Raw genomic sequence first — 144,179 nt, forward strand, 5'->3', positions numbered from 1 at the left:
GTGGCTATACCAGTTTACATTCCCACCAACAGTGCAGGAGGGTTTCCTTTTCTCCACAGCCCCTCCAGCACTTGTTATTTGTGGATTTATTAATGATGGCCATTCTGACTGGTGTGAGGTGGTAAAACACATATTCTTAATCAGTGGGTCAAAGACTAAATTACAAGGAAAATTAGAAACTATTTTGTACAAAAAGCACAACGTAGCAGTGAAAGCAGTGCTCAGAGGGAAACTTGTAACTATAAATACCTATATTAAAAAAGGGGAAAGATACAAAATCAATAACCTAGTTTCATAGTTTAAAAAGCTAGAAAAAGAAAATCAAACTAAACCCAATGCAAAGAGAAACAATGATAAACATTAGACCAAATATAAACAAAATAGAGATAGAAAAACAACGGAATCAATACAACCCATAGGTGATTCTCTAACTACTATCCACAGAATTGAGAAACTGTTACTTTGATGAAGAAAAAGAAAAAAAAAACACAAATAACCAAAATTTCAAATTAAAAAGGGAACTAATTTTTCCAATTGGACAGGGAAAAAAAAAGGATTACAATAAAGTATTATGAACAGCTACATGCCAATAAATTAGACAACTTAGATGAAATAGATAAATTCCTAGAAAGATATAAGCTACCAAAATTGATTCAAAAAGATATTAAAAATCTGAGTATATCTATAACAAGTAAATAGACTGAACTCATAATATAAAAACTACCCACCAAAACGTATAAGATCATAAGTTTTTATTGGTGAGTTTTACCAAGCATTTTTTTTTTTGTCTTTTTGCCATTTCTTGGGCCGCTCCCTCGGCATATGGAGGTTCCTAGGCTAGGGGTCTAATCGGAGCTGTAGCCACCGGCCTACGCCAGAGCCACAGCAACGCGGGATCCGAGCCGTGTCTGCAACCTACACCACAGCTCACGGCAACACCGGATTGTTAACCCACCGAGCAAGGGCAGGGACCGAACCTGCAACCTCATGGTTCCTAGTCGGATTCGTTAACCACTGCGCCACGACGGGAACTCCGTTTTACCAAGCATTTAAAGAATTAACACCAATTCTCAAATTATTGCAAAAAATAAAAGAGGAAGAAATACTTCCTAACTATAGCAGGCCAGCATTACCCTGATACTAAAGTCAGACATCAGAAGAAAACAACACATCAATACTCTTTACAAATATATATATAAAACGCCCCAACAAAACACCAGAACTAAATCCAGCAGCATATTAGAGGGATTATACACCATGACCAAGTGGGATTTAACCAGGAATGCAAAGGTAGTTGAGCATAAGAAAATCAGTCATTGTAATACACTACATTATCAGAATAAGGGGAAAAATACATGATTATCTAAATAGATGCAGAAAATTTACTGTCAACCTCCAACATCCTTTCATGGTAAAAAACTTTCAACAAACTAGGAATAGAAGGAAAATTCCTCTACATTAAAAGGGCAAATACAAAAAACTCACAGCTAACATCATACTCTATGGTAAACAACTGAAAACACTCCTTGTAAGATCAGGAACTAGACAAGTATGACAAATTTTGTCATTTCTAGTCATATGGTATTGGAAGTTCCAACCAGAGCAATTAGGCACAAAAAAGGAATCTAAATTGAACATGATGAAATAAAACTTCTCTACACACAGGATACATGATCTTACAAAAAGAGATTTCTAAATAATCCACAAGTACAAACTGAGCTACTATGCAAAGTAGCAAGGTACAAATAAACACACAAATATTGGCTGCATACAATGCACAGTACACCCATAAACAATCTGAAAGGGAAATTTCTATATTAGAGAAATGCAAATCAAAACTACTATGACGTACCACCTCATAACTGTCAGAATGGCCATCATTAACAAGTCAACAAATAACAAATGCTGGAGAGGGTGTGGAGAAAAGGGAACCCTACTACACTGTTGGCAGGAATGTAAATTGGTATAACCACTATGGAAAACAGTATGGAGGTACCTTAGAAAACTATACGTAGAACTACCATATGACCAAGCAATCCCACTCTTGGGCATACATCCAGACAAAACTTTCCTTAAAAAAGATACATGTGCCCATATGTTCACTGAAGCGCTATCCACAATAGCTGAGACATGGAGACAACCCAAATGTCCATCGACAGATGAATGGATTAAAAAGATGTGGTATATATACACAATGGAATACTATTCAGCCATAAAAAGAACAAAATAATGCCATTTGCAGCAACATGGACGGAACTAGAGACTCTCATACTAAGAGCAGTAAGTCAGAAAAAGAAAGACAAATACCACATGATATCATTTACAGTGGGCATCTAATAAATGGCACAAATGAATCTTTACACAGGAAAGAAACTCATGGACTTGGAGAACAGATTTGTGGTTGCCAAGGGGGAGGGGGAGGGAATGGGATGGCCTGGGAATTTGGGGTTAATAGATGCAAAATATTGCATTTGGAGTGGATAAGCAATGAGATCCTGCTGTAGAGCACTGGGAACTATATCTAGTCACTTATGATGGAACAAGATGGAAGATAATGTGAGAAAAATAATGTATATATATATATATATATATATATATATATATGTATGTGTGTGTGACTAGGTCACTTTGCTGTACAATAGAAATTGACAGAACGCTGTAAACCAACTGTAATAGAAAAAATAAAAATCATTAAAAATAAAAAATAATTCTATTTCTAGTAGCATCAAAATAACAAAATACTTAGAAATAAATCTAACCAAGAAGTATAAGATTTATACACTGAAAACTACAAAACATTGCTGAAATAATTAACAAAAACCCACATAAAGAGAAACACATGCCACATTCATTGATGGGAAGACTTATTACTGCTAAGACGGAAATATACCCCATATCAATCTGCAAGTTCAGTGCAATCTTTATCAGCATTCCAAAGGCCTTTGTTCCAGAAATGGAAGAGCCAATACTAAAATTAATATGGAATTTCAAGGGACCCAGAATAGTCAAAATAATATTGGAAAAGAGCAGTTAGAGATTCACACTGCCTGTTTCAAAAATTACTACTACTACTTATTTCCCTTACTCAAATAAAGTTACTACTGCTACTTACTATAAAACTACAGTAATCAAAACAGTATGGTATTGACAGAGCAGTAGACATATAGGTCAATGGAATAAAATTGAGAATCCAAATAAACTCATATGTCCATGGTCAACTGGTTTTTAACAAGGATATCAAAAGCATTCAACTGGGGGAAAGAATAGCCTCTTCAACAAATGTGTTGTGACCAGTGGATAGCCATGTTCAAAAGAATGAGATTTGACCCTTATCTCAAACCATATACAAAAGCTAACTCAAAATACATCAAAGACTTAAATGTAAATGTCAAAACTATAAAATTCTTAGAAGAAAACATGACTTTGGTTTTGGCAATGGTGTTTTTACATGTGACACCAAAAGCACAAGCACCAAAAAAAAAAAAAAATCAAAGCAGACATTATTAAAATTTTTTTGTGCATCAAAGGAAACTATCAAGAGAGTGAAAGGCAACCCAGGAAATGGAAGAAAATACTTTCAGATCATGTATCTGATAAAAGCAGTAGTACCCAGAATATATAAAGAACACTTAAAACTCAACAACAACAAAATCAAACAACCCAATTTAAAAAGGAGCAAAAGACCTGAATAGAGATTTTTCCAAATAAGACACGCAAATGGCCAACATTCACATAAAAAGATGCTTGATATTGTTAGCCATTAGGGAAAAGGAAATCAAAACCACCATGAGAAATCACTTTGTACACAGTAGAAAAGCCATGTATATACTCAAAATAATTGAAAACAGGTTTTCCAACAAAATCGTATACATGAACATTCACAGAAACACTATTCATAACAGTCAAAAGGTAGAAACAACCCAAATTTCTATTAGTGGATGAATGGGAAAACAAATGTGAAATAATCAATACATTGGAATATTATTCAGCCATAAAAAGGAAGGAAATACTGATACATGCTACCATATGGACAGGCCTTGAAAATATTGTGCTTAGTGAATGAAGCCCAACACACAAGACAACATATTGTGTAACTCCATTTACATGAAAATATCCAGAATTGGTAACTATCTAGAGATAGAAAGCAGATTAGTGGTTGACAGGTACTGGTGGGAGGGATAATGGAGGGTGACTGATTGATGGGCTTCCATTTGAGGTAATGAAAAAATCTGGAACTAGATAATGGTAATGGCTACACAACATTCTGAATGTACTTAATGCCACTAAATTGACACATTAAAATGCTTAAAGTGGGAGTTCCCATCGTGGCTCAGTGGTTAACGAATCCAACTAAGAACCCTGAGGTCGAGGGTTTGATCCCTGGCCTTGCACAGTGGGTTAAGGATCCGGCATTGCCATAAGCTGTGGTGTAGCTCACAGACGTGGCTCGGATCCCACGTTGCCGTGGCTGTGGTATAGGCCAGCAGCTACAGTTCCGATTCGACCCCTAGCCTGGGAACCTCCATGTGCCACGGGTGCGGCCCTAGAAAAGGCAAAAAGACCAAAAAAAAAAAAAAAGCTTAAAGCGGTAAATTTTGTTATGAGAATTTTAGTGCAATAAAAAACTTGAACAACATTACTTATGCAAGAACATGGATAAAAATTGAAAGACAAGTTCCAGACTGTATAAAATATTTGCAAATTGCATATCCAACAAAGCATATTCGGTATCCAGAATATATCAAGAACTCTTTACACTTAATAGTTTGAATACAAGAACCCACTGAAAAAATGGCAAAGGATTTGAACAGACACTTTACCAAAGAGGATACAAGGATAGCAAGCAAGCACACAAACATATGTCCAACATCATTAACCACAAGAGAAATGCAAATTAAAACAACAAGGAGATACTACTCTGTGCCTACTAGAATGGCTCAAATGAAAACTACTTATGCCAAATGCTGGTCAATGAAGTTCTCATACACTGCTGTGGGAATGCTTTAACATATATGGTACAGCCACTCTGGAAAACTGGCCATTTCTTATAAAGTTAAACACGCACCTATGTATGTCATAGTAATCCTTATGTTCACACACAACCCTGTCCCTGAATATTTATAGCAGCTTTATTCATAATAGTTAAAAATTAGAAAAATTCAAATATCCCTAAATATGTGAGTGGAAGAACAAACCGTGGCAGGCACATGGAATATTACTCAGCCAAAAAGGAACAAGCAATTGATACATACTATGTGGACAAATCTCAAAGGCACTATGTTGAGTAGAAGGCAATCTCGAAAGGTTATATACATTATAATTCGATTGATATGACAAATGAAAATGGTAAAAATACAGGAATGGAGAACAGATAAGTGATTTCCAGTGGTTAAGAGGTGAGAGAGGATATGACTAAAAAGGGATAACACGAGGGAGTTTTAGGGAATTATGAAATTGTCCAGTATCTCCACTGTAGTGATTAGTTATATGAATTACCTATGTTAAAACTCACAGAAGTGTACATCACAAAGGTCAATTTTATGTCTGACAATTCAAAAAGCAAAAAGGCAAAAAAGAAAGCCTGTGCCTAGAATATTCCACTTCTAGACATCAGTTTCACTCAAGAAATCAATGAGGACCCAGCATGGTCTGAAATACATGCTTCAGTCTTAAAATTAAAAAAAAAAAAAAAAGGAAGACAAATAAAAGAAAATGGACTGACTTTAGCTAAATGACAAGAAAAACCTGTCTTTTAAAAAGGCTGAGATCTCAGAAGATAGGCGAGATCCATATGTGTGAGGAAAACGAGACATTTACTAAAGGAAAAGATATGCACCCAGGTGTAACTAGTGAGTCCATGTTGAAAAGAAATAAATCTTTGTTCTTCAAAGTCATGCTGGCTCCCTTCCATCTTTACCTGGCAAGGTGAACTGGATCTGAAGGACTGAGCTAGCTTAAAGAAAAACCTGGAGAATGATAACTGCAGGATTGGGATGCAAACCCTCTAGCTGAGCCTCAAAGGTTCCTCAAAAATAATTCCTGATGGAGTTCCCGTCGTGGCGCAGTAGTTCACGAATCCGACTAGGAACCATGAGGTTGCGTGTTCGGTCCCTGCCTCTGCTCAGTGGGTTGGGGATCCGGTGTAGCCGTGAGCTGTTGTGTAGGTGGCAGACTCGGCTCGGATCCCGCGCTGCTGTGGCTCTGGTGTAGGCCGGTGACTACAGCTCCGATTTGACCCCTAGCCTGGGAACCTCCATATGCTGCGGGAAGCGGCCCTAGAAAAGGCAAAAAGACAAAAAAAGAAAAAGAAAAAGAAAAAAAAAAAGAAATCCCTGAGCCAGGAAGCCCCGTGGCAGCAGAGTCTCCTCTACTAGTGCTTGCCAGCTCTTAATGCGCTCAAGCACATCCTTCAGTGGAATAGATATTCCATAGTTACTGAGTCCAGGGAGTCCTGTGAGTTCTGCTACTCTTTTGAGTATAAATTATAATCTCAAATAATCTCCTCGATGTTCTGTAATAATCTATGTGGGAAAAAGGAATAGATATATGTATATGTATAACTGATTCACTTTGCTGTAAACTTAAAGCTAACGCAATACTGTAAATCAACTATACCCCATAAAAATAAACAAATCCTATCATAGCCATCACGCAACTAGCCATTCGCATGACAACCATGAAAGAATGGGGAGACAGCGCTGACAGGAAAGGCACTTGTGGGAAGTGATTTCAGAAAATTTGGGCTAAATTGAGAGAAAAAGACAAGGAGGATCAGCATCAAATATCCCAAGAATTATTGCATAAGTGTCAAGATGACGGAGGCTTTTGAAGACAAGAAGAAGTAACTGTCTGTATCCTAAAGAAATATGCTAGCAAAATTGATGGATTATGGTTCTAAAGAGAGGCAGAGCAAAGATGAACCATATTAAAGGGGATCCATTCAGGGACATTATAATAGAGTTTAGTTTTGATGGGAAAATGTCAGGAGAAAATTCGACTGTTAGGAACTTGAATCTTTCCGAAAAGACTAGAGAGGAAGATGCAGCAGTTGAAGCATACAACTGCAGAAAACCAGTAAGTCAAAGCTTGGGTAACCTTCAAAATATTGCGTAAAAACAATACCATAGTTACCATCATCAGGGGAAATTTCTTCCATTTGAGTTTTCATTTATCTTCTCCTGGTCTTGGTGCTACTGTTGTCATCTATTTCACTTCCACATATGTTATCCATCCCATTTTACATTGTTATTACTTCATTTAAACCACCATTATCTTTTAAAGAGTTTAAGTAATAAGAAAACCAAAAATCTTGGGTATTTACCCACTTAGTTACCTTTTAGATGCCCTTCATTCTTTGTATGGATCCATATTTCCATCTGGTATCATTTTCCCTTCTGCCTGAAGGAAATTCTTTAACATTTCTTATAGTGTCAGTTCTGGGTTGATTTTGATTGATGGATTTTTCCCCCTCATTGTGGGTTGTGTTTTCTTGCTTCTCTGCACACCTGGTAATATTTGATTGGATGCCAGACATTGCGGATTTTACCTTGTTGGGTGCTGTATATTTTTGTATTCCTATAAATACTCTTGAACTTTGTTCCGGGACACAGTTAAGTTACTTAGGAACAGGTTCATCCTTCTGGGTCTTGCTTTTATGATACGCTGGGCAGGTTCAGAGCAGTGTTTAGTCTAGAACTAACTCTTCCTCACTGTTGAGGCAAGACCCTTCTGAGTGCTCTACTCAGTGACTTGTGAATTACAAAGTTTTCCAACCGAACTGTTGGGAACAGGCACTATCCTGGCCCTGTGTGAGCACCAAGCATTGTTGTTCTTTTCCTGGCCTTGGTTCTTTTTTTTTGAACATGCATGTGCTAATAGAAACACTACTGAATACATGGGAGTGACCCTCTGATGCGCTCCATGATTCATATTCTCTCCCTCTCTCCCCCCTGCCAGTACTCTGCTCTGCCACCTGGGTCTCCCAGGACTCTTAAGTTCCCTTTCCTCGACTCAGCGAGCCTCAGGCTCTGGCTGTGTTCCTCCTCCTGGCACCATCTTGAATCTCTCTCAAGGGGGTGACGGAGGGCTACCATACGGAGAGACGGCTTTGTCTTTCTTTGTCATTTACTTACTTGTTTCCCTTATCTCAGGGATCTCTGTCCTCTGTTGCCTGATATTCCGTGTGATGAAAACCACTGTTTCACATATTTTGTGTGGTCTTTTAGTTGTCTCGAGCAGGAGGGTACATCTGAACCCCTTTACTCCATCTTGTCAGAAGGTGAGTTTTCAAGGTTCACCCATAAGACATATATTTGGTAAGTATCCACTATGTGCCATATACTAAAGATAGAGCAGTGAAGAGGCAGACAAAAATCCCTGCCCTAATGTCTCAAGTAACCTCTATTTTGGGAGGAGGAGACAGAGAATGTTAATAAACAAGACAAATGAGTCAACTACACGGTGAGTCCACTTGTAATAAGTGCTAAGCAGAAACAAAGAATGGGGGGAAGGGGTTGCATTTTGCCATAGGGTTTTTCCCCCTTTTAGATCTGTATACTGGCTTATTTAAGTGATTCCTTTCCAATTGTGATTTCCGCCACCCTATTTCTTCGTACTTCTTTTTTTATTTAGAGAAGCCCCTTCTACTTCTTTTAGAAAGGGTTAAGTGGAGTTCCCGTCGTGGCGCAGTGGTTAACGAATCCGACTAGGAACCATGAGGTTTCGGGTTCGGTCCCTGCCCTTGCTCAGTGGGTTAACGATCCGGCGTTGCCGTGAGCTGTGGTGTAGGTCGAAGACGCGGCTCGGATCCCGAGTTGCTGTGGCTCTGGCGTAGGCCGGTGGCTACAGGTCCGATTCGACCCCTAGCCTGGGAACCTCCATATGCCGTGGGAGCGGCCCAAGAAATAGCAACAACAACAACAACAACAAAAAGATAAAAAAAAAAAAAAGAAAGGGTTAAGTATTGCTGTACTCTTTTACTTTTGTTTGTTGGAGAAATTCTTTATTTCTCCTTCTATTTTAAATGATATCCTTGCTGGGTAGAGTATTCTACGATGCAAATATTTCCCTTTTAGATCTTCGAAGTTATCTTGCCACTGTCTCCTGGCCTATAGCGTTTCTGTAGAGAAATCAGCTGATAGTCTTATGGGGGTTCCCTTATAATTAACGTTTTATGTTTCTCTTGCTGCCTTTAGAATCCCCTCTTTAACTTTTGCCACTTTTATTGTATAACATGTCTTAGTGTGGGCCTATTTGGGTTCAACTTGTTTGGGGTCCTCTGTGCTTCCTGTATCTTGATATCTGTTTTCTTTAGAGCTGGAAAGTTTTCAGACATTAATTTCTTCAAATATATTTCCAATCCCCCTTTCTTTTTCTTCTCCTTCTGGAATTCCTATTATGTGTAGATTGACCCACTTTATGCTATTCCATAGATCTCTTATAGTGCTTTCATGTTTTTTCATTTGGTTTTCTGTCTGCTGTCCTGAGTGAGTGATTTCCATTATTCTAAGTCACTAATTCGTTCTTCTGCATTATTCATTCTGCTCTTTGGTGCCTTTAGCTCAGTTTGCATCTCTGCAAATGAATTTTCTAATTTTTCTTGGTTCCTCCTTATATTTTCTAGTTCCTGTCTAAAGGAATCTGCATTACTGTTTATATCTGCTCTTAATTACTTTATATTCACCCTTAATCCCTTCTGTATTTTCACTATCTCCCTTTGGAATGCAGTGTCTATTAGACTGGGTTGCATTTTGGATAGGAGGGTCAGCAAAAGCCTCACTGAGTGGGTGATGCTTAAGCAAAGATCTGAAGGAGATAAGAAAACAGGCTATGAAGATACGTGGGAGAAGGGTGTCCCAGGCAGAGAGAACAGTAAGTGCAAAGGCCCTGAGGTAAGGCTTCGCAAGTTTGAGGAACACCAACATGTTCTGTGTTGCCAGAGAGGAATGAGCAAAGAGAGGAGCAGTAGGTAATGAGGGCAGAGGGGTAACAGGGACCAGACCATGCAGGCCTTAAAGTGGAGAGACGTCTTTGTCTTTCTTTGTCATTTACTCTGAGGGTGACGGAAAGCCATGACAACACTTAGGTTTTAGCAAGATCACTTTGGCTACTATGAGGAAATAAATTCTGGGGGCAAGATGAGGGGCGAGAGGGAAAGCATTAAAGAGCAGCTAATAGGCTACGACAGGAAAGGAGTGATGGTGCCTCTCACTAGAGTAATAGCAGCAGAGGTGGTCAGAAGGGATTGGATTATGGATACCTTTTGAAGGTAGAGCCAATAAAGTTTACTGATGAACTTTTTCTTAAAGATTGCAAGAGAAAGGACACAAGGATGACTTCAAGGTATAAAGGGCCTGAACACTGTAAAAATGGTCTTGCTATTGCTGAAGGAAATAGAGAAGACTAGGAAAAGGAGTTTTTTAGGGGAGTTGATCAAGAGTTCTGGACATGTTAAGTCTGAGTCATCAATCAGACATCCAAGTGGAGATATCCAGTAAGTGTGGAAGTCCTGGCTGGAGGTAGACATGTAACAGCTATCAGCATGAGCGTAGTAGCGCTTATAAAAGAGAATAGGTCCCAAGATTGAGCCCTGTGAAACTCCTATGTTCAGTGGTCAGGAAGTTAAGGTGCAAATAGCAAAGGCATTTGAGACAGAATAGCCAGAGGGGTAGAATATGGTTTACTGCAAGCCAAGTGAAGAGAGATTTCAAGGAGGAGAAAGTAATACATTTTGTCGAATGCTGCCAATGAGACAAATAAGACGGGAATTATTCATTGGATTTGGCAATGAGGAGGTCATTGATAGCTTCGATAAGTGCAATTTTGAAGGAGGAATAAGGGGGGGATGCTAATTAGAATGGACTCCTAAGAGGAACTGGAGACACGAAATACAGATAATTCTTCCAAGGAGCTTTGCTGTAAACAGGAGCGAGACAGAGACAGAGAAATACACAGAGGGAGGAAGTAGAGAGAGGGGTTTTGCTTCGTTTATTTTTAGGATAGGAGAACTGTTTGAGTATAGGAAAGCTCCACTAGAGACAGAAAAAAGACATTGATTTAAGAACATGAAGATTGTTGGAGTAATATCCTTAAACAGGGGACAGGGCATTGGCTCAGGTATATAGAGAGCCTTCGCTGGGAGCAGGGGCAGTGCATCCACAGTAACAGGAAAGATGGCAAGAGTATAATGGGCATAGATGCCAGCAGATGGGTCAATATAAGGATATGCGCTTACCAAAAAAAAAAAAAAATCTCTTATGAGGGCTTTTATTTTCTCGGGAAAATATCAAGCAGGACTATCAGCTGGGAGTGAGGGAGATGCTGGAGTTTGAGGAGAGGTATGGAAAAGTTGTCTAGGAGAGTGAATGGACTGGGGAAGGTATGATCATTGGCAGCAGCAGTTAAGGGCCCACCTAAGGTTCACTGGCATGACCATGGAGTGAGATAATTCCCCAGGGTTGTGTGTGTTTCTCCAACCATGTTCATCCAGGTTCCCTCAAACCCCCAAACAGGTTTTAGGCTATATATAATTAGTGTATGGTTCTTAAGCTTTTTTGGAAGCAAAACAAACAAACAAACAAACAAAAACCTGACACCATCCATGAATACTCTTAGTAGGATACTCCCAGTAAGAAATGGCGTTGGGCACGTAGCTTCATGAAGGAGGGAAGTTCAATAAGCCACTGATCTCCTTTCCCAAAGGGGAGAGCTATATCCCTGGCTGGCCATCTGTTTGGCAGTTAAGAGAACAAAAAGTTGGGGAAAGTTAGGGGGTGGGGACACTTAATCTCGCCCTGCGAGGCTCCAGGTGAAGAGATTTCTGAATCACTCCTGGCCATTTTCCTCACTTCCTACTCATTGTTGGAGAAGGGAGATGACTGATTGGTGAGCCCCATGAATAACCTGGGCGTCTTCACCTCGACGTCCTCCTCTCTTTTGGGATTTGCCAGCCTGCATAGGAAGGGGCTTTCTGGTGTGCTTGCTCCACTTTCCCAGAGAAAAGTGAGGAACAGTTTCGATTAAGGGCAAGGAAGGTGGCATTAGTGAGGTCCTCAAACCTAAGCTAGGTTCTCCCATCAGTGTATGAGTAGGAAAACTTATCATTTTGATTGCCATTTGCTTTGGCTCTTGCTGCACTGGTTTGAACCTCAGATAGAAAGCATAGAGATATTTATTAGTTCCCTCAAACCCCAAAACAGGTGTTTACATTGTTCAAAACAAAACTGATTATTTAATGTGATGGGAAGTAGAACCATATACTGTGAAACCATATAATTATATGATAAAGTAGAAAACTACAAATCTGCCTGAAACACAGTGGGTGCTCATTAAATATACAATGAATGAATTTTGTGGATTTTGTAGATTACTGAGGTAGGGGAGACAGCAGTCCAACTAGCCCAAGATCTACTACAAGTCTCATTTTGGCTATGGACAAAGATTTGTGGGTAAGTTCTTATTCCGTTGCTAAATTTTTTTTTTTTTTTGTCTTTTTGCCTTTTCTAGGGCCACTCCCACAGCATATGGAGGTTCCCAGGCTAGGGGTCGAATCGGAGCTGTAGCCACCAGCCTACACCACAGCCATAGCAACTCGGGATCTGAGCCGCGTCTGTGACCTACACCACAGCTCACGGCAACGCCGGATCCTTAACCCACTGAGCAAGGCCGGGGATCAAACCCACAACCTCATGGTTCCTAGTCGGATTCATTAACCACTGTGCCATGATGGGAACTCCTCCACTGCTAAAAGTTTTGTTTTGGTCTTTTAAGGGCCGCACCCACAACATATGGAGATTCCCAGGCTAGGAGTCGTACACCACAGCTCATAGCAACGCTGGATCCTTAACCCCCTGAGCAAGGCCAGGGATCCAACCTGCATCCTCATGGATACTAGTCAGATTTGTTTGCACTGAGCCATGACAGGAACTCTGCTAAAATATTTGTAAAACAGTTATAAAGCGTTTTTGCACAACTCTACTTTATAAAACAGCCTGGAGTCTAACAAAAAGAGAATTAGCTGTATCCTCCTCACAGAGGGACCTAATAATAATAGTCCTAAGACCTAACATTTACTTAGTGCTTGCTTTATGCCGAGCCCTGTTTTCAGTGATTCACAGGCCTTATCTCATTTAATCCCCACGACTACCTGAGGCAGGTACTATTATCATGTCTATTTTAGAGGTGAAAGGACCCAGGCAAAGTTAAGTAACTTGACTAAGATCAGACAGCTCAAAATATGGTAGAGCAGGAACGCAAACTCAGAAAGTCTGATTTCAGAACTGCCTTCTTTGTTGCTGTTTTTTCTTTTTTGGCTGCCCCCGAGGCATATGGAAGTTCCCCCGGCCAGGGATAAAATCTGAGCCAGAGCTGTGACCTATGACCTATGCCACAGCTGCGGCAATGCCAGATTCTTAACCCTCTACGCCAGGCCGGGGGATCGAACTGGCGCCTCTACAGAGACAAGCCAGATCATTAACCCACTGCACCTCAGCAGGAGCTCTCAGAACTGCCTTCTTAACCATTAAATTACGCTGCCCAATACTCAGAAACTGAGCAGGTAATATGCTTCCTATTTACAGCAAGAGCACGAAAGCACATACCACGGAGGATGACTAAAATCCATAGAAACAAGCCCTGCTGTTTAAAAGAGCATCCATAATCTACTCTAAGCAACAAGAATGCACATTCCATGGATAATGAGCCTATGTAAGTATATTGGCTGACACTCTATATTTCCTAGTTGGATAGGCCCAGAAATCAAAATTCTTGAAGTGGATTCAAGGGCGACGCTGACCTTTAGTTAAAAAAGTAAATCCTAATCTCGCACATCTACATACACCAGTGACTGGGAGCGCAAATTCTAATCTTATGGTTTGGATCGGCTGAACGTGGAATACACTGTATTGTGTCCAAGAACATGGATGTATTGTGGTGGGAATCTTGCTAATGTTTTTAGGCCCAAGGCCAGATGCTCCCAGGTGACAGTGTCCTTGCGATCTGGAACGACAACAAGAGCACTGTCCCGGTCACTTCCTGCTGTGAATGGAAGCAGCCTTGCTCTAAGGGTCCAGTCGCTGCACAGGGAGGTGGTGTCACCATGCTCGATCTAAACCCTCTAATGACAGAGACACAAGGAGGAAGGGAGATGAAGAGGAAACGCCTAACTGCTGTGTTCTAGCACTGTGCTAGGGGTTTTCTCTCATGTTCTCTCATTTAATGAAGTAGATTTCATCTCCAATTTACAGATAAGGAAACCAGGAAGTCCCCTTGTGGTGCAGCGGCTTGAGGATCCGCCATGGTCGCAGCTGTGGCACAGGCCTCAGCTGGGCAGCGGGTTTGATCCCCGGCCCAGGAACTTCCACGGGCTGCGGATATAGCCAAAAAAATACAAGACACAGATGTGGAAACTGAGGCTGCGATGTTCATTGATTTGCTCAGAGTCACACAGCCACCTAGTAGCAGAGATGTGAAGGAACTCTGCTTTTATCTGTTTCCAAGCCTGTATGTTCTCAATACTGTCTCTGAGAAGGATCCTGTGACCTCAATAGACCCAACTCCTTTATTTTCAAAATGCAGACATTGAGGTCCAGAGCCTGAATTCCCCTGCCCAAGACCACAGGTGTCACCACTCTCTTTCCTGTGGGTAAACTCGAAGGACAGAGTGAAGGACGCCGGTCCCTGCAGGGCCCTGTGCGGGAGGAATTTTTCCTGTCCCCTTCAGAGGGCGCACATCGCCCTCCTTGGCCACCGGGGCAGAGTGGAAACAACAGCCGCATCTGGATGCCCTTTGGAAATCGTTTTTCACAGCATGGTGATGAGCACTTTCCATGGGTGACTCATAGGCCAGTCTTATTTTCCCATTTTCGGAGGAGAAAAAGACACTGTGTGGTTTGAACCAAATTTTAACTCGAGAGTCCTGTTGAAACTGAATTCCAAGCTGTGGGCAGCTCTGAGAGACCAGGGCAAGGAAGGTCTAAGGCGGCCTTCCCTCCCAGCCGGGGAGAGACAGAAATGGAGACGGGGGAGCGCCGTCCCCATCTCTCAGCCTTCTCCCAGGCAAGCTGGTTTTTCGCAGATGCTTGGTGTGGGCCTTGCTAGACTCTTCCTTGGGATTGTGGAACGCTCTAGAACTGGATCTAGGACAAACATGTAATGATCTTAGGCCATGAGATTTTTAGGCTCCTCATGAGAACCAGGCTAGGTCCCAGTGGCTGGTCAGTATCCACAGCCCCTTAGAGAAAATCCTGTGACTTAATAGTTATTTGGGCATCCAGCAGATCGCATGGTCCCCATTACATTTAATAGGAAGTGGACATATGGACTTTAGAGTCATCCAGAGACTTAAAATACATTTACTGAGTGATACCTCAGTGCCAGGATCTCTGCTAGCAGACTGGGGCGATATGAGAGAACATATCACCTCTATTCTCGTGGAACTTCCTGGGTAGCATGTTCAGCACCAGGAAGACAACTAAGAGGCCTCCTGCTTGGGAGGATGATGGAGATAAGATGACTGAGCTCAATGGAGACCATGCCAGGCAAAAACATGCAGTGTAGAGATACTGAGGTCACATTTACACCATCAAGGACCTGATTCAGGTTGGAATGATGGGGGCGGGGGGCGAGCAGTGAGCTTGGGGTAGTTCAGAAAGGCCTTTGCATGGAGTTCCTGTCGTGGCTCAGCGGAAATGAATCTGACTAGCATTCATGAGGATGCAGGTTCGATCCCTGGCCTTGCTCCGTGGGTTAAGGATTTGGCGTGGCTGTGGCGTAGGCCAGCGGTTGTAGCTCCGATTCAACCCCTAGCCTGGGAACCTCCATATGCCTGGGGTGTGGCCCTACAAAGACACACACACACACACACACACACGAAAGCCCTTTGCAGAAGAAGTAGCTTCTGTGGGCAACTCTGACAAGCTAAGAAGAAAGCTCTAAGGAGAGACTTGCTAAGAGATGATCGTAGAAGCCTTGGAAGGTCACGACTGTCGAGCTGAGTTTAGCTCCCTGCCTACTGAGCAGTCTTAGACTGAAACTCAAGTGTTATTTATGGATGTAGAGGCCCCTAAATTGACAGTAAGGAACAGCCCACCATTATGGATGGGGGGCGGGGGGGAGCTAGGTGAGTAGAGCAGAAGATCTAGCGTCTGAACCTCATCATTGAGCTAAACTGACGGAAATCAGGAGACACACGTGTCACTTGTTTTAATGGAGTTCCTGTTATACTGTCCTTCTGGCCCAGGGGAGCAAAGAAGACTGTCCTTCCTTTCATGATGCAGACAGAGGCTAGGACTGAAGACAAAAAGAAAGAGGCCAAAGTCCAAAGCTATGTGACCTTAGATGGTGGCAAGAAAACCTTATCAGCAGAGTGCCCGAGGGTAGGCAATCCAGGCACATCCACATCAGGATGCAGGGAGGTGGGCCTTGGCTGTCAGGTCATCCCAGTATTACTGATACTGGGCACGACATTGCTTTACTTGCCCTAAGACTGATTTTAAACCCAGACAGTCACAACTGGAGGGGTCATTGTAAATCATCTGCAACAGTGGTTTTTTAACGTAACGCTTCTTTTTAATAAGGAAAAAACAAACTCCTCCCATTATCCTAAGATGGAAAACATAGGTGACTCAACCCACCTACATGTGCATTTAAAATATATATAAAAAAATGATGTCTTGTGATATAAAAGCAGGGGGAAAGGGAAGGTGGTTTATTATACAACAACAACATTTATTTCTAAATGGAAAGGCTTGGACCAAAATACACAAGACAAACCTGTCCCAACAAATTTCCGAAACGCCTTCTAGAAGGGGCAGTACCTCTACGGTGTACTGGCCTTAGTTCCCACATGGACAAACTGGATCCCAGAGAAAGGGCGGATCAAACCATGTGGCCTTGCGTTTGCTGAGGCATAGCAGTCTTTCAGTGACCTCCAATCAGAGTTCCCAGTCCGAAATGCTCGGCAACTCCAAGCCTAGTGCCACAAAGCTCATGTTCTTTTTGCTAACTCTTGCTACCATATACATCCCAGTGATCAAAAGCATGAGTTTTAAAGTTAAAAATCTCTTTTTTTTTTTTTGTCTTTTTGCCATTTCTTGGGCCACTCTCACGGCATATGGAGGTTCCTAGGCTAGGGGTCTCATCGGAGCTGTAGCCGCCGGCCTACACCACAGCCATAGCAACAGATGACCCAAGCCGCATCTGCGACCTATACCACAGCTTACGGCAACGCCGGATCCTTAACTCACTGAGCAAGGCCAGGGATCGAACCCGCAACCTCATGGTTCCTAGTCGGATTCGTTAACCACTGCACCATGATGGGAACTCCAAAAAAAAAAAAAAATCTCTTTTTTTAAATTAAAGTATAGTTGATTCACAATGCTGTGTCAATTCCTACTATACAGCAAAGTGACCCAGTCATACATATGTATATATATATATATATACACACACACACACACACACACACACACACACACACACACACACACACACACAAATACATTCCCTTTCTTATATTATCTTCCATCATGGTCTATCTCAAGAGATTGGATAGAGTTCCCTGTGCTGTACAGTAGGCCCTCATTGGTTTTCCATTCTAAATGGAATAGTTTGCATCTACCAACCCCAAACTCCCCATCCATCTCACTCCCTGCCCCCTTCCCCTTGGCAACCACAAGTCTGTTCTCCATGTCTGTGAGTCTGTTTCTGTTCTGTAGATAGGTTCATCTGTGACATACATTAGGTTCCGCACATAAGTGATATCATATGGTATTTGTCTTTCTCTTCTGACTTGCTTCACTTAGATTGATAATCTCTGGTTGCATCCTGAAGTTAAAATCTTGGAATCTGGGCTGCCACTCAGCAGTTATGTGACTCTGTGGCAGATACCCTCTCGGATTCTCTCTTCTCATAGGTAAACTGGAGATAAGCTATTATCTACTGCATAGGACTAGTATAAAGTAAAGAGGCCTGATACACAGTAAGCCTCAAGAAGTGGCGTTATTGCTATCAATATTTGTGGCACACACTAACTGCTCTCAGCACTCTGGTAACGCAATTGTCACCACTCCCCTGCCCCTGTTGCTGCCACCACAACTGCCACAGGGGTCCCCAATGGGGAGCATATCTTCCTTTCAGTAACACTCTCTTGACCAGCCTAATGTGAATCTACTCTCAAATGCACAGGCTCTTGTGCTAGGGAAAGTTATCCTGACTATTTTAGGTTTTGTTCTTTCCTTTGCTATGCAATAAAGTCTGAAGGATCTGGCCAGAGGGCATGCGAAGGTCACCCTCCAGAGTGCCATTAGTGCATTTCTCAATGCTTCCAAGCCCGGGTCCCAGGAGGGAGCCCAGGGACCTTACCTCATTCCTCCTTTCAAGTGAGTTCCTGTCAACCCCTCCTGGTGGAACAATCTTGGTCTCCCCTTCTTAGCTCACATTTTTAACCTGCGGTGCTGGGAGCCTTCACCATTGATCCCAGGAGGCCTATGTGTCTGTAGGCAAAGAAGACTCCTGGTAGGTTACCCTTCTTATCACAAAGTTCCCCAAATAGAAAACTCGATTTAGTCCCCATTGTGACCCTGGTCTCACTAATTTGGATACACGCTATGGTTCCTTTCAACAATAACGCACCTCTGATTTGGGGCTTCGCCAGACTACAAGCCTGCCAGGCTCACGCTCATCAGTCTGGAGGCACAGCGTGCGGAGGGGAGGTAGAGCTGCATAAGGGTAGGGGCCTTGGCCCTTGGCAAAGAACCGACTTCCACAGGCCAGTAAATCCCTCACACGGCTGCTAAGACACCTGAACACACACTCCTTTGCCTGCAACCCCTTCTGCCCCGCATGTGAAAACACATTCCCCACAACTCATGTAAACAAGGGATCCTGGGACGTGTCTGTAAGAAGCACGTGTGGGAGAGGAGAGCTGTGTCTCGTCCTTTCCAATTTAGGCCGCGGTTAGATACCTGTGTGAATTTTATATCCATCCAATTATTATACCCCCTAAGGCCCAAGAAGATTAAAAAAAATTTTTTCAGCGTGATTTCTCAAGTTTCTTTTTCACAACTCTGAGAATACCATGCTTACTTGCAGCCCTCAGGGTAACTGCCGGCCTCCTACAGGGGGCTACTCTGTGATGTTTCAATCACAGCCAAAGCACAGGGATGGGGAGAAGCATGCATATGTGTACTCACACATGAGCATGTGCACACGCGCACGTGCACACACACACACAGACCTGCGAAACCCACCATAAAGCCATAATGCTCATGTTTTCATTGCATACTCAAATACAGCTTCTTTAAACCCTTAGCAACTCGAAGACGAAAGAAGAAAAGAATCTTCAGCTCACTTGTTTGTTTGAAATATGCAAACCATCATTATCAGAACCCCTCAAGTATGCAACATCACATATATTTGAACTGAGCATTCTTGAATATAATTTCCCTATCAATAGAGATATATGAAACCAAAGAGCACAAAGCTGGGGCATCCTATGCAAGCATGCATGGACACGTGGACACACACACACCAGGTCATTATCAGAATTTTGTCCCAATGGAACCTAGAACTTCTTGCGAGGATGTTTACAAACCCAGATTTAAGCTTGCCGTAAACTGCCCTTGAGTGACGAGGAGGAGAACAAAACCATGAAGTCAAGATTCCAGTGGGGTTTGTAAAATCAGGAAATCAGCAGAATATTAAAGAAGATAATGGCAGCAGAGAAGCGGGCTCCTTCAAATCCACATAAGCCACAGAACAGCACATGCCACCATGGGCCCAGCACCCTGCATCTCTAATCACAGCAATCTTTCAAACTGTCCCCATCACTCCCTGGAGTCACTGAACTAGTTCTTCACCCCCGACCCCTGCAACATGTAATCACTCAGGACCTCCCATTCCACTTGAAACACGACCACATGATTTGGTCACAGTTGCTTCCCTTCCCAGGTCACGCTCTGGAGTCAGCTACTTGAACGGTGCCCCCCTTACTCCCTTCTGTTCCTAAGTTTCAGCTAAGCTCATTTCAACTTGGTAGTTGAATTCGGGGCCATAGGGAGGAGCAGCCCAGCCTAGAAGTAAAGACTTGCTGCTCCAGAGTCAGACAGAACTGGATTTAAAGCCCACGTGCTAGCTGTGTGATCTTTGGCAAGTTATACAATTTCTCCACACCTCAGTTTCCATTTTCGGAAAAGTGCACGTCATAATAGCACTTGCATCACAGGACTGTTGGAAAGACAAATGCTGTCACTCATGTGTAGGGTCTGGCTCAGAGTGGGCACTCAGTAAATGTGCGTCAACACCACGTCCGCCACCACCAGCATCCCCACCACCAGCATCGTCCTTTCTCCCAGGGCGATGAAACTGTCCCGATGACCTTCACGGTTTAGCCCTGAAGTACTCCACTCATAAAACCCATGGAAGCAAATACGCTTCTTTCTTTCAACTGCGAATTTCATTTCAGTTGCTGTCCTAGGCCCCAGCTCTTCCATAGTTGTTCGAAATAATTCTAGGACTTCTCTGACAGTGACAATGCCTGCCCCACGGTCCCAAAGCATTAAGGTGAGCGAGGTTCTGGCTCGTGGTATCCTGTGATGATAGGCAAGCAGTGCCTTCCACGAGGACCACACGCAAGAGGAAATGCCTCAGAAAGGGTCTGGAGAACCGTGGTGGAGGAGGAATGCAATGCCAGACAGCCAAACGATGGCAAACGGCTACCCCATCTGGGAGTGCAGAGGGAAAGCGACCAGCCTAGACCTTAGGGAGACAAATCTTAATAAATATTGACAATCTTCTCCCTTCTCCTAGCACCTCCTTCCACACTGAAGAAGCGTAGCATAATGACAGAGTCCTCCCATTCCAGGACACTATATTGGTTGATTGTCCCCGCAGCTAGAGACTCTGCCTCTCTCGGGATCTCCTCTCCAGGCAGTTTCTTGTTTCCCCGAGGTAAGACAGACATCAGCTCTGCCCCCTCTCTCCCTCTCTGCCCCCCTCACCCTGTCGGCTTGATTCCTTTCATGAGGTAAGGAGACAAGAAGCTGGGGTGCAGAAAGGTTAGGGCTGGTGGTTCTAGGTTTAGAGGGAAATACGCTTCCTCTGAACCTCTGAATTTCTCTTTCCAAGTCTGCCCCTAAGACCATCTTCGACTGTTGTATATTACTACTCGGGTGGCAAGAAAATACATGTCGGTCGGTGGGAAGCAGGTGAAAAGATTAAGGCAACAGAGTAAAAGAGCCAGAATCAGGCCAGAGCTTAGGCCGAACCTTAGCCCAGTAGCCCAGCATCCCAAGGTGTTGTCAGAGCTCCACCTATGTCCCTTGGTCCTTGCCATGTGCTCAGGCTGAATGCCAACTGCCAGTATCGACACGACTGCTTGAGGGCTCTTTTCCCGGAACGATAGACCTCTGTGCTGTCCAAATGTGCAGCAATCTAAAAAATGCCAGTGAAGGAACACATCGCAGGAGTGGTAAGATACGGCTCATAAGCTGGTGTATCAATACTTCATTCAGCTCCCTTCGCTCTTGCATGGGATAATTCTGAGGCGTGTGTGCTGCACCATTTTCCAGAGGTTCCCTATGTGATAAGGTGTTGGTCCACGACTGCTGTAGCTGGTTTATTAAGAGCACACTCTTTACTGACTGCCTTTATTTCCTTGACAATGATCCCATTCTGCTACAGGGGTAACCTGCAATTCCCCACCAAACCATTTTCCTTCAAATGCTTGTCTCAAGAGTCGGCTTCCTGGAGAACCTAAGCTAAGATTCCATGATTACCCTTGAGTGAGTGGATAAAGAACCCTGAATGAGACAGAAGTGTTCCCAAAATGTTTTTGCTCTTTTACCTTACAATAAGCTGTATAACAAACCTTTGGATCTTAAGCCATAGCCTAATGAGTACTTGCCAGCCAAACAGGACAGAGAGAAATTAACTATAGATCTGATGTAGTATAACGTACTTAAATCATTTTCTCTTGAGGATGTCACTCATTTAAATGTAGGAGATGTGGAAAATCATCATTATACTACGAAGTAGGAATGCTAGAATCAAGGGTCATTTTCAAATTGGCAAATTAAAGAGATTAGAAAAAGCCACTCCTGATCACTAAAAAATGTAAACTTTCTCTGAATGATCCAAATGAATACACCGATGCTTGCCAAGATGTGTTTGAAAAAACTTCAGGATAAATTTTTTTGGAAAAAATTAAGGATAAAGATTTCTGAAACAAGCCACATACCTTTTAAAAGAAAGTATTAAGGAGTTCCCATCGTGGCGCAGTGGTTAACGAATCCGACTAGGAACCATGAGGTTGCGGGTTCGGTCCCTGCCCTTGTTCAGTGGGTTAAGGATCCCGCGTTGCTGTGGCTCTGGCGTAGGCTGGCGGCTACAGCTCCGATTGGACCCCTAGCCTGGGAACCTCCATATGCCGTGAGAGCAGCCCAAGAAACAGCAAAAAGACCAAAAAAAAGTATTAATATAACCATATGCTATCAACTTTGACAACAGATGACAAAATCAACCACAAAAATAAAAACTGTCATTTTTGAACACTTAAGTATAAACAGTTTGTTTACTGTTTTATGTACATCATTTCATTTAATCTTCCTAACTCCTAAAGGTATATTTTAAATCCTAATTTTACACATGAGGAGAATGAGGCACAGAAGGGTTGAGTAACTCTTCCGGGGTCACACAGTTAGTAAATGTTATAGATAGGATTTGAAATCATGGCTTTCCATTCCAAAGCTTTTGCATTTTCTCTTTGCTTCTCACTCATGTACACTTTTATTGCTGGCTATTGTATTTCTCTTCACGTGCATTTATTATTGTCAATGAAGATCAACTGTAAAATGTAGAACTAAATGTGATTTAATGCTTAAACCTTATAATAATTCATAACAACTTTATGTAAATAAATTCAGTCCGAAGAAAAAAAAACCCTTAGTTAGATCATGTGTCTGATCTGGGATTCATAAATTACAGCTGTCATGTTTATCACGAGTCAAAAGCACAGCATATGCCCACTGAGGTCTGTATATTCCCTAAGTTTGGCTTTTGGACACAATCAAATCTGACATGGTTTACACTCCTGATGTGGCCTGTGAGTTCCAAATTGTCATATTTCTGATTTAAAACCTAGCAGAGAGCCTTGCACATAGTAGGCTTTCAATAAATGAATTGAATTGAGTCCTAAGCTTCCTTTTGACTGGTTTCCAGGCCCAAGGCCCTCGATTAAGCTTGAAACTGTAATCAACCCAATCACCAGGATTTGAAACCATGGCTTTCTCCCCTCTGAAGTCAGGAAAAGCTCCTTCTTTTTTTCTTGCTGCCCCCCCTCCCCTTTGTTTCTTTTTCTTGGAGTCCCCAGGCCATGGATCAGATCCAAGCCACAGCTATGACGACGCCACAGCAGCAGGAACATGGGGTCTTTAACCCACTGTGCAGGGCTGGGGATCAAACCTGTGTACCAGCTCTCCAGAGACACCACAGATCCCATTGCGCCACAGCAGGACCTCCAAAAAAGCTGCTTCTTTGACATCCTCTTCCACCTTCCCAGCCCTGGACAGTTTTCAAGGTGTCCTTTCTCCCGGGTCTTAAAGCTTGATTCCTAGACCCTCTGCTCTTATGTTCCTGGGCGCTGACAAAAGATGCTCCCTATTCCTCAGAAGTGCTCCGTGCCTCCTGCCCCTTAGCCTCGGTTCACAGTATTTCCTTATTCTGGGACACCCTCAGCCCCCCTGTCCTGGCTTCTGCCCGGTTCTTGTCTCAGATTCCTGACCCTTGCCTGAAGCAGGTACAGATGTAATTCCAGCCCTAGTGTCCAGTCCCTGCTCTCCAGGCCAGCTGGGGGCCCTTACTTCAGTCAGCCTCCTGGGGTCTCCGACCTTGAATTGGTGGCTGGCCAGTGCGACCCCGACAAGGAGGCAGAGAGCCCTGAGAGGGTGCCACCAGGCCCCGCCTGAGTCAGCCGGAGGCCTGCTTTCCTGCATGTGCCTGCAAATATCCAACTTATTTACTCATCCTGCCTTTTGTTTGAGTTCTTCGAACACAGCAGGCTCCCCCAAACGATTTCAGAGAGCACCGAAAGAACCCTACCCGCCTCAGTCCATGAGCGAAATGGCAAGTCAGGCCTGTAAATAGGATTCTGACCTTTTCTAAGGCTCGGCTGCCTATAGAGACACGCAGCCCCACAGCCCGCCCCCACAGAGACTCAGGGCCCGGGCGGGAGGCAGGAAGATGAGTGCTGACATGGCCTGTGCACCTGCAGACATAGGAATCTATTTGAAAGGGAAGACCAGACGCTTGGTGAGAGTCTCGTGGACTACGTCGAGGAGCGCACCGATGTGATGCATGGTAACGAGGGTCCCACTGGCTCCTGAGAAAATGCAGTCAGCTGGCCTGAACCACGGCGGCCCTCGGCATATATTGTAAACCATTTGCACACTCTCTTCTTTTATGGTCTCTGGAAAACTGAGCATGCCTTACAGATGCTTCTGGAATATAAAAAAAAGCCAAGCGCGGCAGTGTCTGCCTGAGGTACATGTTCACTCGTGCTTGATGAAAGCTCAGTCTGAGACCCCCTTCTTGCTACACTCGCACCTTCGGCTGGAAAGGAAAGCGCCCGGTGGCTGGAACCCTAACTCTCCCTGCTAATGAGCCGGCCCAGCCCAGCAGAGGGGCTCCTTGCAGAAGAACATGCCATCACGTGCCTGGATGCTTGTTGCTTTGTAATTACCTAACCCTGACCGTCCCCCGCTCCCCTCCTCCCCAATTCTTCAGCCCCCTGCAGGGCGCACATCACAGTCCCTGCTTCCAGCCGTGCTACTGAAAATTATTATAGCACCTACACAGGGGTGGACTTCAGCCCTGTACAAATATTTCTACAAGTAAAAACAGGGGAACCTTTTGGTTTTGCTTCCAATGTACTGGCTTTTTTTTTTTTTTTTTTTTTTCCCAAGAGAGTTGAAGTCCATTTGTTAATGCTGCCTCACTCTATGGACTGGAAATGCCGAGGGGCCATGTGGCATCTTCCCTGAAGCAGCTCTTCCGCACAGTCAAGGGCGACCCGAATTGGATTCATTTATTTAGCAGGGGGCGGGGGGGAGGTGAGCACTGCTCAGCCCTCAGTGGCTCTGAGACAGCCCCTTCCATTTTAAGTTGCTGGTCTTAAGAAAGTTCAGATCCCTTTGAATAATCTGAGATGTGTGAAATAAGGTTAGTCACAGGATTTCCTGCCACCAGCGCTCGCAAACAAACTTTCCTCACTTCCTCTTTTTTCAAAGTCCAGTTGCTTTTGTTTCAGTGCTTACAGCCTCCACTCTGGTACCGATGGTGAAAAAGGGCGGACGGAATCTCAAGTTCTCTGTGTGCCGTTCCCTGTCTCTCGGTCTGTCTCTGTCTCACACGCACACACACGAGAGGCGTTACATTGAAACCACAGACATTCCATCCATCACAAACTCAGATTCGGACAACTTAGCTTCTTCTAGTTCTTGGTTTTGGCTCCTCTCTCTTCCTTATCTGTTATCTGTCTTCCAGGCCACTGAATTTCCCATCCTCCTTCCTATTCTAGCCTTTCTTTTGCTATGATCCTCTTCCTTCCGCCTCAGAGGCTTAGGTTTTCAACCCCCGCCTCCCCAGAGCCCCAGACCCTGAACTATTCCTAGCTGCATGCGAATATTCTCTCCCCCATCCCGCACCCTCATCCCACCTAACCTCTTCATTAGATGAATTTTCCTAACCCAGCCTCACAGAAGGCCCAAAGCACAGCTAACCTGTGAGCTTCCTGAAGGGAGGGATTTGGTCTTATTCATATCTGTACCCCTGAGCACTGTGTCAGGCCCTCCATGTTTGTTGAAAGAATGGAGACAAAACTAAGCAATCAGATGAAGGGTTATCCCTCCCAGGTAACAATATTTTAGTTCAATTAAAATGTCTGTTTCCTCGAGGCCATGAGAGATAGAATCTAATGGGAATTTTAGACCCTCAGGCATGGTTTCTCCACTTTGACATATCTCAGGTTCCTCAGATGCCATGTGTGATGGGGCTGGAGATTTCTTGACTCAGAGTTGTAAGTCCCCCATTTTCAGCAGGCTGTCCAGGTTTTCCGGCAGCATTCCTCTCCTTCCACCTTGCGCACTGAGGACCAGCACAAGTGACTTATAACTCAAGCTCCATACTATACGCCAGTAAGGTATCTCCAGGTCCAGTTCACATGGCTCACTTGGCATAAATATAAGCCATGGGTGGATGCTATTCAAGATCCATCTCCTGGCATTTGTTTTTAACCCAAAAGCCTTTTCTTCCAGTGACGGGATTCAGGTGGATTCACTTTACTTCCACCGTCTAGTCCAGGGTGGGGCAGTGACCTTTGGTTCTCATTCTGGTTTCTGGAGGCAAAAGGTTCTGTGTTGTTTGAATCTTACATGGAGCTCATTTGCTTCTGGTAGAACCCATTTCTAGGTATGCGGTCTACACCTGCATCACCGACACACCTGGCACACTCTGACTACTCTGCTCTATGAATTTGGCTTCTCTTTACCTCCTGTTCCAGCCCACGACACAGGCCTTGCTCTCTCCATGAACTGTCCTATGTACTTGTCTGCCTTAGGAGGCTCTGCCTGGCATTAACCACCACCATGCATCTAGGATTCTTGGCTTTGAATCATCCTTTCCTTAATTCTTCAGCCAATCTCTGTCCCCTCGCCTGCATTTTCTTGTCATAGCTTTACTGCTGTTAGTTTTCTTTAAGTGCCTCAATTAATAGCTTTATAACATACCAACTAAGGGTCAACTTCGTCTCTTGCTCCCATCCCTGATCTAGTTAAGGGGTCCCTCTATACCACCTAACTGAACGGCTTAAGGGCTTGCGACATAGCCAATACTCGATAAAGGTTTGCTGATGTAATTCTCTTGAATAACATCTCTCATTTAGAGCTCCCCAACTCACATCTGCATTTTAAAGACAGTGCTGATTCACTTCAACTTTCCTGGGAATAAACTCGAGGCCCCACATTTGCCAGTGCAAACAACTATCTCCAAATCTGTGTCGTGGTGGTTGGGGGCTGTTCGAAATCACTTTTGAGGGAAGAAGGTATGTAGCTTTTCAGTTGGCTAACTGATAGTGGCGGGCAACATTTCTACAGGTTGTGCCATAGGAGTACAGAAGGTGCAGCCAGAAACCAAAAACCACTGGGATCACATCATGTTTGAGTGCAAGTGGAGGCTTGGTGGTGTTAACCTAGGAAAGGGGGTCCAATGGGTAGCACCAAACGCCCACCCTGATTTATTCAAACTTTGACTGATTATATGAAAAGGAAGTGTGCTTTCTGCTCCTTGATGAAAATAATGGATATGAAGTCCCTTTGAGAAGGTATTCCAACCAGATCACATCCCAGACAGGTAGCATTCTACCTCTTAACACTCGGAGGAATTTCGTTGCAATTTCCAAGTACTTTCCTTAAGTCGATCTCAGGGCGGGGGGGGGGGGGGGGGAGGGAATGGTACTTCTCCCTAAATAACATACGACAACTTCACCTTTAAAAGGACTTGAGTTTATTAAATCTGATTTACAATGAGAACCGAGACAGTGGCCAGATGGCAAATATTCAATCACCCCTAGCCCTTCATAAGTAATCATTTCTAAAGGAAAGAGGGGCCTCCCTAGTTTCAAATCTTCTTCTAAACTGCTATTGGCAAAATGAATTGTGTAACTCTCCACTTTTCAGCAAGACTTGGACCTAGTACCTTCTCACGTGTCACAGAGTTGGGCATATGGTAGATAATTAATCACTGCTTATGAGTTTCAATGTAAAAAACCTTTTTTTTTTCCTTCCTACTATGTTCCAAACATTGTGGAAGGCAAAAAAGCCGGGTATAGTTTCACAGGACAAGTCTTTGGCCCTTGTCTCAGAATCTAGTGGATCAGATGAACATGTAAATCAATAATTAAAATGAAATGTGATAAATGCCATAACAGGGGTTTATATGAAGATGAATGGGAGGACTACGTCCGGGTTAGACTGTTTCACTGAAGACATTTGTTGTAGACTGCTCCTACATGATAAGGTAGACAACAGGAGATAGAAAGTTTTTCCCCATAGAATGCAAAACACAGAAACGAGAAAGGTCATGAGTGGTTCAAGGAGGAGAAGAGAGCTAGTTCTGGCCAAAGCTTAGGGTGTATAAAGAGGAGAGGATGAAAGGGATGAGGCAGGACCAAGCTAAGGAATTAGGATTTCATTCCGAAGGTGCTGAGGAGCCACTGATGGGTTTCAAGCAAGCGAGTGCCACGTTCAGATTTACACTTTTAAATAGCCCACTTTAGCAGCAACATGTAGGACAGAGCCTAAGGTCACGAGCAAACCAGTTAGGAGACTACTGCTATAATCCAGATAAAAAACACTAGTGGCTTGGGCTAGGGCCATGGAAGTAGGGATAAGAACTTCAATAGTAGACAGATTTGAGAAACACCATGCAGGTAAAATAAATAGCATCTCATGACTAGTAGAAGAAAGGGTTTGAAAGAGAGGGCAGGCACAAGACTTACAGACCGGGAACCGTGGCAGAGAGTGACAATGTTAGTCAAGATTAGATGGGATGGGGAGTTCCCTGGTGGCTCAGTGGGTTAAGGATCTGGCATTCACTTCTGCGGCATGAGTTCAATTCCTGGCCCAGGAAGTTCCTCATGCTGCGGGCATGCCTCCCACCACCCCACCCCGTTACCGCAAAAAAAAAAAGGAGAAAAGGATAGAAAAAAAGAGCCTCGATTTTGGAGTCAATGGTGGAATGTTCATCACTCAGCTGTGAGATCTGGGGCAAGTCTTTTGGCCCTGGAAACTCAGTATCTTCAAAGTAGAAGCAAAAATAGCTACGACTCACCTCACTTATCTGTTGCAGGAATTAAATAAAGTCATGTATGAAAATGTGATTTATATCCTGGAAGGTATCATATACAAATGTTAACTCTTATTCCATTGCCTTGAAAATTTGCATTTCTTGAATTCAACAAGACTACATCATGACCTTTTTCCTTAGAACCAGTTACTGCTACTGTGTTTCTCATAATTAGAAAAAAATGCTGCTTTCAGGACAGATAGGCAGAAGGGATCATTCAAGTCACAGTGACGAGTCAGGATGACAAGTCAATCACCCACACTCTCCGGCCCCCCCTCCCCTATGCTGCCAAGCAGGAAATGGCTGTCAGGGGTTATTTTGCAGGTGACAGTTAACAGCCATACGTTTAACATTCCATCCAACCTAGTGCTTTGGCTTGCTTTTAGTCACATAGGTAAGGACTCACTGTTTATGTCCTGAAACAGCAACAGTTGTAACTTGGTGATTTGAGATTTGTTTACACGAGCTAATCAGCAGAGTCTGACCAAGAAAAATGTCCTCGGGCCCAAGGAGGACACAGACACAAATGTTATTTACTCTGAACTGTCAACTAAAAGTCTACATAAATAATAATAAACATGACCTGTGAACTGGTCTTCAGTGATGTCTCGCCCTCACACGCCTATGTTTGGAAAGGAGTTGCACCTTCATTCTCTTCCTCTCAACTGTTTTTGTGAGGGGAACTACGGCTTGTTTTTTACAGGTTGACCAGATATCCCACACACTTTCTAGGAGGATAAGTAATGTGGGTTTCTGTCTCCAGCTCTGTGGCATCTGTTGATCTTCTGTATTGCTCTGAGTTCTCGTGGCACTAATTCAGTTGTCAACTGTACACATCTGATTAGAACTCATCTTTTGAAAGTATTGCTTTCCAGTCTCTCTTGGAACGCAGGGACCCTTTCGTCCTCATGTATTTCTTGGGCTTATTTCTTATGTTATTTTAATAAGGTTTATTTCTTTCCAGCATCAAAGACATTCTTCTAGAGTTTTTGTTTTGAAGAGGCATAAATCCGACTCCACAAAACGCAGCCTTCCAACTGAGAACATATTATATATACTTGAGAAGAAGCAACCTTAAATTTTACTCTATACAGTAATAGCTAACATTTCTTGACCACTTAATATGTGCCAGACATTCCACTGAGTGCGTTACATGAACTATCCATTTAATTCTCAAGATAACTCCGTATGGTAGGTACTATGATTATCTTTAAAGATCAGTAAATCGAGGCTCAAAATGATTAGGAAGCTTGCCTAAGACCACACAGCTAAAAAGCGGCAGAACTATAATTTGAACCCAAGGCTCTTTGATGTCAGAACTTGGTTTCTTACTCATTATAGGATGCTGTTAATACAATATCATTTCATGTATTTTTATTACTGCTGGCTTAAAGCCAAATGGGGATGTGTGAGAAGCTTCTCTTCTAGTAAAGATCTGCCTCTGTCTTCTGGGACCACTCCTACTTCACCCGAATGTGTCCCATCCTGTGCCTTCATAGCGTCCCCAGGATCTGACCTAAGTCTGTTCTTTAGGAAAATGAACCTTTGCCTCTACTATCTTCGCATCAAAATACACCAGTCAGATGCTTTCCTTAAGGCACTTCTTTTAACTGTCAGTGGAAGGGATCTGATAAACTAATTCATACCTGGGTGCTAATGACTGACAACAATTTATTACTTTCCTCAAAGATACCTGCATATTAACAACAAATTCTTGCCTTAACCCAGAGTAAATAAAGAGAAATCTAAAAATTTCAGGTCAGGGTCTCCTCAGTGCTACCATGCTGGCAATACATAATGCCACAGGTACATAAGGTGGAGCCTGATGCTCGTCATATCTCTGTGAATGACAGAGCTCATATGATATGTACAATACTGTATATCATTCATTCAAGAGAGAATGTAGAAATTGATAAGTGGAATTATTACAGGATTTAACTGAAGCTACATTAATAATTGTTACCTAAGTCATCAGTAGAGATGGAACTAGTATTTAGAGAGGAATTGTATAATTAGAAAACTACTATTGGAATGAGCTATTTATGGAGCATCCTTTAGGGACCTCAAAGTACCATTTGGGAAAAATCATACTGTCTGCATGATTCTTGCCAAGGCGTCTTTGTATAACTGCATATACAAAAATCTATATAACACTGAGGAGTTACCATTATATTTGAGTTTTCAAGTAACAGAGATGGAGTCATGGTATGGATTTATCCATATTCTATTACCCACGTTCCATTGGGACCTGCCATTGTGAAATAGCTGGCTGAGGCTAAAGTTACAGACTATACCCATGAAACTGAATGAGGTTAACTTAAACAAATGGGAATTGAACCACCAACTCTGACCTCAGTAATTGCATGCTCTAAACAACTGAGACTTGCCAGCATCCGAATAAGATTTAACAAATTCATTCCCTGGAACTGAAAGTTTGGCTTTAGGGGTACTTAATTTACTCACTTAGCCAAAAAGATCCAAATACTTATTTAATTTTTAATATAATCAACTATATACTATGTACCATTCACTGTAAATAAAAGTTACACTTTCTCCTCAAATACAGAGATAAAATAACATCAAAGTCATAGGAGTATTGTTGAAAAATTAGGTAATAGTTGTGAAAACACTCTAAAGCACAGTACATAGTAGATCATAATGAGAAGAGTTTACCTTCTGGAAAATCAGAATCGTATGTATGATAACAATCAGATACATCGATGGGAATGAAAAATGTTAAGTAGAGGAGTAACATGATCAGATCTGTGTCTTGGAAAGATTGCTTAGGTGGAAATGCTGAGAATGGATTAGCAGGGGATGAGGGGCAGGGGAGAGTGGGTCCAGGAGAGACAGGACAGTCATGTACTTTAGATAAGAGAAATTCCGTTGGCTCTTCTGCACCCAGTGACTGGGCAATCAGATTCTTTCCTTCCTATTTGTTTTCTGTCCCTTCTGAGAGCAATTATCAAGGAGCCGCAGATCTCTCAAACCTGAGTTCTGCTCCCAGGATGTGGTGTACGGGGCCGGGGTACCTCGCATGGGGGCCTGGATAAAAATCCCAGGGAATGGGTTGGTCTCAGTACACCACTCATTCATGGATGCCCAGAGCAAAAAGGTTCAAGTTGGAGAAGTCATATCAAGTGCCCGGTCCTAGGGTGAGGCAAGGCGGTAAGAGGAAAAATGAGTCAGCCATTAGAACAGACTGAGGAACGGTTAGGAATGAGTATGAGATAAGCTGGGGTGAATGGTTCAGAACAGAAGCCATGAATTCTGCAAGAATGAGGGAGGCCCGTTTTCATGTAATGTGGGTAGGCTGGTACAGGCAAATACCTGATAGCTTAAGGCACTAAACAGGCCCAGACACCATATATGGAATCCCGAGTCCAAAATATCTCTGCGTCAAGGGCTGAAGAAGCTTACATTCTTAGAATTATAACATAGTTTCCTATTTTTGTTTCATTTTCCTAAGGTTTGCAGTAGAAATACACATTCTCAATAAGACCACAAGTTCTTTTCCCTCTTTGAAATGTCACGGGACAGATGATTTCTAATCCAGGAGTCTAAATCCAAGGCTATCTATCCTTCTCATTTTATTGGGTTACTGTTTTCAAAGACACGTCCTCTAATTTACAAATACAGGCTGCTTCATGAACCGTATGTAACAGGTAGCAGAGGCTTAGTTACTGACAACTGCCAGGCAGTGACTTGGAACACAGCTCTTGGTTTTCGACTTTGCTGTAACATGATACAGAGCACACATTTTACAGACCACACATTCTACCTCCAGAGAGATGTCTACGTTTGTTAAACTTTTTGTTTGGGCTGCCTTAAGCTGCGTATGCTGCTCTAGGCTCTCCAAGACATTCATATGGACCTTGTGGTTGACAGAGAATAAAAGCAGGGAGCAGGAAAAGTGCAGAGAGAAAATACAGTGACTCCTTCCCCTGTCCCCCCAAATATACGAGCAGTTACAAAGGGGATAAAAAGCTTAGGCAAGCAAAAGCCTATGGAGGAAAATCCAGGCTGGGAAGGGCTCGGTAATCACAGCTGTCTCTGATTCCTTCTCGTCTGAGTTTCGTCCTTTGTTCTGCTCCAAGATGTCGCCCCATCCTCTCAGTGGGGCAGGCAGTGCCACTACCATCCCTGGTGTCTGTCAGCCCTCTGACTGCCTATGCTCTCCTGGGCCAGTGAAGGGCAATTCCCTTTGTTCTACCAGAACAGGGGGGACATTTTTCAAGTGGATTTTGACTATGACAGAAAGAGGAAATAAATGCAAGGAAACTCTGATGCCCAGAACTGGACAGGATTCTTTATTCTATGACAGTGATGATTCTCGAAGTGGGCTCCTAAGATCAGTGGTATCGGCAACACGAGGGAACACATCACAAACGCAAATTCTCAGGCCCCATTCCCCAACTTCTGAATCAGAAACTCCAGCCACCTGTCAGTTAATGAGCCTCTCGGATCATTCTAGCACAGGCTCAAGTTTGAGAACCACTGTTCTAAGGCAACTGCAACCTAGTCCTAGATAAGCTTGGCCAGTCTCCTCGTGCCAACCATGATTGGTCCTGTTTGCCTACGGTCTGGTGACCAGTGGCTGACTCCACCTTCGGGCCAGCGGACTCCATGTTCTGGGCTACCATGCACACCAAGTATGACCACCACCAATCATTCCAGGAGCTTCCAGATTGTCTGCCTGTTTCTTATGTGCTCTATGCTATACTAGGTCATTCCACTCAGCGTTTCACTTAATCCTCCCAATAGTTTCTTAAGGGAGGCATTATTAACTGCAATTTCCAAATGAGGAGATGTACATTCAGAGAAGGGGACTTGCCCAAGGAATGCCAGGTAAAAAGGGGCAGGGCCAGGATTCACACCTAGGGGTCTGTGACTCCAAAGCCCAAATGCACAACCCTGATTCCATACTGCCTCCGCCCAGCTGCATGGCTTCTGTGCCAGGCACCCCTGGCTGGGCAGCTTCTATTACCACATAGCAACTCACCATCTTGGCCAGTTAACACCTGCCTCTCCTTCTGCACGAGACTTTCACGTGTCGGCCCAGGACAACTTACTTAACCTCACTGGGCTTCAGTTCCCTTGTCTGTAACATGGACAAATAACCCTGACCTCAGAGGATGGGCTTTTGAGGATCAAATAGGCTAATGCGTGTGAAAGTGTTGTCAATGGTAATGGAAATGAAAGGTATTACTGGCTCCATTCTGCAGATGATGAAACGTAAGGTGACCGTGGTTACCTGACTTAGACGAGAACTCTTGGCTTTCTGCCGGATATCTGAGACTGTGAGGAAGCCTCTGTTCCTAAAATATCTTTACTTGCAACTAGAAGTACAGAGCGAGTTGTAGTTAATAAGTATTCTTTACTAAGATGCAAATGTTCTCAGGCCAGAGTAACGAAATGGGCAACACACAGATACATTTTGATCAAGAGAGGTGAGAATGGCCCAGAACCAGGCCACTGCCAGGGGAAGTACTAGCTGTCAAAAGAAACTTTGGGCAGCCAGAGGACGCAGGGTCAGGGTGAGGGAGTGAGGCGAGCACCGAGCCCCTGCTATCAGAAGTAGGTCAGCTCAAAGGATTGGGCTGCTTTGCCCAATGATCCATATGACCATTTAGATCCACATTTACCTATCTCTTTTTATTTTTATTTTTTTCCAGGAGTTTATTTTTTCCATTATAGCTGGTTTAGTCTTCTATCAATTTTCCACTATACAGCATGGTGACCCAGTTACACATACATGCATACATTCTTTGTTCTCATATTACCATGCTCCATCTTAAGTGACCAGACATAGTTCCCAGGGCTACACAGCAGGATCTCATTGCTAATCCATTCCAAAGGCAAGAGTTGGCATCTATTAACACCAGGCACCCCATCCATCCCACTCCCTCCCCCTCGGCAACCACAAGTCTATTCTCCAAGTCCATGATTTTCTTTTCTGTGGAAAGGTTCATTTGTGCCATATATTGGATTCCAGATATAAGTGATATCATGTGGTATTTGTCTTTCTCTTTCTGACTTACTTCACTTAGTATGAGAGTCTCCAGTTCCATCCATGTTGCTGCCAATGGCATTATTTGGTTCTTTCTATGGCTGAGTAGTATTCCATTGTGCATATATACCACACCTTCCTAATCCAATCATCTGTCAATGGACATTTGGGTTGTTTCCATATCTTGGCTACTGTGAATAGTGCTGCAATTGAATACGTGGGTGCATGTGTCTTTTTTAAAGAAAGTTTTGTCCAGATATATGCCCAAGACCGGGGTTGCTGGGTCATATGCTAGTTCTATGCATAGTTTTCTAAGGTACCTCCATACTGTTCTCATAGTGGTTGTACCAGCTCACATTCCCACCAACAGCGCAGGAGGGTTCTCTTTTTTCCACACCCTCTCCAGCATTTGTTATTTGTGGACTTATTAATGATGGCCATTCTGACTGCTGTGAGGTGGTATCTTGTAGTTTTGATGTGCATTTCTCTAATAATCAAGGATGTTGAGCATGTTTTCATGTGCTTGTTGGCCATCCGTATATCTTCCTTGGAGAAATGTCTATTGAGGTCTTTGGCCTATTTTTCTATTGGGTTGTTGGCTTTTTTGCTATTGACATATAAATTGTTTGTATATTCTAGAGATTAAGCCTTTGTCAGTTGCATCATTCGAAACTATTTTCTCCCATTCTGTAAGTTGCTTTTTTGGTTTCTTTTTGGTTTCCTTTGCTGTGCAAAAGCTTGTCTGTTTGATTAGGTCCCATTGGATTATTTTTACTTTTATTTCTGTTGCTTTGGGAGACTGACCTGAGAAAACAATTGTAAGGTGGATGTCAGAGAATATTTTGCCTATGTTCTCTTCCAGGAGTTTGACGGTGTCTTGTCTTATAATTAAGTCTTTAAGCCATTTCCTATGTCTTTTTAAATTTTTTTTTTTTTTTTTGCTTTGTAGGGCCACACTTGGGGCCTATGGGAATTCCCAGGCTAGGGGTCAAATCAGAGCTGCAGCTGCTGGCCACAGCCACAGCCACAGCCACGTGGGATCCAAACCACATCTGCAGCCTACACCACAGCTCACAGCAATGCTGGATTCTTAACGCACTGAGCGACGTCGGGGATCAAACCCGCATCCTCATGGGTACTAGTAGGGTTCTTAACCCACTGAGCTACAGCAGGAACTCGTTAAACAATTTTTCATTGTCATATAATATACTTCAGAACAATCTTAACTTTTCATTTGCCCCTTTCCCCTTCCTGTTTCTTAGCTTCCCAATTTTTTGTTGTTTTTTTTTTTTTTTTGCATTTTTCTTTTCATACTTCCTTCCCATAGATAAGGTTAGTTCTCTGTGAACTAGACCTTCATTCCTAGACTTCCTTCTCTGTGTCTTTTCCTGGGTGTACCCAGAGCACATACAGTGTTTCAATAACGTAGAGGTCACCAAGCCAAGGGAGGATGCTGGTACAGTGTGTGAAATCTAGCGGCGTTATACCAACAAGACCGAAGAAGCCCTGAGCAACACTGGATGGGTCTGTGCTTGGGTTTCATGAGGATTGGTGTGACAAGGAAAGTACTATGTAAGTTTCCACGGGAGAGTTGTTTGCACAGGGATATGATTTTAGGCTATTTTCTTGGTTTTTCCTTGTATGAAATGTATTCTTCTGAAATATAATTTCTGAAAGAAATATGGGGATTGAAAGAACCCCAAATAAACACTGACTAGAGGATGGATGTTAAAGCAAAAACCCTCTGCTTGCTTTCTGTGTGGCAATCCATTCTTCTGCAGTAATTGTTTTAAAATTCAATTTCTATAGGGCGAAGCTTTGCTTAAAATAGGATTCTGTGTAGTGTAGGCTATCAATGAAAACATTCGAGTATAATATCAATTATAACCATACTGAAATACCCACAAGGAATTCATGTACCATTTCCCTTCTTAGAGCATAATTAAAAGGAAAAGCCACATTTGGCCAAACTGCTGGCCCATCCAGCCCAGAATTAGTACAGGGAGACTCGGAGACATGTTGGCAGTCGCAGTAGAGAGGGTGTGGTTCGCCTCATTAATGACAACCTTAGAGGGTACAGACATTTCACAAGATTCTCTTCGTAAGTTATCTTGGTTTTATCTTCTACAAATAGAGCCTAAATCCTTCCTGGAATCTCTTTTCAGCTTGATTTGTACTGTTGCTTTAGGTGGTGCGTTCTCTAGGTTTTACTGCTCACTGTGTAAAGTCTCACTTCCTTTTGTTTGTCTTGGATTTTACTCTTTTGCATTTTAAGATCGGTGCTGAGCTCTAGCCAGTAAATAGCTTTGATCAGTATTTATTCTGTACATACCCTTTGTGATGCTTTTATAATGAGGATAATAGTGGGACCTCCCTTACAGGGTTAATAAGTACTGAATGATTCAACACCTGTCAAGTGCTTAGACTTATGCCAGGCACAGGGTGAGCGCTAAATAAGCATCAATTATTGGTGAACTTTGGCCACTGCCTCTATCTTCACTTTTGGGTTAACGAATCCTAACACTTGGAGTCTGTCTCAGCACAGCTCCTTCTCTTTCCTTCATTCTTCATCTCTACTCCACCTTGAGCTCCATTTTTGCCTTTCTTGAATGAAAGTCCCCAGAATTAAACGTTATGTTCCAAATATGGCTGCACCAGGTTTAATTTTTTCAATAAGATAAGGTGCAATTCTGTTTCTAATCTGTTTTTTATTAAGGCACAGTATTCTGGTTACCTTTCCAGCCAAGATGGCACAGTGAGCTGAAATTGTTCTAGAAATATCTACCACTCCTAGGTCTCTTCGCAGAGCTGCAAGTAACAACAGATTTTATTATTGGTATTGTATAGTTAGGAATTTTTTTTTCTATAAATGTCTTACCTTGCTTAGGTAACCTATTGTTCCTTTTTTCCCACTCCCACAATTTTGAGAGCTTTTCTTACAATTTCTCCTACGTCCTCTTAGCATTTCACTACTGAGAAGAGTTTAGTGCCATCGACAAACACAGAAACATGACTGTGTACCCCTTATTTTACAGCACTTATAAGCCTTACATAAGGCTGGGACCATGGGAATTTTAATGCAGACACTTCTCCATCCAGAGAAGCACCCACTTTTTCCTATCCCCCATTTCATTATGTAAATTAGCTCACCTGGTGTGACAACATGCTTCCCAAGTCCCACGGGGGGACTCCGTTCACAACAACAAAAATGTCAACAATGTGGAAGCTTGTCAAAAGCTTTTTTAAAAGTCTGTGTAAATTCTATCTCCTGGTTCCTCTTTGTCCATATGTTATTTACTCTCTTGAGCGCTAATAGATGAGTCAGGCATGATTTTCTCTCACAGAAACCCTGCTGCCTTTCTTCCGAAAAGTGATGTTTGACTGTGACTCTAGATTTATTCTTTGGCTGTGAAACAATGGTTCCGAGATTTCCAGAGTTTGCTTTTTAAGAAATTTTTTAATACAACCATTAAATGGCAGCTCTGGAAAGAATCTTAGAGATGGACTAATTCTCTTCATTTTCCAATGAGGAAACTGAGGTCTAAAAGGGCTTCTGTCCAGCTTCTTTTTCATTTATTAGTCTTATAACGATTGGAGTAAAATTTTCATTCTGGATTGTGTTCAAATGTTTGGGCATATGTTTTCTCTGAGGTCTCAAATGGAATGTATTTTTCTTCCCATGGAATACACAATAGATATAATTTATAGAAGCAAAACGTTTCCAAGAACTCAAGATTTTTATAACAGGCCTGTTGTACTTAACTTGATTGTCATATGCTTTAGCTCACACGGTTGCTTTTGACGGTCTTATGCCTATAAAGACTTCTACCCCCAAAACATACCTTCTTTCTTGTGACTGTTAAAGTCACTTTGGAAAGCTAATGTTGTGTTTACTACATGCCAGGCACTGTTCTAAGCACATCACATAGACTCATCTAAAGGTCAAGGGTAGACAATAGGAATGCACAACGTTCGAAGCTAAGGAAGTGGACACACTTGGGTGGGGGGAGGTAGGGACCAGATGAGGGCAAGGTGACTTCTGAGGTGCCTTCTGTCAGATCTTGGGTGACAGATACATGAACATGCTACCTTTGCGAAATTTCATTGAGCTGTTTGACATGCGATCTGTGCAGCTTTCTGAAGGAATGGCATCCTGCAGTGCGTAAGAGCTTAAAGAAAAATAACACACATTTAAGGCCTTGGGTCAACGCCGTGAGGTAGGTAGGTACTTTTCTGAGCATTTTTGGCAGATGAGGAAACTGAGGTACAGAGAAGTAAATACCTTACTGAAGATCACAGAGCTTAGTTCATAAACAGGACTGGGATTTGAACCAAGTTGGTTCGGCTCCGCCGTCCGTGTTCTTCATGAGCGCACTACATGCCACCTTTCTAAATTTTTTTTCCAAAAGCAAAGTTATTTGCTTTCTGATACCATGATGACGTTGAATCTGACTCTAACTGCATTTCATGTTATTATAGTAACTTTTGTATTTTCCCCCACCATATATCGCCACCCCGCGCTTCCACTCACATGCACCTGTACACACGTATACACACAGGAAAACACTTTTAATGACATAACTTCCCTGCCTTTGCCATTTCTTTTTGTGCCTCTCTGTGACCCTCAGAGACGTCCGTGACGACTTTCCTCATGAGACTGAAGTGTATAAAACCCAACCTGAAACTCTAAAAATATTCTCAATGTAGAGGAAAACCAACAAACCAAAACCAAAACCAAAACAAACGACCAAACAGAAACAGCCCCCAACTCCTCACGATTAATCTCTAAGAGCAGAAATCACACTGCAGTCTTCTGTTCTAACCTAAACGTTTCAGGGATTCAAAAAATCACGAAAGGAGGAAAAGCATTTTAGGTACTCTGGATTCCAACGGACTCTAACCCTGATTGCTCTGTAACCTCTGGGCAAGTTAAAACGCTTTCATAAATAAGTGCAAGATTTTCAAAGCCTCGTGAGGGTTGCCGAGAGTAGTGGAGGCCCAGGGGGAAGAGGCAAATGCACAGGAGACGGGAACTACCATTATTTGTGAAGTCTCACTCCTGGACCAGATACCACATTAGAGCAGTTTCCGTTCATGATCCCACTGAATGCTCATCATCACCATTTGAAAGAGGCATTAGTAATCTCCATTTCGCAGATGAAGAAAATGAGGCTCAGACCTCAGATTCACACAGCAGCTAAGATCTGTATGGCTCCAAAGCCCATGCTTTTCTTCCCTACCAAATTGCACTACTTTTCAGAAAGTCGATGCCCCGTTGCCTATTCTAGAGTAAAAATATCAAAGGAAGAGAGAAGCAAATGGTGTGAGTAAATATATCACATTATTTTTCTTTTAAAAAGCTCTTACTAAGAGAAAGCTCTTACTCTTTATAAACAACACAAAGCTGCTTTCTGAAGGAAGAGAAAGGTGTTCTGAACAACAATACTGATCAGTTAATTCCTCTCACCACAGTGAAGGAAAAATTAGATCAAAAAGGTTATAGTTCTCATTCCTTCTAGAACAAAAATTCTCACTATAAATACTGTAGCCAAATAATAGTAACAATTAGGGTAAATTAAAATAAACTCATAGACATATGATCCTGCCAATGAGGTATTCGAGAGTCATTATTATTATGATTATTATTAGTATTATTTTGTCTTTTTGCCATGTCTAGGGCCGCTCCCTCGGCATATGGAGGTTCCCAGGCTAGGGGTCCAATCGGAGCTGTAGCCACCGGCCTACGCCAGAGCCACAGCAACGCGGGATCCGAGCCGCGTCTGCCACCTACACCACAGCTCACGGCAACACCGGATCCCCAACCCACTGAGCAAGGCCAGGGATCGAACCGGCAACCTTATGGTTCTTCGTCAGATTCACTAACTACTGAGCCACGACGGGAACTCCATCAAGAGTCATTATATTTTTTAAACATTCCACATATACATAATAAAGCACTCCACCCTTCATTCCTTATCATCAGTGGAAGTACTGTGGTTAAAAACGTGAATTCTGATGTCACAATCCCTGGGTTCAAATTCTGGTTCCACTCCTTAATAACTAAATGACCTCGGCTTACAGGGTTGTCAGATTCAATGAATAAAAATACAGGCTGGCTGGTTAAATCCAAATTTCAGAAAATAATGCTTTTTAAGTATACTTCTCATATAGAAAAATTTGTCACTTATTAAAATATAAATTTAACTGGGCATCCTGTACTTTATCTGGCAACTCTACCTTGAATGAGTTACTTAATCTCTCTGTGCCTCAGTTTCATCGACTATAAAATGGAAATGATATTATGATAATAGTACATGGTGAGGATTACATGGATATATGTATAAATTGCAACCATGTCTGACACAGAGTAAGCACTAAATAATAGCTTTTATAATTACCTAATTCCTCTATTTGTATTAAGTACAAGTTTGGCTTGAGCGCCTTGCTTTAAAAAAGACAAGGAGAGATTTACGTTATATATAATTTACTATGCACAGAACCAAAGTGGAAGAGTGATACTGAAGTGTATTGTTATACATACACTGAATTCCTAACGTCCTTTTTTTTTTTTTTTTTTTTTGGCTACACCTGTGGCATGTGGAAGTTCCTGGGCCAGGAATCGAACCCACACCACAGCAGTGACAACGCCAGATCCTTAACCCTGCTGTGCCACAAGAGAACTCATACCTTACTTTTTTTTTGTCTTTTTGTCTTTTCTAGGGCCGCTCCTGTGGCATATGGAGGCTCCTAGGCTAGGGGTCGAATCGGAGCTGTAGCCACCAGCCTACGCCAGGGCCACAGCAACTCAGGATCCGAGCCGTGTCTGCGATCCACACCACAGCTCATGGCAACGCTGGCTCCCTAACCCACTAAGCAAGGTCAGGGATCGAACCCGCAACCTCATGGTTCCTAGTCAGATTTGCTAACCACTGCGCCACGATGGGAACTCCCATACCTTACGTTTTTTAAACTAGAAAACATATTCAATAAGCCAGCATTTTACAACCCAGACACAGTTTCTTCTGTTATTTTTCATATAAATGACCTTTCCATATAGCAATAACCTTTTTATGCTTTGAGAGTCTAGCAAAAAAAAAAAAATAAGAAAATATCTCCTTTTAGTATATATTTTATGAACTAAATCCATCCTTCACAACATAATAGCACTCATTTCTCTATATTTGCATAGCAGGAATCTGTATACTGTCAGATGCAAACGTTACTTCAAGATTTAAGAGCTGGTATATTTCAGTTTCTCGTAACACCTGAGAAAAACCCAAACACATAATAAAATGCATTGTACAAAACATTTACAACATAATCTATTTGTATTTGCTTTCATGATCTCAGATTGTAAATGTCTACCATGATTTTCGCAATTTATATGAAAAACATGATTTATCTATGTTAATTTCAAGTTGGCATTTAGCCACTTGAATGCTTACCTTCACATATGGTAAACTATAGGGGTACGTGAAGTTTCATAAAAGGTCAACAGAACTGAAAGAATGGGAGAATCAGAATGGTATGAGTGATTCTGAAAAACTGGAGAAATAGAACTAAGGTTGCTGTGCACTTTCACAGGAGGCAAATATGGCTTCGCCAGTAATCTGGGCTTTAGGTTGTACTAAGTTGTTCCTGTTTTTCTTTCCATTGTAGAAGACACTAACTTGGCTTCATGAAACCAGGCATGCATGTCATCTCCCACCTCATTTTCTTTTGAGTGTAGGAGGAGAAATATAATACAAACTGTTCTGGCTGACAATAATCTATTTTACAGTTGCACACAAGAAAACCAGCCCAGAAAACCTGGCAGCATAGCATTCAGATCTCTTCACATCATTTCTGTCCTTTGCTCCATTCCTTTCTTTACTGTCATTATCATGCATTCAAAGGGCAATTTCTGTGTGCAGGAATACGGCAGAAATGTTAAGTAATGCCATCTTCTAGACCTAAGATGAACGATCATTACTTTGAAGACAATAGTATTCTTTTTGCAGATAGATATGATGTCAGCAGGCACAGGCAGCATTTGACTGGACCAAATCATAGGACAATTATTTAAGAAGTGCTTTTCTAAACAGGAAGCGAATGGTTCCAACTTGATTTTTTCTGCCCTTTAATGACATCTTGCCATGAGGTTACAAAGCATTTCTCTGTGATTCTCGGAGGTGTCGTTGCAATCTGACCTCTTGTTATTTTCAACCGCCTTCTAGACACCTCCACTTAGATGTCGTACAGGCACCTCAAACGCAGTGTACCCCCACTAAATCCCTTCTCTTCTCCCCAAACCTGGTCCTCCCACATGCCCTGATTCAGTTCCAGACATCAACACTTACCCATTTCCCCACTAGATGTCTCTGGCATTTTAAACCTCTCCTTCTGGTCTCGTCCACATCCAATCAATTGAATCCTGTTGATTTCGCCTCCAAATTGCTTCTGGAATCAATCTCCATCCTTCATTCTCACAGCCATTAATTTAGCTTAATCCCTCTCCTATACTTTTACAGTGTCCCCCTAATAGCCTTTTCATAGGGCCCTCTGTTTCCAGTCTCTCCCATATCCAATCTATCCTTTATGTACTAACTAGAGAGGTGGGTTTCTGTTTTTTTGGTTGTTGTTGTTGTTGTTTTTAATACAAATCTGGAGCAAATTCCTATCTTCTGTAAAACCATTCAGTACTCCTAGGAGCCTATGGGTCAAGTCCAAAGTCTTTAGCATAGCATACAAGGCTCACAGCTGGCCCCCCCGCTTCTCCTTCCGACCTCATTGCTGGAATGCCTCATGGAACAGGCCTCTGCCTGTTACACCAAACTACCAGACGGTCCTCAAAGAAAGCCTGTCATTCCTCTAAGCTAGTGGTTCATAACCACGAGGACACATCATAATCACCTGGGGAGCGTTGTTTTTTTTTTAATCAAATACTAATGCTCTTTCTTCACCTCAGACCTACAACATCAGAATCTGCTGTTCCTTTATCTAGAATGCCCTTTCCCCAATTCTCTCCCTGGCTAGCTCCTACCCATTTGTCAAGGCATAGCTCAAATATCACCTTCTTTGGGAAGGCGTTCAGCATCCGCACAAGTAAAATGAATTGCTCTCTGGTGCCCATTGCGTAAAAATCTTTTTTCCATTTTTAAAAATTGTATTGAAGTATAGGTGATTTATAATGTTAATTTCTAGAATTTGTAACATATTGCTACTCTCATCATGTATCACTTTGAGGGCTCCTTGTTTTATTTATTTTTTTTAATTTTATACAATTTTTTAAAGGTTACTGAGTGTTCCTGGGTTTTTTTCTATTTCTTACAAGAAAGCAAACTCCTTGCATTTCTTTGTATCCCTCTTACTTATCACAGTTCCTGGCACTGTGCTCAACAAGGACGTGAGAAAGCAAAGACAGGAAGAGAAATGAAAGGAAAAAGGGAAAGGTGGTGTGGCCTAGGCTAGCTCTGGAGCGCAAATGAAAGTTAAAATAAAAAAAATCTGTCTTGACTTTCTCAGTAAAAATCCCTTGCTGCTGCCTATATGGTTTGACCCTTGTGGTAGATTTCATTGTGTAACTTACAGAATTTTAACTGATCTTAAAATATCAATTTGGCACAGGAAAAAAAAAAAAAAAGAACAGAGTGGGAGCTTTGCTTGTCTACAATGTTGAGTTTCTGCCCCAGAAACTTCTGGGAGTCCCTGATAACGGTCCTGCAAGGGCTGCCTGCAAGTCTCCTGTTCTGCTCATGATCTCTTGAGAACAGAAGTAACAAAACTATGGGAGCTTTTTACTACAGGGTGACAGAACCTCAGCAAGCAAGTTGAAGGGTAATTTTACACAACTGCCTTTCTTAGAGGTCCTGGCAACAACTTCCTTTTCCTCAGTGTGAGCCGATGGCATAGTCACTTCCTATTCAGTCTCAACGGCCAGTTTTTTTCCTGTTTTTAACTGCCACCTTTGACTAGAACTGTTTTCTTGAGAAGCCTACAAATGAAAGAACAAGCAGGCGATTGAAGGCATTGAAGGAAGTTAATTCAGCGGGGCAAAGTATCATCCAAATGGCTTGTCCAGCATCATTTCATGCTCACCCGTGAATGGTCCTCCTGTGCCTCAAAACTGTGCTCTCGAGAGTATAAAGGAGTTACCTGACTTCCCCACAAAGAGCCTAGTCTTCCAGAGACTCTCCCCTAAGGAGCTCCCCGCTGGCCTCCTGTGCCCCTATGGCCACTCGAAACCGCAATTACGGGGTGAGCGGCCCAGCAGGCAGTGGTCTGCCACCGCCGGAGGGACTGAGCGAGCCAGGCAGCCTTCTGCGGGCCTTGGCCTTGGGTCCCAGGCGTCTACACATCGACAGCGTGATCATGCGAGCCGGTAGGCAGGCAGCCAAACGGCAACCAGGAAGTCATGTCTTAACGGTCTGTCTTTCAACTCCTCCCTCCCTGGGTGAAGAAAATTGTCGGGGTCGCATTTACCTCTCCGTTCGGTGACCAGTTGCTGAAAGCAAGAAGCAATGCGCTCAATTCTTGTCATACCTAAATGCACATATTTCAAAGGGAGTAAGCGCACATGCAAAGAAATGTTTATAAGCAGGAAACCGTGTAAGCGGCATCTGCTTCCACCCACCTCGCCTGTTGCGTCAGGAAGTCAAGCTAGCAAGAAAATTCAGCTGCGCCCCGTCTTAAATACCAGGTTTCTGTTATAAACAATACTGTGGCGGAGGAGTGTGCAAGCCCCAAAGGTGCAAGTAATTCCACAGGCTTAATGCTCCTTGACCAAGAACTGACTCCATACTTTGGGATGCTTTGCTGGAACAATAGCAAGGTTACGACATTTGCAAGAACTACTATTTCATGGTTTCCAATTTGATGCCCACAGAGAATAAAGAAGAGAGTTATGGTATCACGTATGCTTTTATAAAAAAGAGAGAGAGAGAAAGAAAAGAAAAGAACCCCTGAATGCTATATTTCCCAATACCTAGCAGCTTAAATTGAAATATTCCTATCACTGGATGGGGAGCTTCCCGAGTTACCCAGATACTTTTCTTTAGTTTCACACATTCAGATAACTGAAATTCAGATAATTGTATCTGACTTCCCTTATACTTCAGACATATATACTTTATACATTTTAATGTATAGATTAGTCTCAAAATCTGACAGTCCAAGATGTAAAACCCTACCTTGAAATTCTGTAAAGTTATTTTCTGAACATTATTTTCTGTTCAATAGTATTTTCTCTTTTTTTGCAATGCCAAAAACATTAGCTTGTTTTTTTCTATAATAACGATTTTTATTTTTTTCCATTATAGCTGGTTTACAGTGTTCCGTCAATTTTCCACTGCACAGCATGGTGACCCAGTTACATATGCATGTATACATTCTTTTTTCTCACATTATCATGCTCCATCATAAGTGACTAGATAGAGTACCCGGCGCTATACAGCAGAATCTCATTGCTTATCCACTCCAAAGGCAATAGTTTGTATCTATGAACCCCAAATTCCCAGTCCCTCCCACTCCATTAAGTAGTATTCACTCTTTGGGGGCAGGTGGTCTATGGTTTATACAAAGGTGACATAAAAATACTGCTTCTTTCCAGCACCCCCTTGATGTAGTCCAGAATCTTAGGAGATTTGTTTGTTTTAGTCCCAGCCACCGTGCTGAACTGAAATCTTCAGGGACCAGGGATTCTTAGGCCCGTTGCTTGGTGAGTAACCCCTAATGCAAAGGGTGCAGAGCGCAGTGATTCGAACCTTGGGACCACTCCCATTTGGGGCTGGGTAATCCTTCGTTGTGAGGTCAGCCCTTTCCATGGTTAGCAGCATCCCTGGCCTCTATCTACTGCCAGTAGCTCCTTTCTGTCCCCATTTGTGACAACCAAAAATGGCTCCAGGATGCAAATCTGCCCCTGGTTGAGAACCATGGCCCCCACGCATTACCTCGCTGTTGCCTGCATTGAAGTTTGGCCATTTCTGTCCATCTACACTTTAGCTATGAACCCAGTCCACTCAGCAAATATTTATAAACATGGGAAAAGTTAAATATTTAATATTGAGGGGCTGACAAATGTCAGGAAACTGAAACCACAGATTGTAAATTCAAATTATTAAGTTTTGTTGGGCTCAAGGACAGTGCCTAACTTGGAATTCACTGACTTTGCTTAATCTGTATACAATTTTACTTCATTTATATGGTTATTAAGTATCCAGAGACACTCAGGTAACATCAATCAAACAGGTACCAAATCTAATCTGAGACACTATGTCACACTCTATGGAGATACTCAGTATAAAATGCGGTGTCTCCCCTCAAGCCGTGGGAGTTAACTCTGATACAGGCTCATATATTATTAGACTCTGGGTTGGCATTTTGGAGGAAAAATATTCAAGTGTTCTTTCTGGGGGGAGTAACAAAGGCATACTTGAATTTCTTATCATTTTGTTTAAATTCAAAAACAGATACACGAAAAAGCATAGGCAAACTACAGGGAACTCCATGTAAAAACTCAACTGATTGCTATCAATAATAACAGCAAGAGATAGTTCACTGAATACCAAGTACATAAAGAAAGGTCAGAAAGTTCACCAAGATCTCAAACGAGCGTGTTAAAGGAAATGTCTCAATAGCTCGGGTCTCAAAATTTAGCATTCAGTCTTCCACATCCTTATATAACTCTGGCTCAGAACCATGGCGGGGAAAGTCATGTCTCAGACATGCTTAACTTATTTATTAAAATTATACCACTTGCTCTTAGGTAATTGTGAAATTAACATAATGGAAAAGAATTTAGGACACAAAAAATGAAAGGTGTAACATATAGCAAAGGGACCAACTTAAAGATTCAGCAAAAGCAGTACCTAGAGGTTGAATCAGGCATCAATAAAATGATACCAACTAGCACCATGCCAACCTCAGTGAAGAATTCAAAGGAAATCCATTCATTCATTCATTCAACAAATATCTATTGAGGGTTTGCTATGTGCCATATACTGTTCGAGGCTCTGATGATACACCAATGAACAAAACCAACAAAAAGATGGCCCTCAGAAAGCTGACTTCCCACCTGAATAATTCTTAGGTAAAAGAAGCTGGATCTTGGCCTCGAGGACCTAATAATCTTGCTAGGCTGACTAAACAAATGAAGTGCATGAAATCAGAAGAAAGAACTACAATAAGACTGCTGCTTCCACCAACAAGCCATAGGAGGAATCTGAAGTAGGGCTTGGAGCAATGGGGAAGGGTCAGTGGGGATGGGACTTGAGATGAGTCTTAAAAGACAAGAGCTTGATTCAGACCCTTGCTACTCAAAGTGTGGTCTAAGAATCAGCAGTATGGGCACCACCTGGGAAACTGGTAACAATGTAGATTCTTGGACCCACTGCAAACTTGCTGAGTCAAAATAAGCACTTTCAGAAGTACCCCAGGGAACTTCTATGGGCATTAAAGTTTGGGTGGCACTTCAGGTTTCTGGTCAGGCTGGCATTGTTAGGTGTGAACTGGGCTGGTGGGAAATAGAGACTGGATTGAGGCCTATCATCAGGTCAGAAGCAGTGAGGGCCTGGAGTTGAGGAGCTAAGAGTAAAGAAAATCATCTGCATGGATAACGAAAATGCGGCGTATACAGATGCATTGGAATATTATTCAGCCATAAAAAGAAGGAAATCCTGCCATTTGTGATAACATGAATGGAACTTGAGGGCATTATGCTAAGTGACCTAAGGCAGACATAGAGAGACAAATACTGCATGATTGCACTTACATGGGGAATCTAAAAAAAAAAAAAAGCAAACTTATAGAAACACAAAGTAGACTGATGGTTGCAAGAGGGTGATGGAGGAATTAGGCGAAGGTGGTCAAAGGTTTCAAACTTCCAGTTAGAAGATTATTAAGTTGTGGGAATGCAATGCGTAGCATGGTGTCTATAGTTAATACTGTTTTGTATATTTGACCGTTGCTAAGAAAGCAGATCTTAAAAGTCAGAAGGGCCTGGGTGTGAATTCCCAGCCCTACCTACCACCTCTTAATTGTGTGATACTTGGATCAAATAATTCAACCTCACGGAGCCTCTTTCTGTATTTCTGTAACATGGGAGAAGAGCAATACAACCGCAGAGGGCCCTTGTAAAGATTCAGTGAAGTACCACCTATATAGCACTTAGCGGTCCCTGGCACAAAGAAAATGGCACCCGCTCACAATAACTATAGTGATAAGGATAATACGCTATCTTTGGAGAAAGATTCAAAAGGAACAAGAGAAATACGTATTGTCTCCCAGAGCCCCAACACTGTGTTGGGCACAAAATTTCACCCTCATTTTAAACTGACACTTAGATATTACATATGACAACCCCTTGTGGGTTCCCAGAGGTGCCTTCATAATGAGGTTACTTAATTGCTACTATTATTATTGTTGTTACTGTTGTTCTTGTTCGGGTATTCGCAAAAGAGCTTGTCTCCCTGCTGGGCTGGCACGTCAAGTGGGATGGAGGCAGGGGGCTGCCAAAAGCACTGAGTTCAATAATACTACGTACTGCTAAGGACCCAAACTCGTTTCATTTCTCTGCCCATGTACCACCTGTTTTCCAATTTCCCTCTCTCTTACACGTGCAGAACTGACCTTGTGCCCAGGCCTGGTCGCCCTCTCCCACACCCTCGCACACTCCCTCGCAACCCTGTCCAACCGAGAGCCCAAGAGGTAGGGGAAGCCTCACTTCTAAGTCACCTGAAGCTTGTCTGGGGGCGGGGAACCCGGAAAGCCGGAGGGTGGCTACCGACCCGCCCAGAGGCGCGGCCCCAAACTGGGGAGCCCAGACCTCGGGTTGAGAGCTGGGGTCCAGCGACTCGGCGGCTCTCTGCACCCCCCGCCCTCGACCAGATCGGAGAGTCCGGAAGGACTTCCAACACTCGCCAAGTTTCAACTCAGGACTTCTCCGAGGCGGCGTGCGCCCCAGCCCTCGCACGCCCGCCTGCAACGTGGCCGCGTCCGGGACGCCCTCGTACCCCAAGGGTCACCCGAACTCTTCCTTTCTCTCTCCAGGCCGACCAATGTTCCAGGCCCCTCCGTGCCCGGCTTCTCCTCTCCGCCGGCCGGGAGAGTCTCCCTCGGCTCAGGCTCCAGCAACCCCAGCCGAGCCCCTTCCCAGCGCGGAGCCCTAGCTCTCCTGACACCGCCCGGCAGCGGGGCGGGGGCAGGGCCAGCGGCGGAACCGCCCCCAACCGCCTCCCGGGCCCGGCGAGCGAGCGGGTGGCTGGGGCGCCTCCACCTCCTCTTCCTAAAGCGGCGAGGCGCAGACGAGCGGCATCACTCGAGCCCAGGTCCCGGCCACCGCCACACACGGCGCCCGGCGTTCAGGAAGAGGAGCGGCAGCGGAGGCGGCGGCCACAGCGGCGGGCGGGCGCCAGAAAGGTAGACTGAGTCCCGGGGAGCCGCGCCGCGGACCGCCCACCTCCCAGCCCCGGGCCGCGCGCGCTACCCGCCCCGTAACCCCACTTGTGTGTGTGTCCTTCCAGGCCCGGGTCGAAAAGCCTGGGAGGGCCGCCGACCTACCCCCGGAGGAGGAGCCAGTCGGAGCCCAAGGCGCCACCGCCGCCGAAGCCGCGCGGAGCAGCTTTCGCCTTCATGGCCCACTCACCGGTGGCGGTCCAAGTGCCGGGGATGCAGGTGAGGACGCCCGGGCCTCCCCCGCCGTCCACGTGACTGCCCGGGAGCCCGGGGTGCGCTCCACGCTGGGCACCGGCGAGGACAGGCGGCCCAGGGCTGCCTCGAAGCCGGGCCGGTCGCTCCGGCCAGGTGACGGGGAAAGAGGGTCTAAGTGTTTCCCGGCGCGCAAGCTAGGTGGTGCACTGCGCGGGGCAGGCGCGCGCGGAGGGACCGGGGCGCGCGGCGAGGTGGGGATGCAGCGGGGGGCTATAAAAATAGGCCGGAGCCGGACACCTGCGCTGGCTGAGCGTGATGCGCTTGGGGGTCGGAGGTGGGAGGACTTCACTTGGGAGAGATGGAGGCGTCTCGGAATTTGAGCATAAAACGCAGGTCGTGCTGCCCCCCCCCCCCGGACACACACACACACACACACACACACACACACACACACACACAAACACACGAGTTGGGGCGGAGCAAGACCAGGGGTGTCGGTGGTGGCGGCTTTGAATTAGGCTCTTCCTGTGTGCGTAGGGCGAAGAGAGGTGACTTCTTTTCCCCTTTTGGTGCTGCTGCTTAAGTTGTATCTCGCTCCCCCCACCTGGCCCAGCTCCTCGTGTGGCGTGAGAAATGCGGGGTCCTCTGTTAGCAGAGCGGAGGTGATGACTCCCCCGCTCCCTCCCTCTGCGGTTCCCACAGCACAACTGTTACAGTGTGGTTAAAGGAAACTTTTTGTCCTAGACAGGGCAGGCGACCCAACTTTTCACTCGAGAGCTACCCAGCCTCCCCTTATATTTTCACTTTATTAAAGAAGTGAGCGATGTCCGTACGCTTTTTACGCTATTTTATCTTTTTAAATCGGTGCATTTCAAGCTCTCTGCTAAATGTAATCCAAGCTTACTTTTACGCATCGAATTTTCTTTTTTTTCGTAAACAACCTGTTTATGAATGGGTCGGAGACTAGCATCGACAGCCTCATTATCTTCTAAAAATGTGAGGACAACCTTTTTCCAAGTTCAGAAAAGAATGTTTGGTAAATAGCTTATGGTTCTAGTAGAAATCAAAGTGCTGTGGATTGGGGCCTCAAATTACTAATTGATGCAAGGAATGTGTCTTTTAAAAAAAAAAATTGGTCGCATTTTATGCATGGTCCCAAAAGTGCTTTTTAAAATACTCCCCCCCCCCAAAGGACCATTTGTGTCGGACATAGATCTAGCCTGGGACTCCTGTGTGTCTAGGCACCAGGCCTTTTAGCTGAATATAGGGCACGTCTCGGTTGAGTCCCAGGAAGTCGGTGTGTATTTAATAAAAACAAAAAATAAATAAGAGAGAGAGAGAGGAAGAAGAAGGGAAATGAGAACTATTGGGGCCTTTGAAAAGGTTAATCCATTCAAGTTTTACCAAACGCCTCAAACTTCCTTCTTCTCAGGCCACCCCCCCCTTCCTTCCCTCTCCCCCCCCCACCCCCAGCCCCTCACCCCATTCATTCAGTCTGCCTTTGATTGTACCCAGAGAATTAGTAGTTTGCAATACTAACTACAGTTTTGCTCTGTCTCATGTGGGAGAAAGTTCGAACGTTTTCCCACCGTGCTCTCCTTTCCATTCTGTGAACTTTACGGATGTCAGGTTTGTCCCTGAGGGTCCCGGTGCCTGCTCAGGCCATTGTGTGCACGCGCTGCCTGCGTCAGCAGAGCGAGGGCCTCCCTTTGATCAAGTTTGTGATTCTGGGGAACTCTGGTGTGCGGGGGAGAAAACGGTTTCTGGTCTTTATTTCATTTGTCTTGACTTTATTTGATTTCTATGGTTTCTGGTCCTTATTTGATTTGTCTTCATTTGATTTATATGGTTTAGGAACTGCTTGCTGCTCAGTATTTCTTTTGGCTCCCTGCTTTGTTTCATTATCTTGAGGTCCCTATCAGCTGAATTTTGCACCTTTAATTAAGGTGGTTTAGAGTGTGAATCACATATTTTTAAATTACGAATTCTGCCTGTCACTTGATGCCTTGCCCCACGTTGTGACTCCTGTGTCCACCCTGATTTGGGGAGGGCAGGCATCTGGATATTAGCAGAAAAAGAGAGGAATATTTATTTGTCACTTTCCCTGTCTTAATGAAATGGTAAATTCGTAACATCTGATTTCCATTTTCTTTGTAGATGTGGTTCTTAAGCATTGGGTGCAACCCAAAAAGTTTTCCACAGTTAAAATTGTGGAGTACCCTAAAAATAAATTTGATGGCATGCAGTGTGACTCTTGAGCCTTGATCACGTTGACTATTCTTTTGTTGAAAAAGATTGCAGATGAGATGCAGAAATATATGATGAGCTTGTAAAATTCTCCTGGAGTTTTGTTAGCGAGTTAGGAGCAACTTTCAGACCTTTCCAGTAGTAAGAAAACTGAATGTAGCCATGTGTGCTTGAAATTAATGTATAGTATTTCCACAGATCAGGGCGAAGTGGTCGACCGGCCTATAACTTTTTAACAGTTTATTTTAGAGACTTATGAAGATTGATGGGAAAAAATGACTTTTCCAGAAATAAAAACAGAATTACTTTATCCACAAGGTTTTTCTCCCCCTGAGGAGAGTCGTGAAGTAGAAGTCGAGCTACCTGTTCTATCACTTAAGACTTGCAGCATTCCTGACTTTCAAACAAAGAAATTTCTGTTGCCACTCGTTTAAAATAGAAAAGAAACTTGGAGGACGAAAGAAAACCCAGGATTCGGTCCAGTTCAAACCCTTCCATGTGAATTAGTTATTCAAACTCATATTGTTGCTATTTCTTAATATTGTGGTAATGAACATTTTTGCCATATGACACCAAATGTTGACACCAAATTTTTTTGGTACTTAATTTGTGCTTACTTCTTCTTTAGTATATAACTAAAGGAATTTTCCATACCAGCAGCTAAACTCTTGAAAAATGTTTAAAGCACAACTTAAAAAAAAAAAAAAACCAATAAACCTGTTTCTTTCCACTCAGATATTGACTCTTTAATGATTTAAAACATTTTTTTTTCCTTTGAGGCATTCAGTTATAAATCACACTTAAGGTATTTTCCCTTAGAACCCGCATTAGTATTTATGAAGACAAATATTTTAAATTGGGTGTTAAATCTTTCATAAAGTGTAGGTGGGAGAATAAAGTTAGCGTCCTAAGTGTTACTAGGTTCTGCTTTGTGTTATGCCTCCTGTGAAAGAATTTTCAAAAAAAAAAAAAAAACTTCCTGCCAAAGAATTTAAAAATCAGCCTTCGTGTATCTTTAAATATGATCGAGATGGTACAGTTTTTAAGTGGTTGTTATTCGAGATGTCAGATGGAAATGAGGTTTGAGGATTACTTTATCAAACTCATCTAAGAGGTGGAAAACATTGCCTTGCATTGGTGAACCTAGTTATTGGGTTCTGGCAAGGATCTAGAAGTATACTACATGTTCTTTGCCTTTTAAAGATCTTAAAATGTTGTCGGGGAGTTAAAGCTGGCACATGAAATATCCAATAATGCAAAATAGGTGATGTTCACTCTATAATAGAAGTTTCTGACTGGAGGAGTTGAAGGCTTACAGAAGGGAAACTGCCCCCAAAGGATTGTTAGGATCCATACTGGGGAGGGCATTTCCAGGCAGGGAAATACCCTGAGCAAGTGGGTGTGTGCACACAATTGTTGAGCATAGGATAAAAACACTTGGACGGTGATAAATTCCACTAGAGAAAAAAATAGGGGGTAAGATTGGAAAGCTTGATCGGGTCCAGTTGACAGCGGTTCTTGAATGCTAGGGATGGAGGTGGGCCTTTTGACCAGCCAGTAAACATTTCTGATAAGGAGGGCTCAAAAACAAAATTAGATATAGGAAGGGAAATCTTAGGATTGGATGAACGGATGAACTGGAGGATGGAGAGACTTGAGGCTGTTGGCTGCACCGAGGCTGTTTCAACGGGACAGTCATATCTGTACAGATGCAATGGACCTGGCATTGGCTGATTGCCTTCCAGATGCCTAATACTGTGAGCAAGAAAATATAATTACCAGACTTAATAATTAGCTAGTTACAGAAGGAGGAATCAAAGCCTTTGTGTTGTTGAATACGGGGAGCTGGGACAATTATGGTACATCCAAAAGAAACTGGAAAGGCAGAGGGAAGAGCCTGATCCAGTAGAATGTTCAGGATTTTTATTCTAGACTTAAGTTCGAGGTAACAGTAGGATGACAAAATAAAAATGTAGAACAGTGTGTCTCTTAACCTGGATTGTGGTGACGGTTTCAAAGGTGTGTGCACATGCCCAAACCCATCAAATCATATACATTAAGTATGTACTTTTGTGGTGTACATATATATTAGTATGCCTCGGTAAAGCTGTTTTTAAAAGTGCCCAGTGTATACTTCAAGGTATAGATCCAGAGCTTTAATCATTGGTCAGACATTTACTGAGTGTTTACTATATGGCGGCCTCTTTACTTGAAACTGAAGGACTGGGAGCCACCAAGGAGGGAGAATTTATAATGCCAGAGAGACTCTGTGCAAGTAAGGGCCCTCATGAGACAGGAAGCATAGGTGGAAGCATAGCATGGCTTGTAAGAAAAGGAAGAGTGACTTTAAGATGCATGGGAGGAAGTTCCCATTGTGGCTCAGTGGATCAGGAACCCGACTGGTATCCATGAGGACGCAGGTTCCATCCCTGGCCTCGCTCAGAGGGTTAAGGATCCAGCGTTGCCATGAGCTTTGGGGTAGGTTGCAGACACAATTCAGATCCTGTGTTGTGGCTGTGGTGTAGGCCGTCTGCTACAGCTTAGATTCGACCCCTAGCCTGGGAACTTCCGTGTGCCTCTGGTGCAACCCTAAAAAAAAAAAAAAAAAAAAAGAATGCATGGGAGGATGAAAAAAATGTGTCAGGTTCCGGAAGCAGTTAACTGGGTGGGGAGGTGGGGGGGAGGGAGATTCTTTAACTATTTAACTCTCATCATGAAACCTAAGTTGGAGAAAGAATTCCCCCTGGTGCCAGGATCTAGTATGTAGGGTTCTTACCTCCCTCCCACCTTCTGAAGGGACTAGTCTGCTTTGCAATTTGAGGTTCAAAGAGGTAGAAAGCAGTGCTTGCACTGATAGATAAACTCGAACCACCATCCTCCTTAGCACGTGGTTGATAGGGAGATGTTGAATACACTAAAGATCATGGCAGACCAGCTGGAACAGAAAAATCAAAGACAACTATTAGCTGGGGGAGTTGGAGGTACTTGGAAGGTATGAGGTTTGGAGGCTAGGGGCTGAAAGGAGAGTAAACAGGAATTGGGCATGGCAGGACATGTGGCTGAACACTAATGAGGGTCTAAAAATGGCATCATGTGCATCCTTTGCTTGAGTCATAGAAAATGAGAGAATATAATTCAGCTGGTACTTAGGAACCATTGAACATTGTGATACTGTGTATTTTTTTTTTCATTCTGCTTTTCATTTATTCAGTGACCTTGAGCACATCATCTACAAAATGGGGACTAATAAAAGCTGCATTTCCTTTGCCTCAGTGAGATGTTATTAGGATGAATTAACTATCATCTGGGGAGTATATTTTGAACTCCTCTGTAAAAGGTGTTATGATACATATGGGAAGTTCATCCTGCCAAACAATGCTGGGCTAATCACATGAAAACACTGTCATTATCTCCTCTCACTCCTGCTTGATAACCTCTGTTTTTCTATTGCAATCCAGTCTCCCCCCCCCAATACCCACCCACACACCACCACCACCAGAGCCAAAGTCTTCTGCTCAGCTTTCCAGACTTTCTGTTATCTGCCTCCTGCCTACAGATCTAAACTCAGTTATCCCTACTTCCCAGCCAGAAGTCACTTTCATTCTGTCATGCAATTTACAATCCAGTGATCACTGACTGACCAAATCCTACCTGATTTTCAAGGTTTCCTGTCTTACTTTCCCCATGAACTTTCTCTGCTTGTTCCAGGCTACAGAAATCTCTCCAATTTCCGGGCACCTATTACATTCCTTGTTAGTAGCAGACAGTCCAGTCCTTGATTCATATATGTTGCCTTAGATTTTCCCTAATTATATATGTTATACTTGTCTCCCAAACTAGGTTGTCAATTTCTTGAATGCAGGGACCATGTATTTTACTTTGTCTTTTTTTTGGCCGCGCCTGCAGCATGTGGAAGTTCCTGAGTCAGGGATGGAACCCCAGCCACAGTGGTGACCCCAGCCACTGCAGTAACAAAGCCAGATCCTTAACCCACTGCACCACAAGAGAACTCCTATTTTACTTTTCTTTATACTGCTAGGTGTGAATTATACGTAAAAGTGTTGCCTGATGTATGCTGTGTAGACCAGACTTGACTGCCTTTTTTCCTTTCTGTTTCTGTAAATAGATTGTGTAATGCTTGAATTCATGTAGCTCATGAAGGCAAATTTCTGTGTGCGCAATGTAGACATTTTACACTTACTAAAATGATTTTAATACGTTAGATGTAATAGGCCTTGTATATACACAAATATACTTGTAACTAACCAGCGGTCTACACTGAAGCTCTCATTCTCTTGTCTAACAAAGCCTTTGAGAGAAAAAGGAACCCTCATTGCTTTCCTAGTAACTAGGGCTGATTTCCGACAAATTTGTGTCTTTGGGCGAAATAACCTCTAGTTCCTTCCCTTTGCCCCCGCACCGCCCCCACCCTGGCAAAAAAAAAAAAAAATACAAACAAAGAAACAAACTTCTTTACTTCTCCCTCCCAGCTGGCACATTAGGAAAAAAAATGTGATAAATTTCATTAATATGAAGGTGTGTTGATAAATGGCTCAGTGTGTGATCTCTCCCAAGGCAGAGTCACTTTTTTTTTTTTTTTGGTCCATAGTCACATTTTACAGGGAATAATGCCTTAAAAAGAATAGCAGCGTCTCAAACAGCTCCATGGTGGTTTTTGACTGAGTTGTGTCTTCTGAAAGAGTGGTGGTTTTACTCATTTGTTGCTAGAAAACAGGAGAACAAAATTTAACACCACTAGGGAGTTCCTGTCGTGGCTCAGTGGTAACGATCCTGACTAGCATCCATGAGGACACAGGTTCGATGCCTGGCCTCGCTCAGTGGGTTAAGTGATTGGCATTGCTGTGAGCTGTGGTGTGGGTTGCAGACTCGGCTCGGATCCCGCATTGCTGTGGCTGTGGTGTGGGTCGGCACCTGCCACTCTGTTTCAACCCCTAGCCTGGGAACCTCCATATGCTGCAAGGGCAGCCCTAAACAGACTAAAAAAAAAATTTAACACCATTATTAGGTGTCATACATCAAACTCCTTTTCATTTCTTGTCATTAAGACCCAAAGAATTTCTATCACAGGTACATATAAAACTGTCTCTGGAGGAATGCCATGAGGTAACTCACTTTGACAAGTTCAAAAGATTAAAATAAGCCAAAATTTTGATGCCCATCTATGTACATTTCTCATTTGGTCATCTGTCCTTTTAGACTAAGGCGTTATATAGTAGGGACAGCACCTTTGAATTAATGCTTGTAGAACCCAACCATTTAAAAAAAGATATCAACTAATTCCTCTCAACGGTCCTATGAAATAGCCAGGTATCCAACAGAAAAATGCCTTCAAATTTGTGTTTAAAAACAAAACAGGAGTTCCTGTCGTGGCGCAGCAGACACGAATCCGACTAGGAACCATGAGGTTGCGGGTTCGATCCCTGGCCTCACTCCGTGGGTTAAGGATTCGACATTGCTGTGAGCTGTGCTGTAGGTCCCAGATGCAACTCGGATCCTGCGTTGCCATGGCTGTGGTGTAGGCCGGCGGCTACAGCTCTGATCGGACCCCTAGCCTGGGACCCTCCATATGCCGCGGGTTCGGCCCTAAAAAGACCAAACAAAACAAAACCCCCAGCGCATTGCTGACCAACTCTCCGCACGGTCTCCTTTGTTGTCCCTCTCCCCCCCCGCCCCCCCCCCCCCAAATCCCATAGAATTCAAGCAGCTCTCCGGAAGGGCACATTCTCGGAAACCAGGAAAGCTAGCGCAGTGCGGATCGCATCCTTCTCTTCTGTTCCTGCTCGGCTGTCCCCATGGCCTCTCACCAGCAGTTCTCTTACTGCGGCTAGAGCTGCACTCCCTGTCAGCCTTTCCTGGACTGGTTCCAGCACACCCCTGACAGCAGCCTGCTGGCCTTTCTTTTCCTTCATTTGTCATACGATCATGGATTAGAATGATCCATGTCCTAAAATACCGGATTAGCCACTGGTACAACTTTGGATAGTCTAGCAAAATAAGAACAAAATCGTAGTTCATACTTCGTGGGAACTAGAGTAAATGAAGTGTAGACGGTTTAGGCATAAGAGCTTAACATTTTCTTTCTTTCTTTCTTTCTTTTTCTTTTTTCTTTTTTTAATGGCCACACCCGTGCCATATGAACGTTCCCAGGCCAGGGACTGAATTCAAGGTATAGCTGTGACATAGCCCAAAGCCAGGGCCACGCCAGATCCCTTAACTCACTGCGCCAGGCCCAGGACTGAATCCCAGCCGCTGCAGTAACCCAAGCCACTGCCGTCGGATTCTGAACCCACGGCGCCAAAACAGGAATTTTCTAAATTATTCTAATTATCTTTATTTAAATGTCCACTCTCCTCCTTTTTGATCAAGTAACTTCAAAAATACGCTGCTGAGGCAATCCAAGGCATTGTGGGTTTTTTTTTTTTCTCATGAAAAATGTTTACAGAAAAGAAATTTTCAACCTTTGAGATATTTGTGACAGAGATGATGTGTTCTTAGTGCTATTTGTTTCCCTCTCCCCCTTTCACCTGCTTTTTTTAAAAAAAGTGAGCAAAACAAGTCCGTAGAACCCTATCAATTTAAAATGCAAAGGACTGAAAAAAACATCATTGGATGTTTCACTTGATTTTATTACAGAACAACAGAGTGGCTAGCTGAAGACGAACAGTTGCTTTGAATCCTGGAAACAGCTTCCCAGTATCAACTTAATGAAGTTATACTGGATCTGAAATCCATACCACACTAGATATGTGAGGGAATTTCTAAGCACATGGTGAATTACTCTACCAGATTTCAATAGCGCCTGGTAACACAATCCTAGGAGTGAATTTTTGGCAGGTGGAGGAAATACTTCAAGGACATCTAGATGCATCCAGATTTTTCCTTTGAAAATGCATTTTTGAGTTGCTCCGTGAGGGCCTTTTCATCCCCCTCCCCCAGCTTTCCATTAAACCATTGGCTTTGGGACATATCACTTTACAGTATGTTATATTAAGCTAGGATTTAACTGCTTGCTGCCGTATAGTATAAATAACACAGCAGTGGGTGATGGGGAAGGGATGAGCCACGGAGATAATCAGGTGGGGTGTAAGTTGGTATTTAATGCAAGAAAATTTGGGGCAGCTGAGCCAGGAGAAACCATAAAGTCATTTCTTCCCTGAGCCTGTGCTCATCATTCTTGTCGCCCACTTGAGCTGAGCTGGGAACGTTTCTAGCCTCCCTGGCCTCAATTTCCTGCTGCCTGCCTTAACTTTAAGCAGAAGCATAGAAGAGACCAATCGGCAAAGCAGGCACACACGCTACTAAGTATAGGGCTAGAAAACAGAACTTTGACCTCTTGCGGTTAAGGAGTCTACAGTCAGCTTGTCTAGCAGCCTCAGGGAACGAAGCATATTTCAAATGTATGCTTTTTAAGTGCTCCCAACCCCATGGGAAGAACAGTTAGCAAAGTCACTCATTAAGATCCCGTTTGCTTCTCTCGTTTTATTTCAAATCCTTTGTTTGAACTCTGCTCTGAACCTTCCTATGTGCCTGTCGGTTAATGTGAAGATATTCGACTTCCCCAAGTTGGACACTAGTGATCCAGGTTTAATGTTTTTATGTGCTCAGTCTTCATGAAGCAACGAGTTATGATCTGAGCTAGAAAATTATTAGCAGCAAAGTTTGGAAGGCCTACATTGTGTCAGACATCCAGCTCGCTGCCTCGCTTTGAGATACAGAAAGTATAAACGAGTCCCTGACCTCAAGAAGTTTTTACTGTAACTGGAGAGATGAGACGGCTACACATTTTCGACATCTAACAATGCAGAGCAATAGCGATGAATCCCCGATGAGAAAGAAACTATCAACGGTAGCATTCCAAGAAAGATCAGACGAAGGACAGGAATTATCCCTTACAGAATGCCCTCAAGCTTTTGCCACTGCACTCCTTCGCTTCTAGGCAGGGCAGCCCTCAACAGACCCTTCAAGGCAAGTGGGAGACCGGCCGGAGAAAAGGCACAAAGGGGTTCCACACCAGGGTCCTTCTGTAACAGAGGTCTGAGGTCGGTGCATGTTGAACTCCGTTAGGGTCGAATCATAAAAGGCCTTGAATGCCAAACCGAGACCGTTATTTTTAACTCAACCTACAGTAAGGAGGTAGTGGTGGTGGTTTAAATTCAGAAAGTGAACTGATGAAAGCGATGGCCTGTTGTTTGTTTTGGGAAGATTGCATTAGGCTTCTGGCTTGGAGAGGGGAGGGCTGGATGTAATAAGTGGATGTTGTACCAGCCCAGGCTTTAGTTGTTAAGGGTGTGATCGAGGGAAGTGATGACCAAGCTTGAGCCTGTATCCGAACCACCTGGAGGGTTTGTTAAAACCCAGATTGCCAGGCCCCATCTCCAGAGTTTCTCATTTAAGTGGGTCTGCAGTGTCTGCTAATTTGCATTTCTAATGAGTTCCCAGCTGCTCTGCTGGTCTGGGGACCACTCTGAGCACCACTCAAGGAAGGCTAACAGACCCCGGTGGCTAATTGGATATGGGAAGGAGAGAAACACGGCGGGAGAGCAAAGACTCACAGATATGGCTGAGTTGGGGAAAAAATGGGTTCATTTTAAAAAGTGTTGAATTTGAAGCACTGGCCACCCAAGCCAAGCAGAAGCAATTATTAAGAGGTTTGTTCAGGAGTGAAGATGGAGATGGGAGGTCCTGCAGGGAGAGAGGTAGTAGCTGAAATTTCGAGAAATCGAAATAACATGACTTTTCAATCATCCTTCCAAGAGGCTGAACTCGATTTTGTGTTAAGTTTTATAACTTCCACAGTCACACCATCACCCATCACTTATGTGTTCCTTGATCCAAGTAGGCTTGACAGCTTAGTAAATGCTGTTATCTTCAAATGCAAACACTTTTATTAAGAACGTGAAATCTATTTATGTTATGCTTTTGAAAATGCAATTTGGCTACAGTGAAATAAAATTCCCGTACCCTAAATGCCAATAAGTGGCACTCTTTCCTCCAAAGACTGACATTTTAAAGACTTTTTCCAATTTTGATACATCTCATCAATTTTTTTTTTTTTTTTTGGTACAGGATCCCTTTCCCTCACTGTGGTTGTAATAACTCTGAGTTACTGTTATGTCAAAAGTACCCATTCAAAGTCATGACATTCCAAAGCCAGCTTGTGTTTACATATGGAAATTCTTGGAGGGGAGAGGAAGTTACTTCTGAACCATTAAGGAAATATCAAACCACTTCCTAAATGGCCTTTGTGACTCCAGCTTCTGCTCTCTAAAATATTCCCTATACCTGTCAGATTAATATATTACCATTTGCCAACAGGCACCATGTAGGAAAGCTCAGAGATCAGTTCAAACAAAGGATTAGAATTGAAAGAAGAGAAGCCAACGGGCCTACTTACTGAGTTTGCTTACCCCAAGCAGTGTGAGCAAACTGATTACCCACCTCGTTCACCAGCCTTAGATCTAAGTTATTTTTCAGTGTCTAAAAGGAACACACAACCAACAAAATGGAAATTATCCTTCAGAATCAAAGATTTGCCACCAGTGAAGCTATTCAAAAACATGGGTCGCAGTGTACCTCTAAACACATTTCAGGTGATGTTTAAGGATCATTAAAATAAGTTCCTTGGGTCCCTAGGTGACTTTCTCCCCTTTAGGGAGTGCAGTTTGTTTGGGTGTAGAATTCCGATATGCTTACCTTATACCTCACACCTTTTATGTGATAGCTGTTGCTTTGGCAGGACACTTAATTACTTTGGGGGCCCACTCTTCGTTATTCTGGATGGTAGATGAAGTCTTTGTTGGGGAAAATGGGTGTGGAGTATATTTTGTGTTTCAAAACATTTTTTACTCTATTCAGGAAAATAAGGCTCAACGTTGGCCAGTAGCGTTTTCAGTCTACTATGCCAATTTTAGAGAGAACGATTTTTCAAAAGTCAAAAAGTGTATTGTCACAATAAAATGGGTAAAAGATAGGATGGTCACTAGGTTCAAGAAGCAGAAAATTATGATGTGGCAGTGTTACTTAAAAAGGTCTGCATATAAAATAATTGGTAAAATTTGTGTAAAAATTATGTACTCAGGACAATTATGATATCCACGAATTTGCTAAATATCTTTATTATATAGAAAATATATAGGGAGCTCCCACTGTGGCTCAGTGGGTTAAGAACCCAACATAGTGTCCCTAAGGATGTAGGTTTGATCCCTGGCCTCTCTCAGTGGGTTAAGGATCCAGAGTTGCCATAAGCTGCGGTGTGGGTGGCGGATGAGGCTTAGATCCAGTGTTGCCCTAGCTGTGGCATGTACTGGCAGCTCCGATTTGACCCCAAGCCTGGGAACTTCCATGTGCCGCAGGTGCAGCCGTTAAAAAAAAAAAAGACGAAAGAAAAAAATATATGGTTCTTTACGACCTTTAAAAAGATTTACTCTACAGTAGATACGTATGCATATATGTACGTATGTCTGAGAACATAACAGGGTTATCAAGATTTTATACAAGTTGCATTTTTATCATGGCTAGTTCTTTTTTCTGTCTTTAATATTTAAACTATCATTATTCTTAAAGAAATTGGACTCACAGCAGTCTATTCCATAGAGGAAACAGATCATGGAAAAATGACTTAATGAAATTCAGTACCAGTGTTAAGCTGTTTAGTGAATTAGAATTTAACACTGTGTAGGATTATTTTTAACCAAGACTCCCAATTCTCTGCTTAATTTCTCCCATAGAATAGTCTTACAGAGAATCATTGCATCAAAGGAACTGCTTTAGATAAATATAAATCCGTTTACCTGTTAGTAAAATCAGAGACATGTGAGTAGCATACAAATGCTTCCTAGTTAACAGGAACTTGTGATCATTGTCTGAGCTCTTATTTTAAAGCTAAAATTGTTACAGGTACTTTATAGATTCTAAGGTGATGGGAACGGAGGGGATGGGGCATTGGATTCTGTTTCAGTGACAAACAAAATCTTCTATGGGAGAGCTGCTTTTTAAAAAACTATTTATCTCTTCATGAAAAATGGTGACTGTCAGTGAAAGGTCTTTTTTTACTCTGTCACAGGCTTCCCAAAGGGCACATAAAATGAAAACGTGGGATTTGACTAGTTAAATAATGAATCAATTTCGAGGTTTTAGCATAGGTGACACCTCCATCGTCATCTTTTTGGACTGTGATTTCTGGTAATAGCAAGTGAAAAAAACTATTACTGCTGTTGCTATGGATCTTCTATCTGCTGAGGTTCAGGCATCGTTTTGGAGGCTGCAGTGTAAACCCTGCTTAGGGAAGGTAGAATTTCATAATACCAGAGGATTACTGCTGCCTCATGAGCAAACAGAAGATGTAGGTGAGGGAAAAGGTGTTGGACTCTGGAAGAAGAGAAAGACAGTATTTCCTAGGAAGGGGAAAAAGTAGTCTTTTGCTTTAAAGATTGAGAATTCTCTCTCTATTTTTTAGAATGGGCAATTTCTCTACTTTCTGCAGAGAGGAGAAAAAGCTAACAGAAAAGGAAATTGGGGAGGTAATAGTAATTTCTTTCTTTCTTATTGCTTATGACTTCTGTGATAAAAGTTACATTGACATGATTGATTTCTATGGCAAGAAAATGTAAAGAGGCTTTTTGGTTGGGAAAAAGCTTGTGAAAGATCCGGGGGGGGGGGGGTGAAGAGCTGACATCATTAGGGATGGTGATTTCAGCTGCTTTTCTGTTTAAGATGTGCAATTTCGGTGGCCGGAGTCCTGGGCCAATAAATTGTTTCTAGACACTTGGAGTCATTTGGGGTGGCCTTCTTCTCCCCCCTCTGTAGGCAAAATGAATACTTTTCATTAATGAGGAAAAGTGCCAGATTATTACTGGATTATATTTGCCTAATTTGGACTGTTATATTTTGGGGGGGGGGAGGAGAGGGGAGGCTGAAGAAAAGAAATCTTTATTTCAAATGACTGGAATTAATATTATTGTAACTTTTCCAGTAGATTCTGGCCTTAAAATGCTCCCTCAGGGAATGATTAAAACAATTTTTTTTGAGCATTTCAAGGCTGAGTAGCATCTCAGATTTACTTTAAAAGAAGTTTGCTTAATGCCTTTTTAGCACCACTTGATTTATGTCTTGGCTGAGAGTTCTACGAAGTATGTAGTCCAATTTCTTTTTTCTAAGAAAACTTATGGATACTAAATACTGCATTATTCTATTGGCTTTTAACTTTCCAATAGTTTAAAAGGTATAAATGTCTTCACACTTAGGAAACAAAACCCAACCCTATAGTCTGCCCAGGGATTGCCGCCCGCTCCCCATGTGCCAGGAGAGAGACAACTTTCTCCCATGTTCCATCCACATACTTGGGTTTTGGGGGAGAGTCTGTCTAAAATAACTGGAAGCATTTTAATTTGGTTCCTCTTGTGTGTATTTTTTAATGACAATGTGTCGTGCAGTCATAGCATAAGTATGGTCCTGATGGAAAGATCAGGCACAGTTTTAGACGAATTCTCAAAACCTCTTTAACTCAAAAGCGGACCCGTATAGTGTGAAAGAACATTCTTATTTAATAGGGCCGCGGGATTCCAGAGCTCGAGAATTTCATTATTTGTTCCTAGTAGGACACTAAGTTGTTTCTTCCTAACTATGAGAATGCAGAATGTAGCCTGTTCTGTTCCTTTGTGCTGTGAAGTAATGCCTGCACACTTCTCTTCAAATGGAAAGTCTGGAGACTGAATAGATGGCTCTTAAGCTCTGAAACTGTGAGCTTTGGGGATTCTGCTCGAGAGTTTGAGCTAGGTTATTGTTTATCAAAGATAAAGCGCACACGATTACTTCTGTATAGCAGACACCCCGTGTACTCATTCCAAGCAAATTTTGAATTGGATGTAATTAATTTTCTGCTGAGGCAATTCATATGTAATTACTTTTCTACTATGTGTAATTAATTTTCTGCTAAGAGGTAGTGAGGCTATAATGTTTGGTTTATGCTTTGTACAAAAGGAAGTTTCCTTGAAATTTTGGATTTTAACTTCTCCCTGGTAACTGTTACCGAATGCCTGTATTTTTAACAAATACTCATGATCACCTTCTTCCAGAAGTGTCTTTGAAGTCTTGTTCATCTAATGCAGCCTTTCTCAATTGGAGTTGTCATCTGAACCACAGAACAGATACAATGAAAAGACTTAATGTTTTCTTACTTTTTCTCAAGAAGGACACAACTAATCCCAGATGCCCCTAGAGAGTTTTATTACATATAGTAGATGCCTTAGAGCAGCAGTTGGCAGACAATAGCCAAGGGCCAAATCCTGCCTGCAGTCTCTTTGTGTGTAGCCGGAAATCTTTTTTTTTTTTTTTTTTTACATTTTTAAAGAGTTGTTTAAAAAGAAGAATAATGTGACAGAGACCACAAACTGTACCTGGCCCATAAAGCCTTAAAGCATTTACTACATGGCCCTTGGCAGAAAAAGTTTGCCAAATCCTCTCTTAGGGCACGGAGCCTCATTGAGAATTGCCGATCTTAAAAAAAAAAAGGGGGGGGGGAGCATTTTATAGTATTTTCTCCGGGATTGGAGATACAATAAGATAATAGAAAAGTTTCTCTTCGTTGAGGTAACTGACTTGTTTATGGGTCCCATTATTGTAATGCTTAATTCAAGGAAAGACTCCAGATGATAATAAATAGGGAGACATATTTTCATTTGTTTTCTAGACAAAAAATTTTAAAGGCTGATGATACGAAAAGTCGTATTGGTGACAATAATGAAAGATAAATTATGTATATACAAATAGATTTTAATATCTTTCCTAGTTTCTAGAGCAAGAAAAAAGTGAGTGAATTTTATAGGACTCTAAGGGAGGGCATTGATTGCTTTTGTCACTATTTTAAATTAAGGGGCTGTATCTATTAGAGAAGGAAAGTGAATAGAGAGTGTTAAGTGTCAGATATAATCACATTTGTTTCCTCCTTATACTGAATAAGTGTCTGCACCCTACGATTAACATCTCAGGTACCTTGTCAGCAGTAAGGAGAATGGTACTTAATCAAAAATGCATTAGAATTATTAGATCATAGCATATGAAATAATCAGGCTCTACCAGATGCCACTTAATGACCTGATTTAGTGGGGGAGGTGCCATCAGCCATAAAACATATATTGGTAAAGCACAAAATTATTTGTAATTTGCTGCTGATTTCCTTTCTCTCCATGTTCAGTTAATCATGAGGTTCTAGCAGTGGTTGCCCCCCCCCCCCTCCCCCGCGTTGGGAAATGACGGATACCATTCCTTCTTTCATCACGCCATTCTGGCCTTTGTCACTAAATACACTGGAGGCAATGTGCAGAAGTAACGAAACTACCAGAAACTTAGACTTTATTTTTTCACTCATCTGCTGAAAGCTTTCAGTGGCTCCCTGCTACCCTGATCAGAAATTTCTAGGACAGGCTCGTCCAGGGAGGCTGCTGAGAGGTTCAGGAAAGGCACCACTGGGTAGCGGAGCTGGGCTGGCTTTAAGACTGTGTGGGAAGAACGGAAAGAAAGGAAGGGAATGAAATTAGCCAAGACAAGTAAGGACAACGGGAGTTCTAAGGTTGTGTTTTTCAAAATCGTTTATGGGTCCCTTTGGGGTGGGCAGTGAAGATGTGTTTGGTGAATGGTACTTTATCTCTGGTTAGGGCTGTAAAATGATAGGGTACAAGTCAGCTCAAGTTGTAGATCACAGATCTTTTCGGGTAGCATACTGTTCAAAGCATTTTAATTACTTCGAATTGCTCATCAAGCTTATTTTGGCTATGGCAATTCAAAAACTAATTAAGGAACTTTGCCATTTGTCTCCATCCTGAGGTTACTTGTTTGTCGTCGCTCTCCCCGCCCCATCCCCAGCTAGAAGTCACTCATTATAAAATCAAAAAAGCCAAGTATTTTACAAAGGTCACTTGCAGTTCTAAAATCTTCTGGTCCTTTAAAGTTCCTAAACAGATTACATAGCATGTTTTGGGAGGGGAAAAAAAACATCAGATGTTGTGCATGTACTCAGATTTGGTTCTAATTGTTGCTTATCTTTATTGGAGAATTCATTTTGTTAAGTTGATTGCTAAATGAACAGGACCGTATATCTCAACTAACAAAATATATCATCCTAGCCATAGTTATATGGAGAACGTGTAAACAGCCTTATGTTGATAGCGGCAGTTCTTAAAAATTAAAAGATTCAACTGATTCTAATAGATAGCTCCTAATTTCAGTAGCATTTCCTTCTTGATCTGAACATTTAATTTTCAAATATTGTGCTTTGATAACATGAAGAGATTTCAGCAATGTCAGCACAGATCAATGGGGATTAAAAACTGGCGAATCCATACCTTTGGGGATAGGGATGAGAATATTCACAAGTGCTGTTGGCAGTGGGGTGGGTGTAGGGTAAGATGTAGATTGGCTCGAGAAACTTTAGTTCAGGAAATACTGATGAACTTTAAGAGAAGATTAATTTATTTAAAAAAAAAAAAGAGTTCTTTAAGCTGAAACTCTGGGAAAAAATGGTAACATGACAATGTTTAGGACTTTTTCCCCCAAATGAACGGGTACTCCCTGTGCAAAGGAAAGGGAATAATGGTAATAAAATCATCAATGAAGATGTGGAAATCCAGCCCCTGTTTTGTTAACGTTACAAGTTTGTTGATGCAGAGCTCATTTTTTGCTCATTGGTAGTAGCTCTTCTTACCTTAGGTTTTCAGATATAACTGTTACACACACACACACACACACACACACACATCCCCAGTTTCTGAGTGTATTCTTACTTATTCATGTACTGCTCTAATTCTTTTAAAGAAGCAAATAGGGCATAACAAATAATAAACGCTATTCTTTTAGCCCTGTACTCATACACACACACATAAACACACGCTGTGATATTTTTTTTGCAATGGGGACAAGAAAAATGGGAAATGGATTGTTGAGAAATTAGAGACCATTCTTTCAGAGTATTCTATAATCTCCTCTCTGCTCCATTGTTAGGGTTTGCCAAGATTAAAATTGTTTGCTATTGACACCATCCTGCCATCAGTATCATTTTCTTGGGATCAAAGAATGTTAAAGCCAGCAGGACCCAAGAGATAAATTTCCTTAGTCCTAAGATTCCACTGGGTAACTCTTTGCAAATACTCTTTGATTAAATTCGTTCAAAGTATAGATTTGATTAAAGAGGAAAATGTTGGAGGGAAATTATACCGCAGCCACTTTCTCATTAAGAATGAAAAGGTAAGTCTATGTAAAATTCCACTTTTTCAATCAGTGTTCATTTTCTGAAAGAACTCATGGTGTTAATAATTTAGTGCTGTGCTTACAAGCTTCAAACCTATTGATTTTAATTGGAGCTCCACATCGAGAAGGAAGATAGACAGTGAGCAAATCAATTTTGTTTTAATCCAATGAATTTTAATAAGAGTGTTGAAGATTCCCCGTAACATTATCCATGATAGTTCGCTGTTTGCTCTAAGGGGGCTCTGCCTTAGATTCTATCCAAGGGGGTTTATTTCGAAAGTGCTAGAATGACATCCTTTAGTTTACGTCTGGTATGGATAGCGTAAAATGAGGCTCTCAGTGTCTATCATGTTAAAGTACCCTGTGGGAGTTTGATTAAGTAAGGGCCTGTTTTATCAGTTGTATATTAAAAGAGTATTTCTCTTCCTTTCACTGTATGGCCCTGTCCTTCTTTCCAAATGCATGTTGTGTAGTTAGAGCTTGTTATCAATCCCAGGCCATATTTATACAACATCCTGTCTAGTCAGTAATAATCCCTTTAATTTTAACCTTCATGCTTATGGTTAAAGCTGATCCTTGATTGAATTGTGCATTTCTATATGTGTTTAGCCCAACTAAATTAAAAGAAATGTTCAGCAGAGTGATAGATACACAGACTGTGGCTCTTTGAGGCCTCTAATCTTTCCATTAGTGTATGACAGCATCCTAGACTCTCCAGGACGTAACAGTAGTCATGTGGCTCTGGTTAATAGGGATTACAGATGTGCTTCCAGAATCAGATTCGCATACGCCACTGATGTGTATCCCGATGTGTTTGGTTTCTACCAGCTCTTTGAGTATAGCTCCGTGTTCGGTCAAGAACTGCTGTTCTGCAACCCAGAGAGCTCCCGGATAGAAAGGAAAAAACACAGAATTGTCACTTTGGAAAGTTTTATTGTGTCAATCACAAGTGAGAGTAGAGTTTAACTTAGAATTTCATGCCCGTTTTAACATCCTTCAGTTTATTGACTGTAATCTTCCTTGTACTGAAAGTCAGAAATCAAATTGCCAATGAAAGGATAACCTCATGCCAAAGATTTCATCTTAGAAGGGCGCCCAGGTAAGCACCCAGCAGACATTCAGGAGCCCCAGTATCCAAAGTACTATGATGGGTTTCCTGAGTGCCCTGGGTGCTTAGTGAGACAGAGCCCCATCCTTAACGAGGGGGCTTGTTAGGAAATAGAAAGGCCATGGCAATGAAAGAGAATGCAAAGATAATGAAATGTGTGCCATATCGGAGGCTCAAGCAAAGGGCTGTGGGAGGGCGAGGGTGAAACAATCAATTCTGTTTGCATGATCAGGTTCCCCCTGGGAGTTTGAAAGGCCGGGTTTTTTGTTTGTTTTAATTAGAGATGTGGGTTTCCAGAGGAAAGGTAGCCTATTTTCCAGGGAGACAACTGGAGGCATAGCTCAAAGGCTCAGATGTAAGAAGGTAGAATTGCTCTCCTATGAAGCATTGCATTTAAGTTTGTACATCTAAGCGACCACTCACTGAAGCCTCGGGTTTGCGATATGGCTAGATACCCCTGAAATTTCCCCTTTGGACATTCAGTTTTGTTGGATGTTCTGGTTTTGTATATGGGCAAATACAACTGTACTAGTTCCTGCATGCTACTTTCCTTTCTGAATGATTCTACTTTACAGTCACTTTACAGTATTACAGAGGAATACTGTAATATAACCTTAAGTCCTGTACAAGCTGAACTCCTGGCTCCCCTTGCCTTCCTTGGGGCGGTCACTCATATGTAATGGGGTGTGGCCAGTGCGAGGGGCGAGAGGTCAGTCTAGAGAGTGGTTCACTCTGCTACTCTTCATCCATCCATCCTAGGCTTCTGAGCCTGCTACATTATAGTATCAGAGTGCTGTAACTTGATTGCGACCTGCTAGCAATTCTGAATTTCTCACTGGAACAGTGGGATCGTATGTACGTTTCATCTGAGCCATGGTATACCACTTTAGAAATGGCCGTGTGGCCAATTCCAGTTCATCCCTTACCTCAATGATTGCTACGAAATTGACAACCGCTAGTGATAGAAGGAGGGGAACAAAGGGCTTTGGCTTCTAAATACTTCACTAATTCACAGTGTCAGACCAGTAAGGGATTTATAGATCACTGAGCTCACCTCTCTCCCTCATTATACAGACGGCGAAGGCGACATTTAATCGATGATTTCTCGTAATTTCCAGGATAAGCAAAATTAAGCCAATTTTGCCTGACCGCTCTGCTCTTTACCTCTGTAAAACTTATAAGGAACCAGACCTCCTTTTTACTTTGGAATGGCTGTAAGGTCAGAGAGAAATGAGCTAAATGATGCAATGGAATCTGCATCCAGCAGTTATTTTGATGATAGCCTTGACTTTTGGCTATTGAAAGAAGAATGTGATTGTTTGCAGGATGTTTCCTTCCCTTTACCCGTGGATATAATTACAGGTTTGAGGAAACTTCAGCTCCCAGAGAGTTAGTCAAAAAGACAAAATTAGTTATTTCCTTTAATTTATGAGGTCTTAGATCCAAAGATGATTTTACCTGGCTGAACAAAATAATCTGACGTTTTTGCTCTCAATTACAATAATAGGAATTTAAAGATCTATCTGGGAAACCGAGCTAATAAAAGTACTGTCTGTTATGACTTTGTTTCTTGCTTGAGGATTTCTAAGATGGGGGAAGTTATAATTAAATTTCTTCTCATTCTTTCTGTATTTCAGTTTTCTTTGGAAAAATGTGGCATGTGGTAAAGTGACAATAGAATCAAAGAAATGTTTCATTCTTCTTTCCCCGATTGTAAACCGAACTGTCTTAGAAACATATGTAAAGAGCTGCGTTCTTCACATCCCAGAATGTGTCCTGCTTATTATTTCATTGTTCTTTTCCTCTGATCTGAGCTTGGGTAAAAAGAAGAATGCAAGTTAAGAGGCAGAGGAAGCTCTTCTCTTATCCTCTCTTGAGTAGGAGGAATTAAGATGAAGGAATATTATCAATTATTCTTTTGTTCTTAAAGATGAAGTAGACTCAAAATTATTAATCAGGAGGAACTCCTCAAACGGTTATGTTATTCATACAACTATGTCAAAATCTTTTATAATAATTTTAACAAAGTTATCCTTTACTAAAATATTTGCATTCAAAGTATTTTTGCTAATGAGGCACATTTAAAAATAGGAATAATAAAAGAAAAGGAAGATGAAAAAGTACTTACAAATTTAATTTTATTTCTGCCTTATGAACACATTTTTCTTGTTGCTGTGCACAATATTGCTGAAAGTTTAAATTGTTGCCTTAAGAGTACAAAATAATACCGTGCGAGACCTTTGACTTAATGCTTTGCTATTAAGACCAAGGCTGCCTTGCTGCTGCCTACTCCATCTCAAAACTGCCTTTTAAATGGGTGAGTAAAGACAGGAACTCAACTGTGAGTTTATGAAATGCCTTTGATGACCAAGGGGAGCCCAGGGTTGTTTCAACTACATCTCTGACTACATTTCATTTATGTCATCTTATATACATAAAATTGGACAATTTGACTTCTACTTCGCGTTGCAAAAGCAAGTTACAGTGACCTGAGATGTGAGTAGTCCGTAAAAATAGGTTACCTAAGAATATTTTCTTTATGCACTTAAATATTTTGAGCTCTCGGAGTTCCCGTCGTGGCCCAGCGATTAACGAATCTGACTAGCATCCAAGAGGACATAGGTTCGATCCCTGGCCTTGCTCAGTGTGTTAAGGATCCCATGTTGCCGTGAGCTATGGTGTAGGTCACAGATGTGGCTCGGATCTGGTGTTGCTGTGGCTGTGGTGTAGGCCGGCAGCTAAGCTCTGATTGGACCCCTAGCCTGGGAACCTCCATGTGTCATGGGTGCGGCCCTAAAAAGCAAAAAATAAAGAAATAAATAAAATTGAGCTCTCAAAAACATAGAAGTAAAACTCAAAACAACTGACCACCTGAAGAGAGTTGTCTTGAAGCCCAGTTCTTCATGTTTAATTTGAAACGCATGGACACACTTAATTTTTATCTTAGTTCTTATTCTGTCATATGCAAAATACAGTGAAGCTAAACATTTTATTTCAGAAATATAAATCACAGAGGCCTCTTAAGAATTCCACAAAGGTTTATCAGATACCTGTAATATGAACCTGAGGCAAAGTAGAGAAATACTCTAACGTCACATTCTTCAAAAAAATTTAGAAAAATGTGAGTTGGTTTTGTCCTTTTCATTATTAATCTGAGTATCCAGGTGGTCATTTGAACAATTTTATGCCTGTATAAAACCTAGCACAAGAACATCATCTTTATTCTTATATAATTTCATCAAATTTGAGGGTCTTTTTTTCTGAACAGAACGGAAAACCTTAGTGTTAATGGTTACTAAGTCCACAATAAAACACTGATAAAGCTGGAATCGGAGCGCTTGCCTTCTGGACATTGGAGCCTATGGGACTCGTGGTATGGAACCCCATCACTAACTTAGCTCCCACACTTCAGAGGCTAGTCCATTCCAGTCTAGTTATTAACAGGGGAAAAAAAGTGGGCCGAGTGTAGTCAGAAAGTCAAGATTACGTATAGGATGCTTCTCTGTAAGATTGTAATATGAACTGTTTAGTAATCGTGCATGGAGACAGGGATCAGTCAGTTGCATAGTGGTTGAAAAAATTATAAGAAAGTGTATCATTCAAAGAACAGGAAAGTCCTATTTTAAGTTTTTCAAATTCTTTTAAATTTGCCTTTATTTTTCAAATTCTTTACCTGCAGGGCTGTTACTACGTTAGACCTTGGGCAGTTTGTGATCTACTCATGATCGAAAATAATTTTGGTTTTATAGCAAAAGAGTTTAGGTTACAAATTAATCCAAGCTGTAGTGAGAGAACCTTAGACTTAAAAGAGTCGGGAGACTTGGGTTCAAGTTTGAGCTTCACCGCTAGTTAACTGCTGTACATCACTGAACAATTTATAACCTCTCTAGACTACAGTTTTATCCTTGTAAAAATAGATTTTGGATCAATCTAAATTCCTTTCATCTTTCTAAATTCATTCCTTGCTAAATTCCTGTTCATCTATAATTCTTTTAATTCCAGGATTTCGGTTTCCCTTTTCCACTTCTCCCTATATCTACCATCATTTTGACGTACATGGACTTAAATTTCATAGATTCCGGAGTTCCTGTCATGGCTCGGTGGAAACTAATCTGCCTAGAATCCATGAGGATGCAGGTTCCATCCCTGGCCTTGCTCAGTGGGTTAAGGATCCAGCATTGCCATGAACTGTGGTGTAGGTCGCAGATGCACCTTGGATCCTGCTGTGATCCAGCAGCACACAGCTGCTGTGGCTGTGGTGTAGGCCGGCGGCTACAGCTCCAATTAGACCCCTAGCCTGGGAACCTCCATGTGCTGCAGGTGCAACCCTAAAAAGACAAAAAAAAAGGGCATACAATGAATTCTGGTTGCTGGTGGAGGTGATAAGGAATTGCATTAAATGACCTATACATTTCCTTCCAGCTGTAGAAGCCTATGACTGTTAAGGTTCTATCCAGAGAGAAGTCAGTTGTACTTAGATCATATATAGCACTTTAAAAAACGACAGATAGTGTCCTGTGGTATTGAACTCAATAGTGCTAAGGGGTGTAGGGCTGTTGATTTTTAATCTTTCCCTTTTTTCCACTGGCAGTGTCTTGGTCAGGAAGTACACAAAAAGCTTTTGCGGCAATGGAAAAAATCTTAGTGTAATCAATCATAATAAAATGAATTGAATTTGAGGCTTATGGAACCACTAGAGGATGACTTATATTTATATGCCTTCTATGTTGTTAAATGACATGTAGTAGTATAGAGGTGGAAGTAATCTAGAAAAAGATTTCCTCTTTATCTTAGGAGGTATTTAAAGAGGTAGATAACTGGGTGTATCTCTAGTTTTTTGTACATTGTTAGGCTAATGGGGTTTTTGTTTTGTTTTTATTAGAGTATAGTTAATTTATAGAGTATAGTTAATTTATTAGAGTATAGTTAAGTGTTGTGTCAATTTCTGCTGTACAGCATAGTGACCCAGTCATTCATATATATGTATATAAAGTCATTCATATATGTGTGTGTGTGTAAAGCTGGAATTGGAGCTCTATGTATATGTACACATTCATTTTTTCATACCATCCTCTATCATGTTCTGTCCCAAGATACTGGATATAGTTCCCTGTGCTAAATAGTAGGATCTCATTGGTTATCTATTCTAAATGAAGTAGTTTGCATCAACCAGCCCCAAACTCCCCATCCATCCCACTTCCTCCTGCCTCCTCCCCCTTGGCAACCACAAGTCTGTTCTCTGTGTCCGTGAGTCTGTTTCTGTTTTGCAGATAGCTTCATTTGTGCCATATTTTAGATTCCACATGTAAGTGATATCATATGGTATTTGACTTTCTCTGACTTACTTCACTTAGTATGAGAATCTCTAGGCCCATCCATGATGCTGCAAATGACATTATTTTGTTCCTTCTTTGGCTGAGTAGTATTCCATTGTATCTATGTACCACATTTTCTCTATCCATTCCTCTGTTGATGTATGTTTAGGTTGTTTCCAGGCTAATGTTTTTATTTCCTCTCTGTGATTGTCAGGGCATCCTGAGTTCATTGCAGGTACCTCCTGGTGTTACCACTCGAAGGTTGAGGGGAGTAAGAGCTAATCCTTTCAGAGTTTTGATATCATTAGCACATACTTTGCTCATAATTTCCTGTGTGCCCCTCCTCATTAATGAGTCACTGGTAGGCCTATACACAGATCAGTTGGGGTTTTTTGTTTTGTTTTTTTTTAGGGCCACACCTGCAGCACGTGGAGGTCCCAGGTGGGGTCAAATGGGAACTACAGCTGCCAGCCTACGCCACAGCCACAGCCACAGCAACGCCAGATCTGAGCTGTGTCTGCACCCTTACACCACAGCTCACAGCAACGCCGGACACAGATCAGTCTTTTTAAGGTATAAAAAGATCGTATAGCCGAGAACACTCCTACTATGGTTTTTGCTAAGGTTGGGAGGCAAATGCAATACCTAGTTTGAGGTCAGCCTTGCTGACTCTGGTTCTTGGTTTTTGAAGGTTCTTTCACCTGAACTCAACCCTTCCTGCTCAAAACCTCTGTGAAAACTATCTTTTCCCTTCATTTATTATGTTTTCACTTTCAGTTCCAGACTAGAGGGCTTACGTAGCTACATCAGATTAACAGAACCTAGATTCTTTATCTTTGGTTCTTTCCCATCTTTGGCTTTCCAGGTCTCCATACTGCTCGAACCCCAAGACTCATTGTAATTCTGTCTACAGTTTTCTTGTTTTTTCCAGATCACTTATTCATAATGCCCTCTGATGGGGTTCAGGGCATATGGACCCCAAAATATATGGCCTTAGCTTATTGAATATTTTAAGCTGAGGGTGTTTGAGAAGGACTTCTCTCTCCCCTGCTGTCATAAGAGCCTCATTTGAGAAGTGCTGTCCCTTATCTCCAAAGACAGGGGGACACCAAAAAGAGTCGGAACAAACAGGCATTGTAAGTTTCTCAGTGTGCTATACTTAGCTCATACGCTTTGCCCAATCACCCACTCTTTCCACAATGTTCCACTCTTCATCAAACTTAGCATAAAAACATAAAGGTTTAACCCTTTCAGTCTTCATTTCCTTACAGAGGTTCCACTGTCATGTAAAGCTTTTATTAAATAAATGTATATTATTTTCTTCTGTTCATCTGTCTTCCTTTAATTTTCAGACCCAGCCAGAGACCCTAATAGGGTTGAGGAAAAATATTTTTTTGCCCCTACATGTACCGCCTCCACAGTTGGTACCTATTTTCTGCTAGCTAACTAGAACTGAAGTTTTATTCTTTATCAATGTTGACTGCTAACTCAAAACGGTCATCAGTTAAATCCTAAACCCTATTGTATAGCCTATTATTGCATAGACTGTTTGGGGTAAAAATTTTTCAAGAATACACACATAAGAAGCATGGGATATGTTGCATATATTTTTGGTAAATATTACATGTATAGTCTTATTCGAAGGTAGGTACTAATTTTAGATATGTGTTCCTAGAAGTATAGCAGACTTAATTTTTAAAATGTAGATATGTGTATATAAATACCAAAGTCCTCTTGGTTATATTTTAATCTCCAAGTTGTCCACTTTCAGCGTGCAGAGATAGAAGAGAATGACATGCTTGCCTGGGAAAAATAGGGGTAATGAGGTCCCTGTAACGCAGGATGCAAATTTCAGATCTGACTCCTCAGTGGTTCCTAAATACTGATCTTAAGACTGGTGCCAACATGACTATATAGGAAATAGTTTGGAGTGCTTTTTTTAAAAAAATGTATATTACAAAAATACTGATTCCCGGGCCCCAATCTCAGAGATTCTGAATCAGTAGTTTTGGCATGAGGCCTGCATATCTGCATTTTCTTTTCTTTTCTTTTCTTTTAGGGCCACAGTTGCGGCACATAGAAGTTCCCAAGCTAGGGGCCGAATTGGAGCCACAGCCATGGCATGTATATGCATTTTAAAAATTGACTGGTGCTTCTCAGGTGTAGTTAGGATTAGAGAGCACTTAGGAAGCCTTTAAGTGTTCTTCCAGCCCTCTGACTCTCTGATTTAAGTTTACGAGAAGCGTTCTTTCATCTGCCCCTGGCTTTCCTTTTTTTTTCCATTTTCTTTTTTTTAAGTATAGTCCATTTACAGTATGTCCAACATAGTGATTCAGTGTTTTTATAGATTATACTTCATTTAAAGTTACTACAAAATAATGACTGTAATTCCCTGTGTATACAGTATCTTTGTTGCTTATTTATTTTATACATAGTGGTTTGTACGTCTTAACCTATTACCCTTATCATGCCCCTCCCCAGTCCCTTTCCCCACTGGTAACCACTAGTTTGTTCTCTATATCTCTGTTTCTGTTTCATTATATATGTGTGTGTGTGTGTGTGCGTATTTCCTGTGACATATGGAAGTTCCTGGGCCAGGGGTTGAATCTGAGCTGTAGATGTGACCTATACCTCATCTGTGGCAACACCAGATCTGAGCTGCCTCTGTGACCTGCTCCGCAGCTTGCAGCAACGCTGGATCCTTAATCCACTGAGCAAGGCCAGGGATCGAACCCACATCCTCACAGACACTATGTTGAGTTCTTAACCCACTGAGCCACAATGGGAACTCCTTGTTTTATATTTTAGATGTCACATATAAGTGATAACATTCTCTAACTTATTTCCCTAAGCATTATATGCTCCGGGTCCCTTATATCCTCCATGTTGTTGCAAGTGGCATTATTTTATTTTTTTATGGCTGAATAACATTCCTTTGTGTGTATACACACACACATATATATATATACCACATCTTTATCCATTCATCTGTTGATTCATCTGTAGATTGCTTTGAGTAGTATGGTTCTTTCTGTATTTTGGCTAAGGTAAATAAAGCAGTGAACTTTGGAGTGCATGTATCTTTTTGAATTATTGTTTTCATCATCTTCGGATATATACCCAGTAGTGGAATTGCTGGATCATATGGTAGATCTATATTTAGTTTTCTGAGAAACCTCTGTATTGTTTTCCATAGTGGTTATACCAATTTACGTTCCCACCAGCAGTGTAGGAGGGTTCTCTTTTCTCCATATCCTGGCGAACATTTGTTATTTGTGGTCTTTTTGATGATAGCCATTCTGACAGGTGTGAGATAATATCTCATTGTGGTTTTGATTTGCATTTCCCTGCTGATTAGTGATGTTGAGCATCTTTTCATGTGCCTGTTGGCTATCTCTATGTCTTCTTTGGAAAAATGTGTGTATTCAGGTAGTCTCCCCATTTTTAAATCAGAGTTTGTTTTTTTGATATTGACTTGATGAACTCTTTATATATGTTGGATATTAACCCCTTATTTGACATATCATTTGCAAATATCTTCTGCCATTTAGTATGTTGTCTTTTCATTTTGTTGATGGTTTACTTTGCTGCTGTGCAAAAAGGTTTTAAATTTAATTAGGTCCCAATTGTTTATTTTTGCTTTTACTATGTCTGAGTAGACAGGTCTAAAAAAACTATAGCTAATATACGTCAATTAAACTTTTAAAAATGGAACAAAAAAACAAAAGCAAAAAAATCATAATAAAAGAGTGCTGCAACTTATGTCAAAGAGTGATCTATTTTCTTCTGGGAGTTTTCTAGTTTCTGGTCCTTATATTTAGGTATTTAATCCATTTTGAGTTTATTTTTGAGAAAGATACTCTAAGATAATTATTTTACATATAACTGTCCAATTTTGCCAGCACCACTATTGAAGAGACCTTTTCTCCCCATTGTATATTTTTGCCTACATTGTCATATTGTGTGGGTCTACATCTGGGCTCTCTATGCTTCTCCATTGATTTGTTTTTCTGGTTTTGTGCCAATACCATACTGTTTTGATTACCATAGCTTTGTAGTATACTGTGAAGTTAGGGAGTATATGATACCTCCAACTTTGTTCTTTTTTTCTCAAGATTGCTTTGGATATTCAGGGTCTTTCATAGTTATGTATACATTTTAGGATTATTTGTTCTGGTTCTGTAAAAAAAAAAGTCATGGGTATTTGATAGGGATTGCATTAAATAAATCTGCAGACCACTTTGAGTTTGATGGTGCATTGGATGGACACTTTAAAAATAGCAATTCTTTCAGTACATGAACACAGGATATTTTTCCATTTCTTTGTGTCATCTTCAGTTTCCTTCATCAGTGTTTTATCATAGTTTTCAGAGTTTAGGACTTTCACCTCTTTGGTTAAATGTATGCCTAGTTATTTCTTTTCAATGTGATTTTAAGTGGTACTGTTTTTTAAATTACTTTTTCTGATAGTTCATTAGTAATGTATAGAAAGGAACAGATTTCTGGAGTTCCTGTCATGGTGCAGCAGAAATGAATCCGACTAGGAACCATGAGGTTGCGGGTTCAATCCCTGGCCTTGCTCTGTGGGTTAAGGATCCAGCGTTGCCATGAGCTGTGGTGTAGATTGCAGGCTCGGCTTGGATCTGGCATTGCTGTGGCTCTGGCGTAGGCCGGCAGCTGTAGCTCCGATTAGACCCCTAGCCTGAGAACCTCCATATGCTGTGGGTGTGGCCCTAAAAGACAAAAAAATAAAAAATAAATGAACAGATTTCTGTATATTAATCTTGTTTCCTGTAACTTTACTGAATTAATTATTAGTTCTAATATTTTTTTTGGTGGGGACCTTAGAGTTTTCTACATAAAGTATCATGTCATCTGTAAATAGTGACAGTTTTACTTCTTTCCTTCCAATTTAGATGCCTTTTATTTCTTTTTCTTGTCTGGACATCTTCATCTTGTTCCTGATTTTAGAGGAGAAAGATTTTCAACTTTTCACCATTGAGTATGATTTTAGCTGTGGGCTTGTCATAATTGACCTTTATTATGTTGATATGTTCCCTCTGTACCAACTTTGATGAGAGATTTTATCATGAATGGATGGATGCTGAATTTTGTCACATGGATTTTCTGCATCTATTGAAACGATCATGTGATTTTTATCTTTCCTCTTGTTACCATGGCATATTACAGTGATTGATTTGTGAATATTGAACCAATCTTGCATCCCTGGAATAAATCCCACTTGATCATGGTGTATGATCCTTTTCATATATTGTTGGATTTGGTTTGCTAGTATTAAGTTGAGGACTTTTGCATCTATATTCATCAAAAATATTGGCTTGTCATTTTCTTTTCTTGTGGTATTTTTGTCTGGTTTTTGTATCACAGTATCAGTGGTCCCACAGAATAAATTGGAGAGTCTTCTATTCTCTTCAATTTTTTGGAATAGTTTGAGAAGGATAGATATTAGCTGTTCTTTATACGTTTGGTATAATTGCTCTGTGAAGCTGTCCAGTCTTGGAATTGTGTTTGCTGGGAGTATTTTTTATTTCAAATTCAGTTTCACCACTAGTGATTGGCCTATAAATTGTGTCTTCTTAATTCAATCTTGGTAGGCTGTATGTTTCTAGTAGAAATTTGTCCATTTCTTCTAGGTATCCAATTTGTTGGCATATAATTCTTTGCAGTATTCTCTTATGATTTTTGGTATTTCTGTGGTCACTTGTAATTTCCCCTTTTTCTTTTCTTATTTTGTTTGAGTTCTCTCTCTTTTCTTCTTGGTAAGCCTAGCTAGAGGTTTATCATTTTGTTTGTGTTTTCACGAAAAACAAACAGCTCTGAGTTTCACTGATCTTTTCATTTTTAAATCTTTTTTATTTGTATCTTCTCCAACTTTTGTTGTTTCCTTCCTTCTGCTGACTTTGGGCCTTGTTCTTCTTTTTCTATTTCTTTAGAGGATAAGTTAGGCTGTTTATTTGAGATTTTTCTTGTTTCTTAAAGAAGGCCTGTCTCGCTCTAAACTTCCCTCTTGAACTACTTTTGCTGCTTCCCATAGATTTTTGAAAGTTGTGTTTCCATTTTCATTTGTCTTGAGGTGTTTTCTGATTTCCTCTTTGATTTCTTCATTGATCCATTGGTTTTTAGTAGCACATTGTTTAGTTTCCACTTGTTTGTGCTTTTCCCATTTTTCTTGCATAACTGATTCCTGGTTTTGTACCTTTGTGGTCAGAAGGAATGCCTAATGTTATTTCTATTCTCTTAAATTTGTTAGGAGACTTATTTTGTGGCCTAGCATATGATCTATCCTGGAGAATGTTTCATGTACATTTGAAAAGAATGCGTACTCTGCTATTTGGGGACGGAATGTCCTGTAAGTAGATATCTGTTAAGTTCAACATATCTATTGTGTCATTTAAGACCACTCTTGCCTTATTTTTTTTTTTGGTCTGATTGACCTGTCTGTTGCTTTTAAGTGAGGTGTTAAAAGTCTCCTACTCTCATTGTATTATTAATATTTGTCTTGTATTGATCCCATTATCATCATATAATGAATGCCCTTCTTTGTCTTTTGTTATAGCCTTTGCTTTAAAGTCTATTCATCTGATATAGAGTATTTCTACCACTGCTTTCTTGTCATTTCCATTTGCATGAACTATCTTTTTCCATCCCCTCACTTTAAGTATGTATGTGTCTTTAGCTCTGAAGTGAGTCCCCTATAGGTAGCATATAGATGGATCTTGTTATTTTACCCAGTCAGCCACCCTATATCTTTTGATTAGAGCATTTAGTCCATTGACATTTAAAGTAATTATTGATAGGTGTATTCTTATTGCCATTTTATTACTTGTTTCCCATTTGTTTTTGTAGTTCCCTGTTCATTTCTTCTTTCTTTTTCTTCTCTTATGGTTTGACAATTGTTCTTTAATGTCATGCACATGTTCCTTTCTTTTAAGTTTTTCGTCGTTGTTGTTGTTGTCTTTTTAGAGCCACACCCATGGCATATGGAGGTTCCCAGGCTAGGGGTCGAATCAGAGCTGTAACCACTGGCCTATGCCACAGCCACAGTAACACCAGATCCAAGCTGCATCTGTGACCTATACCACAGCTCAGGGCAACACTGGATCCTTAACCCACTGATCAAGGCCAGGGATTGAACCTGGTTACTAGTCAGATTCATTTCTGCTGAGCCACGATAGGAACTCCTTTTCAGTGTGTGTGTGTGTGTGTGTGTGTGTGTGTGTGTGTGTGTGTGTGTGTGTGTGTCTATGGTAGGTTTTTGATTTGTGGTTCCCATGGGGTTCCTGTATGTTGACTTATAACTGTATCTATTTATTTTTAAGTGGTAGTCGTTTTAGTTCAACCACATTCTAAAAAGATCTACATTTTTTATTCCCCACCCCCACATTTTGTGTTTTTGATGACATATTTTCCATCTTTATGTTTGTTTCTTACCTGTTTATTGTTATACTTGATGTTACAAGTTTTGTCTTCTAGTGTTAGCACTACTTTACTTAAATGGTTGATCCATATCTTTTACCATATATTTTCCTTTACTAGTGGGATTTTTTCCTTTCCTGTAAACTCTTATTTCTTGTAGCCTTTTCATTCCCATTTAAACTTTGTATTGATGAACTCTTTTTAGTTTTAGTTTTTGGTTGTCTGAGAAGTTCTTTATCTCTCTTTCAATTCTGAATGGAAGCCTTGCTGAGTAGCATATCCTAGATTGTAAGTTTTTCTCTTTCAGCACTTTAAATTTATCATGCTACTCATTTCTGGCCTGCAGAATTTCTGCAGAAAAATCAGCTGATAGCCTTATGGGGGTTCCCTTATATGTGACTCTCTATTTTTCTCTTACTGCCTTTAGAATCCCCTCTTTATCTCTAACTTTTGCCCTTTTAATTCTGATATGTCTTGGTCTGGCTCTCTTTGGGTTCATCTTGTTTGGAACTCTCTCTGCTTCTTGTACCTGGAAGTCTGTTTCCTTCTTCAGCTTCAGGAAATTTTCAGCCTTAATTTCATCAAGTATATTTTTTATCCCTTTTTTTCTCTGTCCTCCCTATGGGACCCTTGTAATGTGGATGTTAGTATGCTTGATGTTGTCTCAGAGCTCCCTTAAACTAGCATCATTTTAAAAATTGGTTTTTTATTTTTGCTCTTTCTGTTTGCATAATTTCCATTATTCTATCTTCTATATCACTTAGTCATTCTTTTATATCAGCTAATCTTCTATTAATACCCTCTAGTGTATTTTTAATTTCAGTCATTGTATTCTCCAGCTCTGACTGGTTCTTTTTTATGTTTTGTAGTTACTTGTTAAAGTTCTCACTGTGCTCATCTATTCTTTTCCCAAGTTCATTTGGCATTCCTATTATTAATGCTTTGAACTCTTTATCTGGTAAATTGTTTAACTCTGTTTCATTTCAGTTTTTTCATGAGGGTTCTTTCATTTGAAAGATATTCCTCTGTCTTCTGATTTTGACTTTCTCTGTCGCTATGAAGTTGGGCGGAAGCGTTACCTATCCCACGCTTGTGGGGGAGCATCCCTATGCGATCTGTGTGCCCCGTGGCTTTGGTGGGAGAGCTGCATATGATGTAGGTGGGGGTCACATCTTCTCCAAGGGTGTGCTGGCAGCTGTCACCTTGGTAGAAGGTGAAACTGGAGATAGGCTAGAGCTAGAGCCAGGACTTCCCCTATGCTCAGTGGTGATCACCACCCAATTGGGGGCAGAGTTGGGGCTCAAAGTACTAGAGCAGAAGCCCTAGGAGTCAGGTCTGAACTGATTCCATTCCCTCTAAGTGTGTGTACTCCCCCTGGCAGTGGCACCTCTGCTCTAGTAAAGAGCAGCACTGGAGCGAGAAAGACTGGAGGGGCCCTGCAGGGCAGGCTGGGGCGCGTGCTGGGACAGCCCCAGCAAGTTAGTCCAAGCCCCAGGCAGTTTTCAATCTGCAGCTTCCTCATGTGCATGCTGGTAATTGCTGCCTTCCCCCTATTCAGAGACAGTTCCATTCTGTCTAAGTGTGAACAGTCTCCTTGGCAGCAGTAGCTTTCACAGCAGTGGGGAGCTGCACCAGAGCAAGAAGGCTGGAGTGGGCACCCAGTGCAGACTGGGGAGCAGGCTGCGACAGTTGCAGGAAACCAGCCAGAGCCCCAGGTAGTTTTCAAACTGTTTCCTACACCTTGTTGCCTGGGGGTAAGCAAGTGTGTGCATGCTCTTTATGAGCAGGCTCTCGGTGTCTTTCGGCCCTCCAGTAAGTCCCACTGGCTTTCAAATCAGCTAAAAGGGGGTTTGTCTTCTGAGTCAGGCCCAATATGTGTCTTGAACCCATCACTCCCCAGTGAGGATTCTTGAGCCTGTGATATCCCCCTCCTCTTGTGTGTCCCCTCCTAGGGGCATGGGTCCCAGTCAGGTTGCATTTCTTCCCTATGTGCAATTCTTTCTTTATAGACTTGATTATAGGAAAGTCTTTTTGTCAGTCTCCAGGTTGTCTCCAACAAGATTTGCTCCACATGTAGTTGTATTTCGGATGCGTTTGGGGAGGGACGTGAACGCCCCATCCTCTTACTCTGCCATCGTGAGCTCCCTCCCATCTGTCCCTGCCTTGCCACAGCAAACAAGCAAAATGAACCTCTTAGACTTTTTCCCCTTGGACAAGAGTATTTCCACACTAAGAGGTTGTTATTAGCATTGTCCTTTTAGTGGTGATGATACCATCTGTCTAAGACTCCTACTTGCAGCAGTATACCTGTAGCTGAAGAGTCCAAGTCCAAGCAAAGGACAGGTAATGAAGGCCAAGGAATAATGAGAATGTCCGGAGGTGCATCTCTGAGGTTTTCCTTTTCACAGAGCCACTTGCGTGGGGCATGTATAAATCCCCTACATTTAGCTGTAAATCAATGCGACGTTAATTTAGCCATTTATCCCTTTTTTTGGGGGGAGGGGGGTTGCCGAACGTAGAGCTCCTTCCCGGGCCATGGCTTAGAGAAGGCAATGTGAACACAGATGTAGCAGTAAACTAATTTTGCCACGGAGATATAAAGATTCAGAAATTTTAATATTCTTAAAAGAATATTGGACTTGGGTGAAGAGGAAGCGGACTTGATTTTCTTGGAGGCTCTAAAGAAGAGTGGATGTGAATGATTGGGCAAGCCAGCTTCTTTATAAAGGTGGTTTTTAAATTGCATTGCTTGGGGTGTTTACCATTTATTTACTTGACTTTTGCCCTTGCATGAAAAACCAAAAGAAAATATGTCTTATTATCAATGGGATACTTTGGTTTAAGAAGCTGGTGACATGGTGAATGGCGAGTTAGATCTTAGGCATTATCTATCCCAGATTCAGGAAGTCAGGGAAGTGAGGTTATACTCATAATAAACATGTTTTCATGATTCTCTTCCCTCTGAAAGTTGGGGTTTTGCATGAGAAGTTTTAGTCCCTGTACAAAAGAGTAAGAAGTACAAACATTCTGTAAATGACAGATCTTTCTCTTTTTCTTTGTCCAACTTGGATTCCTTAATTTAAAATCTTAAATTACATTGATGATTTAGAATTCATTTCAGAGCTTCTTTAAAATTCAAAATGTGACTTGATTTTTAAATCTTTGATTTACATACTTTGAGGAACCCATTTATTATAGAAAGCAAGAACAGCTGTGTTCTCCCTGGGGTTGATCGTTTCAGTCAAATCCTTTTAAAACATAAATTAGGAAGATTAGGATTTAATCTTTGTTTCTTACAACAAAAAATTCTCATTACGCAGTTAATATACTTCCTAGACCAGAATGTGTTATCAGAAAGTACATATTATCTACTTTTTAATCAATAGCATATTTACAAAGTTTAGATTTGTTTTGTGGTTACATCAGAAAAACTGAAAGATTTGATCTTTTTATTTTTCCAATTCACTGAATTTAGGAAGTTATGGGCTAGGGAACCTATCACTGAGCTATTTGGCGAGTATTTTTGCCACAAGTTACTAGAAAGACAAGAACCATCACCAAAAGTAGGAAGAGGTAACTTGTGGATTAGCTATGATATGATAATAGTCATAATATCTTGGTAAGAAATTAAGCACCAAGTAAATCAAGAATGATGGTACTCAGGTTTTGGAGAAGGTATTTTAACAAAATGTTAGCAATAACAAGACATTCGCAACCTGTGGAAGCGTAAACTATTTTTAAAAGTGCACATGGGCAGCTCATGTATCTGTCCCCTGTGGGTGGGGTAAGAGTAGCTTGCCATATCAGAGAGGCTGTGGCACACATGGAAAGTATGTCTTTTAGAAATGGAAAAAAAATCCAATGAAACATAATGGGGAAGCTTATCAATTAAGCAAGTCATGTGCAAACTGTCTTTACGGCTGGTTGGAAAAGAAAAATGACAACGTTCTTTAAAATCAGTCATAAGTTTTTGTTTGTCTGTTTTGTCTTTTTCCAGGGCCACATCCATGGCATATGGAGGTTCCCAGGCTAGGGGTCTCATCGGAGCTGTTGCTGCCAAAGCCACAGCAATGCGGGATCCAAGCCGCATCTGCGACCTACACCACAGCTCAGGGCAACGCCGGATCCTTAACCCACTGAGCGAGGCCAGGGATTGAACCCACAACTTCATGGTTCCTAGTCGGATTCGTTAACCACTGAGCCACAACGGGAACTCTGAGTCATAAGTTTTTAAGTTACTCAAAAGCAGGCAGTTTACTGAGTCTATTTGGTGATGACGGTGCAATGAACTTGATTAGAAAAAAATAATAAACTTTAGTGATCTATTAGTCTAATAAAAGAAGGTAAAAGGGAATTGCTAACTCTATAATTGTCTCCTGAAATGACTAGGTTAAATTGTAATAAATGAACAGATAATCTAGGTCCAATTAACAAATTAAATGTAGACAGTTCATCAGAACTATGTGGCATCCTTCTGTATTTTGAAGGAACTCAAAGTTTTAGGGGTAGACTAATAATAAAGCACTTAAGTATCAATTGATAACATGCCCTTTTTGTCCTACTTGATCAGTTGTATTTATTTAGCAGTACGAGCTTAAGTGATGATAAAGGTTATCTTGAGGGAGTAAATTTGAATTCAGAAGTGTCCATTATTAGAAAAAGTATTTCTGGATCAGGAAAGGCCAGTGCATTTATAAATCTAGGTCCGCCCTATACGTGTGTTAACCTAAAAACGTATAGTTGATTCAGATTTTATTATAGCAACATATTGACTTATTCCGCATTCGCAATGTGAGATGAATAGTGAAAGTTGAACATCTTACCATTTCCTCGGGAGTACTAGCAATTATGATAAAAACATAGAATCTTATTCAGCTGTTGATAAAACATTACATACAGGTAGGATCCTGAGTAAAAAAGAAGAAGAAAAGACTTGTAGATTCTTGGGCCTTTCGCGTGGTGTGCTGTTTACACGGTGGTTTAGAAGTCTGGGTGCAGGGATTATGATGTCCAAGTTGGAGAGAGAGAGAGTTAAAAGGTAACCTTTTGCTGGTGGAAGGTTTGAATTCGAACAGCTCACCTACCTATATCTTAGGTTAAGTATTCTTACTAGCACCACCATTGCATTAATGCGCCAGTTGTGTCTAGTCAACTGCTTTATTCTAAAAAGAGTCTGGGAGTGCCCATCATGGCTCAGTGGAAACGAATCTGACTGGTGTCCATGAGGCCACAGGTTCCATCCCTGGCCTCACTCGCTGGCTTAAGGATCCAGCGTTGCCGTGAGCTGTGGTGTAGGTCGCAGACGCGGCTCAGATCTGGCGTGGCTGTGGTGTAGGCCGGCAGCCACAGCTCCAATTGGACCCCTAGCCTGGGAACTTCTATGTGCCGCAGGTGAGGCCCTAAAAAGACCAAAAATAAATAAATAAAAAATAAAAAGAGGCTGGCCCTTTGGCATGCACCAGAGACAGCATTTGCTGCAGGGGATTGTGGTAATGGTTTGACACGGTTCGTGTGGGTGATGCAATACACTGTGGACTGGCTGGCCATTTGGGGTACAGTTGTTCTCACAAAGCACTTGTGGAGAATCAAGGGAGTCTGTATGTTTTGTTTCCTAGGGAGTCTGCATATTTTGTTTCCTAATGTGTCATTGTCTTTTGTGATTTATTTTCCTTCATTTGAAAGTTTGATGCAAAGCATTTCCTTTCTTTCCCTCTCCTCCCCCCTCAGAATAATATAGCCGACCCAGAAGAACTGTTCACAAAATTAGAGCGCATTGGAAAAGGCTCCTTTGGAGAAGTTTTCAAAGGAATTGATAACCGTACCCAGCAAGTGGTTGCTATTAAAATCATAGACCTCGAGGAGGCCGAGGATGAAATTGAAGACATTCAGCAAGAAATAACTGTTTTGAGTCAATGCGACAGCTCATATGTAACAAAATACTATGGATCATATTTAAAGGTAACGTGTGTGCTGTATTATTTAAGTCATAAGGTATTTTCATTAGCGGTGTTTCTTCTGTTTTTTTAAAAATGCTATTTTTTGAAAGGCAATGTCTTAAATTAGGATTTGGCTTCCAGGCAGAATCCAGCTCCATTTATAGTGCCAAAATAGACTCTTTTTAGATTTAGCAGCTGTATTCTGAATGCATCTCAGTACTCAGCTGCACCATTTTTTCCACACCTGAACTTGTGGAGTTGATGGGGGAGCAGACATGCAGCTGAGCCTTGAGACATATCCTTGGTCAGGAAAGAGCTTTCTTCCTGGGCTTTTACACATTATTCTCAGTGGTCCAGTCTGTCTCAACCTCAGAATTGATGGCATATGTAGGTATGTCACTTATTCCATTGAGTTACAGTGGGTATTTACACATCTCTCTCCCCCTCCAAGTTGTGAGCTTCTTGATGGCCAGGAATTTAGTTCAACCAGCCTTGGTTTTTCACATCACTTGGCACAGGGCATGGCACATCTTAGCACATGATAAATACTTGTTGAAATGGAATTAAATAGAATAATATCTGCCTCCCCCCCAACACACACAAAAGTTGAATTTTTAGTTTCCAGGATTATGGATTAGCAGACACCTAAATATCCAGCAGATGGAAATATTACTGCATAGCAAAACTCTCTTGTTTTCGCCATCAAAAGAATTAGATGACCCAAGTCATCTACCTCTTTTGTTCCAGAGTTAGAAGTCAGAATTTGTGTCTATTGAAATGTAAACAATAAATAGAAAAATCTAGCCGAGGTTGGAGTGTAAAATATTTTAAAAATTTAAAAATGAATCCCCATATTGTTATTTTTTAAAGGCAGGCAGTGTTAGTCAGATCTTTGCTTTTCAGGGCTTCCAAGAGGGAAGGGTTTTTTATTTGTTGCTTTTTTGGTTCATCTATATCTAGGCCAAAAGGGTGTGTTTATAACCCATCAGGCTGTTGGCCTGCACAAAAATTACTACTATCTTTTTAATGTTCTGTGGATCAAATATACCCTAGAAAAAGCTATGTTCGTTAATACTAATTGAGAAATTCATCATCAATTTAACTGGCTTTTTTTTTACAAGGCCTGATTTATTCTAATATTACATGAATTACGTGACTGCGGAATGAATGCATAGTAAAATGAATCATTAAATAGCCAGTCACTGTGTGTCATAAACTAGGTTCTGGAGATGTGAAAATGAACAAGTCACTCTCGCCGTTGAAGGGCTCACAGTCCCATATAGCACTAAAATGGTGTAGATTTTGTGATTGAGTGTGTATGTGCACGGTACCGATGGGGCATAAATAAGCAAGCACTTACCTTTACCCTTTTTTTGCCGTGGTGGCGGATACTTCTGGTAACTCTTATCCCATACGCTTCTTAAGTGTTAGCGTTACTCTGTTTTACTGTATACATAATTACTTGATTCTTTGTGGCATATTTGCTTTCATATTCTTTCCTACAAAGCTTATTTAGCAGGTGAGGTTCTTTTTGAGGAATCCTATGAGTGGTCCCACAGTATCAGTAGTTTTAGGTCCCTCTTCTAACTCCCATAGCAGGCTTGGTTGTAGGCAGCCCGGGGAATTTGTTGCTGGTGGTGGCAGTGGTGTGTGTGTGTGTGTTTTGCTCATTCTGGTTTACTCTTTCTGGATTGCATCCTTGTAGTTCCAGATCCACTCCAGAGCAAATCTAGATGCTTGCTATTTACAGGCACTTTTATCCAATCAGCTATTTTTGGTAACTGACTTAAAGTATTAAATCATCTCTATTTAAAATGCTCTCTTCTGTATCATATTGAAATTGGGTACTGAAATGGTATTGACTTTTATTGGTTACTTACAACCTTTGTTTATTCATAGTCAGAGCTCTTATGGGAAATGAATTGTAGCTGTGAGCTGTGGTGTGGGGTCGCAGACTTGGCTCGGATCCCGAGTGGCTGTGGCTGTGGCTGTGGCTGTGGCTGTGGCCGGCAGGTGTAGCTCTCATTTGACCCCTAGCCTGGGAACCTCCATATGCTGCGGGTGCCACCCTAAAAAGAAAAAAAAAAATTTCCCTCATAGTATACATATATCAGTCACCCAATAAATGCTTAATCTTTTAATCAATGAAACTGATAGTTTTCTCCAAATCTTGACTGTAGAATGCTTTGAGACCAGTTAATGATACAGAACTATTATCCCAGATGTCCTCTGAAAGAATTAAACTGCATTGTTTTTATCTCCTTCGCCCATCATTAATTAAAGTACTTGATGAAAAAGAGTGCTTTGAGGAACCCGTCGTTCCATGGTAAAACTGTAGAAAATCACAGGTGACTGCTCTTGATTATTTGCATCTAGGTTCGATTTACATTAAATAAATGTGTGTACACACACATATGCACACATGCGCCATCTCTGTATGGATATACTTATACACACAGAGAGAAAAAGAAGTATCTGATGATTTTATAACCCTGTAATACCCCTTATTTAAAGTACTTTCTTAAATCAGCCACTTATTTTATGTTTATATTCAAACGTAATGGGACTTTGCAGACTTGCATTTCTTTAAACTGAAATCACAGCAGATCTATCTAACAGGGTTCTATTTAATGCAGTCAGTGTTCACTCAGGGCTGCGTCCTCGAAGTGCCATCAGAGAACTGCCTCATCCCTTAACTTATGTTCTGATTGTGGCCCGTCCTTCCATTTCAGATGACGTGGGGGATTTTGTGAGTGAAGTTAATCGAGGAAAGGAGGCTATGCGTTCTTCTCAGGTTGTCCTAACACAGGACGGAACCAAGACCTCACTGTAAGCTGGGGGCAAAGTTACTGCACTTGAGAGAAAATTATATGCTCTCTGGAACTGCATGTAGTTGTAGCGCTTTCCTTGAGACACGCAAAAATGTACTAGGTATTCATTTTGACTGAGCTCACTGTATAACTTCATTTTTAAAAACAAGAGTAAAAACCAGACAAACACATCAGTATGACCACAGTATTTGCCTTTAATTTTAGTTCGCTGCAGATTTTCTTGACGGACAAAGTTAGTCTTTGTGAGGACTGCTAAAATAAGCAAACCCTTCCCTTCTGATCCCATAATATTGGAAGAATCTTTTATAATCTTTAAATATTTTTCTAGTTTGATGTAAATCTTAAAATGCAGCTCACTCAGGCATTGAATAGAATTTGAATCACGCCTTTATTTGCTGCTGAAAATTGCCTTTAGATTTTTGTTTATGTTAAGGAGATATACCACGCCTCCACATACCACGACTACTGATATTTATTTTTTAAAAAAAGACTTGAATGATTGGAGTAAAGTATTCCAGAATAGGGTGTGTACCGTTCTGTGGCCTTCTCACGATTTTCCTGAGAGTTTTGTGTGTGCTTATTTCCCGTGTATGGCGAATGTTTCGGGAATATTTCTGGACTACGCTCTAATTTTAAAAACTCGTATTTTTCTTAGAAGACTTGAAGGAAATTGAAGAGGGAAATAATTTCCTCCTCTTAAAGTGTTTTTTTTTTTTTCTCTCTCTCTCTCAAAATAAGAAGCTTTAAACTTCCTGTGATATACCTCTAAGAAGCCCCCTATTAGATTCGATTCGGCAGGTCTTTATGTATTGGGTACCTACTCTGTGTATTCCTTTCATTCTGCATGCTTTCCCTGGTTAGTCTCATCTACTTTATTCTGACAACTTCTAAATTCATGCCTCCGGTTTCAGCCTCTCTCCTTAGCCCCAGACAGGTATATCTAGCTTACCGCCTGGTACCCCCTTATCTATGGGTCGGTACATCAAGTGCAGTATCCCCCAAACTGGGGAGTGGCATTTCACCTGGGTCTCCAGTATGATTCTGATGGGGGCTGAGGTGTGAGGGTGAGGTTCAGACAAGGCATTCTAGATGGAGGAAAACGATTCCGGGGGGGCGGGGTGGGGGGTAAAGTCTCTGGGAAGATATTCTCCACTGTCCCTTGCGGTTCTAGAACATTTTTTTTTTTGTCTTTTTGCTGTTTCTTGGGCCGCTCCCGCGGCATATGGAGGTTCCCAGGCTAGGGGTCCATTCGGAGCTGTAGCCACCAGCCTACGCCAGAGCCACAGCAACGCGGGATCCGAGCCGCGTCTGTAACCTACACCACAGCTCATGGCAACGCCGGATCGTTAACCCACTGAGCAAGGGCAGGGACCGAACCCGCAACCTCGTGGTTCCTAGTCGGGTTCGTTAACCACTGCACCACGACGGGAACTCCAGTTCTAGAACATTTTACATTGTGGTGAAATATACATCATGAACGTTACCATTGTCACTGTTTTTAGCATACAGTTCTGTGTTTAGTATGTTCAAGTTGTACAGCCGTCACTACCCTGTATGTCCAGAACTGTTTTATCTTCCTCAGCGGAAACTCTGCATGCGTTAACTCCCCACTCCCCCCTCACCATCGTCTCCAGTAACCACCAGTCCGCTTTCCATCTCCATGAACTTCCCTACCCTAGGCTCCTTCATATAAATGGAGTCATTCAACATGTGCCCTTCAGTGACTGGCTCGTTTTACTTCTGCACGCTGGTTTATGTCATCAGTGTTAGGATTGGCCGTTTGCTTCATAGACCAGCCTACTTAATTCAACATGTACTTGATCTGTGTCCAATAATGATCTCACAAGTATGTCTAATGGGTATTTTAAATGTTTTTTTCCTTTTTTAAAATGTTTTTTTTTTTCTATGAACAAATGAATTCCAAATTCCACCGTAGCCTTTCTCCCCCTTTGGCCAAGTGTCGGCTTTAGTGGCAAACAGTGGGGTTCAAAAGCCCTATGGGGTCATGGAGTTGATACCCCAGACACCAGGGATTTGCTAAAAGTAGGCTCCAGCTTCTCCCCAGTAAACAGTATAGTGGCTCTGAAATACTTACTCTTTTAGACATCCTGAATTTTGAAACACAGAGCCATTTCCTAAACCCTACTTGACTATGCAGGTTGATGCAGGACTTTTTTTTTTAAAGGGCAGCACCCACAGCATATGGAGATTCCCAGGCTAGGGGTTCAATCCCAGCTGCAGCTGCTGGCCTACACCACAGCCACAGCAACACAGGATCCGAGCTGCATCTGCGACCTACCCCACAGCTCACGGCAACGCCAGATCCTTAACCCACTGAGCGAGGCCAGGGATCGAACCTGCATCTTCATGGATGATACTAGCTGGATTTGTTTCGGCTACATCACGACGGGAGCTTATGATGCAGGACTTTAAACTTACTTCTCCAGCCCGTTGTTAAAGTGTGTGGATCATCTGATGAGTGCAGAAGTGGAGGTTTTCCTTCAGGGACTTCCTGTGTTTAAACGCACCTGATGCGTGCTTATCATTCAGAGGTACTTGGCACTTTTGGATTTATAGACCAGTAGGCGATATCATCTTAGCCTTGAAAGTCATTTAAAAGCAAAGCAAATCTACACATTTGCCTTCTCCAACAAAAACGTCTTTTACCAGAAATCAAATGTAGAAGTTGTAGTCCCCAAGAGAATATAAACACAGGGTCCAGATTTTTTGGTGGGGTGTGGTTTGTGTTTGGTGTTTGCCTTCAGACCTGTTGTGGTCAGGGATCAAGTAAGAGCCTGTGTGGCTTAAGCTTCCTTGACTAGGGAGAAGCCCACCAGGCCTTGCTTCGGTTCCCCTGCCTGCCTCACAGTCTTCTCAATGTCCGGACCTGTGACCATCCTCCAGTGAGGCCTGTCTGCAGCAGTGACAATCAGAAGGAAGCAGCCAGAAAAGCTGTCGGGCAGCCCTGGTTCCCTGCCTGTTTCGGAAGAGGCCTGTTTCCACTGAAGAGCTCTAGTTTGCAAAGAGGAAGCCTTCTTTTCAGATCTGAAAGTTGCTTAGTCGTAACTTTAATGACCTTTTAAGCTTTCTGTGAACATTTTTTAGTGAAGAACAGACAGTTGGTAAGTTTCTGTTTTGGACTGGTACCCCCCCCCCGACCCCGCCAAAAAAAAAGGACACACAATGTTTTTAACTTGGAAAAGAGGTGCTTTCAGATGCACAGAACTGCAAAACAGACAAGCATGTTTTATAAGATCTTTTTATATTTCTTTTAAAGGTCAGGTGAACAGGAAGCGTTCTGAATTCATAAGGTAGAATGTAGTACTTATTAGAGACAAACTGTGGCAAAAGGAAACATTCTCAGGCTGTACGGCTGTGTGAGAAACACTTTTTTTTTTTTTTCTGAAAAAGGTATGAAGGAAGACCCATCAGGTTCACAATTCTCATGTTCTGAGTGCCTCGTTCCTATTCAGGAAAATAAGTTCCATGAACCCCTCCTGGACTTCTCCCCTCCCACTGCTGTGGATTTTATTGCCTCTCCTTCTGCTGTAGATACCAGTCTTTCCCTCCTCAGTTCAAGCCGGCCTGCTGTGCCAGGAGAGCGTGGATGTCAAGAGGGGCGAGGGCTGTTGTCCCCTCTCTTCTGCTGACACATCCTGCCCAAGATTGGCGTCAAGAGAGAAAGGAGGGATCCTTGCACCTTACTCTAACTGAGCCTTCCCTCCCCGGCCCCTAACCCTGGACCACATCCCGTTCCCCCCACTGCAGTGCCACCCAAGCACTCAGCATCATGTTACTGGAGTCCATTTCTCTGCCATTATAAAGCCTCAGCCTCATGGAGACACTTGGAAATTTTGAATGGAACTCCTGAGTACTTCCCAGGGATTGTAGAGTTGGAGGACTGGCAGCAATAGCTTGAGAATTTTCATCCCACGGCTGGGACTGGAAAGGTGAAAAAGGCGTTCCTGGCATCCCAAGTCAAAGCACAGCACTCACTGAAGGTGTTTTGCCCCTAGGAACCGCGTTAGGGTATAAATAGTACTTTCCTCCGCTGCGCTTTCTGCTATACTATGGATACCTTTGTGTTAAATTGTCTTTCGCAGGGGTCGGCTCCAGGAACATAGGCATTATTTTTATGGGAAAATGCTTGCTCTCCCAAATTCCAAACATTTTAGTTAAAAATGGACTTTGGGAACACAATCTATTCACAACTTGGCTATTTGCCAGCACAGTAAAACCAACCATTCTACTTCCCATGAAGTCTGTGGTCCCACAGAAATTCAGAGACTACCACTCATGAAATGGGATGGAGACAGAGACATGTCTCCAGCATTTCAGACTGTAGCTGAAAGAAAAATGATTTAATGGTTTAGTCCAACTTTTATCTGATATAGCTGAAGTGCGCATGTTTGTGTGTATGTGTGTGTGTTCACTATTTTTGTAATTCACACATATGCATTCCCCCTATGAGCTCCATTTCCTCTTGTACAATTTACAGTAAGGTTAATTCTCTTTCTCGTATCCATTTACCTTGACCGGGGGGCGGGGGGGGGGCAGTGTTCTTTCTAGGTTCCAAAAATGCCCATGAATCATGGCTGAAAAAAGTTGTAAAGTACATTAAAGCAAAAGCCAAAAACTAACACAAGGTACACTGTCCAGTCTCCTCACACTATAAAATCACATGGGAAGCACCCAGAAGCCCCATTCAAAATTTCTACAAGTCTCCATGTACCTCCTCATTCTTGGATGTAACCCGCTTTTCCTTTCAATATCATCATTCAGAATGATACTTTAAAGCTGTATTTTTTTTCCTGGGCTTTATAAAAACTGCCAACAGTTCAACGATAAGAAACAAAAAATGTGTTCTTCATTTAACTCTCTCGTATGCTCAATAGGTCTCAGGGAGGGTCAAGAGTCAGAGCTGGCATTTGTAATATTCTGTGTGCAAATATATTCTGAGTTCCAGGCAACTAATGTGACACCTCTGTTTTAGAACCAGGACATCAGTATGTCAGATTTACCATTTCTTCTGGTATGTTATTTGGCTCGGATTTATAATTATTAAACTGTGTCATGGCTTTTACAGGGCTCAAAATTGTGGATAATCATGGAATACCTGGGTGGTGGTTCGGCACTGGATCTTGTAAGTATTTTAAACAAATCACATACGCACAGACACATCCACGCTTTCACTGTTCTCTTCACCGGAGTAAACAACAGCATGAAGTGGTTGCTTCAGTTCACCCTGTGTACTCTTATAGAGACTCAGCTATGTTGCAGGTTTCTGCACATTGCTAACGGTCTTAGAGTGTATAAAAATGCAAACAGCTGAAGAAAATAAAATCCCCGCCCCCCCCAGAATAGGAATGAGCGTGTGACATCTGCCATCAGTTTAGAGTTTTACTTGACATGCTTATCCCTGAAAAGACTGAGCGTTCTTAGATTTTTTTTCAATGTGTTATTCAGATAACTGTCTCTAAAAGTGATTCTTGGGTTCTGACCAAGAAGGCCTACAGACCCAGCTCTCTGCAGAGTTCGCTCTGCTCCTCTGTAGGTCATTAGGAAATGCGATGGCATTTCTTGTCACAATGACTTGGAAATGCCACAGCCATATTAGCGGGCAGGGACTAGGTGTCTAAAATCCTGCGGTGTTGGGGAAAAGTTCTCCCACTCAATGAAGAGGTGGTCATGTACAACGTATTTTTGAGAAAGCCTGGTTGTTTTCCCCAGGTGATGTGATTCTATCAGGTGTGGGGGCCCCCCACCTTTAAAGTCTTTATTAATATGACATTGTATTTAAAATTCGGTAGCAACGTCTGAAGACACCTTTGTGTAATAGAATGACCACTGGGCCGGCTTCTGGGAGTTTGAGGTTATAGGGCTGGCTCTATTTATAACTAAATCTGTGACTGTGAACCAGACACATAAATTCCTTGGACTGGATGGCCTATAAAACAAAGAAGCTGCACCAAGTTCTCTTCCATCTTTAATATTATATGATTTTTATATACTATGCTTCTGCCTTTGAAATTATAGCCTGCTGTTTCTAAAAATAAAGTATTTTGATGATTAAGATCACTAAGTAATGGAGTTTCCCCTGTGTCACAGCAGGTTAAGGAGCCAGCATGGTCTCTGCAGAGGCTCGGATCGCTGGTGAGGTACAGGTTCAATCCCCGGCCTGGCACAGTGGGCTAAGGATCCAGCATTGCTGCAGCTGTGACAGAGGTGGCAGCTGCAGCTCGGATTCGGTCCCTGGCCTGCCACCTTCCATATGCCGCAGGTGCAGCCAAAAAAAGGGAAAAAAATTTAAAATAAAAAGATCAAGCAATATTTTATTTCTTACTTTTTAAAGTGGAGGTGCATTTTTGTGACTGAAAATGATCAAAGGGCTTTAGTCCTGACTGCGCATGACTCCACAGTTTCAACTGATGCTATGAACAGAAATGACCATAAGCTCTTTTCTTCCCTTTAGACAAAACCATATTTAAAACCATTCTAAAGAAATGGTAATTGAACTTGATGGAGCACCTCATCTTCTAGGAATTCATCTCAGTTTAATCACTTGCTGAGTTCGGTAATCCTTCCTTGTGTCTGATCTAATTCTCATATCCTAAAGCTCGAGTGGATTTTTTTTTCCCCTCTCTCTCCTCTCTAGTGAGAGAACATAGCTGGTGTTTCTTAGTATAATAATCCTTCATGCATATGGACTCTGGCCTCATTCTCCTCTTGCAGTTAAATGATCTCATCTCTATTTGTCTTGTCACGTAGTTTTATTATGCAATAGTTTTTTCATTAGCTCCACAAGAAGCCTTGCAATTGCTCCGCGATCCTCCGTCCACTTTTTAAATATTAAGAGACTTCTCCAAATTTATCACCGTTACCTTCGCTCTTCCCCGAAGGTGCTCACCATGTCGCTTCCCTGATTTGTAGGCATTGGCAAAGCTAGTGCACTGCTCTCATCAGGATCTCTGATGGCAACGTTAAGCCACGGACCCTGGCCCAGCCCGAACGAATGCAATCTGTATCCCCCAGTAGTAGTTCGGTTGGTTTTATGAAATCTCTGAATGAAATGATCATGTGATCTTAATCTCATGCCGCCCTTCTGATCCCTGCCTAAACAGAGCAGATATCAATTAGCCCTGAGTGGCTGAAAATCAAGACACCTAGATCCTAGTCCTAGTTCTGCCTTTGACTTCGCTGGCTCACATCGGGCCCACCATTTAACCTGTGCCTTACTTTCCTCACATGTTCCATGGAGAAAATTGTAGTCTCCCTGGTTTTGTTTTTCCAGCTCTAACACTTAGTAATGTTGTGATTTAATTATAAACCTCATTTGATGAGAGTTCCCTGCTGGCCTAGCGGTTCAGGATCTGGCATTGCCACTCCTATGGCGCGGGTTCCATCCCTGGCCTGGGAACTTCTGCATGCTGCGGGTGTAGCCAAAAATAAAAATGAAATGAACCTCATTTCACTGGACTTTGTAGGGAGAGCAAATCATGAGAAAATATGCTGTTTCTTCTTCACATATAGGCCTGTGCAAATAAACACTACCCTTTGGGGAATCTAAGAAAGGATCAGGCTTACAGAAGGGCACTGCTGCCAGGGACAAGAGGGGTATGCTGGGCAGAAAGTGTTCATCCCTTTAAACTGGTGCCTGAGTAGTGGCATGTGATCATGGCTCGTAATTTATGTCAACATTATATAGTGTACACCTCGAGATGCCCTCCCATTCTTACCAAAAAATTAGCTGTATGTGAACAGACTTTGAACATGCCGTACATTTTTTTTTTGTATTGAATTTACTGTACCTCACTTCTTTCCAGTAAGTATTGCGGTGGCTTACAAACAAAAACATACACTAAGGTTCATAGACTAAAACATGAGCACCACGGGGAAAAGGTGGAAGCAATGTGCTAAGTGCAGGCGAGGGCGGCACACAGCATGCTGCCTTAGGGAGCGGCTGGAAGTCCAAGGAGCAGACAGACTTTGAAAGAGAAAATGTCCCTCCCGAATATCCTCGGTTGACCCCAGAGGCCATTTAACACAAGGCCAATACACTGCCCTGGAGGCAGAAGTATGAACTCCGAGAGACCTGGGCTGGTGGCCTTCAGTCTTTGGAGAGATGTCACTTGTGCGCTCCAAGGACAGGGGGCCAAGAGCTCGGCATCACCTCTCCCAAGGCTGCATTGGAAATGTTTAAAAAAGCAGACTCTGCTCCCTCTACTTGACATTCCTTCTCTTTCCAATGCCCTTATTTCTCCTTTTCTGACCATTATCCTCATGGCTAAGGAAACATTTTTAACCACAAGGTTTGGGATGGTTTTCTGGCTGATAAGGAGCAAGAAAAACCAACTCTGCCACTACCCCCTTCCCCTTTCCCTGCCACGGAGGGTCTCCTCCTTCCTCCTGCCAGTACCCAGTTAGCTGAGATGTTCTGGCGTTGTCACTGCAGTGGACCTCAGTGGACCAGATAAGCTAACGGGTCTTTTACTTTGGGACCACTTTTCTGTTTGTTTCTACTTCAAATATATTTTTAAAATTCTGTGTTAGAAATCCTCTGCAATGATAGCTAGTACCTTTGGATAGCTAGTAACTTTTACAATTACAATTGACCTTGCCCAATTTCTGAAGTGACTGAGGGTATACCTCCTCTGGCCCTGGTCAACATACATTATGACCAGTGATCCTAAGTGCTCATCTTAAAAGTAGCGTGACTTTGCCTTTACGTTGTGTGGCAGTACCTCAGAATTTCTCTGCCAACAATCAATAGAATAATACGCCATTTTCACCTTTTAGATGCGACTTTAATCACTGCTCTTTAAATAGAAACTTTCAGGGTGGAAGTTGTTACTTTTGAACATAAAGAGAGAACGTTACCTAGGAAAGGCACCCATTGAACTACGAACATCCCCGGAGTATACTCTGTAGCCAGACCATGGTTAATACGAAGTGGTGAGACCGAAGTATGGGTTCTATTTTAAGCTGTGAAATTCCAACATGAAAGTGCCCTTTATTCAGAATAAATATGGCATTCATGAAAGATGAAATACAGAAGGTGCCAAAGAGCTGTGAATCCCTCCCAGTGTGAGGCAGAATGCGCAATATTTGATTTTCACCACCTCTTCCCTCCTTCCAGCAAACAGAACTCTACCTCAGCTCTGACTTGAGATTCCCACCCTTTCCTGTAATAATATTGTACAGTCCACTGTTTGTGCTTTATGAGGTACTAGAATTTTTAAATAACCATTTATTTTAAAGAGAGATTTTCAGATATTCCATTACAAGTTCTCCTGAAACCTAATCATTGCTTTCCTTGTATTGCAGTTAGAACTATTGGCTTTAGTACAGGGATGGGGAAGGAAAGAGAAATGGGTTATATTTATTTGAAAAACTGGATCCTGCCATGATGTGATCTTTTTTTTTTTTTTTTACAATGCAAGTCTGAATAGTTTATTATATTCCTAGCTAAACCTTAAATCTGAGTCTCAAAAAAGGCTCCATGCTTTACAGTGGTTTTTGAAATTCGTCAATGCTAAGAACTGTGCTACAGCTAACCCATGTGATCAAATTGGGTTGCTGCAGAGATCCTATGGACCGCCCGATCTAAAAATCAGTTCAGTGTAAATATTGAATGCATTTTATATGGCAGATGCCAAAATTTTAAGTAGCTGATTTCGTTTTTCCTATCTGAAAAAAAAGCTAATTCAGTCATTATTAAGCATATTTCTTAGATCTTTGATGTAAATATTTAAGAACCTCAGGATTTGGAGCGATAATACAGGTAATACTGCTTATATTAATCTTACATTACTCTTTCCAGATTAAATCTAATGATTGAAAACCCTTTTAGCCTTTTGATTCGACTTTTCTACTCTCTTTCCTCGCCTTTAAATTTTTGCTCATTTGTTTAAATATCGACTTAATAAAGAGAACTGCCTCATATATCTAAGCAATCCCCTTCTTTCAAAGATCACATCCAGTTTGAACTTTATTGTTCCAAACTTTGACATGTATATGCGTCTGTGTGTTTTTCCCCCTAAGCTGCGAGCTGGTCCGTTTGATGAGTTCCAGATTGCGACCATGCTAAAAGAAATTTTGAAAGGTCTGGACTACCTGCATTCAGAAAAGAAAATTCACCGAGACATAAAAGGTATACAGAAGCCTAATATGAACCTGAGGAAAAAAAAAAATAGATGCATTCTGAGGAAGCTGAGGTTCTTTCGGTTTCTTTTTTTCCTCCTAGCTGCCAATGTCTTGCTCTCAGAACAAGGAGATGTCAAACTTGCTGATTTTGGAGTTGCTGGCCAGCTGACAGATACACAAATTAAAAGAAACACCTTTGTGGGAACACCATTTTGGATGGCTCCTGAAGTTATTCAGCAGTCAGCTTATGACTCAAAAGTAAAGTGTTACCTGTCCAAACTGTTTGGTTTTTAATGATAAGTTTTATATAATGTACTATCCACTTTAACAAACTACCCTAACTCTCCTTCCTTTTAAAGTATTTCTAAAGCTAGATTCATGTCAGATGTTGCTGCTACATCATAACTTCCCTTGATGCTGGTAATATTTGGACCCTATTCCCTTCAATGGCCTTCCATCCTACTTGGAATAAAGTCCAAGGTCCTTACAATCACATCCGTGGCCCCTGTACAATCTGGCCCTCATCTGCCTCTCCAGCCTCAGCTCCTCTCACTGCCCTCTATTTTCCATCTGCTTCAGCCACAGCGGTCTCATTGCTGTTGCATAAACATGGCAAGTACCCTCTGGCCTCAGGACCTTTGCACTTGCCTTTTCCTCCACCTGGAATAACCTTCCCACCAGTTGTGCTTTAACATTACCTACCCAGAATAGTCTTGCCTAGCCATCCTGTGTAAATCTGCAGCCCCTCTGCCCCCTCATTCATTATTCCCTTATCCTGGCTTACTATTTTCTTCACAGAACTTAGCACCATCGGACATCCTATTATTAATTTATTTGTCTGTCTCTTCTACTAGAACATAAATAAGCCCCTTGAGAACAGGGGTTTTTGTCTGTTTAGCCACCACCTGAATCCTTGGTGCCTAGAATGCAATAACGGCACAAAGTAGGGAATTTGACTTTTTTTTAATAAATGAATTCTATGAATAAAAATTTAGTAACATCACATTTCTTAAGACATTTACTATTGTATGACCATGCACTTCCACAGACTCTTTTTTTTTTTTTTTTTTGGTCTTTTTGTCTTTCTAGGGCCACACCCGTGGCATATGGAGGTTCCCAGGTTAGGGGTCGAATCGGAGCTGTAGCCGCTGGCCTACGCCACAGCCACAGCAACGCCAGGTCCAAGCCGTGTCTGCGATCTACATCTCAGCTCACAGCAACGCCGGATCCATAACCCACTGAGCAAGGCCAGGGATTGAACCCACAACCTCATGGTTCCTAGTCGGATGCGCCAACCGCTGATCCACGACGGGAACTCCTTCCACAGACTCTTTTGAGGCAATGTGTTGGAATGGAATTTCAGGGTAATGGTCTTTTCTTCCTTACCTTAGGCTGACATTTGGTCCCTGGGAATCACTGCTATTGAACTAGCCAAGGGAGAGCCACCGAACTCTGATATGCATCCAATGAGGGTTCTGTTTCTTATCCCAAAAAACAATCCTCCAACTCTTGTCGGAGACTTTACTAAATCCTTTAAGGAGTTTATTGATGCTTGCCTGAACAAAGATCCATCATTTGTGAGTATATATGCTACTACTACGGTTTTCTACGGTTAGATCCACATGGAGCCAATGTAGGTGGTTCAACGGTAAGGAGTACAGTACGTGTGAAAATTGTCTAAGATCCATCCACAAACCTGATTCCTCCCTCCATGTTGCTAATTCTGTTCCGTTCTTGACAAGATCCATAGTTCCTTCTCTCCTTTTCCTGTATCTTTTTCTCTTTTTTTGTGGTACCCAGCTTCTTCCTTATTCTGTTGATCATTTCCTGGCTTAGGGGGAAAGAAATGTGAGAAGTAAAGTTCATTTTCTAGGATGTTATTATTAAAGTATATGTGTGATTATTCCCATTGATTTTTATTCAGCTGTGTGTGTGTTTTCCATGAAACGGTGTTTGCATTTCGCGATTTTTTTATTTAATGTTTGGCAATGCCAACGTAAAGTTGTGTACTTTTCCTAAAGTCTAATGAGCTCTATTCATTTACTTGGCAAATTTGATTACAGTTGTTTTACTGTTTTTAAAATAAAGCTGCCTTATGACTTCTAGAATCTAGAAATATACAAATACTGTCTAAGTTCAAAGTAACTATTTTAAATTGCTAATGAATATTCTGGTGCTGATAAAATACTAAAGGGGAAAATATCCCCCACATCACCTGGTATTTCTATTTAGACACAACATGAATTAAGGTGTGATGGGAAAGGGATTAGTCTGGGGGTCGTAGGATGTGTGCAGATAATAACAAAGAAACAGCCTTGCTAGTTTTCATCCTTTTTTCCCATTTCCAGTAAATGTAACGAAAGTATTTTAAAGCACTATTTGGAAACACTTTAAAAGTTTTACTTGATTATCGAAATCCTGCCATGTGTTTCTCTGCTTTTAAGAAAGCCCTGCCTGCCCGTTTGCTGGTAGGTAGGCCACCTTTTGCCCATTCGGCTGTAACAAGTGGGCAGCAAAGTAGCGAATTTAATTTGGTTGCCTTGAGCCACTTCAGAAATAGAATTACCTAGTGTCCTATGACATTTTAGTTGTCTTCCTGTCTACAGACATGCTTTTATGCCTTTCAGCTTAATAACTGCAATGATTTCTCATCACTCCGTGCAATTATAGAGCCTAGAAATATTCACGCATCCTGCCTCTTTGTTCCTTAGCGTCCTACAGCTAAAGAACTTCTGAAACATAAATTCATCGTAAAAAATTCAAAGAAGACTTCTTATCTGACCGAGCTGATAGATCGATTTAAGAGATGGAAGGCAGAAGGACACAGTGATGATGAATCTGATTCTGAAGGCTCTGATTCGTATGTGCAAATTACTCAATTTTTATGTAGACAGCACATTTTAATATTACAACATCTTTTAACTACAATCCAATATGCTTTCCCAAGCATAAAATATAAACTCTGCTCTAAAGTTTGACTTTAGAAACTGGCCATCTTTTAAAATCACAGCCTGTAGAGCACAATGAATTTGGAAACAGATTTTTTTCTTAGAAATGAATTGCTTTAGTTTTAAATGGTCTTGGTCTAACCCCTAGTGGATACTTAAGTATATTACAAAATTTTGGAACAAGATTCAATTTAAGGTGTTTTCTTAGTTTGCCCAAAGTGATACGGAGCTATGTCTTCTCATACTTTGGAGGCAACCTGCAAAATCCCTCTGGAGAACTAACTTTTCCCACTTCTCTTGGCCATGTACCAAAATGGTCAGATTGGTACATACTTATTTATATCTGATTTCTACCCCCTAAAATGTTGCATTGTTTTTTAGCTGCAGCAATTTACATTACCATTTTAGCCTCTAAGTCCATAACTTACTTAATTTAGCCTAAAAAGTCTGCCGGCTACACCAGCATTTATTCCTCCACTGGGTGAACTGATACCAAGGTAACACCAATTTTTTTTTAGATAATACCTGCATTTATGAGAAATCTCCCAACTTTTGAAAAGGATAAAAAAAAAATCAGGATAGGAGTTCCCACTGTGGCACAGAGGGATTGGGAGCCTGGCACAGTGGGTTAAGCATCCGGCATTGCCAATACCCGTGGCTCAAATCTGATACCTGGCCCAGGAAGTGTATATGCTGCGTAATGGCTAAAAAAGAAAAAAAAAAATGAAGATAGTTTTTTGTACCCTGTTCTACTCTCTGTTGCCTTAGCTGCCCATGACACTCACCCATGAAGCCTTAAAAAAAAAAAAAAAATCACTAAGCCACACTACAGGGGATCCTGATCCAGTCAGTGGGAAGGGGTGGGGGCCGGCCTTCATATTATGGAGTTAGAGGTCTTCACACGTGATTCTGGTACACACTTTAGAGTTGAGAACCACTGCTGCTGTTCCGTAGAAAGTAGTGTCGACTTGAAACTGAAGATCAAATGATTTTTTTAACACATCGGGCCAGTTTTCCATTCAGAATCTGACAGCATTGATTTGGTATTTTCACCACCTATACCATTTAGGAACTTATGGAAGTATCTTTGGCCATCTCTTTAGGGAATCCACCACCAGGGAAAATAATACTCATCCCGAATGGAGCTTTACCACCGTGCGAAAGAAGCCTGATCCAAAGAAGCTACAGAACGGGGCAGTATGTATATCCAGATGTTCACCTCCTCTTGTTAGGACTAGATAGTGAGATTATGATGGCCAAACATTGTTAGAATCGAATACCCCTGAATGCCTGTCCATTAGTTTTGAGCTAATTAAGAAACGATCAGAGAAGTCTTTTAAGTGGCCACTGGTATGTTTTAAAGTGCATTTTCCCTAGAGATAGCTAAACCCGGTGGAAACAGGTCTAACAGTTGGAATCCTAGAAGTTAGAGGCCTCTGGATGATATAGATGGGAGTTATTGATGGGAAGAAAGCATGAAGACTTGCCTTACATTGGGTCTTTGGGGGGAGGGATGCAAAGTAACACACATGAATGATTATTTTCATTTCGTGTATATAATCTATAACATTTGTTCAAAGGAGCAAGATCTTGTGCAAACCCTGAGCTGTTTGTCTATGATAATCACACCTGCATTTGCTGAAGTAAGTACAGATTCATTAGCTTTGGAGATCTATTTGAAGAAGTATAGTAATTGTAAATGTTATAATTATTGATCTTTCTCAGCTTAAACAGCAGGATGAGAATAATGCTAGCAGGAATCAGGCAATTGAAGAACTAGAGAAAAGCATTGCCGTGGCCGAAGCTGCCTGTCCTGGCATCACAGATAAAATGGTGAAGAAATTAATTGAAAAATTTCAAAAGTAAGCTTGAAATGTCATTTTTTAAAATCGATTTTGGCGCGTTACCACTATAGCTCAGCAGGTTAAGAACCCGACATAGTGTCAGTGAGGATGCAGATTTGATCCCTAGCCTCGCTCAGTGGGCTAAGGATCCAGCGTTGCCACAAGCTGTGGCATAGGTCACAGATATGGCTTGGATCTGACATGGTTGCTGTGGCCGTGGCATAGGCCGGCAGCTGCAGCTCCAGTTCTGCCCCTAGCCTGGGAACTTCCACATGCCACGGGTACAGCCCCCAATAAAAACAAAAGGAAACAAAAGAACAAAACAACTATTTTGACATGTTACTGTTGGATGTTCACTTATGGTGTCAAAATATAATTACCTACTTGATTCAGTCATTTCGATTATTCCTAACCAAGTCCATTCTTAATAGTCATATACTTGAAACCTGTTCTGTTTGTGGCCCATCTTCAACACTAGCTTTTGGAATTCTTCTCTTCGGGCAGTACAAGGTAGTTTGCCACTGAATGAAATGGCCTGTGGTTTTTTGGGTTTGGTTTGGTTTGGTTTTCCTTTCCCTGTTCGTAGGCGTATAGACAAAAGGTCGCAGGGCATGATCTTATTTGGACCCTTGTAAATACCATTTAGAAATGCTTTCATTCTTGCCACTCTTCTTATCGCACTGCTCTTCACATAGTTTCAGTGCCAAAGTTCATCAAGTTTAGCCCCCATAAGAAAAGTTAAGGAAAGAATTTTAGGTAAAGAAACTCAGTGAAGACTCTGAAAGGTTCTCATGTCTGTATTTCAGTGTCTATACTGTCTCTTAAACTGTTGGTTTAATTTTGTTCACATTCAGTGAAGTTCTTCCATTTAATTTTTTAACTCTCTTTTTAAACAAGACTTTTGTATGCATGTACAAACACACGCAATTCCTTAGCTCAAGCAAGTTATAGAGCAGTAGTAATCTCAGCCTTAATCTTGTTATATCACTTCTTTGTATTTGTGATGCCGCTGGGATCAAGTTGGAACAGACCAGACAGCCTGTAAACCACATACTCTCCTAGATCCTTCTCGCTGATAAAGTCTGTTTGTACTCATCAGCTAAAGCCCCTCTTAAAATCCTTTCGTTTTTAATGGAAAACCTCCCCTCTCTTCGCCAGCTTGCAAACGAATCAGTTGCAAGTTGTAAGATCGGACGCAGAAGAGATTTTGGAACTCCTTTCTATTTTAATGTCTACATGATGAGAGGCAATAGGAAAAAAAATTTGTTTGCTGCATCAACGCCTCGATTGCAGAGTTCATATGAATGAAAAATGTGCACATGCATAGTTATATATCAATTTAAGTTTTTCTTAATTTTATAGGTGTTCAGCAGATGAATCCCCCTAAGAAACGTCTTGTTATTGGCTTCTCTTTCATATGGACCCAGAGAAACCCACCAAAGCTACTTCAGGCTTAACAATGCTTAACTCATGAGCTCCATGTGCCTTTTGGATCTTTGCGACATTGAAGATTTGAAAGAAGCTATTCAACTATTTTGTGATGGTGTTTATCATTTTATATTTTAAAGAGATTATTTTGTAAGAAATAACTTTTAATACTATAGTTTCAGCTGTATTCTAGAAAAGGTTGAGATACAGTTTTGCTTTTAGGTATCATTATTACTTAAGTTACTAGGATGAATACCTTTCATGTTTTGATCTTTAGTTAACTGTACACTCATGAAACATACAGGTATTTCAAAGTCATCCTAAATATTCAGCTTTCGTAAGTCATCAAGCTTCAAAAAGCTTTTTTTTTTTTTTTTTAACACAAGCATATTCTAAAAATGACTGTTGGAAGGGAGGTGGAGACAAGTCAGACATTCTTAAAACAGAAGTTTTTTTGATAAGCTTTTAGAAATGACATCTGGAAAGGTATTGACTCTTCTACCAAGTTGATGGTATTCCAGGCAGCTCAGTGACAATCACATTGGAGAGCCCGGTGTTGGAAGCATTTATAGGCAACATGTAGCAACAGAGGTACCTCTTGGTGTGCAGTATTTACCTTCTCTTTTAGAAGAGGCAATTGACCCTTCTTTAAGTTAACACGTTGGAAAGTTAAAGCAATACCAATTAGCCAAGGATGGGTTTTTTAGTGATACTGGAAGAACTAGTCAGGATTCATTTTTAAAATCACCTCAAATCACATATCATATGCTTGGATTTGGGGAGCTCAAAAGAAGCTGATCATAATGTGATCATAAATACCTGATCAACAGGTATGACTATAATTTACACCAGCATATTTTTGGCATGGTAGTAAAATGTCTTATAAACTATTTATACATTTTTTTTTTGTTCTTCAAACTATCCAGTACATGTAAGCATCATTTGTTCATTTTTGAAAGGGTATTTAAGCATTTTTTGATTCACATGAAAATAATCATAGTACAGGATGATTTCTGTCCGCACAAAGGTAAGTTAGACTGTACAGTTAAATTTTCAGTTATATTTATGGTACTGTTACATGGGTAATACCTTTTTCTTTTAAGCCCAGTATATATATTATGCTTGCCTAAGTTCTGAAGTGGGGCTATATTTCAGTAGTTGTAGAATTATTGATATTGATTAGTTTTAATAGTTAATGTTTTATTGTTTGGATCTGCACAATTTGGTTTTTGCACAAAAGTCATTTTAATACATCTGAATAATTGCCAAATATTAGAAGAAAGGTGTTCTTGAAGTAAAGAGTATAGTTTTTACAGTGGCCATTACCTCCTCCTTTTTTTGTAATAATACAGACACTTGAATAAGTAGTTCATTGCGCGTCATATGCCCAGCAAATTTTTGCATTGGTGCCTATACTGTAACAATTACTTTTAACACGTATTTTGAAGTAATAGTTCAGTTAAAGTTTTCAGCTGCTGTGTAACGCTGTGTAATTGCAGTTTATAATTTGTAGAGGTCTGGTAATAATTTTGCAAATCACATCGTGTACTAAATGAATATTTTTGTAAAAGTAAAAGCAACAAATTTTTAAATTGATTATTTGAAACTTTACAGCGCAACTGCATCATGGATAAAAAATTGTATTGCTTATTCATTAGAGCTGTTAGTCGTGTAAACTGTTTCTAGGTGAAGCGTACTTCAGTGTTTTGGGGGGCTAAAAATAAATATTTAAATTTCATGGTCCTCGGCATTTTTCTTGAGGTGGGGCATGGTATCACATTTTAATTTTTTCAAATTATTTCTCCTTGGCCCTTTAATTTATTGTTGGAACTTTAACACCAGTGTCTCCATTGGAAACTGGAAGATAGTCTTCTTTTTTTTTTTTTTTTTTTGCTTTTTAGGTCCGCCCCCGCAGCATAGGGAGGTTCCCAGGCTAGGGGTTGAATTGGAGCTAAAGCTGAGTCTGCGACCTACACCACAGCTCACGGCAGTGCCAGATCCTTAACCCACTGAGCGAGGCCGAGGATGGAACCTGCCAACCTCATGGTTCCTAGTCGGATTCATTTCTGCTGTGCCATAACGGGAACTCCCTTCAAATTTTTATTAAGCATTGATTATGGCTCCAGTGAACATCTGTCCTGATTTCTGCCTGCTGTCCTGACAGAATCATTAGTAGAATCTTCTTTCAATCAAAAACGTCCTTGTAGGTTGGACAATACATTATATGGTCCCTCTAATTATAGTTTGATTAGGAAATCTTACACAGATTTGACCCCTTTATTTCTCTAGGGAAAACAAATTTCACAAAGATTTCTAGAAGTTGAGATGAGAAATAACATATAATCTTAAAGGAATTTGAGTTTTTCCTAGAGAAAAGATCAAAGATGAACTTAATATACAGCTTTGAGTATCTATAGGATTAATTATAGGTGATTGGACTTCAATGAATTATTGTTAAATAGCTACTCTAGACTTATTGGTTACCGGCTATGATTCCAGGAGTGGGAAGAAAAGTGCTCGAATGTTGAAAGGGAGTCATGAGATATATTAAAAGGGATTTTTCTGATGTAAGGACTAGGAGAGGAAGAACTACTCCATCCATCTTTTCTCCGTTCAGTCATATATAAAATAGGTTGGTGATGTAATTGCATCATTTCTTTGATGTCATTACCTAACATTATCTCGTAAACATGTTGTATGTAACATTAAAATCAATAAACCAAATAAAGTTCTCAGATAGAATGTTATACCTTCCAAGGGGAATAAGAGAGAAATTCTGCATGGGTCAAGAAGAGAATTTGGGGCGTTCCCGTTGTGGCTCAGCGCTAACAAACCTGACCAATATCCATGAGGATGCAGGTTCGATCCCTGGCCTCGCTCAGTGGATTAAGGATCTGGCGTTGCCGTGAGCTGTGGTGTAGGTGGCAGACGCAGCTCGGATCCTGCGTTGCTGTGGCTCTGGCGTAGGCCGGCGGCTCCAGCTCCGATTCGACCCTTAGCCTAGGAACCTCCATATGCTGCAGGTGTGGCCCTAAGAGACAAAAAAAAAAAAAAAAGAATTTTGATTCATTAATCCTGTCTGGATTTCGTACTTCTTTTTTCTATCTTTTAAGCTATCCCCATTCTACCACGTCTCCATCCCTGCCTCCCTCCTTTTCCTTGTTCCCTGACTGCACCTTCTTTACTTAGAGCCTGGAGCCAATCACTTCTGATATTGATTAAAACAAAAGGAAGATCATCTTACAACCTATTTTTTAAATAAGTGGGTTTCTATCGCCCTTTATTAAAAATGCTATTCATCTCATTTCCTTGCTTACATGCACGCAGCAAGATATAGCAGAAAATAAATTCTTGCAGGAGAGATTAGATAAACAAACCAACATGTTAACTTATCTTTCACTACATATTATAGTTAAGAATAGAGAAGTAGTAAGTCAAACACATACATATATTATCCTCCTCAGGCAGATATCTCGCTTCAGAAATTGATCAATTCACGAATTTCTGGGGTTTTGAATCCTGCCAAGTCCTAGTTTAATTCATTATAAACTGAATGTGTTCTTTTGCAAGAATCTATGTTCCTTCTTCTTCCTGAAGTAGAGGAGGGCCATGCTGCCTCTAATATATGCTATAAAGATGGAAGTCTTTAGAAATTCTCATGTGGCACAGCGGGTTAAGGATCCAGCATTGTCACTGCTGTGGCTTGGGTCACTGCTGAGGCACAGGTTCCATCCCTGGCCGGGGAACTTCCACATGCCAAGAGCACAACCCCCACCCCTGCCCCCGAATCGAAGTCTTTAACATAAAACAGGACCATTTTTACTGGACCCCACACAAATAATAAGGACCGAAACCTTTAATCATAGCATCGCTTAAGAACAAAAGGTCCAACACGCAGTCTACTAAATTACTAAGTAATGTCAGAAGCCAATGCTGTAGGCCAACCCATATTGTCACTCTTGAGTGCTGAAGAGCCTGATGTCATTTCTAATGTCTCTATGGGGAAATAATGGAGATGACAAATCCCCACCTCACGCTGCCACGGGGCTGGTGAGGAAAGGACATGTTCCAGAATGATTCAGAGGGAGGAGAAGAGTAGGGCTTGAGGAACGAGGCAGCAGCTCGATCTTCCGGAAGCTGGGTTCCCACACTTAGAAGAATCCCATAATACCAAATGCACAGTAACAAAGAAAATGGTTTGTGCAGAAAGTTCCTTCTGTTTTAAGCAACTCAGTCGGTAACGTGGACCTGGCCTAGAAATGTTCATAGAGTTCACACTTTTAAGCTAAAAAGTAATTACACGGTTTCTGCAAAGTCCTGTCCTCAGCAGCCGGTGTATTGAAAGAGACCTCTTCATCTTCTTCATCTAGCTGGAGACTCCCAGAAGAGAGGCGGATTCTGGCCATGGGCGACCTTACTCCTTTGCCATACAAAGAGCAGTAGTCTGGTTTCAGAATCTCTGATTCAGAATCGCTGGATTCACTGGCTACATACCTTTCTGTGGCTCCCTGATCCATTAAAACGGGTGGAAACGCCTGCTCTGCAAACATATATGTAAACAGGTCAGCTTTACGACTCAGAGCAGGACGAGGCCCTAAAGGTCTAAATTCTGACCCAAAAGGAAAACGGATCGTTTTCATGTCTGATTGGCTCTGGGACCGCTTAGGGGGTTGTTGCTCTTGACTGTTACCTGCAAAGGCATCATCACAAGTCGGATCGTCTCCTTCTAAATCTACACTGATGTTGCTCCTACCAGTAGTCCTGGCCTTCGCCTCTTGGAGTTCTTGAAAGTCTTGCTGAATGCTCTTCATTCTGATGTTTCTTGGGCTTCTTTTGGCTGGCTTCACTGCAGTAGGCTGTAGACAGCTGCCTGGCCTTTCTCGTTCCTCTGCCATGAGCGGAGACCGTCTGGGCACCTGGGGTGGTCTGTCCACGTAAAAAAAGACTTGCGGAGGCATGATATCAACCTGCTGGCCAGTACAAGGAATATAGGGCACGTCCGTGTAGGTTAGCTGCCTTGCCGGACTCACTTTGCTCGTGAGGCCAGAACATGTGCTCAGGTGATTGTCAGCAAACTTACGGCTTGTTTGGAAGGAGGTCAGAGGACTCCTTTCCTCAAAGTAGTCTCTCGGGGCAGTGTCAGGGTCGGGGTCAGTGTTAAAGACAGGGTCTGTATAAAGAAAAGGGAAAGAAGAACTGCTCTGGGACGGATGTAAGGACGTGGGGTCTGCCTCTGGTCTGGAACGCTCCAGCTCGGCTGCAAACGTCACCTCCACTGCAGAGTTTCTCCTCCTAATGTCCAGCACAGGCTCGGACGCGTGTACGCCATTCACGTTTCGGTAGTACCCACTGCCATAGGCTAGTCTCAAATCTTCCACCTGTAGAGAAAGGACATGTTGGTGAAAGAAAGAAAAAGCCATTTGGTGGGGGCGGGAGCGGGGATCTAAATCAGCCTTGCATTTTGCAACCATGGTTTTTCACAAAGTCGCTTCGGTCCATGTTCTATTCCGGGGTTGATACATAGACACATCAAGAGGAATCATCACTTGGGCCACATCCCAATTTATGCGCTGAAAAAATAGACATGACATTCTCCTTTCTCAACAGTCACACTCCAGCCCCTGCATCCTCTATATACTTAAGCCGGCATTGTACTTTAAACAGTATGGTTAAGTAGCTATATCCATCAGCTAGGAGTTCTGCCTTTTGGCTCTGCCTTTACTTGCTGTGTGACCTTAGGTAAGAATCCTCACCTCCCTGTTCCAGCTTCCTCCCTACTTTCTGTGCAATGGTGGGACGAGGGCTCTGAATAACATGAGAGGGTCAAACATTAGCTGGTACCTTCCAGCATTATACCTCAGTGACGTCTTCTAGATAAAAACCGCCTGTGACTTGAAGATAGGACTTATGAGACCCATAATTCATTTTTCTTAGGGAGAGCAAAGGAAAATAATTAACACGGTTCATGCTATAAAACTCCAATGAAGCCATCGTGTCACAGTTCCGGGAGAATAGCACTTTGTTCCTAAGTTACCAAAATGACATAGCAAACCCTCAACCCCAGACCTTATAGCATCCTCTAAGCCTTAAGATGTTCATGGGTAAAAAAGCGGAGCTTTCAGTTTTAAAAACACAAAGCACTAGAAATTCACTTGGATCTGCATTTTGCAGAATGTTAGCAATACAGGTTTCAGTGTAAAGATGGGCCGGATCTTTCCGGTCTGTCAGGTACACACCAGTTTACCCAATGGTCTTCTACTGGTTGGAGATACCGAGCTGGCAGACCTCCCCAGGAGGCTCAGCAACGTGAACAGAGTTACCTTTTTACATACGGGGAGATTCTGGCAGAATCAATTCTTGGAAGCATTTGAACTGTAGATGCATTACATTTATCTAAAGAAGAAGGACTTTTCAAAAACCTTACTTGTTTTGACACATCAGAGAGGAGGTCTGGTGAGGACCTGCACTGGCGCTCGTGGTACTGGGATGGGTGATGTTTCCTGAAATCCCCAAAAAGAAGGATTTGAAATGGCCTTCATGTGAATACAGGAGCCCTATAGTTCTCTATATTCACCTGAAAATCAGCATGATGGAGAGACATACCTTTCAAATGGCAGGCTCTTCAACCTCCCTTTTTTTCCATATTCCAAGAGTTGCCTTTGGGTTCTTCCACTGTCATAAAAACAAGATAAACGCTTTATTAATAATGTCCTTCGAGTAAGTTACTAAGACTCAAAAGTGTGACTCGTGGTTGAAATCGAAAGAGTCTGGATGGGAGTTCCCATTGTGGCTCAGCGGCAACGAACCCATCTAGTATCCATGAGGTTGCGGGTTCAATCCCTGGCCCCCTCAGTGGGTTAAGGATCCGGCATTCCCGTGAGCTGCGGTGTAGGTTGCAGACGCGGCTTGGATGCCATGTTGCTGTGGCTGTGGTGTAGGCCAGCAGCTGTAGCTCTGATTGGACCCCTTGCCTGGGAACTTCCATATGCCTCAAGTGTGGCCCTAGAAAGACAAAAAAAAAAAAAAAAAAGATTCTGGATGAATGACATATGTTGTGAATCTCTGACCATCACATTAATAATATCCCTTTAGCCCAGGATCAGGTTGAGAAACCTCAACGACTCAGGACCCAGACATTTTTCAAAAGCCTCTGAACAGGGCTCCATAACGATTACAAATTCTGGCCTTGAAAACTAATATACTTTCCTTTAAAGGCCTCTCCCCTTCCTCCAAATTTACACATAATTTCTAATGAGGCTATTTGTCTGGTTTCCTATTCCGTGACAGGAGAAAAACAGCTAACTGAACAGTAGAAGAAGCTTGCTCCAGTCAGACATACATGAGCCAAGAAAGCCAGTTGATTGCTGGGAGAAACACAGGAGCCAAAAAAGAAATCACGAGAATAATAAAACCCCCAAAGTCCGGGCCATTTATCACTGCGGCTCAGGGTCCGACGTGCCTCCCCCGCCCTGAGGCCAGCACTGCACTACAGCTGCTGGCAGAGGATACTAAGTGATGTTTATAATAACTCAGGTCATTAAGAAAAGGGCAAAATATGCTCAGTATCATCTGTTTAAGAAGGCAGGGATTTGGAGCATACATTTTGGAAAGATTCCATAAAAATATGTATATTTTTTAAAAGATCTCATTTTTACTGGGGCAGGCTTCCGCTACTTGAAAAATCCTTTAGAGGAAGCACTGGATTCGAATTTTTTATTTTAGCTAAGAGATTTGAAGGCGTCTTTCAAAGAAATCCTAGGTGGGTGGGTTCAAGTGAAAACATGTTCTTATATCAACCTTCAAGGTGTTAGCCTATAGTAGGAAGCCTCTACTACAAATACTACTTAACCTCTCAAATCCTTTTTTTTTTTTTTTTTTTTTTGCTTTTTAGGGCCACACCCATGGCATATGATGGTTCCCAGGCTAGGAGTCCAATTGGAGCTACAGCTGTCAGCCTACGCCACAGCCACAGCAACACCAGATCCTTAACCCATTGAGCGAGGCCAGGGATCAAACCCGCAACCTCATGGTTCCTAGTCAGATTCGTTTCCGCTGTGCCACAATGGGAACTCCAACCTCTCAAACCTTGTAGCCCCTCCAGTGCTTTCTCATCCTATCTTTTGCCTCATCGCCACAAAAGGATGTTGAGCTTTCCTTCCCATGGCTAGCATGTTAAGTTGCGTATAGGGAAAAGAGGAGTTTTGCTATGTTTTCTCAAAGAGCATACACCCCCCCCATCTTTGCAGAAATTCCCATCTAACCTCTTAAGTGGGGTACACCCGTCCCTTTGCCTCCCAGCTAGCAAATACTGACCTAATGAGTCACACAGACAATGAACAGGAAAGGGTATCATCCTTCACGTGACTGAAAAGGATCCTTTCTTGATGCTACAATTTAAGATCCTCCTACCGCCTGCCATGTTACCAAAGAGAAGTTGTGCTTTGGGTTTGCCCATGTACAGTATTTAATGACCTGTAGCGGAAACTGGAACCCTTGCTGCAGAGTAGGGTTTTGGGCTTTGATTTGGGCTCTTCGGAAAGTCTGAAGAAGGCATGGTACTCCACACAAATCTTCCAGAAAGCCTTGCAGGCGTCTCGGCTGGCCATGGTGAACTCCAGCGTATCCTTGCACAGCACCTGTATAAACCCAGTTCCATCAAGCAAAACATCCTTCACGAATATCAAAGACCTTCAAATCCCAACGCCTTCCAAACTATTGGTCCAGAGGCCCCGTACAGCTTCTGATTTTCCACTCGGCTCCCTTTAGGCTTCACACCTACTGAAACCAAATGATTGGCAACCTTCCGAGGAACAGACAGGGCCACTGCTCCGAAACAGAACCTTCTCTAAGAAGCAAAACTTGCCTTGCACATCCTCCTCACCTCACACCCGTTTTTACCCCCTCTTCTCTGCCAGGAACATTTTTATGAAGTTGTAAATTAGGTTAAAATGAACATCAAAGGGTATCCTTTCAAGGTGACAAGAAGTTATAAATGACCAACGGGAACGGGGAGGGAGGAGGAGATGTTTCTAACAGATGGTAGGCTTTATAGGATGATTACACATACACGAGTCTTTGTGACACCCCAGCAAGAGGCACTGCTCCCTCTCTGTGCTGCCTTGTTCTAGGATGCTCTGCGTGGCTCCCTTAACATATTCTAACCTGCCACTGGGGAGTACAGCCTTCCAGATCTAGAGTTCAAGTTTGCCCCCACCCCTGACTGACTGCACTGACCCCACAGCATGTGTGCAGCCTTGTTTCCAGCAGCCCCACCAACCCACTTTGCTGCTCCCCTTCTCTCATTCCTTCCCAGGCCCCTGGATACATGAGCTTCACACTGGATTCAGTCTTGTGAACTGCTCACGCAAACACTTTGATCTAAGGCTAAGCGCCGGAGAATGAAGCCCAAACTACTGAATTATCTGTAGGTCAAAAAAGCAGTTGATACACACTTTTCATTTCCTTGATAGCCATTAAAAAACATCCTTTCTAGCCCCTTTGTCTCAGCGTGTACAATGCAGCTTTGACCAATGATTGCTTCTTTCGCTTAATATATACCCACCCCCACATCCTACTTTGGGAAAGAGTAGGTGTTCAATTGTTTTTGCTTAAGGAAAAGAAGATGAAAACACTTTCTTTAAAAAAAAAATGGAGCAAACAACATTGCATGAATATGTCCACAGTCTTAGATCTGAGCTCTTCCACGGACTTATCAAATTCCTGACAAATGGTTTCTAAGGAGAGTTGTCTTCCATCCCAGCCACCCCATTTTCCTATTACTCTATTCCTTCTGAACCGCCAATAGGATTTCTCAGTGGTTTGCCTATAGTTAAAACCATGACTAAAGCTCTGGTCTGTTTCTGCAGAGGCCAAAGAGGGAGCCCATCACCAGTCAGGGCCAGCCAGCTTTCACCACTCACAATCAAACCCCATTTGCAGAAACAACCAAGAAATCCCAAGTGAGTAGGACGTCAAAGAATTTACTAGCGAGCTACTTACCAAGATGTTGGCATGAAGTTTGATGAGAAAATGCTTTCTTTTAAAACTCAACTTGCGGATTTTAGCCCAGTTGAAAGTATTGATCTTTGTATTTCCCTATAAGGAAGCACATGGCAGATTTCAGGATGAATGTCAGCACAAGCTGGTTTGTAAGACAAAGCAGACCTGTTGGGAAATGCCCTTCATAAACAGGACTGTCCTTGATCTCTGCTGTGTTAGGATAGAAGCTATGGCCGAAGAAGGCATTCTAGCTGGGACATGAGACTGCTACGAAATGCAAGGGAGAAAGGGTATGCCTGGGAAAGGTTTCCAGCCAGGACAGGGAAATCACGGTAGAAAAGGATTGCAAGTACCGAGGTATGTCCCACATTGCGAAAATTCACTTTACGTCATTCTGCTTTTAATGAAAGACCCGCATTGTTACCTGTTCTCACTAACTGAAAGAAATCCGAAGAGGATTTTTTCTCTTACCAAAAAAAATAAGAGGCGAAAATGAAAAACAACGTTCAGTGCTTGTTTTGCAGCAAGGTGTTTTACAGGCAGCTCCCAAGCAGCGAGCCTGGCACCTCCAAGCTCCTTCCCCAGGATCTGCACGCTGCTCAGCATCCAGCCGCCATAGCTTTATTTATTTCTTTAAATTTATTATTTTATTTTATTTTAGTCTTTTTAGGGCCGCATCCACGGCATATGGGGGTTCCCAGGCTAGGGGTCGAATTGGAGCTGCAGCTGCCAGCCTATACCACAGCCACAGCAACACCAGATCCGAGCTGCGTCTGCGACCTACGCACCACAGCTCACGGCAATGCTGGATCCTTAACCCACTGAGCAAGGCCAGGGATCGAACCCTCGTCCTCATGGATACTTGGGTTTGTTACTGCTGAGCCACAATGGGTACTCCCCAGCCACCATAGCTTTAAACTGTACATCTGTACTTTATCTCGATTTTGTGTATCCTTTAGCGAGATGTGGCCTCAGGTAATGCTTCTTCGCTTTACGCCAGCTAGGAAAGGTTTCATAGGAATGCTCTCCTTTCAAATAGCAGGAGAAACCTGCACTGCAATGGGCTTCTCTAATCTCACCTCTGTCCCAAGTTTCCAGATTCAATTGCTTTACGCAAAAGTCCTATTTATGCTGCCACCTCATTTACTTATTCAATAGTTCCTCACTGCCTGCGTCAACGCTAAACTCTTTGGGCTGGATTTTCTTGCCCCAACTCTTTTGACTATAACTTGGATGCCCCTGTTCCCAGAAAATACCCTTCCATGCAACTCTGTACCTTTTCTCTGATGGGTCTTCTCATTCTCCTTACGTAGAATGAGTACCCTTCTTGCCACCTCTGCTAGCACCTCCTCTAGGATATTCTATATCATTGTGCAGCTTACACCCTCTTCTAACTCCTCTGAACCCCGTGAGCTCTCCTGGGCTACCCAACAGTTTCACTCTTTTGGTTGGTTGTTGGTTGGTTGGTTCATATCATCCCCCCCAAAAAAAAAAATCAAAGGGATACAAGAATAAACATATTGAAAAGTCTCACTCCCACTGCTGTCACTCCTACCTCTAGGAGTTTATTAGTGTGTTGTGCATCCTACCTGTTGTGCAACTTAAGTAAATATGATAGATTTGCTTTTGATTACTTATTGTCTGATGATGATCACTATTTCTCTGGCCTTTCAAAATAAATTGTGACTTTTTTTTTTTTTGTCTATTTGCCATTTCTTGGGCCACTCCCGCAGCATACGGAGGTTCCCAGGCTAGGGGTCGAATCGGAGCTATAGACGCTGGCCTACACCACAGCCACAGCCACAGCCACATGGGATCCCAGCTGCGTCTGTGACCTACACCACAGCTCACAGCAACGCCAGATCCTTAACCCACTGAGTAAGGCCAGGGATCAAACCCACACCCTCATGGTTCCTAGTTGGATTCGTTAACCACTGCGCCACGACGGGAACTCCAAATTGTGACTACGTTCATGACAGGGGCCACGTGTCATGTTTCATGTTCGTTTCCTGATCATGTCATCCTTTATCCTTCTCAGGACCTTTGCCTGTGCGACCTTTCTGGAACACCCTCCCTCATCTGCCAACCCCATCTCTTCAGTCTGGATAACTTCCTCAGGTCTTAGCCTAAATGATGAGCCCCATTCCCATGCGTTACCTTAGCATCCTATATGTTTTTTAGCACAACGCATATCCTATTTGTTTATAATTACTTGTTTACTTGTCTGTCTTTCCACATTAGAATGTAAGTTCCACGAGGTCAGGATAATTCCCATTTTCCTCTGTGGCTCCAGTGCCTGGCACAGGGTAGATTCACAATGAATATACTGATAGCAAGATGAATGAACAGATTGCTGCCCAACTCTAAATGCACTCTGATTCATTGAATTGTACTATTAAAATGGATGAATTTCATGTTGTGTAAATTATAGCTCAACAAAGCTGGGTTTTTTTTTTTTTTTTTTAGGAAAATATAATACAATGAAGAACACATGAAAAGGGACTCAAGACATAAAGAGTCTTTGGCTGGATTTCGGGTAGGACAAAATAGACCCTGGACAGTTGGGAACAATACAGACGGTCTATTCACAACTCACATGATCGTCTCCCCCCACCCCCCATCTCCTCATCTTCTCTCATGCAAGGATCAGGGGTTAGAGCAGAATGGGTAAAAATCCCCTGCTGAGTGAACAGGTATGTCTGTGGTCCTTGGATCTTTTCTCCATCATTGTGACTCTCAGGCTGGAAAGTTTACAACCAAATAAATGAAAAGGTCAAGATTCCTGTAGTCAAGTCTGTACCTGACCTGCTTTGTGGCTTATTTCAAGTGCTCTAATTCAATCCACGGGGCCTGGGGGTCTGAAGTCCCACCCTCCTTTCTTGCTCACAAGTGATTCATTCCCAAACCTGTCTAGGTATCTGCCTGTCTTCTGAAGGTTAGGCCAATGTTCTTGAACCTTAACTTGGATCTAAATTCATTGACTATTCACAGTTACAAGAGGTGCAAACAGACTGAAAAACTGTTGAAAACAATAGCCTCTGGCCACATTCCACGGAGTGGGGATTCATGATGATGGAGGACCAGAGAGCCCGAGTTGGTTTCTAACATGGAAAACAGAGGCCTGGGGAAAAGATGAGTCAGTAAACAGCAACGACTGCCCCCAGGGTTGGGCGCTAATTCCCTACTAGCTGGCACTGGACATTTCCAATGAAAGTAGTAACAGTATATATTTTGGACCCTTCAGGTTGTCTCTGGTGGATTGGGATGGGCTGAATGCACTTTAAGTCACAGCCTAAGCTTTCAGGATGCCAAAATCTGTATTCTTATTTAGGGTCTAAAAGTTCCAAAGAGCCTCTTAACTTCTCTCCACCATGCTGGCCTGACCTCATATGTGAGCTCCTGAGAATCAGAACAGTCTGTTACGGACCTTAAATGGAGGCAAAGCATACTGAGGGAGGGGGACTTACCCCAAACTCTTTCAAGCATCGCCAAGAACCACCCCCTCCCAAAGCTGAGGGCTTTAAAGGAAAAGAGCTGTTACCCGTAACACGAGTACGCCCATGTGGGCAACAGCCAGGTGGATCTGCATCCCTTCGCCATCGCTGGCGGGGTGCGGCCTGATGCCATACATGTCCAGCTTCCTCGCGATGTCCAGGAGCAGAATGTCAGATTCAGCTGGGCTCCTGCCACTGCAAAGGGAAAGCATTTATGAGCCTAATAAATGCAGCCAAGAGGACACCCCTCCCTGAGAGCACCAAGAGGAGCTCAGTGTTTTCTTGAGTCTGAAGCTCCCCTGCCTTCAAGGCTTGCTTTTTTTTTTTTTTTTTTTTGTCTTTTTGCCATTTCTAGGGCCACTCCCGCAGCATGTGGAGGTTCCCAGGCTAGGGGTCAAATCGGAGCTGTAGTCACCGGCCTACGCCACAGCCACAGCAACGCGGGATCCGAGCCACGTCTGCAGCCTACACCACAGCTCATGGCAACACCGGACCCTTAACCCACTGAGCAAGGCCAGGGATCGAACCTGCAACCTCATGGTTCCTAGTCGGATTCGCTAACCACTGAGCCATGCCTTGGGAACTCCAAGGCTTGCTTTTAAGAGTCTGTCCCCAGCTTTTAGTCTTCCCTGCTGGTGGAACAGGTGGAAGCAGGGGACCACTGAAAATACTTACATGTGCTTCTGATGGAAGTGCACGATCTTGCTCTCCAAATCATCTTGGTTAGGTAAGTACCGAGTTTGTGCCAAATGTTTCCTATCTGTTTCTTCATGAAAGTCTCCCAGCTCTGCTGCATGACAAAAAAAAAAAAAAAGTGATATTTTTCACATTACCATTGCAGAGTGAAGCAATGGAACACCCAGCAGACCCTTTGACCTCCCCCAAACAGCCCTTTCTTTGCAGCCAGTGCAGTCCTAGAGCTGCCACATGCTTTGTGTATACTTGTTTTAGCGTATGGCTGGTGGGGAGGGAACTAACTGGTTCTTCTTCAAATAAGAGGCATTGAGGAGTTCCCGTCGTGGCTCAGTAGTTAACGAATCCGACTAGGAACCATGAGGTTGCGGGTTCAATCCCTGGCCTTGCTCAGTGGGTTAAGGATCCCGCGTTGCTGTGGCTCTGGTGTAGGCTGGTGGCTACGGCTCTGATTAGACCCCTAGCCTAGGAATCTCCATATGCCATGGAAGTGGCCCTAGAAAAGACAAAAACAGACCAAAAAAAAAAAAAAAAAAGCAGTGAGTTGCTATGAAGTCTCAACATAGCAAGTCACAGACACAGTGTAGGTGGTCAAGGCTCCAGGATCACAGATGACTATTTTGTTATTTTCTTCTCCCACATTCCATTCCATCTTCTACTTGCGATCAGTTGCCATTAGGTGTTGCATTGTGTCCTCCCTCTCCAATTCATATGTTCAAGTCCCAACCCCAGCACATCACAATGTGACTGTATTTACAGACAGGGCCTAGAAAGGAGTGATTATGTCAAGATGAGACAGTAGAGTGGGTCCTAATCCAATCTGACTGGTGTCCTTAGAAGAAGAGGAAATTTGGGCACCAGGACCACAGGTACACAGAGCAAAGCCCGGATGAGGACACATCAGGAAGGCAGCGAGGCCTGAGAAGCAACCGAATCTGCTGACACTTCGGTCTTGGACTTCCAGCCTCCAGAACTGGGAGAAAATATGTTTCTGTCATTTAAGTCACCTAGTCTGTTGTATTTTTGCTATGGCAGCCCTAGCAAACTCACACAGCCCCCTAACCCCACTCTGGCTTGATCAGGCATTATTAAGAAAGGACAAGATAAATGCCAAATACAGTACAAGCCAGTCACAGCCAGTCATCCCTCTGTATGTTGGGAATCGAGCGAAACCCCCCCCATATAGGGCCACACTAGATGAATCATTCCAGAAATCATTCTGGTTTCTCCAAATTCCTGGCAGTCCATCCCTGTTCATAATCTATTCTTTTCTAGATGCATCCTATTTATTGCTATAAACAACTATTATAGCATTGTGCCTAAAAAAGCAATCGAGGCGTAGAAGATTCTATGCCTCTACAGTAAATGGCTTGGAACTGTTTTGGATTTTGAAATCGTGTGTGTTCTTTGCAATTTCTATGCCTTCTCCCTCTCTGTCAGTTGGACAGGAATCATTTCCTGGTCACTGAAGAAGGTCCCTTGAAGAAGTGTCTACTTGGTTCCAAAGTGTGGCTTCTAATCTACCATAAAATGGGAACGCAAAACAATGTTTACAATTAAAATTCATATTTTAACATCAAAAAGAATCTAGATATCCAAACCTATTGACATTTTATGAATGATAAGAGTAAAATAGACTCCACGGAATCATGTGGTGTTCTCCTATTGAGTAAAATTCACAGACATAGGGGCTTCGATTTTGAGGGCTAGAAAGTTGTTATTTTCTCTTTTGTCTTGGTTTTCTATTGTGTTTTAGACTGAAGACACACTCATTTTTAGACAAGTGAGGTATATTTGTATCTTTCAAAAACAACATCAGATTGAAAATATATTACTAGCTTTTTAAAAAAGACCAAATCAATGGCCCTTTTATTTATTTGAAAATGGATAAGTGGACAAATCTCATTAATCAGGAGTTCCCATTGTGGCTCGGTGGTAACAAACCCTACTAGTATCCACGAGGATGCAGGTTCGATCCCTGGCCTTGCTCACTGGGTTAAATACTCGGCATTGCCGTGAGCTGTGGTGTAGCTGCAGACAAGGCTCAGATCCTGCGTGGCTGTGGCTGTGGCTGTGGCTGTGGCCAGCAGCTGCAGCTCCAATTCGACCCCTGGCCTGGGAACTTCCATATGCTGCATGTGTGGTCCTAAAAAAAAAAAAAAGCCCATTACAACAACAATGAAGTTATTGGATTTGCATGCACTAGCAATGCACGATCCAAAAAGGAAACCAGAAAAACAATTCCATTCACAATAGCATATAAAAATAAAAGACCAATAAATCTGGACTTCTCTTGTGGAGCAGCAGATTAAGGATCCGGCATTGTCACTGCAGCAGCTCAGGTCGCTGCTCTGGTGTAAGTTCAACCCCTGGCCCAGGAACTTCCACATGCCACAGGCGTGGCCAAGAAAACAAACACATACACAAACAAACAAAAAAACCCCAATAAATTTAACATGGGTTTAAATTTAAATTTAAAGATGTGTTGAACTTATATACTGAAAAGTATCAAACATTGCTGAAATTGTTTAAAGATCTTTATAAATGAAGAGACATTCCAGGTTCATGAATTAGAAAACCCAATATTGTTAAGATGGTAATTCTGCCAAAATTGATCTATAAATTCAATGCAACCCCCACCAAATTTAAGCACGGAAATTAACAGATGACCTTAAAATTGATGTGGAAATACACAAATGCAAAACAACCAAAACAATTTTGAAAAAGAAGAACCAAGTTGGAGAATATACACTTCTCTTTCAAAGCTTAATACAAAGCTACAGTAAATAATACAGTGTGGTAATGGCATAAGTACATATAGATCAATGGAACGTAATTGAGAATGCAGAAATAAGCCCTTATATTTATGGTCAGTTGGTTTTTGACAAAGGTGTCAAGACAATTCCATGGGGGAAATATTAGACAAATGGGAGAAATGGATATGCACGTGCCAAAAAAAGTTGGATTCCTACCTCACAAACATACAAAAAATTCAAATGGATCATAGACCTAAATCTAAGAAGTAAGCCTTAGGAAGCTCGAGAAGAAAACTTAGGAGAAAATCTTTTGACCTTAGTTTAGGCAAAAAGTTCTTAGATACGACACCAAAACATGGTCGGCTAAAACATGTTGAGAAAGTGGAATTCCATCAAAATTAAAAACTTTCACTCTCCAAAAGACAGCATTAAGAAAATCAGTGGGAGAGAGTTCCCACTGTGGCTCAGCAGGTTAAGAACCCAACTAGTGTCCATGAGGATGTGGATTCAATCCCTGGCCTCGCTCAGCGGGTTAAGGAGCCAGTGTCAGTGCAAGCTGCAGGGTAGATCGCAGATGCAGCTCAGATCTGGTATTGCCGTGGCTGTGGCACAGGCTGGTAGCTGTGGCTCTGATCAACCCGGAGCCTGGGAATTTCCATATGCTGCAGGTGCAGCCCTAAAAAGACAAAAAAAGAAAAGAAAAAAGAAAATCAAAGGGAATGTGAGATTAACATATACACACTAATATATATAAAATAAACAACAAGGCCTACTGAATAGCACAGGGACCTATATTCAATATCCTGTAATAACCCATAATGGAAGAGAATATGAAAAAGAATATATATACATATGTATGTATATGTATATAGTAAAACTGAATCATTTTGCTCTATACCTGAAACACAACACTGTAAATCAACTATACTTCAATTAAAAAAAATAGAGAACACACGCACACATGCACACATAAAAGAAAATGAAAAGTCAAGCCACAGATTGAACGAAAATTTTGGAAATTACATATCTCATAAAGGATTTTTAGTAAGAATAGATAAAAATCTCCTAAAATTCATTAAGACAAGCCATTTAAAAAAAAATCTGGATCGGCATTTTACCAAGAAATCAGAAGAATGGGTTATAAACAGAAGAGAAGGTGCTCAATGTCACTAGTCATGAGGAAAATGCTAATTACAGTTGCAGTGAGATTCATTGCGCTCAAATGACCATAATCAAAAAGATACATAAGGAGTTCCCGTCATGGCTCAGTGGTTAACGAATCCGACTAGGAACCATGAGGTTGTAGGTTCGATCCCTGGCCTTGCTCAGTGGGTTAAGGATCCGGCGGTGCTGTGCTGTGCTGTGGTGTAGGTCGCAGACGTGGCTTGGATCTAACATTGCTGTGACTCTGGCATAGGCCAGCAGCAACAGCTCCGATTAGACCCCTAGCCTGGGAACTTCCATATGCCTCGGGTGTGGCCCTAAAACAACAACAACAACAAAAAAGATAGATAATACCAAATGTTGGTGAAGATGTGGCGAAATCGGAAACCTCATACATTTCTGGTTTTATTGTAACAATGTGGAGAACAATTTGACAGTTTCTTAAAATATTAAACATTAACTTACCATAAGATGAAACAATTACACTCCTAGGAATCCACCCAAGAGAAATGAAAACATGTGTCTACGCAAAGACTAGTGCATGAATGTTCCTAACGTTATTCGTAATAGCTAAGCTGGAAGCAATCCAAATGTCCATGACGAGGTAAACTGAGAAACAAAATCTGGTATACCCATAAAATGGAATACTATTCAGCAGTAAAAAGGAACAAACTGCAGTGATTCATGTTAGAACATACATGAATTTCAAAAACATTATGGTGCATGAAAAAAAGCCAGATGCAAAAGACTACATATTTTATCATTTCTAGTACATGAAATGTCCAGAAACGTCAAATCTAAAGAAACAGAAAATCAATTAGTGGTTGCTGGGCTGAGCATGGGCACGAGAGATCTATGTGGCATGACTGAAATGTTTTAAAACTGGGTTGTGACTAACGCAACATTGTAAATCAACTCTCCTCCAATATAAAATAAAAATTAAATTAAAAAAACAAAACCAAACAAAAACTTTAAAAACCTGGGTGGTGATAAGAGCTGCACAGCTGTTAATTTACTAAAAACCATTGAGTTACAGACTTAAAACGAGTGAAATATCTGGTATACAAATTCCACTACAATAGAGGTGTTTTTAAAAATGAATTACACACACACACACACACACACACACACACACACACACACACACACACACACACACACACCCCTTTCTGTTTGTTAAGCACAAGACCCTATATTGACTCTAAGGAAAACATAGGAACACCTAAGACTGTGCTCGTTCTTCTCTCTCTGCAGGACTGTGACAATCTAGGAAGAGACCTATGACATACAAATGAGTCAATATCATTAGAGAGAGAAAGCACCACATGTCGTGAACACCGTCCCTCTTACCGCACTGGTCCAAACTACCATGACTTCCTGTCTTGCCATAGCCTGTTATCTGGTATCCCCACTTCTGCATCCACCCCCATAAGGTCTATTTACTCTCTTTTTTTTTTTTCCACTGAAGAAGTCTGGCATGTAACACTGCACAACTTTCAGGTGTGCAGTGTATTCCTTTGACATATTTATAGATTGCCACAGGATTGCCATCGTAGTGCTATTTATCACATTGCACAGTTATACTTCAAGGCTATTAGAGTCTATTTTCATTATTCTGTACGTTAGATCACTATGGCTTATCTACCGCTCACTACACGTTGCTGTTTTCACCCCAGCAGCCAACAGGTAATTGAGACCTAATTCGGATCATTTCACTCCCCTGCTTCAAAGGCTGCAATGGCTTCCCATTGCATTTAGGAAGGTTCTAGGTCTTTAACATGCCTTTAAGGCCCTCCAGGATTTCTCCCTCCCTCAGTTCCAGCCAGCCACAAAGCCTGCCTAACGTTTCTTGAATACTCCCATCTCAGACCCTTTGCACTGGATGTTTCCTGCCTCGAACTCCCTTCTCCCGGCTTTCTGCATGGCTTGATCTCTCACCTCCTTCAAGTCTTTGTTCAACTGTCACCTTCGCAGTGAAGCCTCCCCTGACCTATCTACAAAACAGAAACAGACTCACAGACTTAGAGGACAGACTTGTGGTTGCCAAGGGGAGAGGGAGGGAGTGGGATGGACGGGGAGTTCAGGGTTAGTAGATGCAAACCACTCCATTTAGGATGAATGAGCAAGGAGGTCTGACTGTACAGCACAGGGAACTCCATCCAGTCTCTTGGGACAGACCACGATGGAAAACCATATATGAAAGGGAAAGTATATATTTGTCTGACTGGGTCACGTTGCTGCACAGCAGAAATTGGCACAACACTGTAAATCAACTGTGCTCTAATTAAAAAAAGACAATATTCAATGAAAAGTTTATTACATTTTAAAATTTTATTAAAAATATTTTAAAGGAGTTCCTGTCTTGGCTTAGAGGTTAACGAACCCAACTGGTAACCATGAGGTTGCGGGTTTGATCTCTGGCCTCGCTCAGTGGGTTGAGGATCTGGCATTGCCCTGAGCTGTGGTGTAGGTCACAGACGCGGCTCGGATCCCACATTGCTGTGGCTGTGGTGTAGGCCGGCGGCTGTAGCTCCGATTGGACCCCTAGCCCGGGAACCTCCATATGCCACAGGTGTGGCCCCCACCAAAAAACATTAAAAAAAAATTCAATACCCACCCCCCCAGAACTTCCCTCTCTCCCTTCCAGAGCACTTATCACCTTGGTACATACGTTATATATTTCCTTATTTTGGTCTGATTCTCCGCCAGTGCCCAAATATTAGCTCCATGAGAGCAAGGATTTTTGTCTGTTTATTTCACTGATTCCCTGAAACTGTAGCTTTTTTTTTTTTTTTTTAAATAGAAAGAGGTTCTATTTGACAAACAAAATATCCTCTCGAAAAGGTGACGTGTTCTGTGCTATGCCTGAAGTGGCCACTAGGGAATGCCCAAATCCATAATGCTGAACCATTAAGAATGAACTTGGGCTCCCGGATCAGAGGCTGACTGGGGAGCCCCAATCCCCTGACTGCAGCCATAAACAGGCAGCTGATGGAGAAGGATAAGTCTCCCAATATTGTTTCTTCCTTACCCCATCCCTGCACCCCACCCGCAAGCACAGTCCTGGACAAATAGTGTCCTCGGCATTCAAAGCCCTTCAAAATCATGCTTAGTTTTTGGCCATCTCTCCTAAACAGATCCTATGCTTGAGTGGTGCTTGAGCTGCACCCTCTGTATATACTTCTTGTACCATCAGCATTTTTTTTTTTTTTTGCTCTTTTCTCTGCTTATCACTACATATCCAATTCCCATACATCCCTTTAAGGCCCAACACAAAAGCCACCTCCTCCGTAAGCCTTCCCTGATAACTACTGCTCTCACTGCCCACCACCCTCCTGAGATCTGGGCTGTCAGCCTGTCTTAGGAGTCACTTGGTAAACACTGATTCAGATACTGTCTCTATCCCAGCTCTTCATTCTGGAATTCCCTGACAGAATTCTACCACTTCTGGACTGTCAGGAGGGCAATGGAGAGAGGTCAAAGATGAAGTTCCAAAACCAAAAAATGGAAAAAAAAAAAAGAAGTTATGGTCCTGCAGGAATAGAAAGGAACAGCCTATTCTTGGACGGCCTTTCTCTCGAAGACAGAGAAAGTCCAGCCAACCCTAGAAGAGCTACTATTTCCAGCTGCCTCAGTCCTGGCCTCAGGGGTGCAGGAGCTGCCTGGCCCGCCTGGCTTCACCCCCTCCCAGGCAGGCCCCCAGCGTTCCCCAGGCCTCCATTTCCCTGCCTCCACCACTCAGCCTGGTCCAAGCACTTGGTGGCTAGGATGTGGGGAAAGCCTCAGTGATGCCTGGGCCCTCTCCCCTCTCAGCCTCTCTCCACCTGCCGTCCTCTGTGCTTTGTGCCCTGGAATCACGATAAAGAGCAACACGGAACTCACATCAAACATGACCATGTGCCACGGAAAGTACCAGAAGTGCCTTCTGGGGCGAGAGGGATTGGGGGCCTGCCTAGCAGAGTCCAGGCGGGGATTAGCCCAGATCAGCTCCTGGACAGCAAGCCCGGGGCAGTGGGAGGAGGAAGGTGAGAGCGAGATACAAGGAAATCAGCATTTGCTTTTAATCTACACGACCACTCTGCGAGAAGGCCTTCCTGTCACTCTTTTAAAGACGGGGGAACCCAGGCAAAGGCAGGTGAGGGGGCTTCACCCAAGGCTCCAACAGGTAGAATGGAGTAGAGATAGGATTCGAATCCAAAGCTCAAGGACGGCAAACAACCAGCCTCTATCTACTGGACCACGCTGTTTCTGTCTCTCTCAGCCAGGCTTTCTCTCCTCAATATCTCCTCTCCTAAGACACTGATGTTGAGGCGCTCAGCTCCTTTGCTCGGTTCTCTACCTGGCTGATGGGCCCCAAAGCCGACAGTGGCTACTTACATTGCAAGATGTGAGACACCATCAACGCTGTACAGTTGTCACTGCAGGGAAGCCTTCCTAGCGCCAAATCCTTCTTTATTTGAAGCGTAAAAAGATACCTGCAAAGAAGAGGGGGGAAATCTCTTGAGAAAGAAACAGGAACAAGAAAGAAACACTGCCCTTCTCCCAGATCCAAGATGTTTCAGGAATGAAACGGCACCCCCCCGAGTCAGGGAGATAGATGGTGAGTAATGCCGAGGCTTTGCTTCAGCCCCTAACCAGCGCTAGACCACAGCTCGGCTGATCCAGCACTTTGGCAGGCCTCACAGCCATGAGGCATCACCCCAGGCCACATCCTCCCGCCAGCTTGAAGGAGCTGGCCAGTCATCCTCTGGTGGTTTCTGCCACGTAGCAAAGCCACACACCGGGCCAGAGAGAAAGGGAGATTGAGCGAGAATAAGCCTGCTCAGGAGGGCAGTGCTGCTCTGTTTACAAAATGCTACCAAGTACTCACTATCATAGCAACTTAGAAAGTTGGAACCATCGCCCCACGTTACAATTATGCAAAGACAGAGGTTAGGTGATATTGGCCAAGTCACATCACACAAAGAGAGTGAAACTGTGCCCAGAACCCAGGTCTGCCACTCAACCTAGGTTGCCTCCCATCCACAAGACTGTGCTGCTGAAATCTCCAACTTGAGGCTGTGCCTCTGCCCCTTCACCTGGACCCCCTTCTCTGTGTCACCAGAGCCCAGCCCAGCCCTTTGCACAGAGCAAATATGGAACTGCTCTGTACTGAATGGAATGAGTTGCCTACCAACAGTCAGGGACCCAGAAAGTGCATGTTGGACTCTAGAGCTTTGCCAAACAGATAGCATTTGTCCTACAATTTTTTTTTTTTGTCTTTTTAGGGCCTCACCTGTGGCATATGGAAGTTCTCAGACTAGGGTTCGAGTTGGAACTACAGCTGCCGGCCTACACCACAGCCACAGCTACATCAGATCCAAGCCTCGTCTGCGACCTACACCACAGCTCATGGCAACGCCAGATCCTTAACCCACAGAGTGAGGCCAGGGATCGAACCTGTGTCCTCATGGATGCTAGTCAGATTCGTTTCCGCTGCGCCATGATGGCAACTCCTGTCCCACAGTTTTAAGCTGTTATAAAAGGCAATCAACTTAAGGAAAGATGTGTATAATTAACGTTCTGCCACTGACTGTGTTCCTTCTTGGTCCAAAATTGGTTCCAATATTTTATTTTATACATTACAATATTTATTGAGTACCTACTGGGGACATTTCCCTATATAAGTGTACTTTTCTTTTTTTAATTTAATTTTATTTTTATTAAAGTACGGTTGATTTAGTGTTGTGTCAATTAAAGTTCTATCTGGACTTTTTTTTAAAACCAGTTAAGACTTGAAGGCAATGTGGTGAATGAAAATTAATTGCAGGTGATAGATGAAAATCCGTACAGGAAAAAAACCAGGGAAATTACTAGGTGATTATTCAATTTACAAAGGCATTCATTATAATCTTTCATACTGTGAGCTCCCTTAATGGATTAGAAATGATTCAATTAGAAAAGTTATATTTGCACACCACGCCGAGAAACTCAGGCATTGGCCTCAAACAAGAAACAAGACGTCCTTGTAAAGTCAACTACAGGTAAGTATTCTCAAATGGACCAATGGGGGAAAAAAAATAAAGGAAGTCTAACCTTTGCCATCGCCTGCTTTCGAATACAGATGTAAATTGAGAATAATCAGCCTCAATTGCTAAAAGGGAAGTGAATGTCATTTTACTCCTAGCAAGAAAGAAAGGAAACTTCTTGTCATTTGACACATTCGTTGCTGTTAAGAAGGCAAGCTGCCTGCTGCAAATACCAAATCCTTCCTCTGAACAGCTGAGGAATCATTTAGCATCACATCCATTTTCTCATCCTTTTTTTTTTTTTTCCTGGAAAAAGTTTATCTCCTTCAAAATTGGTTACAATTTGCGACTCAAGTGAAATGGGTTAGGAAATGCAAGCTGATACAGGTACCAAGATACCCAGCTATCTGGGAAATGGGCCCTTGACTCACAAATTTGGAGAGGATTGGGAGAGACAGAGACGGAGTTGTGACAAGTCACTTCTAGAAAGAGCCCTCAGAAAAGAAGTCCCCCTGCATGAAAGAGATGAAGAAAAACTGGCCATGAACCACGTTGGGGAATATTTCAGGTAGACTAACTCCCAACATCCCGTGACCTTGGCCAAGTCACTCTAGTTCCCAGGACTTGTTCCATCTGTCGATCAAAAGGGCTGGACTAGATTCCCTCTTCTATTTCTTCTGTGTGTAAAAGTCTAGAAAGCAGAGTAAGGTTTGAGGGGGTGTTATCCTGACAAGGTATTTCTGATGAGGTATGTTTACATTGTAATTTTGCAGGGCACGTTTAGAACTATAAAAATACTTTTGAAATGTTTTATACTTTCAGATTATACCTTTTAAATTTGTTACAAGTATAAAAATATTTACTTATATAAAATTAATACTCTATCATTACTCAAAATTGTAATAAATGATCAACAATTTGTAATTATTAATTGTAATAAAGTGTAATTTATACATATGCATTCTAAATAACTTATAAAAATTATTTTTTATATTTTTGAGTTTTCTACTTTCAAAAAGATTTTATATGTCATCATCATTTTCTACCTATGAGATACACACACACACACACACACACACACACACCCATTTTCAATACCCATGGAGCTTAGCTGGCACTGTACCCAGCCGTGCTGTCAAGCTGTCCTCTGATTGGAACACAGATGCAGTGAAGGCAAACACTTACTGTTGTAGCAGTTAATGACATAACCCCCAAGGGGGCACCCAGGCTGGCTACCACTTTCAGAACACCACCCCTCCTTCTCCCTGAAGTCCCTATCCTTTGGAAAATTAACACTTTGGGGACCAGCCAGGCTCGCCTGCTCACCAACACATCATCATCTCCCAGAGAGTGATGGAGAGCCAAGCCTTCTAAAGAAGACTAGAAGCCCATTCCCTGATACATGGAGAAGAAAGATCAAGTAACATCATGCAGCAGACGCACAGGTAAGTACTAACCTTGTAAGCTCTTCTCGAAGATGTCCAGGGTCCACTGGGAAAAATTTCACCATAAATTTGAAAACAACCTCCTTAGGATCTTAAAACACAATATCTCCATAAGTTTTATTCAAATGTCCATCACAACAGTTACAGGTCTTTACACACACACACACACACACACACACACCCATGATACTCCCCTTTCCTCTTCCTTCTTCTCCCCATTACTGTCTCTCACAGGCTTTGATTTAAATTTCAATGTTTCACATTTGTAAGATGCTGCTGTTTCTGGATGGTGCCTCTACGTGGATAGCAATTGTGAAAGTTCTCCTGCCCCTCTTCCTACCTTTTCTCTCTTTTGAGTTTCTTTTTGTAAAGATGTGCCCCATTTGGGGCCTGCTGTGTCCTCTCTTAACAAGTATTCCATTTAGAAAAAGATACCACTTCCTGCTTGGGATTCTGCATTCCTGGCTGAGAGAAGGGCCTAGCTTCGGAGGCAGGTAAATATCGGCTGGCTCAAGGATCTCATAAAGGGAAGTAGTAGTGTGGCCATAAAGGGAAGTAGTAGTGTGGCCGGAAGCCTCCAGGTATCTTAAAATCTACATTAAGAAAACAAATCTTGCCTTCACTCCTCCTTGCATTTGAAAATAAGAAGCTTTTTGCATCAAAAGCAAACACATAATGCAGCATTAACACCATTCATTCAGTAATTATTTCTTGAGTGCATATTATAGGCTAAGCATTGTACTAGCAGGTCTTGGGAATAAAAATACAATTGAGCACTGGTAGGCTGATAGTAGAGACAGACATCTAGACCATTACACACTCACAAAGTGTTATAAACCCCTAGGACTGGAGAAGCGCAAGAGGGGAAAAAAGAGTGGAAGACTCCCATAAAGGAGTTGACACTTGAGTCGGGCTTGCCAAATTTAGCCGACAGAAATACAGGACTCCCAGTAAAATTTGAATTTCAGATAAACAGCAATTGCATGGGACATACTTATACAAAAAAAGTTAGTTTCTGCATATCTGAGATTCTAATATCATTGGGTATCTTCTACTTTATCTGAGAAGCCTACACCTGAGATTAGTTTTGCTAAAGTCAGGAGAGGTAGGAGTATGAAGTGGTCCACGGCAGAGGTCAAGGCTAGAAAGGCAATCAGCGTCCAGGGCTTTGTGGATCATCCTAAAGAGGCTGGACTTTATGTGAAGGGCAATAGGGAGCCATGGACGCACTTGAAGCAAGAGAGTGATGTGGTCAGGTTTGTATTTGCAAGCGTTCCCTTTGGGAGTAGCGTGCCTGATGGATTGAGGGGAATCCGTTGGGAGGCGGTTGGCATAATGTGACAGATGATCGTTTCTCATTGGGAACAGGCTGAACTGTGGGAAGCACCAACACAAAGAGCAGGCAGGGGCCTCGACACCAGAACAGCCTTTCTCAAAGTGTGGACTAAAACCCATCTGCACCAGAAACACCTATGGATTGCATCAAAAATGCAGGTTGCTGGCCCCCAGCGGGGAGATGAGGAGACCAGGCCTAGGAATCTGCATTTTTTTAATGTTAAAGACTTTCTATTATGGACCATGACACTGGAGATCTGCAGGGAAAGACTTCCATAAATGATGCTGGAGAAAGTCAATGTCAACACGGGAAAATCTATATTGTACCTCTACAGCGTATCATGTACAAACGTATACAAACATCAATTCCCAGGTAGTTTAAAGACCAAAAGTTACAGGAAAAACTATAATATATCTTTATGACAAGAAGCCCTCTCCCTCCACAAGTGATCCTAATTCACACTGAAATCTGAGAACCAGCACCCTAGATTCTGAAATTTGGGATGCAGGGGGATATTTTATACAGAGTAGGCACTCAAATATGAACTGAAATGAATGGACAATGTCTGTGACAGGATTAAACTAAAACGCCTTCTGGAACAAGGTGAATGGCATTGCTGATTGACATGAAGGTTGCACAAAGATTTGCAGGGCTAGGGTCTGAGTTGTATTCCTAGAGCCAATGCACAGAGCGCCGTCATTACCAGGGTTCTTGAAATGTACTCAAAGATCCAGCAGCCTGATTTTCTTTATCTCAGGCAAAGTAAAAAGATGTTTTTAACTGCTAACTTCACTGGATGGGTGAAGGATTGAAATAATACATCAAAGCCCTTTTCTCCCCTTATATCAAGTTGAGGAATGGTGTGGTATTGCTGCAGTATTTTCAAGCTGTAACGGAATTATATTCCTTAAGTAATTTTCCATACTTACTTTTTACTTGCTTTGTAATGGGCTTCAGAAGTTCCAACCAGACCTGTAATAACATTAATGAAAGAATTGGTAGAACATGGCATTGAGCACAGCTTTTTTCTTTTTTTTTCTTTTTTTTTTTTTTGGTAACCGATTACATTTAACATGAAACAAATACCAAGGCTCTTTAGACTTCTAAAGATAGTTAGAAACAGCAACCCCAAGGAGATGCTGTACCTTGGACACCCTCGATCTGCCCCCTTGTATCTTCCCAGTGACAGTACACACTGTTGATCTATCATCCCTTTGCTGTTGACATTTGAATCACCGCTCCCCTGCCTCCGAAGGATGACAGAGATGTCACATATGAGGCTCATTAGTTGCTACAAAGAGTAATGAAGGCATTTGGCTCCACATTTGAATCCTACAGCCCCCAAATGCCAGCTTAATAGTCACAAGGAGCCTTTCTGGGAAGGGGCCAGGATAACAGATGTGCCAAGACAGGACATAGCAGGAAGACCACCAAGAATATTAGACCATGAGAGAGGGACAAGGAGAGTCCCCTGAATACTCATTGGTGAGGTTAGGGGTCTTAATTTTGGAGGTTGAGGTCCAGCCTCTGGAAAGTCAAGAAATAAAGCACAGAGGGACCAAAGAGGAGCACGGGGTGGAAGAGTTTGTGTCTGGTAAACTGAGGTTTCTTTCAATAGACAAGGAGGTGAAAGAGTTATCAGGTCCAGTCATTTTGTAAGAGTTTAAATGGCTTTTCATTTTTCTTTTTTCTTTTTTGGCCACCCTGTGGCATATGGCATTCCTGGACCAGGGATCAGATCCGAGCTGCCGTTGCAACCTAAGCGGCAGCTGCGGCAATGTCGGATCCTTAACCCACTGTGCTGCGCCAGGGATTGAACCTGTGTCCCAGTGCTCCCAAGACGCTGCTGATCCCATTGTGCCAGGACTCTGGCTTTTCATTTTTCAATTAGGGGTTTGAGCCCTCTGTACCTAGCTGCATTTAGAAGCAATTCCAGACACAAAGAACCCTCAAGTGAAACCAACTTACAGTATTTCCAGAATGGCTACAGAATTCTAATCCAAAATACTCCTTTTCAGCAAGATTTAGATGGCTGCAACTCAGGTTAAACAGCGCCTTTCCGGATGACTTTTGCTGAACAACAACAAAAAAGAGATCTTAGCACATTTTGTGTTCCTACGCTGATATTGTTACTGCGGTGTGGAATAAAGGGTAGAAGCAACATGTCTTCAAGCAGTTTCCTTTAAGCACTGTTCTCAGGCCCTGTATCCTCCCAAATGATGCCGAGTTCCACCCATAAATACACGTACCCATCTGTAGATTGTTTCCACAGTACCTCTTTAAAAGCCTCCGATTAATTTCAAACCCTCCCGGAGAAAGAGAGCCTTGCACTTAACTATGTAGGGCTGGATCTGCAAATCTACCCTTTCAATGGAATTCTTTAATCAATTCATCCCACAGGCAATTTGAATGATTTCCCCCAAATTGACAGATAGTTTAATCAAGATGCAGATCTGACCGGCTTAAAATCCTTCAGGGGCGCCCCCCCTCCACCCTCCGCAGGATAAAGTCTATACTTCTTAGCAGCGAGGCTGCGCTCTCTCCCTCGGGGGCCCTGCCTGGCCCCCCCAGCCCAGCGTCATCTCCTGCCCCTCCCCTTTCCTGCCACGTTCCTTTCGAAGGATCGCCGCCCGCTCATGGTTCCCCACTCCTGTCAAGGAGTTTCGGGCCTCCATGCCTCTGCTCCTGTCATTCCTTCTACACAGCACGCCCTTCCCACCTTCCTTCGCTTCGGCTTACTCCCACTCAGCTCAGATGTGGGGAGCACTTCCTCTGATCCCTACAGCAGCAGGTTGAGCCAAGGGCATCCTCCATTCTCCCAAACACTCCTGGTTCCCTCAAACATGGCACTGCTCACACGGGCTGCCTATCTTCCCCATTAGGCTGAATTCCGTCCTAGGAGTGGCTTTGCTTGAATTTCCTTAATTCCCACCAGGTGTAACAGAGCCCGGCAGGTATGAGGAGCTCTTGCATGCTCGCGGATCCAACATGAAATGGACCAACTTCACTCCTCTGAGCTCCAGAGTAGATTTCATTTTGCTGCTTTTCCCACCAAATCTGTATTGTCACACACTCCTTTCACCTAAGGCCACACAGATTTTTTTTTTTCTTCTTAAAGCCCACCCATGCCTGGAGCACAAACCAGTCCCCTTCTTCTGTCTCTCTGGAGAACAGGAGCTTGGAGGGGCTCTCTGTGAAAATCTCTCTGAGCCAGAGTGGGGCTGGAGCTGATCTTCAGCCACCATTGCTGAAGCCGAGGGGTGCAGTTTGCACCGAGGGCTGTGATGGGAAAATTGGGCCCTGGCTGATAGGCACAAAGACACGCTGCTGAAAACCCCTAGTTAAAACCGAGTCACGCGGTGCCTCTCGTGCTGCAAAGGAAGCCGCGCGCAGGGAAACGTAGTTGGAAATCACCGACCCATAGAATTAATGCCAACCTTGAGAGGTCAGCCAGTCCAGCCACCCTCCTCCCACCTCCTACCCTCTCCCTCAAGGCAGGACCAGCGAACAGAACTCACATCTGGGATTTAATAGCTTCCAGGAAGGGGGCCTCCCTCCCCCCCCCTTCCCCCAACGACCAAAAATACTCCCCTGTCCCTTGGACTCCTCTCGCTGCCCTGGTGACATTGTCCAAAGCTCCACCAGCTTCACGTGGGTTAACCAGGGTCCTATTTTTAAATGCAAATAGGCCCCCGAAGGGTGAAACCTACTGCATCCTTAGCACCTGGAGAGAGAGCTCCGAGGGAAAGGGGGTTTGGTTTCTATGTGGGGGGTCTCATTGGAGCCCTGGTCCAGGAAAAGGGGGTCAGGCCACGGGGGGGGCGGGTTTGGGGGGCTTGAAGGACATTGGGGGGCAATGGGGGAGGGGTGCCTGGGAGGGGGAGTTTTTGCCTATGTGGCAACCTTGCCTGGGGCAAGTGCTGACACAGACCATTCCAGACAGATGAAATCGCTCCTATTTTTAAAGTCCTCCAGACAAGGAGCTGCCACGGGATTTTTATTATGAAAAAAAAAAAAAGAATTTCTAAAGAGAGAGAGATGACAGCAATACTTTTTCCAATGCTAAAGAAACATTGCAGTCCTGAGGATGAAATTCCGTCATAGACTCCAGTTTCTTTGCAAACAAATCGAGAAACTCAAGATCTCCCTCCCCCCCCCCCGCCTCATTTTTTATTCTTTTTCTTTTTCCATTGGGGCGCTTAAGCCTCGCCATCCACGCCGCCACGTTCCATATGTTTGTATATTTAAATGTTTTTGCAGTGTCGCAGAGAATATATAGCCATTCCTGTGAGGTTTCCGATCAAGGCTTCCTTTTTGCTCCCTCCTGTGGGAGCCCTACCATGTTTGTAAGAATAATCCCCTGATTCTTCCACCCCTGTACATCTCAGCAACCGTCTCTAAAAGCCTTTGGCATTTGTGCATTTGGAGGTCAGGAGCTCACGTGGCTTAAGCTCTCCACCCGCCTCTCTCTGAGAAGCATTTCCCTTCAATCCGCCGCCGTGGTGTGGTGTACGTTGAAATTGGCCAGCCTTGTGGAATGTGTTGCACAATAGGTGAGGGCTTGGTTCTGTCTTAACATGCAGCCTTTCATTTTTTTTTTTTCAACCGTTATGATCTGATTCCTCAATTTTGGTGCTACGATTATTTTTTTCTCGTAATATCTCTGTGTTACAACTTTCTTATTTTCTCTTTTCTGGACTCCTGATTCTCTTTTCCATGGCTTGTTCTTATTTAAGCTGACACCTTTCAACATCCTAATCAAGCTCCTTAGTGGACTCAAAGTCCTGATCACCAGTCCTCCCACTCAAGAAGAATTGGCATTCCAGTCCCGAACCCAGTCTTATATTCATTGCCCTTGGATTACAGTAGAGCAGTGTTTGCCTTTTAAAAATCACACACACGTAATTTAAAACTTTTCGCAACTTGTGTTTATAATCTCCAGCTTACAAACTCAGTCTTAACCATGGGACACTGATTTCTTGGGGCTCCAAACTTATCTTCTCATGGAAACAATGACTAGTCAAGCTGGCTACCTCCAAAAAACAGTCTAGTCGACCAAGGCTTCCCTGCACATAGGGCTGTCATATAACAATTTGTTAAAACAAGCATGGCTTGTAATCCTACTCTACCCACATCCTAACTGAATGAATTGGGGAAATCTTTTGGCTCACAGATTGGCCCTCCTTTTCCAGGTACCTAAACAGAGAAACCATGGGCCTGAGTAGCTGGCATTATATACAGCGACGGACAAAGAGTGGATACTCAATAAATGTTTACTGAATAAATAGATGAATGGATTCAAACATTTAACATGATTCATGTGCATTAGTAAGACAGTCCTCTCAAGAAGAAGAACAAGTTAGTCACTATGTGACCCAGGGCAAATTACTGAACCTTTCTGAGCCTCGGTTTACTCATCTGTAAAATGGAAATAGTATTATCTTATAGAGTTGTACAGATTAATCAAGATAATTCACATCAAGGCCGTAGCACAGTGCCTGGCACATCACAAAGCTAAAAAGTAACGCATATAAATATAGATATAGGAGTTCCCGTCGTGGCGCAGTGGTTAACGAATCTGACTAGGAACCATGAGGTTGCGGGTTCGGTCCCTGCCATTGCTCAGTGAGTTAAAGATCTGGCGTTGTCGTGAGCTGTGGTGTAGGTTGCAGACACAGCTTGGATCCCGCGTTGCTGTGGCTCTGGCGTAGGCTGGTGGCTACAGCTCCGATTGGACCCATAGCCTTGAAAACTCCATATGCCGTGGGAGCGGCCCTAGAAAAAGGCTAAAAGACCAAAAAAAAAATCTATATCTCTCTCTATATATATAGATATAGATATGTACATAGAAGTGTCTGGAAGAATACATACCAAACTGCTAATAACATTATTCCTGGAGAAATGTTTAGATTAAAGGAAAGTACCTTTTAGTCTATACATATCTGGATTTTTTTTTTTTAATGAGCAGGGACAGTAGACACTGTCTTAATAAACTTTAACTCAACAATGCACAGATAATGCTTTTCAATTCCTTCTTTTTTTGTTTTTTGTTTGTTTGTTTGTTTTGCTCTTCAGGGCTGCACCTGCAGCATATGGAAGTTCCCGAGCTAGGGGTCGAATCAGAGCTGTAGCTGCTGGCCTATGCCACAGCAACACCGGATCCTTAGCCCACTGAACAAGGTCAGGGATCAAACCTGCATCCTCACGGACACTATGTTGGGTTCTTAACCCATTGAGCGACAACGGGAACTCCACAATCCCCCTTTAAAACATTGAAAGATGCCTGTGTCATGATGAAAGCCCATGGCTGGTGGGCTACTCTACCATGGCTTTGTACTTCTACCAGCATTGACTGAGTCTCATGCTTAATAATTATTGTCTTGGACATATTTTTGACAATTCTACTTATTGTTATTCTACAATGTAATTGTATATATATCACAAGAATTATGATCACTATACACAAGAGTGGTTTGTATGAAAACTACGTTGATCACTTTGCAAACTCTGTAAGGGGGCCATGCCCCCAAATATGCTGTCAGACTAGTTTTGGGTATGACAGCAGTAAAATATTGAGGGAGAAAATTCTGGAAGGATTCTGTACTCAAATTTTTCCACATGAAATGAACAAAAACTGAAAATAATAGATGATGCATTATGGGTGTGAGCTAGAGAAGAAAATTGGAAACGTCAATCAGTAGTTCTTACTCAAAAAGCACATGACCCTGCATCAAAAGATTGGAGTATGACTATAAATGTACTTGTTTTCTGTCAAAATTAAAAAGTTTAAAGTGTTGGTGTCTAAATGTATATATTTATTACGACTTTCTGCTTTGGCAAATTTTCTCAATTAACTGACCAACAACCACCTTTGACCACATTAGATGATGGAGATTCTAATATATCCACATATTATATACTTCAAAAAAAAATATAGGCAGAGTTCCCATCATGGCTCAATGGGTTATGAAACCGACTAGTATCCATGAGGACACAGGTTCGAGCCCTGGCCTCGCTCAGTGGGTTAAGGATCCAGTGTTGCCTCGTGAGCTGTGGTGTAGGTCATGGACGTGGCTTGGATCTGGCGTTGCTGTGGCTGTGGCGGGCTGCTGTGGCTCTGATTTGACTCCTAGCCTGGGAACGTCCATATTCGGTTGGTGCAGCTCTAAAAAAATATATGTATATATATATATGATTAAAGTTTCAGAAAAGGATGAACTGGAACAAATATAGCATATTAGTAACAACAGTGTAATAGGCAATTTTACTTTTTCCTTATACTTGTTATATTTTCCAGAGAAATACAATACACATTATAAAATTTGAAAGCATAATGCCACACGAAGTGTCTCGTGTTTCTAGTGCTGATTCCCACATTCAAGATATTTCTCATGTGCCCCTCAGGAGATTGTTCTTATTTATTTATTTATTTATTGTCTTTTTGCCTTTTCTAGGGCCGCTCCCGAGGCATATGGAGGTTCCCAGACTAGGGGTCTAATCGGAGCTGTAGCGCTGGCCTACACCACAGCCACAGCAACGTGGGATCCGAGCTGTGTCTGCAACCTACCCCACAGCTCACAGCAACGCCAGATCCTTAACCCACTGAGCAAGGCCAGGGACCGAACCGGCAACCTCATGGTTCCTAGTCAGATTCGTTAACCCCTGTGCCACGACGGGAACTCCTGGAAATTGTTCTTAAAGTCATAGCACTCATTCTCCTGACTTTATGGTTATGCCTCATTTTTCAATCCCAAAAATATGACAATATTTGCTCTGGCAGCCATAACAAAATACCATAGACTGGGGGGATCAAACAACAGGAAATTAGCTCTCACAGTTCTAGAGGCTGGCAGTCTGAGATCAGGGTGCCAGGTTGATTAGGTTCTTGTGAGACCTCTCTGGCTTGAAAATGGCCCCCTTCTCTGTGTCCTCATGTGACACAGAGAGAGACCTGTCTCTTGCTCTTCTTATAAAGCCACCAATCCTATCAGATTAGGGCCCCACCCTTAGGACTGGTTTTAACCTTAATGACATCTTAAGAGCCCTCTCTTTAAATACAGTCACATTGGTCACACAGGGTGAGGGGGGGTAGCGATTCAACGTATGACTTTGGGGAAGGGGTACATAACTCAGTCCTTAGAAAGGACCCAACTTAATAGCCCACTTTGGTTATTGTATTTGCTTTTTAGGATTTTTCATGCTTTCCAAATATGAAATCCACTTTCAAATAATGAAGGCTTATGAGTCACTTCGGAAAGAATGCACCAGTTATAGAAGGCTGAAAAGGAGTTCCAGAAATGTGCTGAGTACCTGCAGTACATATGAGAGGCAGCACATCATGGTGGCTAAGAAGGTGAGCGCTGAAGCTAAACACACCTGGGTCTAGTTTTGACTCCTCTACCTGGTGGAGGGATGATCTTGGGCAGGCTATTTAATCTCTCTCAGCCTTGACTTCCTCAATTGCCAAATAGGACTGTCAGAAGCCAAACACAAAAGGCCACGTATTATAAGATGCTATTTATATGAAATGTCCAGAACAGACAAATCTATAGAGACAGGAACAGATTTGTGTTTGCCAGGGACTGGGGGAAGAAGGGAATCGGGAGTGACTACTAACTAGTATGGGGTTTCTTTAGGGGAGGATGAAAATATTCTAGAACTAGATGGGTATGATGGTTGTACAATGCAGAGAATAGTCTAAAATCTACTGAATTGTACACTTTAAAACGGTGACTCTTCTGGCATGTGAATTGCATCTCCATTTAAAAGAAAGGAACGTAGTGAGCATCTGAAACTAGTCATGTCAAGTACACAGTATCTGGTCTAAAGAAAGAGCTCAAGAAATGTTGACTGTTTATAGGGTGACTATACAATTTATTTTTTATTTTTTTAAGATTTGTATTTTTTCTATTCTAGTTGATTTGATAATTTATGATCCAAATCGGGACACTTGTGAAGGTCGCCTAGCTGTTTGCATTTGGACCACTCAAAGGGTCTGTTTTTGACAAGGGCGTCATTTGTTTGAATATCCAAGATCTGGAATATTAAGAATCAAACACAGGACTATTAGTTTCCCCTCATAGAAAGCAGTGTCGATCTTTCCTCCAGCAGCAAGTGAATGAACTGCCTCTCAATTATGTTAATCCTGACTCCTCGTTTTTATAGGTAAGGCTTAACAGTAACAACCACATAAAAAGCCAGGGACAGAGAACTGCTTGGCCAGTCTTAACCTTCTCCCTAATAAACTCTTTAAAAGCTGA

General features: G+C 42.2%; 2 protein-coding genes across 2 annotated transcripts; one reads left to right on the top strand and one right to left on the bottom strand.

Annotated features, from left to right (window-relative positions):
* Nucleotides 1-49,686: 49,686 nt before the first annotated feature.
* Nucleotides 49,687-109,762, top strand: STK26 (serine/threonine kinase 26). The gene is made up of 12 exons (XM_047764452.1): nucleotides 49,687-50,296; nucleotides 50,401-50,551; nucleotides 88,622-88,852; nucleotides 96,748-96,804; nucleotides 101,703-101,811; nucleotides 101,905-102,062; nucleotides 103,196-103,381; nucleotides 104,516-104,664; nucleotides 105,856-105,949; nucleotides 106,333-106,395; nucleotides 106,478-106,614; nucleotides 107,959-109,762. The coding sequence occupies exons 2-12, from the start codon at nucleotides 50,510-50,512 to the stop codon at nucleotides 107,981-107,983; spliced, it is 1,251 nt and encodes a 416-aa protein (XP_047620408.1). The 5' UTR covers nucleotides 49,687-50,296; nucleotides 50,401-50,509; the 3' UTR covers nucleotides 107,984-109,762.
* Nucleotides 109,763-111,865: 2,103 nt separating this feature from the next.
* FRMD7 (FERM domain containing 7) lies at nucleotides 111,866-141,441 on the bottom strand. The gene is made up of 12 exons (XM_047764260.1): nucleotides 141,408-141,441; nucleotides 136,888-137,015; nucleotides 135,849-135,891; nucleotides 133,596-133,674; nucleotides 130,508-130,605; nucleotides 122,193-122,307; nucleotides 121,565-121,712; nucleotides 118,024-118,119; nucleotides 116,497-116,660; nucleotides 114,628-114,696; nucleotides 114,449-114,524; nucleotides 111,866-113,402 (listed from the first exon to the last, which is right to left on the bottom strand). Exons 1-12 carry the CDS (start codon nucleotides 141,439-141,441, stop codon nucleotides 112,305-112,307), a joined length of 2,148 nt encoding a protein of 715 aa, XP_047620216.1. The 3' UTR covers nucleotides 111,866-112,304.
* Nucleotides 141,442-144,179: the final 2,738 nt, after the last annotated feature.

The sequence above is a fragment of the Phacochoerus africanus genome, chromosome X (genome assembly GCF_016906955.1).
Source record: "Phacochoerus africanus isolate WHEZ1 chromosome X, ROS_Pafr_v1, whole genome shotgun sequence".
NCBI classification, from domain to species: Eukaryota; Metazoa; Chordata; class Mammalia; order Artiodactyla; family Suidae; genus Phacochoerus; species Phacochoerus africanus.

Bases quoted from the DNA above. Each gene is read 5' to 3' on its own strand.
- STK26 (XM_047764452.1), top strand. From the start codon at position 50,510: ATGGCCCACTCACCGGTGGCGGTCCAAGTGCCGGGGATGCAG. The intron at 88,853-96,747 runs GTAACGTGTGTG...TGGCTTTTACAG, and splicing joins ACTATGGATCATATTTAAAG to GGCTCAAAATTGTGGATAAT. The intron at 96,805-101,702 runs GTAAGTATTTTA...TTTCCCCCTAAG, and splicing joins GTGGTTCGGCACTGGATCTT to CTGCGAGCTGGTCCGTTTGA.
- FRMD7 (XM_047764260.1), bottom strand. From the start codon at position 141,441: ATGGCCCCCTTACAGAGTTTGCAAAGTGATCAAC. The intron at 133,675-135,848 runs GTAAGTATGGAA...TTGTGTTTTAAG, and splicing joins CATTACAAAGCAAGTAAAAA to ATCCTAAGGAGGTTGTTTTC. The intron at 130,606-133,595 runs GTTAGTACTTAC...TCTTCTTTGCAG, and splicing joins CTTCGAGAAGAGCTTACAAG to GTATCTTTTTACGCTTCAAA.